Source organism: Alexandromys fortis, unplaced genomic scaffold, assembly GCF_014885135.2.
Source record: "Alexandromys fortis isolate MF-2015 unplaced genomic scaffold, M_Fortis_MF-2015_v1.1 scaffold_243, whole genome shotgun sequence".
Lineage (NCBI taxonomy): Eukaryota > Metazoa > Chordata > Mammalia > Rodentia > Cricetidae > Alexandromys > Alexandromys fortis.
The window spans coordinates 660,156-800,061 of NW_026068121.1; the positions used below are offsets into that span (position 1 = coordinate 660,156).

At 56.7% G+C, this 139,906-nt stretch overlaps 3 protein-coding genes across 15 annotated transcripts in view; 1 reads left to right on the forward strand and 2 right to left on the reverse strand.

Annotated features, from left to right (window-relative positions):
• Kdm4b (lysine demethylase 4B) overlaps positions 1-34,463 on the forward strand; it is an 80,203-nt gene extending 45,740 nt beyond the window's left edge. Inside the window, exons 7-24 of one of the 3 annotated variants that reach the window (XM_050125164.1) lie at positions 529-578; positions 3,488-3,591; positions 6,877-7,014; positions 15,681-15,877; positions 20,425-20,526; positions 20,683-20,849; positions 24,148-24,536; positions 24,718-24,838; positions 26,349-26,527; positions 26,599-26,815; positions 27,212-27,288; positions 27,456-27,511; positions 27,737-27,845; positions 29,959-30,144; positions 30,250-30,414; positions 30,488-30,607; positions 31,700-31,792; positions 32,479-34,463. In XM_050125164.1, the coding sequence (XP_049981121.1) occupies positions 529-578; positions 3,488-3,591; positions 6,877-7,014; positions 15,681-15,877; positions 20,425-20,526; positions 20,683-20,849; positions 24,148-24,536; positions 24,718-24,838; positions 26,349-26,527; positions 26,599-26,815; positions 27,212-27,288; positions 27,456-27,511; positions 27,737-27,845; positions 29,959-30,144; positions 30,250-30,414; positions 30,488-30,607; positions 31,700-31,792; positions 32,479-32,661 (2,653 nt within the window). In that variant the 3' untranslated portion in view covers positions 32,662-34,463. The remainder of the gene's footprint in view (positions 1-528; positions 579-3,487; positions 3,592-6,876; positions 7,015-15,680; positions 15,878-20,424; positions 20,527-20,682; positions 20,850-24,147; positions 24,537-24,717; positions 24,839-26,348; positions 26,528-26,598; positions 26,816-27,211; positions 27,289-27,455; positions 27,512-27,736; positions 27,846-29,958; positions 30,145-30,249; positions 30,415-30,487; positions 30,608-31,699; positions 31,793-32,478) is intronic. The other 2 variants (XM_050125165.1, XM_050125166.1) reach the window with 2 other exon arrangements.
• Positions 34,464-44,274: 9,811 nt separating this feature from the next.
• Ptprs (protein tyrosine phosphatase receptor type S) lies at positions 44,275-103,129 on the reverse strand. 11 transcript variants are annotated; one of them, XM_050125225.1, is made up of 34 exons: positions 102,970-103,129; positions 85,423-85,608; positions 82,355-82,500; positions 81,431-81,572; positions 79,085-79,273; positions 75,101-75,211; positions 65,909-66,178; positions 64,221-64,802; positions 63,747-63,880; positions 63,440-63,584; positions 58,734-58,792; positions 58,487-58,601; positions 57,554-57,747; positions 56,096-56,213; positions 54,847-55,446; positions 54,435-54,532; positions 53,599-53,852; positions 53,092-53,185; positions 52,788-53,003; positions 52,198-52,355; positions 51,916-51,927; positions 51,527-51,639; positions 50,222-50,319; positions 50,013-50,136; positions 49,575-49,750; positions 49,310-49,429; positions 48,431-48,585; positions 48,060-48,345; positions 47,738-47,916; positions 46,725-46,851; positions 46,523-46,648; positions 46,096-46,250; positions 45,885-46,020; positions 44,275-45,145 (listed from the first exon to the last, which is right to left on the reverse strand). In XM_050125225.1, the coding sequence occupies exons 2-34, from the start codon at positions 85,511-85,513 to the stop codon at positions 45,077-45,079; spliced, it is 5,592 nt and encodes a 1,863-aa protein (XP_049981182.1). In that variant the 5' UTR covers positions 85,514-85,608; positions 102,970-103,129; the 3' UTR covers positions 44,275-45,076. The 11 variants fall into 11 exon arrangements, with proteins under 11 accessions (XP_049981182.1, XP_049981181.1, XP_049981179.1 ...); XM_050125224.1 differs by having other exon boundaries at positions 54,814-55,446; XM_050125222.1 differs by having other exon boundaries at positions 58,487-58,792.
• A 30,455-nt stretch (positions 103,130-133,584) lies between these two features.
• On the reverse strand, positions 133,585-134,699 carry Znrf4 (zinc and ring finger 4). Its single transcript, XM_050125344.1, has one exon. It carries the CDS (start codon positions 134,566-134,568, stop codon positions 133,600-133,602), a length of 969 nt encoding a protein of 322 aa, XP_049981301.1. The 5' UTR covers positions 134,569-134,699; the 3' UTR covers positions 133,585-133,599.
• Positions 134,700-139,906: the final 5,207 nt, after the last annotated feature.

A 139,906-nucleotide genomic window follows, 5' to 3' on the forward strand; every position in this document is an offset into this window, starting at 1 on the left:
TCCTGGCCCCCACCCCAAACGGCTCCCAGAATCACAGTGCTTTGAGCTGTGCGGAACTTGGCTTTGCTGCGTGAGTGATAAGAGACCTGGACAGAAGTGAGACCTCAGCTTGTCCAGACATGGAAATTCTGGAGTTACCCTAGAACTGAGGGTGCCTGGGTTTCCTCGGACAGAGTCATTGGGTCCTTTGTTGATGCAGTGACGTGGTGGCTGAGTCTCCCCCCACCTTTTTATTTCATTGGAAAACTCCTCGGTTCTCAGCTGTTCTGGGCTTCCTTTACCATGGCTCCTGTGTCCTCTTGTTTCCAACCCTGCCTGAAGGGTGCTGAGCCATGCTCCAGCCTTCTACAGAAGCGCCCACAGTGTGACAGCCACCATGTCCGAGATACAGCCTGTGCCTGGCCTTGAAGTTTTCCACTCTGACTCCCTGCTTTGGGGTTTGGTGCTAACAGCCCTGTCTGCTGTCCATGGGTGTGGACTGAGCTGGCCAGAGGTCCTGGGCTCTGATGTGCCTCCCTTCTCTCATAGGTACGCCATTCCACCGGAGCACGGCAAGCGCCTGGAGCGCCTGGCCATAGGTAGGTATCTGAGCCCCGGTGGGACAAGGACAAAGATGAAGTGGGCAGGTGGCCCATTCAGGTGAATCTCACTGTGCTCGTCTCCTGGTCACACAACCACCCTGCAGTCACCCATCTGAGTCGTCTCCTTGGGGTGATGGCAAAGCTTTGGGTACTAGCTGCCAGAAAGGAATGAAACAGCCAGGGCTCAGACAGCAGAGGGTTGCCTGCTAGTGATGTGTGTGTGTGTGTGTGTGTGTGTGTGTGCACGTGTATATATGTGTGTGTCCTCCTAAGGGCTGAGGTGACAAGACCTCTGCCACCATGCCCAGCTCACCCGTTCCTTTGTCTGTTTAAGTCTGTGTGTGGGAACCTCAGGACATACACATTGAGAGGTGTGAGTCCTGACTTCCTGAAAGGTCTGTCAGTACTGGGAGGGACTGCTCATTCAGCCTCTCTGATGGCCTTGGTGGGCAGTCAGGGCTACGGCAGCTCTTCTGGAAATTCTACTCAGCTGTGCAGCCCTCAGGAGCCATCTGCTGGAAGCCCATAGCTGGATGGCGCTCTAGATACCTCCCACTGCAGTGTTCACAGTGTGGGCTTGAGTGTGGTCCCTGAGGCCACTCTGGCCACTGCTTCCCAGCCCCGCTGTGCCCAAGCACCACAACCTTGGTGGCTGTAAACAGCCTTGCTTAGAGTCCTCAGACCATAGTCATAGTCCCGGGTGTTCTGTAGCCCACCGTGCTAGAGGCCCACTCCTCTTCCTAATCTAGTGCAACAGCAACCCCCTCCTGCCTCCTGCTGAGGACCCATGAGAATGCTGGGTTCAGGGTGATCTAGGATCCTCCTGACTTAGGGTCTTTCACTAGAGCCACCTGCAGAGTCCCTTCTGATCCTGGAAGTGATGCCACAGGTCCTGGGGTGTCCTGAGCAAGCTGACACTACTTATAAGACACAAAGAAAATGTTCTTTAGCCACCAGCTCACAGTTGCTGCCCAGCCTCCACTGACAGTGACAGTGTCTCCTCTCTGCATGTGAGGTGGTTCTTGCTCTGTGGCCTCCTCTGGAAACAGCAAGGCCAACCTCAGAATGACGAATGGTCAGGATCTCAGTGCCTCTGTCTTCCCCAGTAGCCACATCCCCATTCCCAGGGCCAGTAGGGGATGAAGGTGGCACCTTGCCTTCCCAGAAGGTGTGTGCAGAAGCTGAGAGAGGGGAGAGCCAGCTGCAGAATTTCAGTCCTGACGCTCAAGAGTGGTTGCTTCAAACATCTGGCCTGTAGGACATGGTGGTGCACACCTTTAATCCCAGCACTCAAGAGACAGAGACAAAGTAGATCTCTGTGAATTCAAGGCCAGCCTGGGCCACTTAGTGAGGCCCTGCCTCCAAAAGAACCAGCAGGTTGTGGCATCTGCCTGGAACCAGAGGAAGGACTGAGCAGTCTGCCCAGGGGAGGGTGGAGGGTGGGGACAGGCCAGGGAGGTCGGATACGTGACACAGCAGTGTCTGCAGGAGGCCACATGCAGCTCCCCCACAGCTCTGGCCTTGGCAGCCCTGAGACCTTTGGGTCTCTTTGGGCATGCGCCACTGATGCCACCCATGGCAGAGCTGGGTGGAGTGGGCTCATGGTTAGCACAGAAAATGAATAGCTGAGCCGTAAGTGGGCATACGGGGAGAGGCACCCGCGGGAGAGCACTAATGTGGGGGTGCTAATCACTTCAGATGTGAGCCTTTATTAGGGACCTAATGAGAGCCACTTAAGCCGTGCATTAAAAGGGGACGTACAGCTGACGGTGGCAGCAGTCATAATTTTAACCAAGGCACTTTTAGCACCAAGAAATGGAAAGATGGGCACTCGGCCCTCATCCCCTCTGCAGCCTGCTCTTCCAACTCAGCCTCCTACCAGCAGCCAGGGCCTCCAAGCCCTGCTCACCATGCACCCGTGCACGTGTCTGTAGGCACACACATGAACATGTGCTCTTGAAGCAAAGACTGACCAGGCCATGCTGGCCTGGCAGCTGGGGCATTGTGTTTGTGTGGGCTTCTGGAAAGTTCCTCAGACTGAGGCTGTGGGCCAGTTCTATCATCGCCCTCCGCTTTGCCCACAGCAGACTTGTGTGGCCCTAGCTGTGGGGGGGGTGATGGTGAGCAGGCATCTGATGACACACAGGCCGGTGTGGTGAGGAGCCCGTCTAGGGGCTGGCTGTGTCCTGCCTTGGTTGCTCCCTGTGCTGCCCATCTTGGCTTCTGTAGTAATGGTTCTGAAAAGGTGTGGCCAAGTCCCAGCCTGCCCTGGGCTTCTGGAGGGATGGTCTCCTTCCCATTGGGAACTGTGCATTTCATCCACACTGGGACCCCAGGGTGTGGTTGAGCAGTGAGACAGCCGTCCTGCTTTGAGGCAAATGGACCATTTTCCTGGGGAAGCGAGGGGACCCCAGTGGGAACATCGGCTGTTCCCTGTCCTGAGGTCATGTATTGTGGGGCCTCACTTTCTCCTCTGGACTACTGAGATGCTGGGACCTGGAGGCCACTCAGAGTGCTATACCTGTGTTGTCTCTTGGTGCTAACCCTTAGTCTCAGCCTTGCTCCTCTGAGCTTCCAGTACTCTCCAGGGGCTGCCGAATGCTCTAGGCCACCATGCCCACCTATATGATCCTGGGGTACTGGCCCCCAGAAGCTGTATGCTCAGGTCACCTGAGAGGTTGTCCTGTGAACAGGAGGGACTCCTAAGAGCTTGCTGGAAAGGTGTCTGTTGGGCAGTCACACGAGTGGCAGCTGCTTCTGTCTTCCATACTTCTGGGCTGCAACCCACTCCACTGAGCCCAGGACTGAGACCTGAGGTCTCAGCTCAGTCCACTCCCCAGGACGAGGCCAACAACCACTGTTCCCCTCACTGGCACCCACTCTGACACTGCTCTCCTTCACCCCAGGCTTCTTCCCTGGGAGCTCACAGGGCTGCGATGCCTTCCTGAGGCACAAGATGACACTCATCTCGCCCATCATCCTGAAGAAGTATGGCATCCCCTTCAGCCGGGTATGTACAGGCCCCAGGAAAGGTCCTGGATTGGTAACCACTGGTCTCGGCAGGTGGCCTCTCATCTTCTGCAGGGAAAGTGGGGGAGGGCACAGGACAAGTGTGGATATGGCAGGGTCTTTGCTGTCTCCAAACCAAAGAGCCCTTTGCCCAAGTGCAGGTCCCTGACTGTCCAGGCCACATCTAGTGTTAACTGCTGACAGCTAACAGGGTGGCTAGTCACAGGAAAGGTGTCCTGCTTAGCAACGGGTGGTCAGCCTTCCTGAGCATGGAGACTGAGTCCATTCAGTGCGCCGAGTTAAAGGCTGTGAAGGAGGGGTCTGAGGTGGGTGCGTCAGCCCTGTGGCAGCTGCTGGGGGACAGGTAGCAGTGGGCTTCATATTCCTGGATTGACAATTTTGCATACCTGGGACCTCAGGTTTCTTCAGGCGACATGGGGCACATCCCAGCAGGGAAGGCCAGCCCAACTGGGCATGCGTTGACAGAGGACACAAGCTGTGTGCTCTGGGGATGAGGGAGGGAGAGGGCCCTCAAGACAGCTGTTTCTAAAGTTCTCTTTGAAGAGCAATTTGTCAGCCCAGGAGCGGGTTCTATGAGACCCCCGGCTCCGTGCTCACACAGGACATCAGCATGTTGGAAATTGCTCCTGACATTTTCAATCAAGGCACCCGCAGCATCGCCGTGTTCTTCCTGCTGGTGCAGCCTGGAGGCTGCTTCCAGCTCTGGCTCTGAGAAGCAGAGATTCCACTGAGGGGTGACAGTGTTGTTGCTTGTGGAAGTGAGAAGTATCTTCAACCAGCTTGTGGGGAATGTTCTCCAGGCTAGTGCTTCAGGCCTGGAGACCCCCGTGTACAGAGTAAATGCCTCATCCTTCCCCTAGGTGATGTCTTGGCAGCACCATGGATTGCACTTTTATGGTATCCAGCCCCAGGCAGCCGGCTCACAGGGGCTGCTCACACTGAGAACCACGCTCCCCACACTGCTGGGCTGCGTGTCTGGGACCTGCCCTGCCCAAAAGGCTTGTGGGTCTGGCATCAGAAGGCAGCTGCCCCACCTGGGGATGGGACCTAGGGCAGAGCAAAGGCTAGAGATGAGCGTCCTCTCCTACACGAGATGCGGGTCTCCTCATCAGAATTCCTGTCACCTTCCCTGTAGACGAGCAGCTGTGCACCGCACTTGTGAGTCTGTAATGGTATTTACTTTTAGAAGGGAAAACTGATCAATAGCCAGCTCGTTAATAATTAAGAGTGTGCATTTCCGTAATCCGCCATCGACCTCCTCATCTGCCTCGCGTCTCCAGCACTCTCCCTGACTGGCGCCGGCCCCGACTACTGTGACTCTGCCCCGGGGCTCAGCAGCATGGGGGACACAGTGCCTGTGATGCCTGTGACGGGAGCCCAGTCTGTTGCCTCCGCACCCCAGCAAGACTTTCTTATGACTGGTGTCTGCCCAGGAGGCCGAACGTGACAATTCCCCAGCTCTGTGAGTGCTGGACAGTGGAGAGCACCAGCGGTGAGCCAGCATCGCCACCACTCTCCAGACCTTCCTTCCCCTTGCCCGCTTAGAGCTCACCATGAAGTGGCTAAGCTTCCTTGAGGTGCTGCGGCTGCTGGGACCCAGGGGCACACCTGTGTCACACTCCACCACCTTCATTGTGCCATGAGCGACTGTCACTTGGGCAGGAATTTTAAAACATAATGTAGCTGGCTTCCCTTGATTGGCAGTTAATTATTTGAAAAGAAAAATATTGACACATTTTCCAGGGCAGGCTGCGCTCTGGGCCATGTTGGGTTTGATGCATTCTTTGAGCAAGTGGCCGGTGCTACAAGCCTCCCACCATAGTGTCCACTCCGTGCTCCCCAGAGCTGCCGAGAGGAATCCAGTGACGTGGACTCAGGCCCATGTGGAACACAGCTCAGCTGCCCAGGGTGACACCCCGACACCTTCTCAGTGCAGCCAGGGAGCCACCGAGGCAGGCACCCTGGGTGGTGCCATCCAGCGGGAAGCCCTGAGCCAGTGAATCTCCTGTGTGCTTGAGACGAGAAGCCAGGTGACCAGAGTTGCAGAATGAGCCAGGCTGAGAGGCAAGGCCTCCCCAGGTCTCTGGAACCTTCCTCCTTTGTTGCCACATGTCAAGCTCGGAATCCCAGACACCTGCACTCTTCAGACCTTCCTGCCTGTGCAGTGGACAGTGAGGACCGGCAGCCTCTGAAAGATACCCTCTTCTTCCTCCTGGAACCTCAGTTTCCCCACCCTGTCACTGCTGAGCTGTGATGCAGCCTGAGTCAGGGACTGAGCCCACAGGCCGGCAGGTGCTGTTAGTGGAGCCGTGGCTGCTGGCCCCAGGACTCGCCTCATGGAGATCCATACGCTTCAGTGGTGCCATGCAGGGCACTGTGCATGCAGGGCATACTGCTTGTGTGTACCCCAGCCTGGCCTCAGAGGCTAAAGCAGTCAGGGGCCCAGTACTACCCTGTGGTAGATGACGTCCCTTGGGCTGGGTAGAATGGCCAAGCCATGGTAGCCATAATACAGAATGGGGAACATTCTGCTTGCCCTGTGTCCTTTGGCGGCCAGGGCTGGAACCAGGTCTTTTCATGTAGTTCAGCTTAGTCTCAAACTGGTGACTCTCCTGCCTCAGCCACCAAGCACTGGAATGACTAATATGTTCCACCACACAGCTCTTCTCTGTGGTTGCTTGTTTGAGACAGTGCCTCACTGTGTAGACTGGACTAGCCTGGTACTCAAGAGAGCCTCTGCGTGCTGGCTTTAAAGGTGTGCACCACCATGTTCAGCTCTCTCTCTCTCTTTCTTTTTTTTTTTTTTTTGTGGAGGGGGGGCAGTTGAGACAGGGTTTCTCTGTGTAGCTTTGGAGCCTGTCCTGGGGCTTGCTCTGTAGACCAGGCTGGCCTTGAACTCACAGAGATCCACCTGCCTCTGCCTCCCAAGTCCAGCTCTTTCTTTCTAAAAAAAAACTCTGTTTATAAATTTTGTGGCTGTGAGTGTTCAAGGATGCATGCTAGGGTCTGAGGATAGCCCATGGGAGTCAAGTGTGAGTGTGAGGCCTGGGCACTGAACCAGGTTGTCAGACCTGGCAGCAAATACCTTTTAGCGCAGAATCATCTCGCCAGCCCTAAACACACAGTTTTTTTAAGCCTGGCAAGGTCCCACAGGTTCCTGAACTCTGTGCCCTTGCTGAACCCACGAGTTCATCACAGGGCTCCAGCAACTGAGGGCCGCCCTCAAGCCAGCGTTGCCCACTGAGTTTGTCATTCTCCTCTGTAGATCACACAGGAAGCCGGGGAGTTCATGATCACTTTCCCCTATGGTTACCACGCGGGCTTCAACCATGGCTTCAACTGTGCTGAGTCCACCAACTTTGCCACGCTACGCTGGATTGACTATGGCAAAGTGGCCACACAGGTAGGTGTGACAGCCACCTCAGGTTCAGTAGGTGGTGGGACAGCCTGTATTCACACGAGTGCGCCCCTGCTGCTGCTGTGTGCACAGAGGCTGGTGTTCAAGGAACCCCATCTTTAGTCTCTTTTTAGTTTTTCTTTTGATTTTTTGAGACAGGATTTCTCTATGTAGCCTTGACTGTCCTGGAACTCACTCTGTAGACCAGGCTGCCCTCAAATTCAGAGATCCATCTGCCTCTGCCTCTGCCTCTGCCTCTGCCTCTGCCTCTGCCTCTGCTTCTGCCTCTCGAGTGCTGGGATTAAAGCCAGCCACTACTGCTGGCTCGGTTTTTCATTTCTTAGTGCCCCACAGGGACCACTTCTCTGGGCAGTGCTGTTCTGGCAAACTGGCTTTTGTTGTTGAGCCAAGTTATTTATTAGTTTTCATTTTTGAAATCAGACATGGTCTGGCTTGGTCCTGCCTCATCCTTCCTAGTGGTGGGACCACAGGTTGTCCCTGTGCCGAGAATGGGGCCATCATTTAGTTTTTTATCTGTGTTGCTACTTTCCTTGTGCATGTTCATGTGCACGTGTGTGCATGTGTAGTCTACTGCCCCTCGTCTTCCTGTGTGAGGCAGGGTCTCCTGACCATGGCTTGGGGGGTTCCCCACCAGTCTCTCATCTCACTGACATGCATTAGTAATTCCAACTTTTTGTGGGTTCTGAGGATAGGACATCAGGCCATCGGCTGCTTTGCCCTTTGGGTCATTCCCCATCTTCCCCGCTCTTGCTCCCCTCTGCTACGTGGGCAGTTGTTTCCTTTTGTGGCTGGTCATGAGGCCAGAGCAGGTGCTCGCTAAGGACATGACATGAACCTGGTAACCTGCTCCAAGGCTGCAGGAGGCTGGCTTCAGTCTTCATGAAACACTTAAGTCTTGGGGAAGTGCCATGACCCAAGATTGGGACCTATATCCAGTTTTGATTGATTAGACACCTTGCATGTCCAGGACTGGTGGAACGGCAGCTGAGATCATTTGCACCTGTGGCAGACTGAGTGGTGACAGCCGGGGCTAAGTTTGCAGGGCTGTCTCAGAGGCAGTCACAACAGGAACTGCCCAGATAGTGAAAACAATTCCAGGCTCAGCCATGTGTTCACAAACAAGCAGCATTTGGAGAGTGCTGGCCGCAATGGCGCCATGCTCACATTGTCAGGCAGCTTAGCATGAAATTAGGGAACAAGTGGCCCGCAGCACCACAGACCAGCTAGGGTCAGGGCAGGGTGTCTAGCACAACACCCTCAGGTGCACCCGGCTACTAGGGCAGCCCTCGTGGGGCAGTGCCCACCGGTAAGGGGGATACACAGCCAGCTGAGGGTGGACTCTTGGCCTCATGGTGGGTAGTGGAGACCAGGACTTACTGCTCCCCAGCCAGTGTAGACACGGAGGCTGTAAGGGGTGCCAAGCCATGCAAGGCAGGAAAGGATCTGAGTCCGAGGGCACCTGGGCAGGCAAGTACTTGTCTCTCCTGTCTCCCTCCCACCTTTTGCCTCCAGCTCAGCTGTTCCCACATGATGGTCATAGCCTCCCTCCCCATCCCCCAGCCTGTGCACAGATTGTGTCCTTTCTGTCTTATTCCCATTCTCCTGGGACCTCACCCCTCCTCCCACATGCACAGCGGCAGTGGGGAGCTGCAGGCAAGCTGTCTTCCTCTCCTGCCCACTGGCAGGGCAGGTACCACTTGGCATTTTTAATGGCTGTAGGGTGTAGAACAACATGTGGTCCATGGTAGACACTGGAGCTTCTCCTTTGTGTCCCTAAGGCACAGGGGCTACCAGCATGGGAGTCATTCACCCCTCGCTGTAGTGCCAAGCCAGGTCCTCTGTGCAGCCGGGCAGCCTGAGTCGCCCAGGAAGGTGCTTGCTGGCTATGCTAGTGAGGCTTCGGCCTTGCCTAGCACTGTGCATATCCCCATGCTTCATGAGACGGGCGCTGAGGGCCCTAGCCCAGAAAGGGGTGCCAAGGCAGGGTGCCATGGGAAGGGGGCAGGATTGGGTAGAACGTGCACACCCCCTACAAACCATGTGTAGAAGGGGAAGGAACCCTCTGACCCACTGCCTGTGAAGTTCTCAGCAATGTCATGCTCAGTCACACAGCCACGTGGTGTGGACTCCCGTGATGGAGACTGTCTAGACTGGGGAATCCAAAGGCGGAAGTGGGGGTGCCAGGGCTAGGGAGGGGCGATCGTGTGTTCTGAGGTAGGCGTGGCTGAGAGTCCTATAGATGTGTGGACTGTTCACTCAGTGCAGGCTGCTTCCATGGCTGGAAGCCACGCTCTGGTGGCCCAGGGGTTATCCAGTCACAGCCCCAGCTGACGTTCCCAGATGCATGAGCACTACCACTACTGTGTGGAATAGGTGGAGACATACAGACTGTCACAGGCTGAGCAGTTATGCTACCTCAGTGAGGAGTTTTCTAGAGTATGCACATGTGAGCTCAACTTTGTCCTGAGGACAGGGAAGAGGCCTGCTATTGGGAGATCTAGGTCACCTGGGGCACAGCCCTTGAGTCAGCTGCCGCGACTCATGAAGCCTTTGCAGAAGGACCACCATCTCACAAGCCACATTTCCTCTGGCCACTTCTGTCTTGGAACAGATGCAGTGTGGTCTCACAAACAGAAATGGCCGAGGTCTCCCCAGAAAAAGTAACACACATGCTCAGGGACTATCACACTGCCATCAGATGAGTTCTCTCATGGGTCCTACCTAAGTGGTGGAGAGCTGACCCAGTGGTCCGACTTCAAGCACAGGCCGTGAGCCTTAACTCCTGCTTCTGCCTGGGACACGAACACAGCAGGCCTCCTTATCTAAACTTGGTAGGAACCGGCTCTCTGGAAGATGGTGTCAGTTGGTCTTCTGTGGTGACAACAGGGCATTTGGGCGAGGCCCTGGTTCTGTGGGCACCTCCACAGAGCCCCTTCTGTGTGCAGTTATGTGCAGCATCAGCTGTTGGCAGCAGAGGTTTTGTTTTTGTGGGTTTTTTGTTGGTTTGGTTTTAAGGTGAGGTTAAAAGCAAGTCCTGGGGCAGAGATTTGCCCAGCCCCAAGGCCCTAGTTCTGTCCCCAGCAGAAAGCAGGCATGGTGGTGCACACCTGCCACTCCACCCTCAGGAGGCAGTGGCAAGAGGATCAGGGAGTTCAAGGATGCCTTTGGTTACATAGAGAGTTTGAGGCCAGCCTGGGCAACATGGGAGACTTATCTCAATCAAAACCCCACAGCCCTGTGTCAGGTCTCTTTTCCTGCCTTGTCAGCATCCGTCCTTACAGAGAAGCTTCAGAGCTGTACCTGGTGCTCACATGGAATCCCAGCACCGAAGAAGCTAAGGCAGGAGGATTGCCATGAGCTTGGTCCCAGCCTGAGCTACAGAGCATGACCCTGTCTCAGCAAAAATGAAACAAAGCTAAGACTCCAGAAAGTTCAGCAGCCCACCTGGATCACTTTGCCTCCCACATGTACAGCAAGGGCCTTGAATGAGCTTGGGGCAGGGCTGCTAGTGCCTGGTGGGGCCAGAGTGAGTACCACCAGGTCCAGGCATTTCTCCATGCTCGCATGGAGAAGGACCACTCCTGGCTCCAAGAAGCCAGCACACTGTCTAGCATGCTTGCCCTGGGCTGACGGACGAGGACAGACAGGCCAAGCGACTTAGCCACTGATGCACAGCAGGCACCATGTCCAGCATGCCCTCCAGGTTCCTGGCCTGTTCAATGACATGTATACATGTGGGGGGGAGGTGAGCCTCTGGGGGTGTTCCAGGTCAGCGCTCCCCCTCAGAGTTCTCCAGGCCTGGTGACATGTACGGGCCTATGGCACAGTCTGCCTGCTCACATTGCCAACCCTGGCATTCCGAAGCAGCCTTCCCACGGCTAGGTCAGGAGCAGAGAACCAAAGGTGCTCTCCAGGGAGGGGTGCCACCTGTACAGCCTTGCTCCTCCTTGCTCCTCGCTGACTGCTGTGTCAGCCCTCTCTTGGTCACAGGCCACACACTGCATGAGAAGCCCAGCCCTGGCCTGCACACGTCAGAAGAGGCTCCTGTGGGCAGGACTCGCCAGGACTCCACCAGGCTCAGCTGCAGTGCGACAAGGGATGGGGTTGAGAGCCTGGCTCTGGCTCCACACTCAGAGGCTTCTGTCCCTTCGCAGTTCCTATGGCTGGATGCCAGTCCTCCCAGGAATGTTAGGCACACCCGAGGGAGTAGACATGAGAGCTGGGAGGCCTTCTGTGGAGTTGGAGGTCAGAGTCTGGAGGTAGCCATTCGTTGTGGTGTCACCATGCCCTTGTGGTGAGCTGATAGCAGCAGGCACTGGGTAGAGAGCACTGAGTTTACTGACGAGGTGAGAACCACCAGCAATGCTCGCTGCTGTCAGTGATGTGTCTCCCAGGCTACGTGGTTAGCTGCGGCCACCATGTCTCACTGACCTCTGATTTGTGCCATGGCGAGCTGTGTGCACAGGGCTGGCCATAAATTTATCTGTGAAATGGGTTTCCCTCTTGTTCCCTGTCACAGTCGTCATGTCTCTAAGCACATATGTGCCCAGGAGACCCCTGGGGGCAGCCTTGGGAGGTCCCTAGTATGGCAGTGCCAAGTTATTGGCTTATTGTGGCCGCACTGAGGTTTGCAAAAGGCCAGAACTGAAAGGACCAGCCAAAGAGCAGTGCAGAGAGAACAGACAGGCCAGCGCCACCACTCCCTGCTCATCGTCTCTTGTGCCCCATGTCACCTAGGACAAGTGGCCCCTGTGCCCAGAGGAGGGTGAGGTACATCTTGTCATGGGTACAGTGCCACAGGAGAGACTTCATGCCTCTGATGTCTGCTCGGGGTCATAGACCCCACCAGGCAGTACCGAGCTGGCACCTAATTGCCCTGTCCACAGCCAGAGCTCTGTGCTTAACCCTTAGCGGGCTGGAGCATCGAGCATAAGACTCTACAGTAATGTCCCTTACAGTCACCGTGCCTGCCTTCCTCTGCTGGGGCCTGTCATCCCAACACTCAGGAGGCTGAGGCAGGAAGATTGCCCCAAGTAAAGGCCAGCCTGGGCTATGTTAATTTTTTAAAGATATTTTTGACCTGGGAGACCATGGTGCCATTGAGAAAGGGTGCATGTAGCCACGGCCAGCTGACATGGTGCCATGGTTGGCAAAGTCCACCTTTAGGGATTGACAACCCAGGTCTGAGCCGTGGGTCCAGAGGCTCAGTCTCCATCAGGTCAGTGGGGGTGGGCAGTGCCCTGCCTGCAGCCTCTGGTGTGCCCCTACCCTTGCTGCTAGACTCCGGGCCAGGAGTTCACCTGTTCACACTGTGGGACCCCCATCTTCAGACGGATCCGGAGCCCCACGGAAAGTGGGGATAGTGGACTACTTGGCTTCGTTTCTTGTTTGGGGAGGAGTTTGGGTTTGTTCTGAATTTGGAGGCCATGTTGGACACCCAGCAGGGATAGGATGCCTGTGGGCAGGGATCCCATAAGGTTGTGTTGTCTGCGTCAAAGGGATGCAGTACACACCTGGGCAGGAGGTGGGACCAGAACATGTCCAGCCACAAGTGACCATGGTGATCAGCTGGGTGATGTAGGATCCGGTGAACAAGAAAGCAGTGTCCACCTATAGCTGGGGACAAATTTTCTGTCCCCCTTAGAACTGGTGCTTTTTAGGGATGCCACGCCCACAACCCCAGCAGGTGCTAGTCACCCAGAAACAGGCTCCGTGTTCCGCCCTGGTTCCTTGCCGTGACTGAGAGTTGTCGCTGTCATACTGGCGGAGCAGGAGGGTCCCTGTAGTCACATGCTGTTCGGGTTGGTGGTTTTATTGAGCCTCGTTTTAATCATCTCCTCTCCAGCTGCTGCCTCCCCCAGCTCACCATTGTACATGAGTGAGTTCTAGTGTAACCCAGCTTCTCAGAACAGAACAGCCTCCAACCAGAGCTCAGAGCCAACAAAGGATCCTGGGAGCCCGGGTGGCCCCACCACTGTATGCCTAGCCCAGTTTTGAGTGAGGCAGTGGGAACCTCTGGGGGGTGCAGCAGAACCTCCATGCCTGACACAGCTCTGAAGGAGCTGGGGTGCCACGGGCCTGGAAAAGTGTGCATGCCCCCACTATAGATGAGACACTTTCACGGTCCTCAGCTGCTGGAGGAGATGCTTGGCTCACAGATAAAATCTGCTCACGGGTCTGATCCTGGGCCCCAGGAGCATGGGGGGCAAGGCTCAGGGCTCTGCACTTGGGTGAGGCAACCAGGCAGGTCTTTGGTCACCCACCCAGACTCCATCCTGCACTCCTAACACCCAGGCCACATCCTCAGCAGGCACCGAGAGTCCCTGTATTCTCACTTGGGGGCGGACTCAGTCATCCAAGCTGCAAACCATGCTGCACGGCCATAGACAGCAGCAGCCCTGCCATTCACTCATTCCCTGGACTCCAGGGGTGGGCCTTTCTGATGTGTTGATCGTCCCAGGCAGTGACAGGGTGGACAGAAGGCTGGGGACACTGATGGTAACCTGTACCCTGTCATGACTCCTCAGCTTACCATGCATGAGTGACAGCTGTCTCAGCTGAACCTCAGCTTAGGCCCTTTCTCCAGGTCTCTGACAGACGCCTGCTCAGGACTCAGGGCAGCCTCAAGAGGGGCACACGGGGAGCCTTTCCTCCCAATCCCCAATCCCTCTCTGAGGCAGACTCGGCAGGCAGTACATCCAGGTCAGTGGTTGGAGAATGTCCCTGGCCTGACCGTGCCCAGCCTTCCTTAGGGAAGTCACCAGAGCAGAAGGCCACTGTCTCCTTTCTCACCCTCGGGTGTGGAGCCCAGCAGCTGGGGTGCGACTCCAGTCCGCGAATCCAGAGCCATGGAAGACAACGGCCCTGAAAGTGAGCCCTGGCTCTGTGAGGTGCTGCAAGGCCCACAGATGGGCCTGATGCTGTGTCTGCTGGGATGAGTACCTTAGCCACTTACAAGACTGCCCTGTTGGTAGGGGTTTGCAGGGATGGTAGAAGTGAGGGGCTGCTCCAGGTAGGTGCCTTTGCCTCAGGCTCTGGAAGGTTCTTAGCAGACTTCAGTGAGCAGGGGCTCCTGTGGAGTGTGGTGTCACTGAGGACTCTGTTGGAGCTCTGGTTGCCAAGGCACAGGAGTGCAGGGCGGTGCAGGAGCTGAGTTTGGGCCCCGACAGGCTGTGGCAAACCCAGAATCCCAGGTGGCAATATGGTGACTAGGTGACAACTGCTCACCAAGCAGGGAGCCTAAAGTGCATTGGTAGGTAGCCTTTAGGTCACTTCTGTCCCCAGGAGGTGATGGAGTCCTAGGCCCCACCTTGCTCTGGAATGGACTGAAGTTGGTGGCCCCACCGCTTTCCTTCTTTATAGTTCAGGGTGACATTGCTCTACCACTCCCCAGGTGACACCTAGCCCTGAGCAGAGACCCTCTGCACAGATGGACTTTGTTCCTCTGCGGAGTGACTTTTTTTGTGGACAGCCTTCTGCCATCTCCTGTGCTGACGGCTAAGCCACTAGGACCAGATGCAGAGCCCAGGGGACGCCTCCTGGGCCTCGGAGTGGGCCCTCCCTGTGGCTGAGCCTCAGGCCACCCTGCCACCTTTGGTTCCCAGACCCAGCTCCTTGCCTCCACACATTGCTTCTGGGCCCACACTCCCCAGATCTACAGAGCCCATATGGAGTTTGTGAAAGGCACTTCCCTGCAAGGCCAGCCTGTGCTGGCAGCTCTGTCCTGGCTGCTGGTGCTGGCCATGGAGCCGATGCTGGCTGCGGCAGTGTCTGTGGTCCTCGTGGGAGAACTCAGGTGCTTTTGCTAATTACTGACGGCAAAGTGATGGCTGAGCCACTTGGCACAGATCCCTTAATCTGCAGTTGATGGAGGCTTGGGGAGGCCAGGCCCAGGAATGTGTAACATGGGCACCATCTGTGGCCACTCCTGACCGGCCAAGTCCTGCACAACCACTGTCCTGCACATTCCCATTAAGCAAGTCGTGTTTGCCAGGAGTGGCTCAGCCATAAATACTCCCTCTCTCTCAGCCAAGGCAGATCCCAAGCCTCCCACCCCAGCCCCAGCAAAAAGGGGCGGGAGCCACCAGATGTTTCCTCATGTCCTAGGCCACTCTTGCCATCGTCAGCAGGATAGGGATACTGGGCTGCACTCTCCTTACCTCTGTTTCCCCACCTGCTGTGGAATGGGCGCACAAAGCCGTGTCCGCAGTGGCCCCCGGCCAATGCTCTGCTCTGCACAGCTTGTATCCACTAAGCTGGGAGTGGGCTGGCTCGGCAGTGTTCAGCTTGGGTAGTGAGCACAGGCCCTGGCTGCACTCTGTGACTGTCTGGATTTGCCATTCCTTGCTTTGGTTCTGTACAAGCCCCACCTTGCGACTTCTAGGCCCTTCTGGATGACACCCAGACTGCCTGGTCCTGGGTGGTTGATCTGTAGGACCATGTTGCCCTCTGGAAATGGTCTGTATCTACTTTTCTTCACTTCTTGGTGGACAAGACTGGGCATCCACTTACTGACGGGTCATCTCTCCGGCCTGGCCTGCCTGTGGTCGGGCCAGGAAGGCACTGGCTAGCAGTCCCATCCTCACCAAGTTGTCTGTAGTGTAGGAGCCAGGGACCTTGCCAGAGACTCAGTGCCTGCTGTGTCCCCACAGTGCACATGTCGCAAAGACATGGTCAAGATCTCCATGGACGTGTTTGTACGCATCCTGCAGCCTGAACGCTATGAGCAGTGGAAGCAGGGCCGTGACCTCACGGTGCTGGACCATACTCGGCCCACAGCCCTTAGCAGCCCTGAGCTGAGCTCCTGGAGTGCCTCTCGCGCCTCACTGAAGGCTAAGCTCTTGCGCAGGTGAGTGTCTCCTCTTGCTCCTCCTCCTCCTCCTCCCCCCCCCCTCTCTCTCTCTCTCGTTTCCACTTCGTTTGGACATCCAAATGAACAGCTCACTGCTGCTTCCCCTGGTGACATAAACTTGGCACCCTTGCAGCTCTGAGAGCCGGCAGGTCCCCTCCCAAAAGCCCATACCAGACGCCATGCTCCTAAGGATTACTGGACCCTCCTGGCCTGCTTCTTATAGTAATGTGGTCACCTGTGACTGGGAACCTGGGCAGGGCTGCTACAACCTTGAGCACTGTGTGGCCTTTAGCATTGGTAGTACAGTAGCAGGGTTGGGAAGGAGCTTGACTGGTGTGGGTGTCCTTCTGTTTATGTGTTGCTTTTATTGGTTAATGAATAAAGCTGCTTTTGGCCAATGGCTTAACAGAGTAAAGCCAGGCAGGAAATCAAAACAGAGATGTAGAAAGAGAGTAGGCAGAGTAAGAAGCCATGTAGCTGCCACAGGAGACAGAGGCCTCCAGCAGAGCCCGGCAAAACTTTGCCAGTAGGCCACAAGCCTCGTGGCAAAATACAAATAATAGAAATGGGTTAATTTAAAATGTAAGAGCTAGCTAAAAATACATGACTCCTTTGTCTAAGAGGGAGGCCTGTCCAGCTGGGCCCAGTCCCTCACTCCAGGGTATCCATCTTATTCCTTGCCTCCGGCAGCCCTTCAGGGATTTGAACTTCTGATAGGGGCTGCATGGAACTCAGCTGTCTATCTGTGAAGAGCCAGGGAGGCCCAAGAATTCTGTTCTCAGGCAGGCCAGTTTATGGAACCACCACTGTTGACAAGACTTTACCTAGGAACACAGCTGCTACCTTGGCCTGTAGACACAGCTGTTAGGATCCCAGTGGCTTCCGAATGCTACAGAATCCATGGCATCCTCTGGAACCAGCTGCAGCTGCACCCTGCATTGGCTGTGCTGTGACCAACCTGCTACCTTCCACTCCTGAAAAGCTTGAGGTCACTACTACCTTAGCCCTGGGCTGGGGTACTGCTCTCCAGACAAGTCATGGGCCTGTGTCTGGACAGTGACCTGTGGCCTGCAGCCTTTCCTTGCGTCCTCTCAGATGCCTCTGCCTGTGCACTGCAGTCTTACCCTCACTTCCTGCTCTGTGTCCTCCTCTCTGGAGAGCAGTCTATGCTCCCCAACATTCTGTAGCACCCAGCAATCAGGTGACAGCCTGCAGGATTCTGGGTGGTTTCACATGATTGGTGCTCAGTGTCTGGGCTTATGGGTCAGCTGAGCAGACAACCAGTAAATAGGCACCACATTCCAGAACCACAGTGACACCAGGGCCATCCAGAGATGGGGCCCTATGGTCAGAGGAAGTGGCCCATGGGATCTCACAGGCTCCCTCCCATCAGGGGCATCCCATCTTCTCACTCTGGAAGCCATGCTAATGCGGCAGTGGCTGAGTAGCAGATGAAGCCTGCCCCCAAGGACACAATTTCCTTTAAAGCTGTTAAAATGCACAAGGCCAGAGCTGTTTGTTTCTTCTGAAGTCCCTGGCCTCGGTGGGAGGCCATTTGCCGTGCTTTCAAGGTCCAAGGCACATGGGGCTGGGATTGCAATGAACGTGTGCCCAGCTTCTCCCGGGTGTGCCTTGGCTGCATGCTGGACTTCCTTAGGGAAACTGAGGCATGTCAGGAGTTCTGAGTGGGGTCAGAGCATCTCTCTCCCTGACACACCAGGATCTGGGGCTACTGTTGTTGACAGGAACTAAGAACGCCCCTGACCTCTGCCTTCTGGGCAGTGTCCTGGCTATAACATTACCTGTCAGAGGTTCCCATAACTCTACCTGTCAGAGGTTCCTCACTACAAGAACTACCCTTTTGTATTCCTGCATGTCTACATGGGGCCTTCTCAGCACAGGCCTAAGCTCAGGCTGTCTTGTGCCCACCCTGTCCCCATTTCCAGTCTCCTGCAGCAGCTTAACAGGTGGGCGGACTCTACCCCTTTTATGGGTGACCACCAGGAGACAATGCCACAGTCCTCAGCCAACCTGGCCTGCTGTGGACATGTGGGGATCAGGAGGTGTTAGTGCTGGCGGTGTGACACCTCAGCCTACTGACCTCAACACCAGAGTTGGCCCATGACCCACGGCACTCACACCCAGGGCTTCATGAAAGTCTCCTGAACCCCAGAATGTACCACAGCTTCCCAGGGGATATCTTAAATACTCATAGGTCTGCCTTAGTGGCAGGAACAGGACATATTGGGGAAACTAGAGCCTGCAGGTGGTCTCCTAGCTGCTTTGTGGGCACAGGTCACCATGTGTCTGCAGCTGTCATCTCTCTGTGTGTATCCTGCCTCTCAGCGAAGGCTGTAGGCTTCCTCGTCACCCTTCACTCAAGTCCAAGGGTACCTGCTTTCATCTCGGAAGAGTTTGTGTCGTTCACATGCCAACACTTGACTTCTGAAATCTGACATCGATTTCCAGCCATGTTCTGATCCCGCAGGGTGGGGAGAGGGCAGGACTGCAGGAGCAGCTGCACAGCTCAGACCTCGACAGGGCAGCAGGAGGCCTTTCAAGCAGGCCCAGGCTGCATAGGCCAGTGGGAGCCCTGGTGGAGAAGCTCCCATAGCCAGGCCTACTCCCTGGGACACACCACTTGCCTCATGGCACAGGACTGGCCTCTTCGGTACAGGACCCATCTAGTGGATCTGATCCTAACAATGGTCTTCCCTGAAGCCACCCGACCTCCACCTGCCATCACCCTCAGCAAGCCCCTTTCCCACCTTCCAGTACATCCTTAATGCCAGCTCAAAACAAGGCCAGAGGCCAGGATGCTATAGATACAGACTTCAGAAAGATTCCAAAGCTACCATAGCATATGGGAGAAGAGCAGGGACAGGAAGAGCCAGCACACCTGGCCCAGGATGCTGCAGGGAAATGCAGGAACAGCGGGAGACAGAAGGTGCTGAAAGCCATACCCAGCCTCCAGGGAGTTCTGAGAGAAGCAAAGACACGTGCAGCAGTGACCGTGTGCATCCTGGTCCTGTGGCCGGGTGATGACCACCCATGATGGAGAACACACCCATGGGTCCCTCACCGGGATTCAGCAGGTGGCACCTGGAACTTCCAGAGAGAACCTGGTGTCAGGCTAAAGGCTGCAGCTGTCCAGCAGGCAGTCAGTCAGGCTTGCAGCTCCACAGTGCACGTCAGCCCAGCACAAGGGCAAACCCTGAGAGCTGTAGCACGTCTAAAGGCTATCTGTAACAGGGACAGGGGTGCCAAGGTCACCACCGTGGAGCCAGGGACATGCCACTTAGGAGTTTAGGATGGGGCCAGAGTACCTGGAGATGCCAAAAAGAAGGGCTGTGCCCCAGCTCAGGGTCACAAAATGCGAGGGCACGCTGTGGCTGCCGCCGAAGGGTGGCTACATCTGTGTGTATCCATCCGGCCTGGTGGGAGAGGCGTCAATGAGGGATGTGACGGCTGACACAGGGCTGGATCCCAGCTTGTTTTCCTAATACAGCATGGCTATTCTTTGGTATACAGTGCCCTCCCTGCTCTGGAGAAGTGCAGCACACATCTGAGTCCTGAGTCCCTGTGTATGGCACAGGTGGACTGAGGTCCCATTTCCTGGAACCTTGAGTACCGTGGCTGTGGGAACTAAGCAGGCTGCTGTGCCTGCTTAGTTGTAAAGAGTGTGGTGTGAGGCCTGGGGTGTCCCAGTCAGCTGTGCAAGGGTAGCCTCCAGTGGGGTCAGGACAGTGATTGAAGCTGTGGCCCAGTGAGTTGATGGCAGGCCATGAGTGCTATCTGAACTGGGCGCTACCAGGAGCAGCCCTAAACCCTGGGGACAACAGTTACAGTCTGAGCCACCACGCTTCCTTCCTGACTCGGTGTTTCCAAGTCACCCCATTGCTGGGGCTGCCCACCCAGAGCAGAAGGGTGTGTGTCTCTGGATCTAAGGCCCCGTGTCTCCAGCCTCTCTCCTCTCCGTCAGTGCTTCCTGCCCCCTGCCCGCCCCCCCCCCTGCCTGTCCTGCAGCCACTGCCCATGCACACCTTGTCTGTCCCTCCTTGGAATGCCACCTGCTTGCCTGCTGGTCATCTTTGTGGGGCTCACACATTCATTGAGGGGTCCTGCCCTGGTCAGGGGGTGTTTCAGCCACAGGAGTGAGGGAAAGGAGGGCAGGCCATGGTAGAGTCACAGAAGCCACCACCTAGAGCTGGGCATTGCGAGCTCTGGGCCACTGAGAGGCTGTGGTGGGTGAGGGCTATTGGCTTGGGGACCCCAGGGCACAGATTTGCAGGAAATCATTCTCCCTGTGAGTCTAAGCAGCTTCAGGTGCTGGGGGGGGGGGGTCTTGCCTCTGCCCTTGCTCCACATGCTCACCCTAGCTCTTCATTCAGCAAGGCCAGTTTGGCGCCAAGGGCCATCCTTGCTGTCAACATGAAGGTGGTACGCTACTGTGCTCAGGCTGGGCATGGGTCCTAAGAGCCCTGTGTGCAGGGCTGTAGAGAGGGCCCCCGAGCCAGAGGAAAACCCTGGAATTTACATTCTAGACCAATTAGTGTGAAGGAGAGCAGACCCTGGAGAAAGGCTGAGGAGGAGAGGAGGCCGAGTCTAGAGAGGAGGCGGGAGCCGACCAGGAGGCCAGGGCCAGCGTAAGTGACCTCCTTCCAGCCCACAGTGTCCTGCCCATCCTGCGCTGCCATCGCCTGCTTCACCCCAGCCCTGCTCCTCCCTGGCCCTCCTTCTTGCCCACCCTGGACTACCGCAGCTTCCATTTCCCCTGCTGCCTGACCAGTGCCCTCCCTCAGGTCACACCGGAGACGGAGCCAGCCCAAGAAGTCCAAGCCTGAAGACTCCAAGTCTCCTGGTCTGGATGAGCCTGGGGGCTGTTCTCGAGAGGAGGCCACTCCTGAGGACGAGGATGAGGAAGAGGAGCTGTTGCCCTCACAGGGTCCCGAGGCTGAGGGCCTGGAAGGTCAGTGCTGGATGCCTGCAGCCTGGATTTGGGTCCCTGCAGCTGTTTTTTGGCATTTTGTTCCTGCTGGCCTGGACACGGCCCAGGGAGGCAGCACAGTGGTGCAGGCACCTGTGCACATGGGAACCTTGAGCTGCAATCTGGCACTGAGTGTCCCAGCTCTCCTGCCCTACATACTCTGCCTCATCCCTACCACTGGCTTCCACCAACGTAGGGAAGGGCTTCCCTCTGTGGCCTTTTTGGAATGTGAGGCAGGGACTGGAATGCATCAACACAGTGTCTCAGATTCCTACTGACTGCTCGGGAGAGTCATTGACAGATTTCTGTCCCACCAGGTCCCACAGCCCTTCAGTCCCAAAGAAACACACAGAGGTATACATTAATCATAAACTGGTTGGCCAATTAGCTCGAGCTTCTTATTGACGCATGTTAGCCACATGGCTTGGTACCTTTTATCAGTGAGGCATTCTCATCTTGCTTCCTCTGTGTCTGGGTGACAGCTGCAGACTGAGCCTTTCCTCTTCCCAGAATTCTCCTTTTCTGATCACCCCACCTATGCTTCCTGCCTGGCAACTGACCAGTCAGCATTTTATTAAACCAGTACAACTGACAAACGTTTAAGGGTACAAGACCATTGTCCCACAGCAGAGAGTTACAGAGACCCATCCACTGCACACCATGACAGGGTCTTCCAGCCCAGAAAGCAGGGTGACCACAGTGTGATGTGACCACAGACAGAGTGGTCCATGGGCTGTGGACTTAGGCCCTGCAGGCACTGTGGATGAGTGAGGTACTGGTGGGCAGCAGCTCACACCAGCCAATAAGAACCAGCCAGAAGTAGCTACACAGCAAATTAAGGCTGACAAGAAGAAACTGACGGCCACATATCCAGGGGGGGGGCTTCCAGTTAGACGGTTGAGCACAGCTGGAGCAAGGCGGTGAGGTACCCGCTGGCATGCATAAGGCCCTGCACTCTCCTCCCCACTGAGAGTAAGGACAAGAGCCAGCTATTGTAGAAACTGGGAACTGCAGGAGGCTACAGGCGTGAGGGCTCTGTGACATCCCTGCGCCCTTCTGGATTGTGTGTGATTGCCATGGTTGCATGTGGATCTGCAGAAGCTGAGGGCTGGAATGATGCCAGCAGCCACAATTACACAGAGAAGCTGCAGGACTAGCCTGAGCTCCCTGCTTCCACCTCCACACTGGCATGTGAGCCCCAGAGCCATATGACCAGTTACTGATGTCTGTTCCCTGTGGATCTGGTGTCAGGTGCTCCCCCTTCCTGAGTATGGTGTGAGGAGGATCCCCTTGACCCACCTAACAATGTGGCATTCCCCAATTTCTACTTCTCATCCTGCTTCCTCTGAGGATCCTGTGGTGGCCTCAGAATCCTTAAACCTTTCTAAGGATTCCCTTCTGCTGTGGGAGGTTCGTGGCCCCAGGCACCAGGGCAGGGTGTGGCTGTCTTTGAAAGCTTTCACACCTCTGATTTAAAGATTCTCCTTGACCTTAAGTCCTCATAAAGCAGAAAGAGCATCTGTCCTGTGATAGGTGACATTTTACTGTGGAACGCGTGGATGGTGTTCAGCATGGCCTTGCTTTCAGGACGGGGTGCTGGGCACTGAGTGGGGCACCCAATCATAGCCTGTCTGAGGGGGCATCAGCAGGTGAGGGGTTGGGATCCCCAGCTCCTCAGCTGGGTTGTGACTGTCCAGTTCCGGGTCAGCTGCGCTAGAAAGCACTGCCCTCCAGGTGTGTCAGGCTCAGTAGCTAGAGCAGAGCACACACCTGTAGAGGTGTGGCCTACCATACCCTTTGGCCTCCTGTGGCCTGTGACTTTCAACCAGCCAGGCTGGGCATGTTGGGACACCAGGCCATAGCTCCCAGCCACCCCTGAAGGACCTCTCCACCAGACTGCTCACCCCAACACTCCAGAGGGACCAGACTGTGACAGTCCTTCTCTTCTTGACCCCCAAGCAGGTGTGTTCCCACTGATGTAGCCATCGTGAGTCTGTGGTGAGGCAGTGGGCTTTGAGGTGCCCTTGTTGGCCTTCTCCTGATAAGGGCTCCGGGCTATCCCATGGCCATACAGAGCCTGGAGATGCCAAGGATCCACAGCCGTTGTTGGTCATAAGAAAACTAGGGCAGGATCCTGTAGTCCAGCACCAAGGGCTGTGAAGGTTCACCATGCCAGGTTCAACATGGTCACTCCACAGCAGCTGCCATGGTCATAGGAACAGACTCCTGAGGTTACACTTGACATCCTTCCTTGGGTCCAAGAACACATCCTGTCGGGGTTCATCCTGGTCCTTGGTGACCACAGCAACTCCAGTATGGAAGTTAATGGGGTCTGTTGTCTGGGGGCTGGGCAACACCCTACCTGTTCCTACCTGTATCTCATTGCAGCTTGGGGAACTGAGTGTCTTAGGGGTTGGCTGTGCTATCTAACGCACTAGAGACCCAGCAGAGTGCACGCTGCCATACAGGCTAGTGAGCCTTGCCCTTGGAGGGTGTGAGGGTATGATACTCCAGTGTGCATCCTCTCCCATCAGCAGCCTGCCTGGACAGCACAGGTGTCAGCTTCCAAGCCTGGGGTATAGCTGTTACCCACGAGCCACTCAGTCTAGGGCTCTTAAAACTCGAGTGGCGCCCAGGCCACTCACAGCAGGATATAATCCCGTGAATCCCTTAAGTGACATCTTAGCCCTGGGAGCTAGGCACACGTCAGGTGGGGTCCTCTGGAGAACTTGGTACAAGTGACCAGCCCCTGATCACTCTGTCCTCGTCACCTGTCCCTGGTTAAGTGATGTGCTGTACAGCCATCATGGCACCAAACTGAAGTCCCACCAAGACAAGTCCCATCTTCATGTCCCCTGTCAGGAACTGTCTCTAACACTCAGGCCCATCTGCTGCTGGGTCCCTCATGTTGTCTGCACCAACTGTACAAGTCTACTCCTCCCCACACCTGTGCTGGGCTGGCAGGAGCCCATGACTTGGGACAGATATGTTCACAGCCACTTCCTGAAAACCCAGGCTTCCCCTCCTTCCCTCCCTCTTCTTTCTTTCTGTCTTTTCTTTAGACAAGGGTGCCCAGAGTGCTGGGGTGGCAGGTTGCAGTTCAGCACCAGCTCAGTAATCTCTTTAAGTGCAGTGGCCCAGTATTGGTCACTTTTGGAGGCTGAACTTACCCAGGCTTTGGGGATCCTGAGTCCACAGCCAACTGTGCTCTCACCACAGAGCATGGTCTCCTGCTTCCATCTGATTCCTTTGGTTCTGAATGATGCGTTCTCTCCCCCAGAGGATGGCAGAGGCAAACCCCGACCAACCAAGGCCCGGAGCAAGAAGAAGACCCCCAACCCCCTGTCACCCCTGTTGCCACCCTCCCCACCAGCCCTATTACCCACTGAGGAAGTCCTAAGATCACAGCCCCCACCCAAGTCTCCGGTGCCGGCCATGGGCCCCATGGCCGCAGAGGGGGGCCCTCCACCAGCACCCCTCAATGTGGTGCCTCCTGGGGCACCAGGTGAGGAGGCAGAGGTGCGGCCGCGGCCCATCATCCCAATGCTGTATGTGCTTCCACACACCAACACCGCAGATGGGGACAGGGAGCGCACTGCCCACCCGCAGTTGGCACCCATGGAGCTGGGACCCGAAGACGAAAGCCAGGCCCAAGCTGGTGATGCACAGGTGGGTGATTAATGGCCACCAGGTGCTTTTGTGGCTCTGCCCACACAGCTGTGTGTGGCATATGAATGCTAGGGTGGCAGCTGGAGTCAGTGTGTGTCGTGGGTGACAGGCGTGGTTGTGAGTGCATGTGTGCATGCTGTGGGTGACAGGGTCCAGCATTCCATGGTGCTGTGTGTTTCAGGCACCATCCTCCTTCTCTAAGCTGAAGGTAGAAATCAAAAAAAGCCGGCGTCACCCGTTGGGTCGTCCACCTACACGGTCCCCACTGTCTGTGGTTAAACAGGAGGCTTCGAGTGATGAAGGTGAGCAAGACCCCGCCACCATGCCACTTTCCTCCCACCTGCATGGGGACCTGGCCAGCCCCTCTGCACAGGTGCCAGTGCCCACCCATCCAGTCCCTTGGGGTCAGGTCCTCCTACAACGTGGCACCCTCGTCACCATGCTGTGAGAGACCACAGAATTCCCTGCCCCTTCACCTCTGCAGGGACCCAGCTGCTCACACTTAACACACCTTTAACCACCCCAGTTCTTTGTGGCCTATAGGACCTCCACCTGACCCCACCTTTCAACCAGTCACTTGCCGGGACCTAGTGCCTCAAATGTCATGTGACCAGGGAGGGCCTAGATCACAGCCATCTCCAACCAGGGCCATAATTCCACTCCCCATCCCAGCAATGGGCTGCAGCATTCAGGGTCTGAGACAGGCGGCTGAGGCGTGGTGCTAGCACCTTGTGCCGAGGGTGCGGCATGCAGGCTGTGATGGCAGAGGGTACGGTGCGCAGGTCGTGGTTTGGGGCCTTGATGTTAGGCTCTGGCAGCAGCTCCTCTGTCCCAGGGCTGTACCCTCACTTCTGCACAGGAGCTTCATCAGCGCTTGCAGAACTAGATATCTAGAGTGTCCCCAGACACGGTGCAAACGCTTAGAGTGTGGCTGGGGGGGGCACTGGTGAATGCAGGTGGTACCCCAGGGCCTTGGGCATATGGGTCTCTGCTGGCCAGCAGGGCAGTGGCAGTGTGTGCGGGCCCTGATGGGTTTCAGTTCCTCCTTAAAACTGTTGGCAGAGTCTGAGAGCCAGTGGCAGCTCCTCCACCCAAGGCCTTACTGTGCTAGCAGCATGGTTCTGGAAGTACCCAGGACCTCAAGACCTCCCTACAGGAGTCACAAGAATCTGGGGAACAGTGGAAACCAGGCCCCAGGCTCTTGGCTCCCTACTGAACTCTTCCCAGAAGGCTCTCTTGAGAGTTCTGGGCAGGCAAATCTCCCCCAGCTCCATGCCCTGTGTCTCTTAGCAGGTGGCAGGGCCTGAATCTAGCATAGCCCCTCCTCCGTCCTGCCCATCATGGCCATGCTGCCACGTAGATGGCTCCCGGGCAGGTGGGCAGCATTGTGCCCAGCTTTACACTCGAGGATGTGTCTGAGGGTGGCATGTTTGGTGTCTAGGCTTTAGGTTAGGCCCTGGGGAGACCGTGGAGGGAAATCAGCCCCCGCTCCCTGCAAGAAATGCAGACTGGGGGCTGGAGAGATGGCTCAGGGGTTAAGAGCACTGGCTGCTCTTCCAGAGGACCTGAGTTCAAGTCTCAGCACCCACATGGCAGCTCACAGCTGTCTGTAACTCCAGTTCCAGGGCATCTGATCCTCATACCAATGAACATAAAATAATAGAAATAAAATAAGTTAAAAAAAAAAAAAAAAAAAAAAGAAAAGAAATGCAGACTGCCGAGTACCAGCCAGGGCTGCTCAGACAGAGGACCAGTGGAGTGATGCTCTGCTGGGGCCTTGTCTTCCAACCCAAGTCCCTCCATCCGTCACAGAAGCCTTCCCATTCTCAGGAGAGGACGATGTCAGTGACCCTGAGGCCTTGAAGTCCCTACTTTCGCTGCAGTGGAAGAACAAGGCAGCCAGCTTCCAAGCTGAGAGGAAGTTCAATGCGGCAGCTGCCCTCAACGAGCCCTACTGCGCCATCTGTACCCTCTTCTACCCCTACAGCCAGGTGAGCTGCCTGCTTGGCCCTGCGCTGGGTATGGGGCCCTCTGTCACCTCCTGATGTCCATGCCTCTGCAGTCGGTACAGACAGAGCGAGAGGTCCCAGCTGCTCCAGGGGACAGTGCTGTCCAGCCACCCTCCAAAAGTGGCCAGAGGACACGGCCACTGATCCCTGAGATGTGCTTCACTTCGAGTGGGGAGAACACGGAGCCGCTGCCTGCTAACTCCTACGTCGGCGAGGATGGTACAAGCCCACTCATTTCCTGTGCTCACTGCTGTCTGCAGGTCCATGCCAGTGAGTGTTCCACAGCCATCTTGGTGTGAAGGACTCTGGGGGCTTGGAGTACTTTTTGGACACAGTGCATTTTGAGTTTGAGGGGCACTGTCCAGGGTTCTGGCTCAGGAGGCTACACTGTACAGTGTATGGGAGGGGCAGCAGGTGTGGGGGGCTGCAGGTGTAGAGAGCTGTAGATTTGGGGGGAGGGCTGCAAGTGGGGAGAGCTGCAGGTGTGGAGGGCTGCAGGTGTGGAGAGCTGCAGATGTGTGGGGAGAGTTGCAGGTGGGGAGGGCTACAGGTGTGGAGGGCTGCAGGTGTAGAAAGTTGCAGGTGTGGAGGGTTGCAGGTGTGAGGGGGGCTGCATGTGTTCAGGTGACAGATTCTGTCTGGTCCCAGCACTCTACTGTCTTCCAGGTTGCTACGGTGTCCGGCCTGAGCTGGCCAAGGAGGGCTGGACATGCTCCCGGTGTGCGGCCCATGCCTGGACTGCGGTAACTTACCTGTACTGGCTGGCGCCTAAAGCCTGGGAGGGCCTAGGCCTCCAAGGGCCAGTGGTCCTGATCTTAGCTATGCTGAGGCTGGGGCTTGACACTAGCTATCCCTAGGATGTTCCTTGGATGGAGGTGACTGCACCTTACCATGTTAATCTGTCCCTCAGGAATGCTGTTTGTGCAACATCCGGGGGGGAGCACTGCAGACGACCACGGAGCACAGGTGTGTGCTCTGCCTTGCCCTGTGTGATTGTCACTCTCTTGCCTCCCTGCTCAGCTTCCATGAAGGTCGGAGAGAGAGAGACAGGGTATCCAACATGAAGGGAGCAGTGTCCTGAATGCTTATAAACCTCCCCTCCCCACCCCTCCACAACCTGGCCTGGCTGGCTCCTTGGGGATAGCCTGGAACCACCAGCAGTGCACTTGTAACCCTGCCCTAACCTCTCAGGTGGATTCACGTGATCTGCGCCATTGCAGTCCCCGAGGTACGGTTCCTGAATGTGATTGAACGCAACCCCGTGGATGTCAGTGCCATCCCTGAGCAGCGATGGAAACTGGTAGGTCCTCAAGGCTGTGTCCGCCAGCTTTAGTCCTGGGGTGAACTAAGAGACCCTGGGAGGATAGCCCCAGCCTGTCCTAGGACGGTCATGTCTCCAAACCCATAGCTCTGTGGCAGGGTGGGGGGCTCTGTGCAGTGCACAGGGCACAGAGGTGAGAACCTACCCCCAGGTTCAGCCAGGCAGCCCCGGTCTCTCTACAGATACTTCCAGCTGCTATTAGTGCCCGAGTTCAGCGTGCTGGCACTGCATGAGAGCTGTCCCAGCAGGCCCTGGCAGCTCCAGCCTTCCCCCTGCCCAACCTGCCCTCTACAGTGCTTGCCTTCTGTGACTTGGGAAAGAGGAGCCTTGTCCTATGCTGTGACTCCTAGCTCCCATAGAGAGATGTCCCAAGCTTCATCTTCCTCCACTGTGTTACAGACACAGTAGTGTGTCCTGTGTGTGTGCACACATGTGCAGGCATGTGTCAAGCCAGAGGACAGCTTCAGGGGTCAGTCTTTGCCCTCCATCCTGCTTGAGATGGGGCCTTTCCATGTGCATGCCCAGCTGCCTGTCCAGCCAGCTGACTCCCATCACGCCAGAGCAACACTGGGTTACACATTCCACATCTGGCTTTACATGTGTTCTGATGATGCAAACCCGTTTCCTCAGAGCTGGACAAGTGCTTTCCCCCTGAGCCATCTCTCCAGCCTTCTTCCTCACCCACCTGCTGGGCTCTGTATCCTGGAGCATGTGATGCAGGATAGTCCTGTTTGCATGCATGCCGCAGCACACAGCCTTTCCCGTGTCCTCCATCCCTGCCCTGGGCATGCAGCCCCTTTCCACATCCCTTCTCCGTGATCAGGATGCAGGGACACAGTGCAGGGACAGCTCCTGTGTCCTGGCGCACTGCACGTAACCCCCCTCCAGTCCAGTGGTTTCCCTGGGCAGTCACTTTGAGAACTGTTGGCCCCATCCTTGACCCATTTCCAGTTTGATCCCTAGTGTCTGTTGGATTGAAGGCACTCCATGGTACATGCTGAGGCTCATGTGAGCATGGCCTCTTCTGGTTCATGAATTAACTTACACTCTCTGTAGCAGGATTATGGGGGAGGTCCGAGTTTGCCTGGGTGCTGTGGCCTCTAGACAGACTCCTGACCTTCCTGGGCTTCAGCTTTCCCAGGGAGTTTACACTGCCATGGCATCTGGAGAGCATCTATCCCTGGGCCTGTCTTTCTGCAACTCCTCCCCTGCACCCCCCCCCCCTGCATATGGGCTGAGTAGGCCTGGATGTAGCCGGCTTCCTGAGATCTATGCCTAGTGGCTGCCTACCCTGTGTGCAAGGCATGGGGCAGGGGCTGCCTACATCTGGAAGATGGCCTAGTCGGGAGGTGAGGGAATGAAGATGACTCAGATCAGACCTTGGGATAGCCTCATCTCAGGTCAGATCAGACCTTGGGATAGCCTCATCTCAGGTCAGATCAGACCTTGGGATAGCCTCATCTCAGGTCAGATCAGACCTTGGGATAGCCTCATCTCAGGTCAGATCAGACCTTGGGATAGCCTCATCTCAGGCACTTAGCACCACACTGGGGGGGGGGGCAGCTGGCTGTGGTCAAGCTAGAGGCCAGGCCTTCAGGTAGGGGCATGGACAGTGCCTGTATTTGTTTTGCCTGGGTCTTTTCCCCTGCTGCCAGGACACGGTGAGTGGAAGGCCACTGTGGAGCCCTGGAGGGACTAGGCTGCTTCACAGCCAGAGCCTGGGCTCTCCAGTGACTGGTGTCAGAGTCACAAGTTCAGGGGCCATGTTCCAGCCCAAGGATACAGGTCCCCTGAGCAGGCCCAATGGATGGCCTTTAGTGAGAGCATTATGGCTCAGGTGGATAGCATGCTGACCGCAAATCCCAAGACCCTGTCTGTGCACGTGGCCTCTCCATCCATGGTCCTGACAATTTAAACCCTATGGCACTGCACCAGGAGACACAATCCCCCAGCTCTGTGCTGCAGGGAGGGTGGGGACGCGGTCAGGGAGGAGGCCTGAGAAGTGGCAGTTTGGGTTCAGATGACTGCCCCCGCCTGTTCTGGAAGGTACCTCTCTGGCCTTGCTGGTAACCCTGCACCCCATCCTATGCAGAAATGTGTGTACTGCCGCAAGCGCATGAAGAGGGTGTCTGGTGCCTGTATCCAGTGCTCCTATGAGCACTGCTCCACGTCCTTCCATGTGACCTGCGCACATGCCGCTGGTGTCCTCATGGAGCCCGATGACTGGCCCTATGTGGTGTCCATCACCTGCCTCAAGCACAGAGCAGGCGGCCTTGGGGTGAGTGCTGCACCAGGGGACCCCGCCCATGTGTACTAGCCCTGACCACCGGCCTTGTCCACTTGAGCAAAACCCCACCCACATTCGCCATTGCCCCGCCCCTAGGGCCAGCTCCTGCGTGCTGTGTCCCTGGGTCAGGTCGTCATCACCAAGAACCGCAATGGGCTATATTATCGCTGCCGTGTCATTGGCACCACCGCACAGACCTTCTACGAGGTCAACTTTGATGATGGCTCCTACAGTGACAACCTGTACCCAGAAAGCATCACGGTGAGGGGCGGGGCAGGGAGGGGAGGAACGGGGTGAGCATGCTGGACTGCATCTTACCATACCCTTCCTGCAGAGCAGAGACTGTTTGCGGCTAGGACCGCCCCCGGAGGGCGAGCTGGTGGAGCTGCGGTGGACAGATGGCAACCTGTATAGAGCCAGGTTCATCTCCGCGGCCACCAGCCTCATCTACCAGGTGAGTAGCCTCCATAGCAGCCCTCTAGCAGACACCCAGCCTCTGCCCGCCTACACTTTGTCAGTGCTCACAGAGAGGCCAGGGCTGGGGACTCGGGACTCACTGCACTGCACCGGGGTGGAGGCAGGAGTGCGGTGCTGCCCACCAAACAGCTTGAGGTGGAGCTGCCAGCCTGCAGCTGCACAGCAACGCCTTGTCTCAAAACAGCACGATGCACAGAGCCAAACAACAGAACTGCAGCATGGCTGCGGGGGAGCGGGAGACAGTCCGGCACAGCTATCCCTTTGCCTGGAGACCAGGCAGCGTGGGGACACACACAGCACATGTGTGGATAAACAAGGTGCTGGCATAAAATGGTAGGCCAGCCGGGTTACCCCACCCTGAAGCCCGGTAGCTAGGGACAAGTGTATTCACATGCCCGTCACACTCCTCTCAGGATATTTCCAGAAGCTGTGTGAGCCCGCGCAGGGCAGCCTGGGCTGAGGGCTGCAGCTGTTCAGAATGTTGGGGCTGGGCTACAGCCTGCCTCTTGGAGTATCACAGGCGGGTGGCAGTAGGCACCTTCCACAACTTCCCTCCTGCGGGGGAAACCAACTCCCAGTGCACGGGACTGTCCAGCTGCTGCCTTGGCAGGAATCCTGCCCAAGGGCACTTCTAGTGTCCCCTGCAAGGCACCAGAGGAGCCTTGGTTTCCTCCAAATGACTTTACCCAGCCAGGAGGGACCTAGGCCCCTGATTGCTTGTGCTCCTCATTGCTGTCCCCAGAGAAGGTGACCAGATGTCAGAGCCCCCATGGAGGCTGCCTCCCAGCTAGCAGCCCGACCCAGCCCCTGGGCATCACTTCTGGAGGAGCGGTGGGCCACAGCTGCCATTCTGAGTCGAGAGAAGCGGGTCCCAAGGACCCTGTGAGCCCCTTAGCCTCCTGCCCAGGCACGTCCTGCCCGTGTCAGTCATCTGTCACCCAGCGCCTCCTTGGGACCTTGGCAGCCCTGGGCTGACCCAGGCTGCCTGAGCCCCTGACACCTCTGGGCTCTCGGTGAGTAGGGCAGCACCCTGTGGCCGTCCTCATGCCGACACCCCTTGTTGCTGCAGGTGGAGTTTGAGGACGGGTCTCAGCTAACGGTGAAACGAGGGGACATCTTCACCCTGGAAGAGGAGCTGCCCAAGAGGGTACGGTCCCGGCTGGTAAGTGTCCTGGGCACCTCCCTCTGAGGCATGGAAGATGCATGTCCCAGACAGGCTGTCCCCTCCTCCTTGACCATAAATGATGCTCTGACATTGACCACAGTCATGTAGGGCTCGCCACTCTGCTCAGCCAGGGGCAGGTGGGGGACCACCCTTTGGGTGTGAATCAGGGTGCAGTGACAGGCACAGTCACGGTCCTGAGGGCTTTGCCAGGGCAACAGCCTGATCCTTCTCTGTAGTTGAGGTTTTTGTTTTTTACACTTTGAAGACTTGCCACCCAGCTCCCAATTTATACAGAGACTTGTTCTTTCTTATGAATGCCCTGCCTTAGCTTGGCTTGTTTCCAGCCAGCTTTGCTAGCTTAAATTATCCCTTCTCTTTAATTATGCTTTACCTCTGGGCTTTTTACCTTTCCTTCTTGCCTGTGGCTGGCCGGGTGGCCTCCTCTCCATCTCCTTTTTTTACTCTTTTCTCTCCCACCTAGATTTCTTCTATTTATTCCCTGCCTGGCAGCCTATTTCTCTCTCCTGCCTTTCAGCTCTGTAGTAGACCAATTGGGTGTTTTAGGCAGGCAAACACACAGATTCACAGAATTAAATGCACCATGAAATGCAGCACAGCCTTCTGTCATTACACGAACACAGCCCCTCTGAGACTAACTCCCTCTGTGTCCCTGGCGTCTGCAGTCCCTGAGCACCGGCACTCCACAGGAGCCCGGCTTCTCTGCAGAGGATGTGAAGGCTGCCAAGCGTCCACGGGTGGCTGCTATGGTAACCACCACCACCCAGGACACAGGGCACAGCCCGGAATACCTGGCCTTCGTGGAGAGCCTGCTGCAAGCGCAGGGCCGACCTGGGGCACCCTTCTAGATGCTGCCCACTCCCGTTCCCACTGCGGGACCTACCTGGGCAACAGGACCAGCAGGATCCAACATGGCCAGACTCAGGGAGAGGGGCCAGTGTCCCTGGACTGCAGCGATTCCGTGGGACCCATCCTGGCTGTGCTTTTCTCCTAAAGGTGCTATGGGGCATCTCAGAGCCTCCTGTGACAGACGCCAGCCGAGGACACTGGGGCACAGCCCCAACCTGTTTTCTAGATTCGTGGCTTTAAACACGGACAGCGACCTACTCTTTTCTTCGGAACCAAGACCCGAGGAGATTCGTCCTTATTCGCCGCTTGTGGAGGTCATTTCACTCCTCAGCAGCTGGAGAGGCACTCAGACAGCAGCCAGCGCACGCTGGCCTGTGTGGTGGCCTGTGTGGTGGCTGCTGGTAGTGTCTTCTGCTTCCTGCTGGGGAGGCGGACCCTGCAGGAGCCGTCCCTTCCCTGTCCTGTCCCCCGCCCCATGCAGAGTCTGCCTCTGAGGCCTGGCATGGCAGCTGCCCCATGGGTGAGCCAGGCTGCAAGGTGGTTGAGTCCCACGGCTGTGGCCTGAGGTCCCATGAGCCTTACCCCTGACAGAGCCTCTGTGTGGCTGAAGGCAAGGGAGCAGGTGCTGCCTTCCCTTGCAGCATGGGTTGAGTGACAGGGACACCGACTACTCGGGCCTGCTCTTTACTAGTGGCCACTGCCACCCTAGCACAGTGCCCAGCATGGACAGCTCGTCTGTAAGTGATAAAGGACTGCACAGACAGGCCCTGGGGATCTGCTGGGTGCCCAGTGACCACCGTGTCCACATGTACTTTGAAATTCTATTTATATTGTAAAGAGAAAAGGGCCCAGCCTTGGGCCTAGAGGAATGGGCTGGGCCTCAGGGGCCTCAGGCTTCGCCTCATGGGCTCTGCAGAGGCTGCAGGTGGCCCGCACATGCGTCTCACAGAGAGGCCTGGGTTTTACAGTGTGCAAAACAAAAACAGAAACAAAACTTCGCTCCTCCCTTACTTTTCTCCCCACCCCAGATGAAGGATGCCATATTTTTGCCTCAGTCCCCAGCCTCTGGCTCAGGATCCATTAAAAGCCCTCAAGCGCTTCCTATTCCTGCCTGGCCACGGCTATGTTTTCATTTCTGGCCAGGGCCAGGTGGGCTCAGGACAGAGGTTTCCTTGACAGGACGGTGGGCACAGCATGTCCTGGTCTGGATGTAGGGCTGCCGGGAGGTGGGACACCATCCGCTCCAGGGGCATGGTGCTGGGGCAGTGTGCCCTGCAGGGTATCGGGGCTCTGCACTCCCTCATTTGTCAGCAGCTTCCATCTGCTTCCCGTCTAGCAAGGGCCACAGATGAGCAATGGTGCTGCGGCCAAGCAGATCCTGGCCTGCTGGAGCAGAGGGAAGAGTGGGGGCAGGGCCTGCTGGTGGGTTGCAAGAGAGACTTGGGTTTGACCCAAGGGAGGAGGAGCGTGGGAGCCGCAGAGAAGCCCACAGGGATCTCAGCAGCAGGCAGCCAGGTGGGGCAGAGGCAGCCAGGTGGGGCAGATGACCCTGGTTTTCCATTCCTCTTTGAAACATAGACTAGACCTTGGAACAGGCAAAAGCTCTGGAGGAAAGGGAAGGCAGCCCTGATGGGGACATGGCCAGGATCCTGTGGGGTAGGGTGTTGTGCCAAGAGGGGGCATCTAACTAGCTCTGACCCCGACTGGCAGATTCTACTGAGCTCAGACGTGAGACCTGCAGCCTTGGGCCAAATCTAGCCCTAGACATGTTTTTTGTCAATAAAGTTTTATTTGCACACGGGCCACCGTGATACTTATTTACATGTGGCAGCCATTGGCCCTACCTCAGATTGCTGAGTGATTGCCTGACCTGTAAAGCTGAACCTTGCTTGGACCTGGGCCACCTGCTATGCAGCCCCTACCCTGGCAGCCAGAGCACCCAGAAGCACCAAGTCAGTGTCTGGTTTCTTCAGTAGAAGCCTACCAGGTCCCGCCTGTCCCCGCCCCATCCCCTCTGTTCCTGTCACTCATACTCATAGGCTCTCAGGTTCCTGCAGCTCCACCTAATTCCAGGAGGTCAGAGTGGAGAGACTGCATGGCCTCCATCCTTATCCTGCCTGTGTGTTCCACGGATGAGTGCTCCCTCCCTGGCTCCCATCTGCAGTGGTTACAGCTCACGGCTTCCTAGACAACCTGAAAAGTCATGTCCCCTTCTCTGTCCTCAGACCTCCCTGTCCCACCCTGTCCCAAAGCTGGCCGTCCGGGCACCCAGTCCTATGGAGAACCTGTCAGAAGACCTGAGTCACAAACCCAGGGGCATCACCAAAGAGGAGGGGCGGAGGGCAGGGGACCACTGCCTCAGGGCCCTGCACTTGCAGTGGGAATGAACATGATCTCTGGGGTCGGTAGCCCTCTGGCCCTTCCTTGATAGAGAATGTACGGAAAGGCTGCTGCCTGCACGGCTGAGCAGAACAGAGACCTCATGTCCATTCTGTCCCCACACAATCCAGCCTCAGCCTCAAGAAATGGAACCCAAGCTTCCGTGGCTTGGGTTGTCCTGTTGCTTCTCTTAATCGTTTTCTGGGGCTGCTGGTGGACTAGGACCCACAGGGCTATGCCCAGCCCAACACTCCGTGGTCCCAGCCTGCAGGAATCCTGAATCCCTTGACTTGTGGCATGATGCTCTAGCTCCGACCTCAGTGTCTGAGAGTTTCCAGTGCTGTGATCAAATACCATCACCAAAGCAACCGGGCAAGGGAAAGAGTTAATTCAGCTTACACTTCCGTTCATCATCCAGAAGCTCAGGACAGGAACCTTGAGGCAGGAGCTGATGCAGAGGCTGTGGAGGGTGCTGCTGTTGCTGCTGCTGCTGCTGCTGCCACCTGACTTACTCCCGATGGCTTGCTCAGCCTGCTTGCTTACTTTCTTTAATATATATATATATAATTTGAGACAGGGTTTCTCTGTGTACCTCTGGCTGTCCTGGAACTCAGTCTATAACCCAGGCTGGTCTGGAACTCACTGAGATCCGCCTGGCTCAGCCTACTTTCTTGTAGACTCCAGGGCCAGCACCCCAAGGATGGCACCACCCATAATGGACTGTGCCCTCCCCCATCAATCACTAATTAAGAAAATGCCCTATAGGCTTGCCTACAGCCGGGTCTTATGGAGGCATTGTCTCAATTGAGGCTCCTTGACTTGGAATGCGGCAGGACCCGTCTTCTCGCAACTTTGTTTCTCTCTCCAGTCTTAGGTCTGAGATCCCATCAGACAAACCAGCTCCTCAGTCCTGCAGCACTGTCTGCAAACACTTTCTCCCAGGTTCTGGAAGAACAGAGCCAGACAGATACTTGGCTGGGGTGTGGTCAGGGATGGAGCCCAACTAGACTATCCCAGGGAGGAGCTGGGGGCGTGGTCAGAATGGAGCTGTCACTCTAGGAGATGTGGAGGGTACAGTGATGGTTGGGGTTAGTAGAAGGCAGCTTCTTGCTGTTGGGGGAGTCAAAAGCCTCTCTGGCTGAAGTGACTCTCCATGGGGACATCACACCCGGTTTATAAACAGTGCTGGAGACAGAAGTCCAGCACACAGCCCACACAGAGAATTTTTTTTTTTTTGCCATTTTTTTTGTTTTGTTTTGTTTTTTAAAACAGTGCTTCTCTGTGTAGCCCTGGCTGTCCTGGAACTCGCTCTGTAGGCCAGGCTGGCCTTGAACTTACAATCCTCCAGCCTCAGCCTCCCGAGTGCTGGGATGGATAAAAGGTGTGGTGTCATGCCCTCCATCCTGCAGTGAACAGTGTCCTGTAGGTCGGGGGCCCTTAGGCAGGAGACTGAGGTGTCCCAGCAGCCGCCAGGCTGGTCTCAGGGCTGGGAGGCCTCTGAATGCTGGCATACGTGCTGTGTCTGTGTGTGGAGGTCATGGGTCACCATTGGACTCGAGTTTCTCTAAGCCCAGAGCTGATCCCTTCTGTCAGGCTGTCCTGCCTGCGAGCCCAGCGGACCCTGCGGTCTCCAGAACTGGAGTCACGGTGCTCAGCACCACGCCTGGCTGCCTTTCCAGGTGGGCTGGCTCCTGAGGCCCCGGGCATTCCCCCTGCGGTTCCCGCCCTGGTTCCTGGAGGGGAAAGCAGGTGGGCTTTGTACTTGTGCAGCAGTGGCGTCCCAGCTGTCTCCACTCTGATCTTCACAAGCCGCCCTCTGGCTCCTACAGGGGCAGACAGAGACTTAGTCATGATCAGCAGAAGTCCTCGCTGGGGCCCCTGGTCACCTATGCACAAGACAGGAAATCCCAATTACTTCCCAGGTCACAGGGCGTGGCTCTGGGAAATGAAGCCTTGGTGGCTTGGGAGGTCTCTGTCTTCTCCTCCTCAGGGGCAGCAGTCACTCGCTCTCCTTTCTCCTGTGTGCACATCTGGATGCGGCAGCTGTCAGCAGTCCTGAGGGAGGCCACATGCTCACGAGGTCACCTGTGGGTTGGTTGTGTAAATTGTCCAGTCACGGTCAGTCTCAGGTTACCAGTGTGATTATTTCAAAACTGTACGGGTTAGCAGAGTGTTATAATGCCTGCCACTTAGAAGCCGAGCATGACAATGGCTGTGTAAGAAGGCAGCAGTGGGGAAGTGTTCTAGATTCTTCAGGAACAACCATCTGAGAGCTGATAGTGTTTCACTTTTCCTGACGGCCCCATTTTACAACCAATGAGCAAAATGCTGGCAGATTTGATGGGATTGACTCTCTGCGGCCCAGACACCTGACTGGTGGCCTGAAGCCTGGTTTGTGCTAGGCAACCTCCGTGGGTGGCTTTTCAATCTGGCTCCAGCAGGAAATCCGTGGGCAGAATGGAGGCCCAAGCCCCACGGAAGCACTTCCCTGGATCAGCTGTCACCCGACGCAAGGCCCCGTGTGTCAGCTGCCTTCCGATTCTGGGCCGGCTGTTGTCAGCCTGGACGAGCCGCTTCCAGCCACTGACCCGCTATTTGTTTATTCTTATTTATTTATTTGACTTTTCAAGACGGGGTTTCTTTGTGTAGCCTTGGCTGTACTGGCACTCACTTTAGACCAGGCTGGCCTCGAACTCTCGAGATCCATTTGTATCTCAGTCCCGCTCTTTATAAAAGCCTTTGATAAACAGAAAACAAAAACTAAGGTGCCCATTGCTTATGAGGCTTGGCTGCTCGGCAGTATTTTGAAAACTAAAATATTTATTTATTGTTTATTCGAGACAGGGTTTCTCTGTAGCTTTAGTGACTGTCCTGGAACTCACTCTGTAAACCAGGCTGGCCTCAAACTCACAGAGATCCGCCTGCCTCTGTCTCTGCCTCCAGGGTGCTGGGATTAAAGACGTGCACCACCACCGCCCAGCTGAAAACTGAAATCTTAAAAGAACTATTTGGTTATGGTTGTAGCCTAGCAGCAGTGGGAACAACAATGTACAATAAATAAATAAATGTTGGAAGTTTACTGATGGGACGTGGAAAGAAAAGAGAAGGATGCGGAGGCCTCAGAAAGGGGAGTGGTGGAGAGAGTGAGGAGCCCTTAAAAGCAGGTTTTAGAAGCTGTTATTGCCGGGCCTGGTGGCACAGGGTCCTCATCAGAGAGTAGACACAAGCTAGAGTCACCTGAGAGGAGGGGACCTCAACTGAGACAAGGCCTCTTGGAGAGCCAAACCCTGAGGGCATTTTCTTAATTGGTGACTGATGGGGACGGTCCAGCCCACTGTGATGGTGCCATCCCCAGGCTGGAGGTCCCAAGTTCTGTAAAAAAGCTTGAACAAGCCAGTGAGCAGCACCCTCCACGGCCTCTGCACCAGCTCTGCCTCCTGGTTCCTGCCCTGTGTGAGTTCCAGTCCTGACTTCCCTGAGCTATAGCCTGCAATGTGGAAGCGTAAGCCAAAGTAACCCTTTCTTCCCCAAGTTGCTTTTGCTCGTGGTGCCCCATCACAGCAATAGAAGCCCTGTCCCAGAATTCTGTGCATCTGAGTCTCTGTATCTTACCTTATGCCTCCTCTCACAGCACCGGGCTTATAAATAAATAAATAAAATAAAACTATTTTTTTCAATTTATTTGTTTATTCATCCATTTAATTGTTATTTATTTATTATGTAGAGACAATATTCTGTCTCCATGCATGCCTGCAGGCCAGATCTTATTACAGATGGTTTGAACCATCCTGTGGTTGCTGGGAAGGGCAGCCAGTGCTCTTAACCTCTGAGCCATCTCTCCAGTCCTATAAAGAAAAATCTTGTGTGATATTTTGTTTGTGTTCTGACAAATAAAGCTTGCCTGGAGATCAGATGGTGGAGCTAGCCACTAGCTAAGCACGGAGGGAGGTCTGGCTGTCAGGACCCAGGAAGCAGAGTGTTGAGGAAGGGCAGAGGAAGGATCTCGGAGAGGTGAGCAGTCTGGTGGCTGCTGCTTGCTCCTCTGACCATTCAGCTGTTACCCCGCATCTGACTCCAGGCTTTTATTGATAAGACTGTAGGACCTCACTCCAGAAAACATCAGGTTTTATCACAGATGAGTGCCTTTGAAAATGCACATGTGGGATTTGGACTGAGCCAGGTCAGGACGCCACCTGGAGTGTTGGAGGAGTCCCTGCAGGTGTGGAATGGAGTAACTCTGTTCTTCGTGTGTGAGACCACTTGGGTGGTATCGAGGAGGTAACAGGACACAGGCGTGTGACAGATGCAGTGTCCACTGACATGCGCGTGTGTGGGTATAAACGGGCAGTGACGGCTTCAGAGTCCACTGACACGCGCGTGTGTGGGTATGAACGGGCAGTGACGGCTTCAGAGTCCACAGACACGAGCGTGGGTATGAAGGGCAATGACGGCTTCAGAGTCCACGGACACGAGCATGGGTATGGACGGGCAGTGACGGCTTCAGAGTCCACGGACACGAGCGTGGGTATGGACGGGCAGTGATGGCTTCAGAGTCCACAGACTCCTGGGCCTCTATTCCTGAGGCCGTGGAGGAGTCCCGTGGGAAGAGTAGTTCTCTGCAGTGTCCAAAGTCTGCGCAGCCACTCGGAGCTCAGCTCAGTGGCGCCCATGCTTGCTGTGCTCTGAACACTCTTTTTAGAGCCTCTGTACCTCTAACCCAGATGCCTTCACTTTCCCAGGGGCTAGTAAAGGCTAGAGCAGGCTCTTTCCAGGCTCTCCCTCCAGGACGCTCCCTCCACTGCTCCTGTCTTTAACAACAGCTAAGGATGGTTTAGAAGAATGGCCACTATTGGCCCATATTCATATATTTAAATAATTTATTTTTATTTTATGTACGCTGGTGTTTTCCCTGCATGTATGTCTGTGTGCGGTGCCAGATTTGGAGTTACAGACAGTTGTGAGCTGCCATGTGGGTGCTGGGAATGGAACCCAGGTCCTCTGGAAAAACAGTCAGTGCTCTTAACTGCTGAGCCATCTTTCCAGGCCCCGGTTTATATATTTTTAAAGCTTACCATGTTTGAAACTGTTCGGGAAGGAATCAGAGGCGTGGCCTTGCTGGATGAGGGTTCAAAAGCCCCATGCTAGGTACTGTCTCTCTCTGTCTCGCTCTCTGTCTCTCTCTGTCTCGCTCTCTCTGCCTCCTGTTGTGGATGAGCAAACTCTCAGCGCTGCTCCAGAACCACACCTGCCCGCTGTCGTATTCCCACACGACGCTCATGGATTCACCCTTGTAACCATGATCCGCAGTAAACTCTGCCAGTTTGCCTGGGCCATGGCGTCTGGTCACAGTGGCAGAACAGGTCCTGCTGAGACAACTGGTGTCCCTGGTGGAGCAGCGAGTGGTCAGGCTGCGCCCTTCCCTGGGGCTCGGACCCTCAGCCTGACAGAGACAAGGCCTAAGGTTGCAGACAGGAGAAAGTAGAGCAGCTGGAATTCGACCCCATGATAGCTGTGCTCAGAGCCCACACTCACAGCACCTGGACCGCATTCTGAAGAAACACGCACAGCGAAGGTGAAGGCTGTGAGGGCTGTGTGTGCCCGGGGCCGTGGAGCTGCGGGTGGATGATCACCAGACTTTGCAAACATCTGCCTGACAGGAAATGCCCCCAAGTGGCTGATATCAGTAACCCTTTTCCCAAGCACCCAGAAACCCAGCATCCTGCCCTGCAGAGTATCCGTCCAGGCCTGCTGTTCCAACCATCCCGAAAAGTTCTAACTTACTATGCTGGTCGATATTTGCAGTAGGGAAGCCAGGCCCAGGAACCTAGACAACATCCTTTGTCATCCTATTAGCCATCCTTTTACCCTGACCATGCCCCAATCCCCTCACTGGGGGATTGTGTGTAGGGATTTCACCAGCAAATCACTCCCTCAGATATGGAATCCTGTGTAGAAATCATGAGGCTATGACCCTCACTCACACCCCTTGCTCTGAAGCTCAGAAACTGAGGTAACGTCTCCACACAAGTCAGAAGCTGAGGTGGCGTCTCCACGCGAGTCAGAAGCTGAGGTGGCGTCTCCACGCGAGTCAGAAGCACCAGTGTTGGAAATGATTTGTTACCCACCGTTGGGTCACCAATTCCCTGCAGTGTAAGGCTGTGAACTAACTCTTCCGTTAATGTTGGACATCTTTGGTCCCTAATTACCCTTGTCTCACATTTAGCACCTTCTTCTCCTTGTCTTAAATTTTCCAGCAGCGTCCTAACTGATACGTATCCATACCCCGACCACAAGAAAACATCAGCGGAACAGTTTTTCCTGGCTCTTCAGGCTGGGACTCCACCCAGCGTGTTTCCGGCCTGTTCCTCTTGTCTGACTGTGGGATAGTCGACGGGAACCACAACTTTCTGATCATTGGCTGAGTGACGACAACAGCCACGCCCAAGTTCTGGGAGTATTTTGAGATGTCCGTGACCTCCTGGGCTGAGGGCCCTCACTCCTTTGTGATACAGTCTTGCTGGCTGGAATTCCTGATCCTCCTGCCTCAGCCTGCCGTGTCCTGGGGTGACAGGCGTGCACCCCCACAACTGTAAAGTGAAGCTTTTGTAAAGGAAACATCCACAGTTGCCTTCACCGTGACCTCACACCCAGAACCCGCATCACCGCACCACAGGGAGGGGAGGCGGTTTCCCTTGGGGCCTGTTCATCAGCAGAGTCGTAGTGGGGAGCCAGGCTGCTGCGGCTTTTGGTGAAGGAGGTAACTAGACCCCACGTGGGACAGCGGGGACATCTGATGTGCGGTCTGCCTCAACAGCTGTCTGCTAACAACTGTAATAACGTGTATTGATGAGGACATAATCACCCTAATTAAAAGCTAATAACGAGGAGTTAATTGCCTTTAAAAGACTAAGTGAGGCCGGACAGGATTTATCTGCCGCCTCCCTCACTGCAGGGGCTGATATGTGGGGACTAATTGTTTGAAACAAATCGTACAGAAAACTAATCCTTTCTGTGCTGTTGGCCACGGAATAAAGTGGCGGTCATTATGGCCGCAAGGTCTCCAGGCCCACGCAGAGAGGAGGGGTGAGAGAGGCTGACACCAGACTCAAGGCATCCCCCTGGCCACGCCCCCAGCCCGTCACTGGGGATTCTGGGCGGGGCTCCACCCTGACCACGCCCCCTACGTCTCCAACATTCCTGTCCTCAGGTCTGCCGCAAAGCAAACACTCCTTCCAGAACATTCTTATACCTTTATCATCTACTTGGGCTAATTCTATGAAATTTCCCCAAAGACAAAATGGTAAGTTTAAAGAGAGCCTCCATGCAGCTGGTCCTCAGGGTCAGGCAGAGGAGGAACTTTCTTGGAATCTTTTTGATTTTTTTTTTTTTTTTTTTTTTTTTTTTTGGTTTTTCGAGACAAGGGTTTCTCTGTGGTTTTGGAGCCTGTCCTGGAACTAGCTCTGTAAACCAGGCTGGCCTCGAACTCACAGAGATCCGCCTGCCTCTGCCTCCCGAGTGCTGGGATGAAAGGCGTGCGCCACCACTGCCCGGCTACAATGTCATTTCCTTGTTTTAGCATCCACAGAAACAGACAGGCTTTCCTTCCCGTTCTTGAGCTTTCCATTATGTCAAAAGTGACTGCCACCCCCATGAACCATTGTCCCGTGCTGTGCCAGGCCCAACCTTCCTGGAACCAGCTTCCTGTCATGGATCCCACGCAGCGTGGTCCCCCCACACTATGGTGGTGTCAGGGCCTTTGTCTTCTTTGTGGCTGTATATTCCAGCAGGCCACTGTGCCTTTATGTTCTCCCCAGACATTTTGTGTCAGGCTGACCTCGAACTGACGACCCTCATGCCTCAGTCCATGAGCTCACATCTGCCTGAGGTTTGTTTGGCTTTGGAGGACAGAGGGGCAGCGTGAGGCTGTGCAAAGTCCCGTGAGGGCCAGGGGACACGCTGGGCGACTGTCTTCCTCCCTGCTCTGGGGTCCAGAGGGCCACAGGCTGAGCACAGCCAGTGCTACGGACACCCTGGCTTTGTCTAGGGCCTCCGGCAAGGGTAGCCAGCGCTGTGCCTTTTGTCTGCCTGATGGAGATTTAGAGTGGAAATCCGGCTGTTAGCACATGCAGGCCGCAAATGGACTTGTGTCGGTCTCTGTCCAGGCTGAGCTCGGGGCACCCCCACCACATCTACTTCTCCTTCTGGTTTGTAAAATGACCTCAACGGAGGACAGAGGACGACGGCGAGAATCAGAAAGGAACTAGCCACCCGCAGGTGCCACACTCACGTGGAAAATAAGGATTAATCTTGGAATAAAAGACATGGGAGACAAGAGACCCTTGGCTCTGTCTCTGCTGTCTAACCATCTGGCTATTTCCAGAGCAGGGCCCTCGGGATAAATCTCATGAGTAAACCCAGTCACTTGATGCATTTGGCCAGGTGGGATGGCACAGGCTGAGGCGGGGGTTCGTGTGTTCAAGACCAGCTTGGTCTCGCCATTAACTAAGGAGACAAAGTTGCTCAGCCCAGGGTCTGGAACGCATGGCGCTGGCTCGGGCGCTGCTATTCAAAGTTAGGACATTGCCGCTAAGCACCTTGTTTTGGAAGACGAATGTCTGCCATCATCTGTGCACATCCCACAATATTTCCAGCCTCTGTATGAGGCTCAGAGCTTCAGCTTCAATCCAGAGGGGAGTACTATACAGTCTTGAAAAAGACTCAGGTAGTGAGGGATTCTGGGCAGGTCCTCTCCCCTCCCACCCTCTAGGTCAGCCTGCGCAGGGAAAAAGAAGAGATGGCTTCTTAGAGGGCTTTAGTACTGGGCTTTGAGAATTGGGTAGGAGTTGCTTAGGCCTCATAGCCTGTTGGCCGGATTATAGAACATTCCAGAGGGCCAGGCTTAAGCTGTCACCTTCCTTGGTTGTTTCCTCTTTCAAACTCAGGACCTGTCCCAATCATTCTGCTCTTCAGTGTCCTTCCTTCCCTTCCCCAGCCTCTCAGTAGCCTGCACGGCTGATGAGCCCCAAACACTTTATCTCCACCTCCCGAGTGCTGACCTCCTACATTTGCCACCATGCCTGGGTCTTAATGCAGGTGCTGGGATTCGAACTAAGGTCCTCGTACTCTTCCACGGCGCTTTACCCGCTGAGCCCTTTCCTCAGTGCTGTGTGACCTCAGAGGACATCCCAGCCCATCCCTCCCTCCCTTGGGTGGCATCAAGAACCAGTCCACACTGAGGTCGGACGAATCTTCCTTTAATACAAAGTCGGTTTATCTACATACAGGGGCGGTGCCCACTGCTTCTGCCCAAAAAACTGGCGTGGACAGAGCTGACCCGCTCTACAGTTGCTCCAGGGGGTCGAATGCCCCCAAGTGTCCTGCAGTCCTGGGGACCAGGTCCTCCATGCAGGGTACGGAGCCCACGAGTGGACGAGGATGCTCCTGGCGGCTGGGCTAGACCAGTGTCCTCGGTGGCCCGACTGCCCCCAGCTTCACCCTCTGTATCTGATATGTCTGAAGATTGATTTAAAAAAAAAAATAAAGAGGGAAAACAAGAACTAAGAGTGTGCCACTCACACGGGGACGAGGGACACGTCGCGGGCTCAGTCCCACGCTCGCACGTAACTGCCACACGACAAGCTGACTGAAAAAATAGGCCTCCCATGGAGGCACACATGGTGATCTTGTTTGTTTTTCAAAGTTTTGACCGGCACGATTTTGTTTCTTCTTTTAAAAAAAATGAGGAAAAAAATATACACTATTAAAAAAAAAAAAAAGAAAGAAAGAAAGAAGAAAGAAAAGTCCCCGCCAGGCAGGCAGGGAGCATGGGGCAGAGCTCGGCCTGCCGGCAGCGGGGAGCAGCAGCCGCACCCTCTTCACTCTTTCCCCTACCCCCCGCCCTGGAACCTCGTTTGTGCCGAGTTCGAGTTCGGAAGGCAGCGGCTGGGCCCCGCAACGCCGGGCCTCCTGCCCTGCGGGGCCTGGGTCACTTCTGGGCGCATTGCGCAGGCTCTGGCGTCGGGCAGGGCCCATGGCTTATGTTGCATAATGGTCAAAGCTGCCCAGGTATTCCAGCGCCGCCTGGAAGCAGAACTGGTACTCGTCCTGCGGGGCAGAGGAGAAACTGAAGCACCTGCTCCAGAGACACAGGGTTCCCCGAGCAGTAGCAGGGTCCTCCCCAGGGCCTGCAGCCTCATCCTCCCCTGGCCTGCTGTGGATGTTACTTCAGTTATGAAGAAGAAGGCGGTCACACACGTTCCCCGCTGACTTTAACTGTGTTAAGGCGTGTCACACGCGTTCCTGCTGACTTTAATTATGCAAACATATGTTGCATGTGTTTCACCTTGTCAACCTAAGGCACCTGATTGGTCTGATAAGAAGCTGAATGGGCAATAGCTAGGCGGGAGGGGTAGGCGGGACTGGGCTGGCAGAGAGGGGAGAAGAAAGAGGAAGAGAAGGAAGGAGAAAGGAGGGACACGCCCAGGGCCAGAAGCCAAGAGGTTAACCAGCGGCCAGCTGGACTGAGAAGCAGGGAAAGAACACGGAAGAAAGGTAACAGCCCTGGATCGAAACAAAGATGAGGAGAAACAGGTTAAGCTGTAAGAGCAAGAAATGAAAATAAAGCCTAGCATATTTATGACTAATATTAAGTCTCTGGAAGCTGGCTGGTGATCCCCCCCCCCATAAAAGCCTGGTATAGGCCTCAGTTTCCCCAACTGTACACAAATATCACTAGATTCAAGATCTGTGACCCAGAGGCAGACACCTGACCAACCCCAAGTCTGCAGGGCTGTGGAACAGGCCTGAGGGGAGCAGAGGGAACGTCTCGGGCACGGCCCCATACCTCCGTCTGCACCATGGCGGGCCTCTGGGTCCGAAGCACCTTCACTGTCTGGAAAATATCCACCACGCCCTCATACCGCATCCGCTCCAGCACGATGCTCAGGGTGATGAACACGCCTGTCCTGCCCACTCCAGCACTGCATGGAAGCAGATGGGGGTCACACGGGCACTGGTCCCCAGACCCCCACACCTGAGCTCCTTTGTGCACTCACCTGCAGTGCACCGAGATGGGCCCGTCCTGGCCAAACTGCTCCTTGGTCTTATGCACTTGGCCGATGAAGTCGATGAAGCCTTCACCTGACTTAGGCGCGCCCTGCTCCGGCCAGTCCGTGAACTGGAACTGTCTAACGGTCCGGGACTGGCCATCCTGGGAGGGAGAGCCAGTCACAAACCCCTTCTGCATCTAACGGTGTCTTCCACAGAGACAATGTGATCATTGCCACGAGAGCCTTTGTTATCCAACGTCCAAGATGCCACCTTCTATGAATGCCGGCTGCCCACACAGCCGATCACAGCACAACTCCCAGAGCTGACGGTGATCGCTAAAATCCACAATAGCTCCCAGCAGTGCCAAGCTGCTCCCACCCTGGTGAAGACGCCTCCTGAATACTGCCCCAGCCTCTGCTGCGCCCCACTCACCCGGGCATCTGTGACCTTGAACTCGCGGAGGATGTACTGGGGCATATTGTACTCTGCCATTGGGTCCACCACAAAGTACTGGTAGCGGGCAGAGCGCTCGGCGGGCCAGTACTGGTGGCATTTCTCCTGTGGGGGGGGGCCGAGGGCAGGGTCAGAGGCATGGTCCTGCAGGGACCTCCCTGGGGGCCCCAGGCACACTCACCCGGCCCATCTCCCGGAGCTTGGTGAGCATTACGACAATGGTGGAGTTGTTCTCCCACAGCGCGCGCCAGAAGTCCTCCGTGGTCTCTGCCAGCGGCCCCTGCGTCGCAATGTAGGCTTTCTGCTGCCTGGGGCGGGGTGGCAAGCATGGGGTCAGCCTCCAGGGGAGGCACACTGCGAGACACACGTCCTCCGTCCACTCTCCAAAGCCATCAGACATACTCAGCTGTGACAGCGTCCCCTCACCCTAGCCAGGGCGCCACCTCTCGGAACTATAGACTCTGTGGAGCCATGGGTGCTAGCAGCCAGACCGGGGCCATCTGGACAAGCAGCCAGAGCTCCAGCTCAGCTCCAGGTCAGACGTCAGCTCAGTGTCACCGAGGGGACTCTGGGCTCTAACTCCCGCAATGACCAGGCCAGGTGTGGGGACATGGAGGCGGCTCAGTGGGCAGAGAGCTGGCTGAGCGCGTGGGGACCTGAGTTCAATTCTCGGTTCTGGGACACAGCAACAAACCATCCTGGTGGTCACTGCTCAAGTGTGGTGTCTAAGCAAAACCAGCCCCACAGGCTCAGGTCCCCAACAGGTGCATGTGCCGCAGAGCTGGGTTCTGAGGGTTCAGGGGCCCAGGGCTCTCTGTCTCTCATTTGCAGTTAAGACGTGAGCTACTCCAGCATCCTGCCTGCCTGCTTGCTTGCCGCCACGATGGACTGACCCCCGGAACCCTGAGCCCCAAATAAACTTTCTTCTTTAAACTGCCCTGGCGTCCATCACAGCAACAGGACAGTAACTAAGGCAGCTCGTAGAACCTACTTGGGGAGTTTCAGATGCCCTGGCTCACTAAAGAACGTGCCTAGGAAAAGACGCAGCATACAACCAAAAAAACAAACAAACAAACAAACAAAACCCCAAAATCAAAGCTAGGCAAATCAAAGCCAGGCAGTGCAGGCTGGGGACAGAGGCCAGGACAGGGGGCGAGGGCGGGGGCGAGGCGGCCCCTGGAGGCCCCAGCGCACCTGTAGCCGTCAATGAAGCTGGCATTGATGTAGTCGGAGCCCTCGACGCCGCGGATGGGCTGCAGGCACACGCGCGAGCTCTCGTATGGCAGGATGTTCACCAGGCGGTTCTTAAACTTGTTGCAAGGCAGGCTGGCGGTGACGAAGCGCGAAGTGTGTGCCTTGGAGCTGGCGAGCCTCTGTGGGGACAAGAGGCGGGGCGGTCAGGACAACAGTTAGGGGGCCACAGGGGGACCCCACCTTATTGATTGTATGTATAAGGTGAATGCGGAGGTCAGAGGCCCACCCGTGGGTCCTGGGGCCCAAGCGCAGGGTGACAGACCTTGAACTCCAGCTCCATGCCCGTGACGTGCTCGCCAGGCTCCACCTGGGCCAGCTTCTGGATGTAGGTGTAGAGACTGCGCGCGGGGACCTCGGTGTTGCCACAGCCCACAGCCTCCAGCAGAGCTTCGTGGATGAAGCTGTACTGATCCTCCGTCTGCACCATGTAGTTCCGCTGTGACCGCATGAGCGTCACATGCCCATACACGTCCACCGTCTTCTCAGTCTTGATGCGCTCCAGCATGGCGTCGATGACAATGAAGCAGCCAGTGCGGCCCACGCCCGCACTGTGGGGACAGATGCCAAGGTCAGGACACAGGGCAGGACGGGACAAGCCGGGCAGGGGACAAGCCGAGGCTGCTCTGTGCACACCTGCAGTGGACCACAATGGGGCCCGCATCAGGCGGGTTGCAGGTCTTGACTCTGCGCAGGAATGCCAGGAAGGGAGTGGGGTACTCGGGCACTCCGTGGTCCGGCCATGCTGTGAATTGGAAATGGCGCACCTCACGCTTCTCGCTCGAGCCATTCTGGGAACAGAGGGAAAGCAATCTGTCACCATGGGCCCACACTTCCCTGGTTTAGGGGCTTTTACACTGTGCCCACATCACACTGACCACAGCCTGGGGTCACTCAGCCCCCCCCCAATTCCCTTCCCTCACCCCAAAATGCACTAACCCCATGCTGACTCCAGGAGTCTCCCATCCTGCTCCCAGGGCCTGCAGCTCCCCGAGCACAGCCCTTCCATATCCCCCTCCCTCAGAGTCAAAGCAATCCGTGTCCCCTCTGCAGCTCAGCCCTGCCCGACCCTGCACACCCTCCACGTTTCTCCAATGCTGGGACTCCCAGACCTGCAGCCCTCCCACACACGACGTCCCTCCCTGTGCTCTACAGTCACACCCATTATACAGGGGAAGGACGCTAGTGATTGCGGCCCTGGGGGTTCACGGTGCTCCTTCCTGCCCCACAGCAAACACGCAGTACACTGCGCCATGATCCAACAACTGGACTGAGCGGATTCAGCTACACACCAAGGGCGGCCATCATTTAAGATGTGCACGGACAGAGATCTGACTGTGTCCTTTCCTGTCAGGACAGGACTCATGGGTGGCAGAACCCAATCAGCTCAGAGGCAGGCAGGGCACACCACACTGCCAAGCCGGGCTTGGCCTTGTCCCGCTGTGGCGGCGGGAGTGTTGTCAGCCGGGGACACACTCATCTTTCTGTGCAACGCTTCTCCTACCCAGCCCGCACCTTGTGTAGGGAAAAGGTCCTGACGCAGAAGGTGGCCAGCTCCATGGTGTCCAGCAGGGTGACCTGGATGAAGCCGTAAGTCTCTGTACCTCGGTTAGGCCAGTACTGGTCACATTTGATCTGTGTTGGGATGAGGGGAGGTGGGTGAGGAAGGGCAGTGGCCAGTGCCCTGGGTACCGTGGGCAGGTGATGAGGGGAGGTGGGTGAGGAAGGGCGGTGGCCAGTGCCCTGGATACCGTGGGCAGGTGCTGCCCGTGGTCCTCACCCGTGACTTCTCCTCCAGCCGCGTCATCATGACCACAGTGGCCGACCGCTGCTCCCACACCATCCGCCAGAAGTCCCCAAAGGTCTCGGGCAGGGGCCCCTGTGTGGCGATGTATGCGTTCTGCCGACGGTAGCCGTCCACATAGTTGGCGTTGATGTAATCACTACCCACGATGCCTGCAGCCGGGCAGGGTACCAGAGACAGCTTTGTGGGAGCTGCCCAACTCAACCTCTGACCCGATGCACTCTGGGCCACTGTGGGGATGGCCCTCTGTGCTGGCCCGGCAGCCACCTGGGACTGGATCTTTCTCTGCTGGACCCACTGTGGCAGTCAGTTTCTCCTGTCTGCCACACGCCTGTTACTATGGTACCCTCCCCCACAATGTGACAACCCAGAGTGGACAGAGGCTGACATAGACATGTGCAGCCCCTCCCCCACCTTCAAGGGGCTGCAGGATGACACGGGAGTGGTCGTAGGCGATGACGTTGGCGTAACGGTTCTTCGGCTTGTTGGCCTCCAGGTTTGAATGTTCCCAGGTGAACTGCTGCCCAGGGTCGATGGACTGCAGGGGGAGGGCAGGCTCAGGACTGGCAGGGCTGGGGGGCTGGAGCATAGGTCAGGAAGGCCCTGCTGTAACCCCAGCTCACCTCGTATTCCTGCGAGAGCTTGAGGCTGTCGTTGGCTTTAAGTCTCTCCATGTGCTCCGCCATGTCTGCGATGGGGATGGGCGGGTGGCTGAGCATGCCTGTCGGGAGACGGACGGCTGAGGGTCAGTGGGCAAGATGGAGGATAATGTACTGGTCCCCACACTGCCCAGGGCTCCAAGGTCCTAAATGTCTTGGGCCAGAGACAGAGAAGCAAAGGCAGCTGATGCGGCTCAGAAACATGGTGCCTGGGTGTTGCCCTCCCTAAGACCAGAGGGGCCGAGCAGTCCTCCAAAAGAGCACACTGTGTTATGTGCATGCGCTGGGCTGTCCCTGTTTTCCCGGGGCCTGAAGGAGGCTGGGTCTGGTGCTCTGGTGTGGAATCCAATCTGCAGTCCAGGCCCTGCCAGTGCCGGCCAGGAGAGCTCTTCTTTTAGCTTTGATCCTGAGTGGTTGTGTCCCCCTTCCTCACACTGACCTGCCGAGGGGCAAGGGAGCTATACGGGCCCTGTTAGGAGCTTTCGGGGATTCTCACTAGAGTCTGAATGTCTGCTATGAACTAGCTCAGAACTGGACCTTAGGGCGATGTGAGACTCTGGGCATTTGGAAGAACACAGCAGATGTCAGTTAGACTCAAACTCAAAACCCTTGCTGGCTGGAGCTCATGATGGGGGCGAGCGAGCGGGAAGAGGGAGAGGGAGAGGGAGAGGGAGAGGGAGAGGGAGAGGGAGAGGGAGAGGGAGAGAGAGAGAGAGAGAGAGAGAGAGAGAGAGAGAGAGAGAGGTGTGGAGCACGCCTTTAATCCAAGCACTCAAGAGGCAGAGGCAGTGGATCAATGCGTTCATGGTCGCCTGGTCTACACAGCAAGTTCCAGGACAGCCAGGACTGTTACACAGAGGAACCCTAACTCGAAAAAAAGTGCGTGCACAGCACAGGTGCCACAGAAGTCCCAGAGTGCACTGCAGGGCAGGGGCAGTCAGTCAAACACGAGGCTGCCCACTCGGTAAGAAGCATCTGACGATGGGGCCTGCAGAAGTCTGAGGCCACAGAGGGAAGCTTAGGGCTCGGCAGGTGCGAGGACACCTCCAAAGGCCTGTGTGGGAAATGGCCAGGATGACCCTTGAAACCCTACCCTCGGGTAGGGGCACAAAACTGCAGCTCTCCTGCCCAATCCACTGTTTTCTTTTGACTTTTTAGGCCTCCACATAACTAGTAACTGACCTCACTTGGTGATGAGAGCCCAGGGTGCAGGAGGCCGCAGCAAAGCAGCCCCACCCAGCCGCCCCCAACCCCAGGGCCAGCACACACCTGGTGTCTGGAAGTTGATTCGCCGCATTTCCACAGGGTCCTTGGGGTGATGCGGGGCGAGGTCAGCATTGTTCAGCAGGCATTTGGTGCGGGGCTCAGAGTCCTTGCGTTTACTTCACGGAGAGTAAGTGGGACAGACGGCCGGGGGTCAGCACACGCACAGCAGAGGGTGCCCCTCAGGGGTGTGAGACTCGGGGGAAGGGGCCACTACACTCAACACTAATCCCACAGCACCTTGATCCCACACTGAGCCTTAACCTCGGTCTAGCAAAGCCCCACATGCCGACAGAGCCTCAATCCCAGATGAAGGCTGATTTCATCTGGGGTCCCAATCAGGACTGAGCCCAGCTCCTCCCACCGTCGCCCACCTGCCTCAGACTGGTCCTCACCTGTCAGGTTTGCTGTCCGCAGGCCAGAGGAGGTTAAAGAAGAGAAGAGAAGACCACGTGAGAGCGTGCAGTGCTGTGACTACAGTGGCCTCGCGACCCTGCTGACCCTCAGTCTCTGGCAAATGAGGGCTTGCCGTTCATGTCTGGACCCCACTCCGAGGCTCACCACGGCTCTCTGGGGAAGGTGTGGTGGGCCCTCACCTGTGGGATGTGTAGTGGTCCTGCCCCTCACGCTGCCTGCGAGGCCCCCTCCCCCCGCCTCCTGCCAGCCACAGGGCTCACTTCTTGTACAGCAGGATGGCGATCACGATGCAAATGATGAAGACCACAGCCAGCACGGGCCCGATCACCCAGATGAGACCTTCCTCACCGTCCACAATGGGCTGGGGGTCGGGGTTGTCCAGCTGGAACGGGTCTGAGAAGGGACTGGCTGCAAATGTCTGCAGGGGAGCGGCAGGAGGGCTGCCATCAGGACTGGCCACACACTGGTCTGCCGCCTTTTGCCTTCCCGACTCCCTCTGCTTCTCCTGAGCCCACGAGTGATGGGGATGATGGGATACCTTTTCTGGAGTGCTCCTACTCATCCTTCAAAGCCCCTGCTCCCAGGGTCCTTCTTTCTAAAGAATAAGCTCTTGGGTCCCCCTCTGACAAGTCCCTCCCTCTTTCCAGGACTGACCAATTGGGAGCTGATGAGGTCTATGCTTGGCTTCAGGGATCAATTTAGGTCAACCTCACTGAGAGGTCCCCTTGTCCATCAGCTTAGTGGGGTGACTGGGGCAAGCCAAAGTCCTCTGTGTCCCCATTCCCACATCTACTTCCAGGCTGGTGGCCAGGCCTAGCTGGGATGTGGGCAGGCACCATGGAGGACTTACAGGCTCGTTCTTCTGCAACACAGCAAGCACAAAGAGGACGTAGCGGTGGCCTGGCTCCAAGCCGCGGTTGTCAAAACCGCCATATTGCTTCTGGTTCCCTGGATGGAAGACGGCTGGCAGGATGGAGAAACGGGCAGCAATGTAGGGCCGGGGCACTTCCAGCTGGCGTGAGTGGCGCAGGCTGCGCCTCTGCAGCCGGGAGATGTCCTGGATGAGCTGCGGAGACAGGGGCGTGGAGGCTCAGTGCTGGGTGCGCCACAGCCTGGTTGTGAGCAGGCCTGGGAGAGGAGAGCGCTGGCCTCACCTCTTCCAGATCCATGTCCTCAGGACTACCCATCAGGATCGGAAACTGGCTGCCACGAGTCTTGCGCAACGGGACCATCACAATGAAGTAGTTCCTGTGGAGAAGTTTGGTGGTATGTGTCCCTTGTCCACGTAGCACCCACGACTCCGCATCCCGGTTTGGGGCCACATGCCTTCTGCTAACTTCATGGTGTTCTAGTTCTCGAACTCCTGTGTACCCCTCAAAGTCCAAGTTTCAGTGCCCATATGCTCTTAAATCCATTTTCCCCTGCTCCCAGGAGCACTTCTAGTTCCTCGCTGGGGGCTTCTAGTCAGGCCCCCATCAGTCTGGAAGCACAGAATCAAATCCTCACAGAGGCGCTAAGCCTACCCAGTGAAGGGTCAGGCTCTGTGGGGACAGTGTCATGGGGCAGGCTGACTGACCCGTCATTTCAGTAAGGGAGAAAAGTGAGGCAGAGCCTGTGTGGGGACAGCAAAGAACCGGGTCATGCGGGGAAGGGAGGCGTACTGCACGGTCACAGGGCTCTGGCCGTCGGGCAGGTAGACCACGATGAAGCCGTCATTGTCGGGCTTCGGGGCGACACTAGGTTTGCCACTGAGCATGTTGAAGGCAGTCCTGGCGGTGACGGTCTGCTGCAGGCCACCCAAGCTGCTGCCACGATTGGTGAGCACGAAGTTATAGAAGGTGTGTGGCTTGAGGTGCGTGATCAGCTTCTTGGTGGTGCGGCCATCCACGTCCAGTGTGAGCCCGTTGTACTGGATCTGTGGGCGGGGCCCCCGTGGGCGGGGCTGGCTCAGCGGGGCAGCTCACAGCCTGTTGACCCCAGTGTAGCCACAACCTCAGAATGCTCACCATGAGCTCAGGCTGGCTGTCCCGAGAACCCAGGCAGAGTGCCGACATCCTCCCAAGCCTGACTGAGCTCTGGTCCTACACTGAACTTCACATCCAACTAAGCCTTGATCCATGGCCAAACTACAATCTCCACTAAGCCCTGAAGCCAGTCTGACGACCAACCCAATTGTCCCAGGCCATCCCTAACGCTAAACCCCAACCCTAGCTGGGCCTCAAGCCCACAAGAAATCCTGGCTGCAGGCAGACTGAGCTTCAACCCGAGGTGAGCCCTATCACCGACTGAGCCTCGATCCCAGGCAGAGGCCCAACACTGACTGATCCTCTTCAGTCTCAAATCTGCTCAGATCCCAGACTCTTCCTTAACCCAATCTCAAACTTAAAGGTGATTCCTGAGCTTAGACAGAGCATCACCGAATCCCGACCTCAGTTGGCTTTGCCAGCTGATTCCAGCCAGAGCCTGGGTGTCTCCCGCCCTGCTCTCACTGTGGTACCTTATAGGGCGTGGGCGAGTTGTAGTTGTCAGGGAACTCCCAGCTCAGCAACACTGACGTCTTCATGATCATTTTCACCCTGAAGTTCTTGGGGGAGACTGCAGGCGGCGGCAAGCGGGGAGAGAAAGAAGAGAGACCAAGTAAGCGCTGAGCCAGAACCAAGGGGCCCTTGGGGCGGCCCCTGTCGTCCCTGCGGTACGCTGTGCCCTCGGCCTTCCTGCCTGGCCCGGCCCTGCCTGCCCTGTCCCCAGTGCCTGCTGCTGCAGAGACGACGCCGCTGCGGAGAGAAGCGGGAGGGGCGTGGCCGCCGAGCCGCATCCCACCTGTGCCAACCGGAGCCTCGGGCGCCTGGGCTGAGTCCGTGGAGGCCGAGACTTACCTGCGGGGAGGGGCGGGCCGGGGCGGCGCCTACCTGGGTCCCGCGCGAGACTGTAGCGCAGCGGGGGTGAGAAGGGGCCCGGGCCGCGGCGCGTGTGCGCTCGCACGCGCAGCTCGTAGGCCGTCTCCGGCCGCAGCCCCTGCAGAGTGAGCGCCGTCTCCGCCCCCGGCTCGGCCGCCGCCGCCAGCTCCGTTTCGGTCGCGGGCCCCGGGGCGCCAGCCTCCCGGACGGACACCGTGTACTTGATGATGGCGCCGTTGCGCTCGGCGGGCACGGGCGGCAGCCAGCGCAGCAGCACAGAGCCCGCGGACGCGTTGCCCGCGGCGCCCAGGATCTGCGGGAAGCCGCGCGGGGCGTCCTCGGGGATGCTCAGCGCCGCCGCCGCCTCTTCTCCCAGCCCCGCGCGTCCGCGCGCCGCCAGCCGAAACACGTAGGTGGCGCCCTTGTGTGCAGGCGCTGCGAACCGCCGCTCCCACGCCGCTAGTTCCAGCGTGGCCGGTGCCGCGTCTTCACGCCCAAACTGCAGGCGGTAGCCGAGCACAGGGTCCTCAGCCACTTCCGCGGGGGGCTCCCAGCGCGCCAGCAGGCTGCCCTCGGGGGTCTGCTGCACCGACAGGGTGGGGCGGCCCAGCACTGCAGGGAGAGATGGTCAGCTGTCCCCGCGGCCAAAGCCAGGCCCGTGCCTCAGCCGGTCTCTCAGCCCCTCCACCCTGACCATGCCCTCAGTTCCTTACTGGGGAATCCTAAATGGGGCTCCACCCTGACCATGCCCCCCAGACCTTAAGGTCTAGCAATATTTATTTATTTATTTATTTTATAGTTTTTCGAGACAGGGTTTCTCTGTAGCTTTGGAGCCTGTCCTGGAACTCCCTTTGTAGACCAGGCTGGTCTCGAACTCACAGAGATCCACCTGCCTCTGCCTCCCAAGTGCTGGGATTAAAGGCGTGCGCCACCACCGCCCAGCTAAGGTCTAGTTCTTAAAGATGCATTTTAGCAAGGACTTTTAAGCAAAGGCTTAAATTCCAGGTTGGGGCACGAGGACATCTCTCGAGCATCCTTTCAGCACTGGAAGCCTGACTCCCACACTGCTGCTGAGAGACAGCCAAATAAGTAGTGTCCAGGCAGAGGGCTGGACGAGGACAGAGACAGGCACCGGTTGGCAGTGTCTGGAACCTGGAACCTCCGAGAAAAGCCCATGCCTTTCCTCTCTTGGTCCCACTGGCCTGGTATGTCTTTACACTATATAGGCTTGAGAATCATGGGGACTGCTCTGGGCCTGTACCTGCTCCCTTGGTCACCACCACCTTCGGCTTGCTGCGAGCGCCATCGCCTTTCATGGTGTACGCGGCTACTGTGATAGAGTAAGCAGTCTCAGGCTGTAGGTTTGTGATCACCATTTCCTGTGAGTGTGGACGGGAGGGGGTATCAGCCATGGGGCAGGCTGCTCACCCTCTCCCTAAGACAAAAACGGGACGTGGGCAGACACACTGGTGAGCACATGCACAGATCACAGCATGCAGCGACCACACCCTGTCAACTGCACACATCCTGGGCCAGGCTGTTACCAACAGGTCCTCAGAGCCACCAGAGTGCATGAGCAGCCATCTCAAGGGCTCCCCCAGTTCTGTAAAGCCAATGAAGTCTTCCCCAGGCCCTCATTCCCTCAGCTCCAGTCACAGGGTGTCCTGGGCGCCCCAGGCCTTGGCATGGCTTGGCCTCCTTGAGCCCACTGAACTCTTAGAGATGCCCTAACCAACTTAAGAAATGCAGTTACGCTAGCTGGAGTTTTGAAAGTCACTTGTGAACCGCAGCCATCTCATGCTAAGATGCAAACTGCAGACTTCAAGTCAACAGTTGCAGAGGTGCAGGACTGGAGTGGGAGTCTGGTGCAGGCTGTGCAGTGAGGCCTGTGTCAGACACAACCCCGCAGCAGAACACCTCTCCTTCCCGGACCACCCTGTGCCTGGCCCCCTCTCCTATCCAGGTGACAGTGTGACACCGTGCTGGGATACAATTCGTTCACACCATACCCCAAACAGTGGACGTTCGAACACATTGGGTCCTGTTGCCCCCTTCCTGGGGACTTTGGTCAGCCTTGGCCACCAACCCTCCTGAGCCCACAGCATAAGATCTGTCAACTCTATAGTGGTGACTGACATGTCTTGCACAGAACCTATGCACACATGCAGTGTGTATTCTTGTAAGCAGGGGCGCACGCGTACACACACACACAGCATGCCTGGCTGCAGAGTCCTCAGGAGCACAGGAGTGGGGGATGGGACAGAACACAGGCAGGAAGGACAGAGGGCGTCCCCTGGAGCCGGAGAGAGACCTCTGCAAGCCCCAGCCAGGTCAGAGGCAACTTTAGACCTTATGCGGAGCCCTTGTCTCCTGTCAATCTGACTGAGCAGCCCAGAGACAGGCAGTGCCAATTCCACACGGCTCTGAGGTGGCAGCCTGGCAGCTGTCCTTCCCCACCCTGGGTCCGTCAGAAACTATGGAGGGCACAGTGAGGGACACAGGAGGAGCCCGGGGCACCACGGGCGTGCAGACTGCACAGTGCGGATGGCAGGTGGCTCGGAAGACTACTCACGTATTCGGCAGTGTCGTCCATCTCCCACTGAGCGGGAGGCGGTGGTGAGGAAGAGAGGAGGGACGTGAGAGGGGGGCCAGCAGTAGAGTGGGGAGTAGAGAGGAAACAGTGCCCAGGCGCCCCTGCCACCCCAGCCGTGTGGCCCACCTGGGCATCTGCCAGCATGATGTCCTTGATGCGCGGTGGCCCGCGGGCCTCAGCGCCTTCCATGCGCACATAGTGGACCTGGTAGCCGCGGATCTGCCCGTGCTGCCGGCCGGGCGTGGGCGAGCGCCACAGCACTCGGATGGCCGTGGCGTTGAGCGCCTCCGCCTCCACCTTCCGCGGGGGCGCGCTGGGCACTGGCGGGCAGGAGGGGGGCGGCGGGGCTGTTACAGGGGCACTAGGCCCCGCCCCGGGCCAGGGTCCTGGGAGTTGCTGGCCCGGGAGGGCGTGGCCCCCTCCAACCCCTACTTTCCCATGACCTGCTGCTGCACCACACAATGACCAACCGCGGTCCCTCTCCTAGGCCCCATTCTTAGCGCTTGTCCCCCTCAGAACTGATACACATTTCTGCAGTCTACAGATGGGGAAACTGAGGCCTGGAAAATGGAATCCGTGATCCCAGGTGATCACAAAGCTGGGACAGGCTGGGCGGTCAGTCCAAACGCATCGTCCCCTGGTCTGCTAGGCTGGGAGCCTTTTTTCTTTTTTCAGCTTGCCATCAGGCCCAAAGCCTCCCTCCCGGCACTGGGCACCGACTGCTATTCACAAGTCCCACGTCCGACGATACTCCGCTCCTAGCGTATCACTAGCCTGCCTGACACAAGGCTTTCCCGCTTCAAGCTACATGGACTCTTGAACAGGCCACCATGGGTATATGTTGGTGGAGGTGGCCGCCTGTCTCCAAGGCAGGATGATGCAGGGCCACCAAGAGTCTAAAACTCAGGTTAAGGAGGCCACCTTAGAGGCGCACCAAGGGAAGAGGGTGCCCCAGGCACAGGGCTACCTGTGGCGAGGCCCCCCAAGATGCAGCTTGCTCCTGGCTTCCTGGCTCCCGCTCTGACCCCAGCCCTGGGTCCGGCCAGGGCCGGTGCTTACCATCTTCGTCGGTGCGGACGACCACGGGCGAGCTCTCGGGCCCTGGTCCCACCTCTGTGTAAGCCACTGCGGTGACACGGTACTCCGTCCATTTCTCCAAAGCTTCCAGAAGGATCTGAGTGGTGGTCGGGGGTATGTTGTTCACCTCCTTGGGGTCCGGGTCCTCTGAGCCCAGCGGTCGGTAGCGGACGCTGTAGCCCACCAGGGCCCCGTTGTGAGTTTCTGGCGGTGGCGGGCGCCAACTTACCAATATGGCCGTGGAGCGCAAGCTGGTGCACTTAACGTCTTGAGGGGGGGCTGACGGTTCTATTGGGGAGAGCGTGGGGGCGGGGAGGTGGGATGGGCAGGGAGGGCAGGGACAGAAGATGGGAAAGAGAAAATAAAAAGATGATAACAAAACAGAACGAACCAAAGAGAAATCGAACCCAAAAGAAGCTGGTGTCAAACAAAGGTGAGATGGGCGGGTTGGCGGGCGGGAGGGCTGGCCAAGAACAGCTGCGCTAGCTGTGTGAGAGATGAGACAACGATCGTGGGGGAGGGGCTTGCCACTGGGCTCCTCTGTGTGCTCCAGACGATCCTACTGTGTGTCATGAGTATAATGCCGGCTTCGTGGAACCGAGAAAACAATTACCGAGCACCCTCTTGGTGCCTGGCATTAGGACGATGACGAAACCAGAATAGAAGCTCCCATGCACTAAGGACCTACTGTCTGCCGGCTCATTTACAGAATAGGGAAATCATTTCCCAGACTCCTACTATGTGTCAGGCTCCACAAGGTTGCTAGGACACTGTCATATCCTTCAGAGAATGGCAGAAGTCTAGTTCCTGCATACCTACTACGGACCAAGCACATGCTGGCCCATAATACACTAAGGGATGTACTTAGCCAGGCACCATGACACGGACTGCAATTGAAGCTCCAGCAACTGAACACCTACTAGGTGCCAGGCACCCCACAGGGCTTAAAAGAATGGGAGCAAAATCACCTATGGCCCCCAGACCTTTTATATGCTGGCGTCATGCCAGGGGGAGAAGTCTACACACAGGGACACACTATGTGCTGGGTGTTTGCCAAGGGGATTAGCAATCAGATATCGGGGTCCTACTATGTTCAAGGCGTCTTAAGACAACAGCAGATTTACTTATTCTCTGGACATCTCCTTCAGGCCTTGCATGTGCTGAAGTATTCTGGGATTAAAGCATACAGTGCTTAAATACTCTTAGCGTTCATCAATTTACTGAACACTTGAGCCCTGAGGCCACCCCACAGCCAACTCCAGACACCACTGTTCCCTTGGCCTCACTCAAAGATGGGTGTCTTGAGCACCTCATGTGCACCTGTGACATGCCAGGTGTCTGACAGAGTAGTAACAGAGGCGCTGCGCACAGCCTGTGAGGGCACCGGTTGTGTGCTGGGCACTGGGCCAGGTCTCTGAATACTGAATACCCACTGTGTGCCAGGGCACCAGGCTAGCACTCCTCACATGGTGAGCACTTAACCCATGTGATGGGTATTACACTACTGCTAAGTCAGAAAGTCAGACTGCAAAAGGTAAATCACCTACTGTGTACCTTCTGTGCTAGGTCTCTACTGAAAAGAAGTCTCCATACTTTAAGCACATACTATGTGCCAGATGCTAGCCTAACAATTCCTGCATATTAAACACCCACTCTGTATAGGGCATTGAGTTAACAGGCTATATATACCAAATACTTAGTGTGCCAGCACTGGGCTAGTAGCACCCATACATTACACTTACTGTATGCCAGGCACTGACTGGGCTAACAGTGACCACACATTAAGTCCCTACTATGTGTCAGATATTACACCAGGGTCTTTACTGAAGAACACATGTTAATACCTACTGTGTGGGCACTGGACTAACGGCTCCCGTGTATTAAACAGCTGCTGTATGCCAGACACTGGAGGAATTGTCTCCATCATTAAGTGTCTACTATGCGTCAAACACGGTCTATTATGCCCCGTGAAGCATTAAGAGTGCTCATGTATTGTCAGGTACTCTTAAGGGCTGTAGCTTAAGCATTTATGGAGTGTCCGTCCATGTTGTAGGGATTTTATTAAATCGAGTTTGAACTTTCACATATGAAGCAGCGACTTTGTGTCAGGTGCCATGATCCGACCCTAGAACGGTGCAGTGCCAGGGCTTTGGCAGGAACTGTGCTGAGCAAACCTGAGCAGAACAATTCCTTTTCAGACCAACATGGCTCAGATACGAGCACCTGTGTGCTGTGTGTTAAACATCAAGCCAACTTCTCCTTTTGTGTGTGTGTGTTTGTTTTTTTGTGTTGTGTGTGTTGAGACAGGGTTTCTCTGTAGCTTTGGTGTCTGTCCTGGAACTAGCTCTTGTAGATCAGGCTGGCCTCGAACTCACAGAGATCTGCCTGCCTCTGCCTCCGAGTGCTCACTGTGTATGAAGAGGCTTGCAGACTGTCAGACCCCAATGTGAGGGATCTACGATGCATCCAGCGTCAGATTCAGCTTGTCTCTGGTGGCTTTCATTTATGATTATATCCTGATCTGTATTTCAACTTCAAACAACCCTAAAGGAGCACCTACTGTGCACTGGGCAGGGCAGTGGAGGGCCACTGTGTGTCTCAAGGGCCCTGGGGAACACTTGCAGCGCTAGTATGAGCCAGAGGCCAGTCTGTGGGAATGACTGACAACACACGCCACGCACCTACTGTGCTGACACTGGCTCTCTGTGGCCTTGTCTCCTTAGCATGGTGAGGGCTCCCACACCAGACTCACAGTCACTCGGTCATCACCTCTGAACCCTTCTTCAGGCCACAGACGGAAACCCAGCTGCTGGGATCGCAGTCCACCTACAGATGTCAGACTCCACCCCAGGTGCTATGCATTAGTTCTGAATTCTCCTGGAAGCCCAGGGCACATCTCATTCTGCAGGCAGTGACCCGCAGTCTTAGGGAGAGCAGGTGCCAACTCAGAGCCCACTCAGATCGCACAGTTCGAACCTAGGCTTGGCTGTCAGTTATGGTGGCCTGGCTTTGAGCTGGGGACCATAGACCTCAGTCTGTGCAGGTGGCAGACAGACGGCTCATGGGCCCGCCCCTGCTGGCAGGGTCACCTGCGTACTTGAGTCTGGCATCTAGTCAGTGTTGCTGTGTGCATCCCCTGACCATGTCAGGACCTAGAATCAATCACAGCTTCATCCTCAAAGATGTTGGCTGCTGTGGGCCTGGGAACGACCTCCAGCTCCCCTTCCTGAACACTGCACAGGAGCCATGGGATGGAGCGGGGCCATTTCTTGACCAGTCACCCCAATCCAAAGTGCCCGGGGGGGGGGGGGGGGGGTCAGGCAGGGATGATGGAAACAAAATAAGCCACTGGGGATGCACTGGAAAGGTTCTTCCGCTGTGAACTGGAAGAAGATAAAGATAAAACCAAACCAAAATAATAAAACCAGAGTGAGGGTGATGGTGGCAATGATGGAAAAAAAATCATAAAAGAAAGACAGACAGACAGACAGACAGACGCCTCGCAGAGACGCCTGGTCTTTACCTACCTTCCACTCCTTCAAGCGCTAACTTAACAGACTTTCTTACGAGAGGGAACGGCGCCGGCTACAAGGCTATGTGCTCTTGCTGGCCCATGGCTGGGAGAGCCACTCTGCAGCTCCCGGCTGGTGGGGGACGGCGGGGTCTGGGGACACCCGGAGTGGCCAGCGGGCAGACCTGCACCTACCCTTGACAGGGCCTAATGAGCCCACAGCCCCGGGGACACGCCTGGCCCTGGGTCTCGGGGTGAGAAGTGGAGAGCCCGCTCCCCCACTCCCTGTCCTGGGCCGCCCTGGAACGCACATGGCTGGGCCGAAGATGCTTTCTGGGTGACCTCGGAGGTCACGACCTTCACAATCCAGCCCAACCTGCATGGTATCTCAGGAGGGGACATATGTCAGAAGCTGGACAAGTGTGTGTGGTGTCCAGTCAGAGTTATTTGGAGGTTCCTCTGGGCCATGTGTGTGGTCCAGGGAGGCAGGGGTGACACGCAGGGTGGGCTGTGTTTGTGAGTCGCTTAAGACCGGCTGATACTCACCTGTGGGCCACCTCTACCGGCTGCTCGGTGGCCCCAGGCCCCAGGCCACCCTCACTGACCTCCACCTGATCACCACCTCAGAGCCATCTGGGGCTCCGCGGGAGGGGGGAGGCGGGAGGGGGAGGCTGGCAGGGGAACCGGGTCTCCACAGCCCCTGCCCCTAGAGAAACCCTGGCCCAAGTCTACAACACCCTCGAGGGACCCGAGACCAAGTGCACACATGGGGAGTGAGGGCACCGCGAGGCAGATGCTTCTAGAACCGCGTCTGGTGGCTGAGGGAGCAGGGGAAGTGCAAGAGGCCACAGCGGCAGGGGCTATGCCAGCAGAGCTGAGGGGGGAATGGCAGTGGGGACAATAGGGCCACCATGTGGCCCAGAGACAGCAACCTAGTCACAGGTGGCTATGACAACGGGCCAGGCAGGCACAGCAAACTGCTTTAGGGACCAGGGACCTGTATCAGGGTCCCCCCAAACGGATATGGCTCTGAGCAACTGGGCCACTGGGGACCCTGTCTTGAGGCTTCTAGAGCCATGTCTCTTTCAGGGTAAGAGCTGAGGGGGACCTGACAGAGGCTGTCATGCTATCTCCTCGGGTGATGGTCTTGGGGCCCTGTAGGGACTTTCTGAGGACTGACTGATTCCACGTCCGGGAAAAGTCAGATCAGAAGGAACCAGTGGCTGAGTGGCCATTCTGTGCTGGTCTCATCCTCACGGGGAGACCCACCCTGCTGTGGGGAAACTGAGGCACGGCAGGCAGACACGGCCAAGGCTGAGGCAGGCCAGGCGGGAGGCACCCCCACCCCCGCCCAGGGGCTCAGGCCAGGTCAGTGGCCATTGCGCTTCCCCCTCCCCAAGGACAAGGTGCCAAGAGACACGTACTGGCCTGCAGCGTGCGCTGGCGCACGACCGCGGTGAAGGCGCCCAGGCCCTGCGGCGAGCGCGCCGCCAGCCGGAATGCATACTCCGTGTTGGGCTTGAGGTCCTCCACCACAAAGGCCGTGGTTGGGTCGAAGGTGCGCCCCACCTGAGAACAGATGGGTGGGAGTGGGTGGGGGACTCAGGGGCAGAGGGGCAGAGAGAGGCAGAGATCCGCGAGAAGTGAGGAACCGGCGCTGACCAGAGGTCATGGAGGCCAGCGCGGCTCACCCAACCCAGCTGTCGTCTCCCGCCCAGCCAGCCCGGGTACCTCTCGGCCTCGGTCGCCCTCCCGGAAGAGCAGTTCATACTTAATGACACTCTCCTGCCTCGGCGCGCTCCACGAGAGCCCAATGCTAGTCTCAGACTTGGCCTCTGCCCGTAGGTTCATGGGCTGGCCAGGCACTGAGGGAGAAGCACACAGGAGGGAGGACAAGGCGGGGGAAGGTCAGTCTCTCACATGGGCTCCCTGACTCCCAGCAAGGAGGGGCAGGGTTCAGGATGGGCGTCCCTTTCTAATCACTGCCAGGAAAAGAAAACAGAAACTGCCTGGGGCTGGGCATTTATTCCCATCAATTCTTTTATTTTGACAGTGTCTCTCCATGTAGCCCAGGCTGGCCTCAAACTCCTACAGATCTGCCTGCCTCTGCCCCGCCCCCTGCGGTGGGGTTAGGGGTGTGCACCACTTATGTCTAGGAGTGGACGCTGCAATGGCAGTGTGTGGGACCCGCTCCCCAGACCTCACCTCCCTGCTGCGTCTTGACCTGGATGGGGTCTGACAGCGGCCCGTCGCCCACCGAGGTGAAGGCCAGCACGCGCACAGTGTAGGTCTCGTCCTCCAGCAGGCTGCCCACAGTGGTCAGCAGGCTGTCATCCACATTGTGTTTCTGCCAGTTGCCCACCGGGTGCTCAGGTTCCATGGTATAGTAGACGCGGTAGCCTCGGATCAGGCCGTTGGGCTCCACCGGCTCCTCCCACTGCACTATCATGGTGGTCGCACTGAGCATGCGTGCTTGAACGTTCCTGGGAGCACTGGCCGGTGCCTGCTCGCCCGTGCGGGTCACCACTGACTCGCTGGGTGGACCCTGGCCGATGGAGTTAACAGCCGACACCCAGATCTCATACTCGGAATTGGGGCTCAGGCCCCCGATGCTATAGCGTGTGGTGGTGATGTCCTCTTTGATCTGATACGGCCCATCCTGGCTTTTGGACTTATACTCAATCACGTAGTAGGACACTGGATCGGGGTTGCCTGAGTCCCATGTGACGGTGATACTGGTGGCGGTGTTCTCCGTCACCACGGGAGTCCCAGGGGCTTTGGGGAGAGCTGCAGGAGGGAGGCACAGTGACTTGAGTGTACCCCCACACACCCCAGCTTCATCAGCAAGCACCCACCGACCTCAGGTCGGCACTCGCACTGCTAATGGCTGACGGTCACACCGCCATGCCAGACAGGAGGGAACACAGCAGAAGTTAACAAAATTACAAGGCATCAGGTAGACCAGGCTAGCCTCGACCTCACTATGTAGACAAGGATAACAGGCACAGGCCACCAGGCCAGTGTTTGTAGGTGGGTTAGAGCTCACCTGTCATCTCAGGTCTTGAGAAGCTGAGGCAGGAGGACGTCAATTCCAGGCCAGCCTGGGCTACACAGTAAGGCCCTGTCCTGCTCCAGTCTGCAAAAGCAGAAGACGTTTATAAAGCAGCATTGTCTCCTGTTAGAAGCTGATTGTGCGCCCGGCCCATCTCTCTGCACACAGGGCTTCCTGAGTCCCACTCCACGCTTGCTCTTCCTCACCCCTGCAACACTAAAGCCCCCGGCAGATGTGGTCCCTCCTCCTCTTCCTTGCTGTGGGTCACATGACATCTAGACTTCTGCCATCTCCACCTGTTTTGCCATTAGCCAGGGCTTTATACCCAACCCTTAGACCTCACGCACCACCAGGCTGGCGGTTACGTATTTAACCTTCAGCACGCCAATGTGCCGCGGCGACTGAGGCTCACTACTCGTCCAGTGTTGGGATCCAGCTTTCCCATACAGCCTCAATGTTGTCAGGGACGAGACGGAAGTGAGCGTGAGGTCACCTCAAAACACTCGTCTAAGTAAGTGGAGATCAGGGCTCAACCTGGCCTGGGATTCTCACTGAGAACTCAAGCCATGGGGGTCTTTAGTCCCAACATAGGCTGCCCTCATCCCAGGGTTGGAATCGTCTGTTTAACTCTTCCCACCAAACTGACCCCATTCCTGGACCTGACCCTGCTTGCTGTGTAGCCCAGGTTAGCCTCAAGCATCTGATCCTCCTGCTTCAGCTCCAAAGTCCTGAGATCACCCTAGCGCCTGTCTCACACCCTTTAGCCAGGTACAGCTACTGCTTCTCAGCCCCACGAACGTGGGTGCCACATCCACCCCGCCCCACTGCGGTCCTGACTTACACTTCACAGTGATCTGAGCCACAGCCTCAATCACACCAAGGCTGGACATGGCCACACACGTGTAGTTGGCTGAGTCCTTAACATCAGTGAGTTCTAGAACATTCCGACCCACGGGCATGTCATCCTCGGGCGTCAGGTCTTCGGCCCCCTGCATCCACTTCACGTAGGGCATGGGTGAGCCCACGGCCACACAAGTGATATTCACGTTCCCACCGGGCATAATCTCATGGCTCATGGGCAGGATGGAGAAGCGGGGGGCCACGCGGCGGACTGGGGAGGGCAGGCGGCGGTTTTGGCAGGAGAATGAGCAAAGGGCAGGATGAGGAGGAGGAAAGAGAAAAAAGGGGGAGAAGGGTAGAAAGCCATTTAAATATAAACAGGGCCATTACAGCCCCAGGTCATTCATTCCCCCAAATGAAAACAGAACAACAACAAAAAAATTAAACCAAACAAATTATAAAAACAAATTCCAACACAAAGGAAACTTCAAAGGTAGGAACTTCACAAACAATATAGATCTACCGGAGTGGGACACGAAGCGTTATCTCATAGCAACAGGGTTTCCCCGACCAGCGCGGTTGCTGATCGCAGCACGGAAGGACACACAAAAATTTATCGGCAGTTTCTCATCTTTGTGGAGAGATATGGCTTAGGGGGAGGCCCCCGCAAGGCCGCCCAAGAAGGGGCAACCACCACGGAAGGTGCCAGAGGGCTCGGGTGCCGAGGGCTGAGATTGGGGATGAGGCTTGCCACCCTCCTGGGAAATGAGGACAGAACCTGATCATAAGGAGGTGAAAGGACCAGGGAACTCCATGGCCTCCAGATCCGATCCCCCAAGGGAAAGATGAGAAAAATGCTAATGAAATTTTTGTGGTTTTGGGGTGTTAGAAACCCTCCTAGAGCTTGAAGCTTCTGTCGGATTGGACACGTTTCCATCAAGAGATGCAGCTCTCAAAAGTCACAAACATCATGCAGAAGGGAGAGAAAGAGAGAGAGAAAGAGAGAAAGGGGGGGGGAGGCACGGGGTAGGGAGAGAGACTGATGGAAGGGAAGTGTGGGTCTCAGGATGGTGGGGGAGAGCAGAGATGAGGAGAGAGAGAGAGAGAGAGAGAGAGAGAGAGAGAGAGAGAGAGAGAGAGAGAGAGAGAGGGAGATGGGACAGTGGAGGGACCACTTCAGTGCTGCATGGTACTCTAGCCGATGGGGCGCAATGAGACGCAATTGCCACATCAGCCCTGGCACAACCATAAATGGGAGAGTTAAGGACGACTCATAGTTGAGAATTCTTAACAATAAGGAGCCGATGAGCTGGAGCACTGGAGACAGGGGCATGTTTGCTGCGTTCCTTAGTGGGTGGGGATGGATACCACCTTCTGCAGGGGCCTCTCAGGCTTGGAAGGCAGCAGGACATTTCCAGGGCTCCGTTTTCGGAAGCTGGGTGGGTACTGAGGTGGGCGTGGGGCATTCATGGGGACCCGAGCTTCAAAGAGTAGCCTCCTCCCCGGGATGAGGCTCGTAGTGACACCCAGCCAGAGCCCAAAGAAGTCAAGGGGTGAGAAGTCAAAGGGTGGCCTTAGGTGTGTGAAGACTCTGACAGGCTGAACCTCAACCTAGGAAGACACGTGAAGGCCGTCGCCACGCCTCTGCCACATGGTTCTGGGGTACAGCCTCAATGAGGGCACTTACCACTAACTGCTGTTAAAGGCTACTCTGCTCTGCCTGTGTGTGGGGAACCTGTGCCATTCCTGCCAGCCTGGGCCTTTAGGCAGACACCCCAGGTGGAAGTCAAAGGAGGCGGGGACAGGGGCCACTAAGATGGGAGTGAACTTCTGCAGGCTGGAGCCCTTCGGAAAACGTAGCCCCACAAAAAGTCCAGAGTCATGGAGGACATGGGATGGAGGGAAGGGGTAGGGAAGACATGGGGCATGCAGGCTGGAGGTGAGGGGTGGGACAGGGATGGGGGGCCACAGTTCCGACAGGGCTGGGTGGAGGGTGAGGAGCAGGGGTGGCGGCACCGGGTCCAGCTGGCCACCTGCTGCCAGCATCCACAGCGAGGCTCAGGGTGGGAGATGCTTAGGCTGCGTTGTCATGGAAACAGAATGAGTGGGAATGAGTGTGGAGAGGCTAATTAATCCAGGACAGAAAACGGCATTTGACGTCCAAACCAAAACTAGGAGGGGTGGGGGAGGCAACAAATTTCCAAAAAATAAAAAAGCAAAAACAAATATAAAGACCAAACAAAAGTGCCCTGAAAGGAATCAACACTCAAAGCAAGAAGAGAAACATGGAATATGGGTATGGGTTGAAAATCGGGGTCTGAACAGAGAAGGGCTGTGGCTGCCCCAGGGAGATGCCCGGGCCCTCCCCACCAGCAGAACACAGCATCCGGCCTCGCCACCCAGTACCCAGGGTCCTCGGCTGGGCCATGAGCCACCAGAGAAGGCTTCCTCGGGGCAGACCAACCCAGACCCAGAACCTGCTTCTCTAGATGCCCCTGAACCTCATTAGGGCACAGTACACTAGAGCCCAGAGGCAGAAGCCTTCGCCCACGGTCTAAGTCCCCTTGTGTGACCCACAGGGAGTGGGTTCTGAGGGGACAGAGCCTGGGTCTCAGCCAAGCACAGGCAGGTGGCTGCCAACATTGTTGTCCAGACCCCCAGTGACAAAAGATTTGGTCGGTTACCTATTAGTCACTCACGGCTGCCGTCTATCAGCGATTATCTATCTGCTCATCAATCCATCAAAAGCTATTGGCTGGCAAGGGCCCAGCCTCAGCCTCCTGACGGCTGGCATGGCAGGCTCGGATGTGCTACTTCACAGCTGTCCAGAGCCGGACCTTGACTGCACGTTCGTCTCATCTGACCCCAGTCTACAAGCCCAGTTTGCAGAGGAAACAGTGGGCCGGAGGTGACAACGCCAACGACAATGAGCAGTTGCCAACGTCAACGCCATCTCTGCCCGCTCTCTGCCATTTGCACATGAGCAGCAAGGACAGCTGAATGTCCCTTTCTCAGCAATGTGTGCGTCTTCTGGGGACCCAGTCTAGTGAGCCACGGGCCCCACCTGAGCCATGCTGTCACACTCAGTTCCTATGCAAACGTGTGGAAGCCCAAAGGGGCAGAGTCCAGAGCTTACAGGGCTCCGATGTCTGGTTCCAGAGGTCTTGCCCATTCCTGACCCAACCTTGGTTTATGTCGAGGGCACTGCTGCGCGGGAGGGTCCTCAGCTTCCAGGACACAGAGGCCATACACGACCTGAATAGTAACTGTCTATCCAGGGCTGCGACTGTGGCCACTAAATGCTGGTTAGGACCACGAGTCATTTTAATGCTCATCATCCCTGATGCGGGCAGCCACCATCAGCTGAATGGCCAGTAGCTATCAGTTAAATGGCCAGCCCCTATAGGTTAAATGGCCAATTGCTATAGGGCAAATGGCCAGCCACTGGGAGTGAAACAACAGCTCCAGTCATGACATGGATGTCAAGCAGCTGTGCTGCCCACTGGCCTCTCGGCCCCTTGGTTTCTATGTCCTTCAGGAAGTGGGTTGGTTTGCCAGAGTCTGCAAGGGAGGGTGCCATAGGCAGGAAGTGGCTCTCACCCCCTCTGTACCCTCCAAGCCAGAGGGGGTGGCGGCTGGCCGATGCTGTGTTTTGCACCCTTGTTATGAGTGGTCACCCCCCGCTTTGTTCCTCCACCCCTTGGCTGCAGGCCTGAGGTGCACATTAGGAAATAAAGTGGGCACTGAGCCCATGGGACGGACAGGCCCCGCGGGACCCCCGCCCCAAATTACCGACCTGAAAGGAGGGTCCAGGCGGGTTATAAGGGGCAACACCAGCCTTGGTCCTCAGCACGCTCCAGCTGGCTCTGGTCCCCAGCGCTTCTGGTCACCGAGTAGCCGGGAGGGTCCCAGCAGGGGAAACCCGTGTGGGTGAGTGGGGTCAGGAGGGTTGGGTGGCAGGGGTGAGGGATGGTGGTGGCAGGTCAGGAGGGGATGGTCGCTTCAAACCCCGATTCACATGGCAAAAAAAAAAAAAAAAATCAAACCAACTGAAAAACCATCAAAGCAACCAGGAGACAGCCTCTCCCTCCTAGAGAGGCAGAAACCAAAACTCAAAAGCAGGGTTTGAGGGTGAGGGATGGGTGGGCAGGGACAGGAGGGCGAGAGGGGGAAACTCAAACAGTGAGGTGATCTGGTTGAAGCGCTAGGCAGGGCCCACAGTGTTACACAGCAGCACCGAGCAAGCCGCAGGTGGGGGGGTCTGTGGGGCATTTTGGGGTGAGAGAAAACGCGGCTGGTTCTCTGAACTCCAAAATGGATGTGTGGATGGGAGCTGGGGTAGGGGTGTCAAGGACTGCAGGCCTCCAGGGAGGGGGGAGTTAAGCTTAGATTACACCTGTCACGGAAAGGAGTGGGCAGAGGCCCATCTCCCTTCGCTTCCCCTTTGTCCCCTCCCGACCCGCCTCCCTGTCTGCCACTAGCTCCACTGGCCATGATGCTGCCACCTGAAGGGCCAGAGGGCCAGAGCTCTGGCTTGGGCATTTGAGCAGTGGCTGCGGCAGGCTGTTGGTTCTATACTCCGCCACAAATCATTCTTTGGTTGTTCAATTTGGGGGGAAGGGTACCCAGTCTCGACCTCTTCGTTTCCCTCATATTTTTGCCAACTGACTCCCCCCCGCCCCCACCACTGTGGCCATGGGACATTATGGCTTCTCCCAAGGACCAGGTGTAATCTAATGTCCATCCAACCCCACCCACAGGGGACACAGATGCAGGGGTGAGGCAGGCAGCAGGCGACGTGTCAGTCAGTGCTCAGTGTTCCTGTGGGACAGCCCCTGCAGCCCCCCAGACCCCGCTGGAGTCTCCCCGCCCTGAGACCCCTCTCCCTCAGTACAGACAGGATGGTGGGGATGGTGTACCATCACCTCCCCAGGATCAAGTCAGGGGCGTAGCGTACAGGGCACAGTCAACAGACCCCACAGAAGCAGGGAGATGTGACAAGTGAGAGGGGTCCGAGGTCCCATACCTCCAGACCCTGGGTGCAGTTCACAGAAGGCCAACCTGTTTGCCCAAGCCACAGGAGTGGAGCAGGTCAACCTGCAAGGGCCTAGGCCCAGCCGTGCTCTGAAATCGTGAGGGGACCGGGCATCCTTGTCCAGCACTGAGTAGCCTGATGGCCACTGCTTCGAGTCTCTGCAGCAGGTGGGGGACACATCATTAACTGGGTGCACCATGGCTCAGTAATGCTAAGTTCCAGTGGGTGCCGTCAGACGCCACTGTTTCTGGTTAAACCGTGAACCTGTTAAAGGCTCACAGCTCTATACTGATGAGGAAAATGTGAGCAGCCTCCAATGACGCCATCTGTCTGTCTCCTGGCACGGTCTTCCATCAGGGAAACCTCAGAGAGGTGTGGAACATGAATGTGAAAACTAACATAGACTATACATATATATCAGGCTCTGGCGGCTTAGTCCCTGGGGGTCAAAGTCCGGGCAGCTCCCTCAGCAGGAACTGAGCCTGCCAGACAGGGAAGAGGGCTGGAGCCGACTGACTGACTTAGCGCCCTGCAGGCCTCGCAGGCCAGCCGCTGTTCTCCTGGTCGGTGCTTCTGTTCCAGAGACCTTGTCTCTCCAGACTCCCTTTTCTGCCTCTTGGGCCCCAGGACTTCCTCAGAGAAAGTCACAAGGGGGAAAATGATATCACTGGCCCGGAGGAGATACCTGCCCCCAGTGGATAGGGCTCAGGAAAACACCAGTAAAGACCATAGGGTCCAGGGCTTGGGATTCGCTTCTGCACTGTGGAGCTGAGTCAGCCCCCACAGGCCACGGTTCCCACAAACTGTCACACATGGGAGACCACCCGACCGCCTACGGCCGGAGTCCCTTCCTCCCAACCTTCCAACTCCTGTGAGCACCTGGGTCTTCTCCACATGACACCATTGGCTCTTAGAGCCGGAAAGCAATCAGGAACCCTAAGAAGTCACATGAGCAGTCAGGGTCACACATGTGGACATCAGCACCTGCCTTGGGCTAGGCGGCACTGCCCTCCAACCCAGGTGGGTCCTTAGGGGTCCCTGTCACCCAGGTACAGAGTACCAGGACCTGCTTTGCCAGGGCTCAGGCTGAGAGGAGCAACATCATCTCTTCCCAAGGCATCTAGAGACTTTTGCTGACAGTGCTTTGGATTTAATGACCTGAAAGGCAGAGAGGAGGCTGGGGGGACAGGGTGACCTGGGGAGGGGCCTTGGCCCTCAGCTGTCCCAGGGGGGGCAAAGAGGTGGACAGTGGACTGGGCATTAAAAGGGCTTATTATTGTGGATGGGACAGACTGTGGATGTGTGGATCTCAGAACTGAGTGAGTGAGTGAGTGAGAGAGCAAGAGAGAGCTAAGAGAGAGAGGAAAAAAGAGAGTTTAGAAAGAGGAAGGGTAGACAAAGGAAGAGGGAGGAAGTGGGGGGAGAGAGAGAGAGAGAGAGAGAGAGAGAGAGAGAGAGAGAGAGAGAGAGAGCGGGGAGAGGCCACGCCCCAAATGACCATGGTTTTCTAGGGAATCCCACAGCCCTGATGCTCGGGCGATCAGAAAGTGACCACGCCATGGGACAATACCCGTGGGACAACACAGCCGTGGTCGCCCTCAGAGCCAGGAGAAAGGAGCAGTGGCTAACGCAGCCTGGGAGGCAGAGGCGCACATGCCGCAGACCAGCTCACTGACCAGGTATTCTCCCAAAGTCTGTCACATCACCCCCTCTCCCCGCCCTACCAATGGGCAGTTCTAGACGAGCCCAGCCAGCACGCATGAAGCCACCGCCGGCTGTCACTCGGCACTTTCTGCCAAGTGCTCGAGACTCTGGCACCCACTCTCTCGCAGGTTAGCCGATACTGAGTGGGAACCCAGGCACTGGCAGTCCCCACCTCGCTGCATTCTTTGGGAGGGCAGAATGTTAAATGCGCTGAGGCAGGAGGATGGGAGATGCCCTTGTGATTCCCTCCTGCCAGTCACCACCTAGGAACCAGTTAACCCGAGTGCCTAAGTGGTCACTTTCCGTCAAAGCATCCCAGCTGTGGGACCCTTCTGCCCTCTGGGTGACAGCTGGGACAGGAACACTGGCTTTGAACTCACAATGCATTTGGTAACAACCACAACAGCTCAGGCCAAGAAAACCAAAACCAAACAGCACAAAACAAGACAGAACCAAAGACACTGCTTTGGGGAGAAGGGCGTCTGGTGAGGGGAGACAGAGCGGGAGGGGGGCAATCAATCCCCCCCAAAAAAACTAACAAAAAAAAGTTTAAAAAATAAGAAAAAGAAAGAAACCAAGAAAACAAACAAACAGAAGACAGACACTCCAACAGAAGGTCGGGGATCCACCAAAGTGACAGGAGTGGCATGCAGAGAATTTTTTTACATTCTCCCAGCATGCATCAGGCCCAAGTTACCATGACGACGAGTGCAAAAAAAACTTAGCAACAACATTACCAAGGGATGCAGAGGCGACCACAATGCAAGCATCGCGTGTGCCGGCCGCGCCGGCGGCTGACATTACGTCTGTGTGTTTTTCTGGGTTGTTTGCTTTAGGCTTGGTACCTCATTCCACTTTATGTCTGTTTTGCTATTAATTTCCGTGTGCGTGTGTGCGTGTGTCTGCACAGCGTCTGCGTGTGTTTCTTGCGTGTGAGCACGTGTCAGCTGTTAATATATTTCTTTCAGAATGTAAAAATGTGGGTAAAGAAAGTAAAAAAGAAAAAAACCACACCAACCTTCTCGAAGCTCTGAGGGATGTAAAGGGGATTTGATGCGCACAATGACATGGGGAGAAGAGAAAAAATAGGGGAGATACAGAGAGTAAAAAGAGGACTTCCCACGGCTAAAGCTGCAATCGTTTGCTTTTTTTCTTTAAACCAAAAAAATAAAAAAAATTAAAATCGAAAAAGAAAAAAGAACATAAAGCTCCCTGTCTTGGCTCAGCCAAGCACAGCCAGCCACCCTGACTCGCTCCCGGACCCTCACCTGCCCCCAGGGAGGGGCTCGGTGGGAACACACAGGGCCCTCCTCCCTCCTCACACCCTCAGCTAAGGGCTCCTCCCTCCCCACTCCACCCCTGCTGGCCCCTCTCTCCTGCACCCTACCAGACTCACAACCCCCATCCCCAGTGTCTACAAAGACACGCAAGTTAGATGAAGGCCGGTCGCTGGAGTCCTGCGTGGACCGCAACTCACCCGGGTGCCATGGTGGTGGAAGATCAGACTGGCCCCCCTCCCACCCACTCCCACCCTCCCTCCACACGGCCTCCTGCTTGGAGCCAAGATGGAAAACCCACAGCCAGGACCCAAAGGAGTTGACTAGGGGCCGAGGAAGGCAAGGGCTGGAGGGAGAGGGGCAGCCTGCCGGCCTCCCTGGGTGGAGGGGATGAAGGCCAGGGGCGCTGCAGGGAAACTGAGGCTGGGGGAGGAAGGTGAGCAGGTCAACTGATACAAGCAGACGGGAGTCCCCGGTTCGCCCGTGGGACGTGGAGGAGAGTGCATCACACCAAGGGTCCCGTAGGAAGCCTCCTGGGGGTGGAGGTATGGGGATGCAGCCGGCCAAGGCCCCAGGCTTCCAGCCACAACTGAGCGAGCCTGGGATTCTGAAACCTACATAGGGTTTCCAAGGGCCAGGTGGCATGTCTCGCCACCAAGCCACAAGCACAGGAGTGAGCCGTAGCCCTGGCCTCCCACAGCCTGGATATAGTCCTTATAGAGCGAGCATTGGGTTCTGGGATGCCAGTGGGAGGACAGCTCGGGAACCCCATTCCCCACAGTTTTTGCTAGAGGACACTGGACGGGGCAGGGAAGCAGGGAGCCACGAGGCCACAGGTTCAGAGAAGCAAAGCCAGCAGGACACAGGAGGCACACACACCACACAAGCCAACTTGGGGGGTGGGAACGTGGCGGGGAGGGGCAGTGGCCCTCAGGCTCCCCCAGCCCTGTAGGCCCGAGATTGGCCTCCCAGCCCCACACTGCTCCCACCCACCCTGCCATCAGTGTGACCCCCAGAGGCCCACAGTACTGTGATTGTCATTCAAATGACCCCATGAGGTCAGGGCCTTCCTGCTCGGGTCGGCACAAGACAGGGGAGCCAGGAGGCCATGAGCCCAGGGTGGGATGGGACAGGGTGGGACGGTGGGTCCCTGCCTCTGCCTGGCGGAGTTCCCTACCTCGCACGTAGAGGTTGGCGGGTGATGAGTAGCGTACACCGGCGCTGTTGGTGGCCACGCACTCATACTTGCCCTGGTCAGTCTCCTCGCTGCTCTCGATCTGCAGGGCACCTGTGGGGACAGGGGATGGGACCTCAGCCGTGATGGCCAGCATCAGATGGGGACGGGCCTGAGGAGCACCCCCACTACCACATCCGCATTTCCCACTGAAATCGCTCCACGGGGCACAGCATCACCAAGTGCCACTCCCAGGGCATGGAGAGGAGGCAGAGGCCACTGCAGCCTCCTGTGGACCAACAGACCATCCCAGACCTGCAGGTGGTGGCAGTGAGCCCAGGCCCTCCCCCAACCCCAGGGCAGCTGCCAGTCAGTGGAAAGGGACAGTCCTCTTCCTTCGGCGGAGGCTGACAGTCACTGGGTGAAGAACCTCTGGGGCCAGAAGCACAGTGACTTGGGTCAAGTCTCAAGTCTGAAGCCCAGGGCAGAGCGTAGGGACCTTAATAAGGCCCTACACCTCGGTCTCACTCCAGGTCCTGCGGCCCAGGGTGGCCTCTGAGCTGGTGGCGCATGCCCAAGGCAGAAGACCAGTCTGGGCTAAGGAGACCTCGTCCCAAAATCCAACAAAATCCAAAACTCAAACACGGAGGAATCACTCACACCCACAGCGCCCTGAAGGAGGCCACGGTGCCCCCACGGACATTTCAAACAAGCTAAAGCCGGGTATTGGGTATCCCGCTCACAGAGAAGCCAGGAACACTTGAAATCTCAGCCTCAGTGAACAACTCAGCGTTTACAAATTAAAAACAAAGTGTGGTGGAGGCAGCCATGCCTGTCACCAAAGGCCTGCCTCAGATGCCTTATTTACAGCAGAGCAAAGGCGAGGGAGCCTGGCTCAGTATGCTAGATTACAGGCCTGCATCCAGGGAGTCTGGCTCAGTATGCCAGATTACAGGCCTGCATCCCGGCTCCTACAGAGCTTGACTGAGTGACAGCCATGTGAAAACCGTGGGTTCCTAAGCCCGGCTGCTCCAGACTTCCTGTTCATGATCTTTGGTTCTGCTCTTGGTACTCCAGTAGTGACAGGACCCAGAAGCCCCCATGTCCCCTCTCTGAGGTGGATGGCCACCATAGAAAGCTTCCTACTGACTTCAAGGCTACTGCAGAGACGAGAGAGGGGAGGAAACCTGTTTGAGGTAGCACAGCAGGCCAGCACTGGGCCCCGGGAAAGTGGGGTATCAGACTCGCCCTTGAAGAATTCCTTTCTCTACTCTCTCCCAGGCTGAACGCCCTAAATCTCAGAAGGGCTTTTGCAGTTATGGTAGATGGCTTTGAGAGTGACGGCTCAGCAGGGGTTCCGGGGGCCCAGGAGGCAGTGCCTGCCCCCGCAGCTGGACAGCTACACGGTTCCCTGCAGCCACACTTTGCCCAAGCCACAGAGAGACACAAACACCAGAGGGATGGGGGCATGGCGGGTAGGAAGCTAGTGAGAGCTGAGGGTAGGCTGGTGAGGGGTGGACCTCTTACCTCGGATGGGGGTGCTTTCTGTAAGGGAAACAGAGAGACACAGGTGAATGCCACAGGAGAGGGGGCGCAGGGACAGGAGCCACGCCTGCCCCTTTGCCAGGCAGTGGAGCCACAGCCAGGCTTCTGAGGGCTCCAGGCCGGGGCTGTGGGCCTTCCGGGCAGGCGCTTCCTGCAGGTGGCCTCCCCAGGTCTGGGTAGGACCCCAGGTAAACTGCATCTCCTCCCTCGGGTTACTTTGGGGTTCCAGCAAGGGGTTGCTTTGAAATCCAAACGGGAAGGGGTGGGTAGCGACAGGATCCCAGGAGTCTTGTTAGTGACTAGGGACTAGGGAGGGACAGGAGTTAGCACCGAGGGCTTGGGCACTGGTGTGGTGGGGTCAGGTGTCACCAAGGCTGAGAGGGAGGCATGGGAAGGGAGCGGAGGGTGGAGTGGACCGTGCGGCCTCCGTGGACCGTGCGGCCTCCGTCGACTCCAAAGGAAAAGAGGAAAAAGCCTTCTATGGGCTGGCCACACCCAGGGAAGAGAAAGTTCCAGGCTGGGGGCGCCCCTGCAGCCTCTAATGCTGTTCCTTTGCTGGGCCAAAGCCAGCCGCAGCCGTAAGAGCTAGCCCAGGCCCGCTGCATGGTTGGGTAAACTGAGGCCCAAGGCAGACAGTGCTGGTCTCAGGCAGCCTCCTGGCAGAAGGCTTGACACCCTTTCTCACACCTTCTGAGCTGAACCTCACTGAACCCTCCCTGCTCTGTGTGGTTACTCCCCCCCCCGCTCCCCCAATACACACATTGTCTGTGCAGCCCTGGCTGGCCTGGAACTCATTGCAATCCTCCTGCCTCTGTCTCCTGTGTGCTAGGGTTAAAGGCATAACCATACCCCATGGAGACATCATACTCCCCTTGGGGCTCCCCACCTACTGTCAGTGGGAGCCAATGGGAACTTGCCAACTGTAGTGGGAGTCAGGAGTGGCCCTAAGGAAACTCTCTTTGCTTGGATTACAGTGGCAGGATATGGCACCAGGACGTTGCTCACTGCCAGTCCTGTAAGGGGAAAGGAACCGTTTCCTCTCCCACCTTTATTTCGATGGTACTTGGTTTAAAGCTCGGGGCTTCGTGAACGCTTCTATCAGTCACTCTAACTTTAGCAAGAGTTATCCCGGCAGCTGCTTCAGAATGAACGCTCCAGTTAGACTCAGCGTCTTCAGCATTAAACCCCAGCTCCACCAACTGGAACACTGGAGAAAGCTCAGAGCAGGGCTCATGAGGTGTGAGATCCCCCAGCCTGGGGTCGGGGGCAGGAGAGGGCGTTAGTACACATGCCACACGCAGTGGGTCAGTTACTGTCACGGTGGCTGTTAGTGTGGGGACAGGTGGCAGGGCCGTTAGTGGTTGGCGTGGCAGAGAAGTGAGGACTTACCAAAGCTCTCTGAGCGTTACACGGAGGAAGGAGAAGAGAGAAGAAGGTTAGGGTGGGCACTGGCATCTGAGGGGGAACACAGGGTGCAGGGCGTCGCTGTGACCCTGGACTGTGGCCACATGATGGTCAGGAGGAGCCTCAGAGTGTGAGGGCTTCCCCGGTGTGTGAGCAGATCACTGTGGCTGCCAGCGGGTAGCCGTCTCAGGGGATGTCGGGGTGGGGGCCAGAGTGGACGCCCTGGGACAAGGGTAACCTTGCAAGGGGGAGAGAGCGAGACTGTGACAAAGTTGGCATGGGGTGCTGGGGAGACCAGGAGACGGGGACACAGGGGACACATGAGCCAGTGGCTGGGGAGACCAGGAGATACAGGGGACACGTGAGCCAGTGGCTCACATGTGGCAGAGCCCAGCCACTGTACTTTGGTCACACAAGGGAGGCAGGGTGAGCCACTCAGGGAGTCGCGCATACACAGACACAACGAGAGACAGGAAACAGTGCCCCAGATGGACACACACCACTGTGAACCACCCAGCCTCACTGGTCCCAAGGCCTGGCCTCCATCTCCAGCCTTCCCAGACCAGGAGGAACCGTGACAATCATCCACGCGGCTTGCTTCTGACACCTTCCGCACAGAGGACACTCCGTCTGCCAGTAGCCCTCCATCTCCCCTGGGCTCCCTGCACCTGAGCCCCACCGACTGCTTGTCACTGTGAGTCTCTCTCCTGCCTGCCAGGGCTCTCCACTGCCTGACTGCCCACATCCTACTGGCACACCCTGCCTACCTGCCCGCAAGGTTGGTGCTCTGCAGCTGTCCGTCGGCTACAGCCGTGCCCAGCCACAATGCACACCACGGAGCCCTGCTCCCAGTGCGGGCCTCTGTGGTGCCCTGTGGTCTGGGTGCTGGGCCTGAGCTCTGCTCCTGGCCAGCTCTGCGTACACCATGTTCCAACCTCGGGTCACTGCCATCCATGTACAGTGCCAGGTGGTCCCCCACCAGGCCCGAGGTGTGGGCCCTCAGCTACCCTCGATGGCACCTGTACCCCATATGCCCACCTGATCGAAGCTGCTTGATGCGCCCATTGCTGGCAGTGGGGTCCACAGGCAGGAAGTCCTTGAACCAGGTGATCTCGGGGTCAGGGTTCCCGCTGGCGGCACAGAGCATGGTGGCTGTGCGCGTGCGCTCCACAACTTTTAGCTGAGGGCCCATGTCAATGTTGGGGAAGCCAGGGGGCAGCTGGTCCTCTGGGGGTGTGCAGACCGGGAAGAGAAGGCGGGAATCTGGTTATTGCAGAAAACACGCTTAGGGTGGGCCTGAGTTGACCGCAGTCCCAGGCTGCCACCTTCCCACCACCCTCAATGGCTCACGCCCCCAGACCCCATGGCTGCTGTGAGCAGAGCTTGAAGGATCCCCACTACCTTGACTAACCTGGGCTAACGCTGCTCCTGGGAGGGCCCCAATGCTGTGTCTACAGCTAGATGGGGACACTGGGGACTGTGGAGGGGTGACACCAAGCCAGGCCCCTTAGATTCCCAGCTGAATCTGGGTCACCTGTTTCTGCATCCCCTCCTCCCAAACTCAACCCCATACTCTTGCCTTTGTTCAAACATCCCCTGGAACAAATGGATTTGTTCTAGACCCTCCAAGAACTTCTCAGAACCCAGACGTCTCCTCCAGAACATCAAACCCAGTTTACTGGGACATGAAGGTCACTGCAGAATCCCAGTTTGACACCCAGATACCCAGAATGGAGAGGTAAGAGCAACACGACCCTGAGACCACCCTGGGCCACCAGGAGAGCAGAGGGCAGAGACAACGTGGAGCCACCCCAGTCCCAGGGGTATCTGCTGCTCCCAGGGGATGCCGGGTAGAAATGAGATACTGCAAGGGGCCCATGCCACCCACGGACAAACAGGACACTGGAGCCAAAACAGGGTCACTAGACATGTCCCTCACTGCCTGTATTAAAATATATGAAATGAGCTAGGGAGAAAGCTTGGGGCACTGTCTGTTGTGTTAACAGTGCACAGGTCTCAGCCTCTCGTGCAGGCGGCCCTGTCATCTGTGGCATGTCCTGGTCCGTGTTTGCAAGGGAGTCACTTGGCTGAAGGTGTTTGGAAGGAAAGGCCTGGAGCCTCAGGAGCACTTGGGGTGCTGTGGGTGGAGGGGAAACAATGTCAGAAGGGATGGTGAGTACTGTGAAGGTGGCTGAGGACAGAAGTGGACAAGAAGCCACTGCCCTGGTAGGGAAAGCAACCCAAGATGTAGCCGGCTCCAGACAAATCCGAGGGGTCCCGTGCATGTATGTGGGCTGCAGCGGTCGGCTGGGGTGCAGAGTTGGGGAGGGGCCTGCTTCCTGGTGTCCTACTGTGCCCTACACCTCGGGGTTCACACACCCTGGGGCATAATCAGAGAGGAGGGAGGCAGGTGCAATGGCGTGGGCTCTGGTGTCTGTCCTGGGGCTCAGTGTGAGGCAATGGTCAAAGAACAAAGCGAGGCAGCTGGAGTGTCTGGAGGAGGCAAGAGATCTTTCCAGACTCACAGAGAGGAATGCCTGATGGAGGCAGAGGGCAGAGTAAGTCCCAACTCCGGGAGTGCTGACCACGAGGCTGGCACGGGGCGGGGCAGCGGGAGGCTGGCTGCCGGGAAAGGTCAAGGCAAAAAATATCCCAAAGGGAGAAGGGAGAGGAGGGGCCCTGGGGTGTGGACTCCACCCAGCTCCACCCCTGTCTGCAGAGGTACTGAGGGGCCCCTTGTTAGAAATGACAGAATCCCCAGACTGCACAGTGCCTTGAGGTGGCCCAGAGCTCCCACCAATGCAACTGGCCCTGTGTCCCAGTTTCATGAGAGAGCCCTTGGGGACCTGCAATGCCCAGGGCTGATGTTCATGGCCACAGACGCAATGTCCCTAAGGAACAGACACCCAGTCCCTACAGGTGCATCAACCCTGCCTGGTCACACAGCTCCAAAGTGACTGCCTTGGGGTCTGAACCCAGCCGTCTGGGGCCAGTATTGCAGAAACATCTCAGTGTCCCTTAGACTGAGCAGGGCACAGGCTGTCGGGCTTGTGTCTGTCCTGGTTTTGGGGAAGCACCCTTTGCTACGTTCTTCTGTGGGGGCTGGCCCACTGGTGGCTCCAGGCAGACATGAGACCAGCTATGGCCATCTGATCCTGAGTGGCAGGGCACTTATGACCCAGGCTGCCGGGAAGCAGAGATCGGACAGCACTGACCGAGCTAGGGCAGAGCCTGAAGCCCACCAACCTCAGACATTTTAAATCACACACACCACCAGGGGGACCAAGAAACCTTTGTCCTTAAAGCAACAGGCAATGAGGAGGGTTCCAGGCTTGGGAACAAAGTCTGCAGTCTGCTCCTCCTCCCTGCACCCGGGGCTGGTACCTCGGAGAACAGTCAGCTTCGCGTGAACTGTGATTTCCCCCACCGAGTTCTGGGCCACGCACTCATACACGTTCTCATCTCGGGGTGTCCGCAGCGGCTGGATCCTCAGCACTGCCCCGGAGCTCTCGTCAAAGTCGATGGTCTGCGGGGAGTGGGGGTGATGGGGAGTAGGGGTGAGGACACGTGGGGAACACATGGGGAGGAGTGAGGACACATGGGGGAATGTGGGGAGGACACATGTGGAGAGTAGGGATGAGGACACGTGGGGGACGTGGGGGGACACATGCAGGAGTAGGGGTGAGGACACGTGGGGGACGTGGGGGGACACATGCAGGAGTAGGGGTGAGGACACGTGGGGGACACATGCAGGAGTGGGGTGATGACACGTGGGGGGATCAGGGGTGAGGACATGTGGGAGATGTCGGGGGGCAGGACACAGGAAAGGGACACACATTTGGGGACACGCCTCAGGGAATGGGACAAGTGAGCGGGTCTAGGATGGGTTCTAGCCCAGCCAGGCTGTGCTGCTGGGGTAGGTACAGTAGCCACCTCAGACATATGGCATCCGGGAGCCAAGGGTGTCACATGTGTGTGGGTGGGGACACGCGAGTGCGCACACAAGATGCCACCCAGGATCAGTCACAAGAAGAAGAGCAGCCGAGAGACGCACACCTGACTACGCTAAGTGCTGGGATGGAACTGAGCCTGAAGCCCACATACTCCATCCTGATTACAGGGCATGGGCCTGCGTGCAGATGTCTGGTCATGTGTGCTGCAGCTGTGAGCGCTTTCCTCCCAGGTCAGGGAAGGGAGGCCCTGCCTGAGGACACACAGCACCGAGTGGCAGACTAAGGAACTCTGTGGTGCTGGGGAGTGGGGTGCAGGACAGGAGCTGTGGGCCCCACTGTAGAGGGGTGTGCTCACCTCGAAGCGCTGTGAGTTCACTTTCTTGCCCTTCTTGTTCCAAGTCACCCGTGGCTTAGGGTCGCCCGTGGCCTGGCAAACGAAGGAGGCCACACCTCCCGACACACCGATCTGGTCCTTGGGCTCTTTGATAAACCTGGGTGGCTCTGGGGGTTCAGCAAGGAGAGGGGAGGTCTGAAGGAGGGGAGGAGGCAAAGAAGCGAGGGTCTCCCCCACGCTCACACATGCACACCCTTTGGAGACTGGAGTTCCCACACTGAGCCCCTATAGAGATGCCTCGGTAACCAGAGACCCTTTACACCTGGACTCGTCTCTAAAACATACAAAATGTGCCTTAATTCTTTAACGAGACTTGTGGGGAAACTAAGGCACCGGCGGAGGGAGGGAGGGTTCAAGGTGACCATGAGATGTGAGTGGACGGCTAGTGAGGTGGCCCAGCTGGTACAGGCGCTTGCCACCAAACCCTCCAACGCCAGTTCACATGTCCTGTCAAGCCCACATACACACAGTATTTAACATGTAAACGGGCTTCCAAATAGAAATACAAAAAAAAAAAAAAAAAGACCAAAGTCGGTATTTGAACTCAGAACCCTGGAGAGTGGTGTGAGCCAGGGGCGCAGGCCTGATGACAGCCTCATGGGGACTTGGAGGAAGGCTGGGAGTCCAGCTCTGATGCTCGCCTGGGGATCTGAGGTGGGGAAGACTCTGCCAGGCTTCTCTTTCATTGACTGTTTGGTAGCAGCCCAGCCCAGCCCAGGACTGGATGCAGAGCGTTAATCACAGCTGAGCTGCAATCTCCTCCCCAGAAATCCCCACAGCAAAGCTGGGACACAACCTAAGCACCCAACAAAAGGGGAACAGGTAAAGGTGTGGGGTAGGTTGTGTGTGTGCGCGCGTGCACGCACGTGCACCAGGAGGGGGTAGAGGGAGCATAATGGCCTTCCCCACAGACCTCAGCTTCTTCCATTCATGGGTTACATGAGCTGTCAACAGGAGTGGCTGCTATGGGGACTGACCAGCCTCCCCTCCCCCTGCAAGAGGCCCCCTTCTGAACTCAAAGCCCCCAGGGTCCAGGCTGCTGTATGTGGTTTGTCCCCGTTACAGATTTGGGGGTACTAATGGGTTTCCCAAGGTTCCCCAGAGAACTTAGAAATGACAACCCTCGGCCCACATCAGGTCCAGGCCCTGAGGTGACTTCATCCAAGGCTGGGGAGAGTCACTTCAGCTGGGTGGGACCGCCCCCAGAGGTGGGACCGCCCCTCATGTCCTCCAATCCAGTCAGCCCTGTGAGCTGCCCCCTACGGACTCTCAGTGAGCCCACATTTCCACAGCACCTCTCTTCCCTTTCGTGGCCCCCACAGTGACCTCTAAGAACATGGGCCCCTGCCCCTCTCCCCGTTGGCCCCTGGTGCTGAGCAGACGTCCATCAGTCCATCCAGCTCTGGGCCCTGAGCCAACCCTGCAGAGGCTGCTCCGCCCACTGCAGTAGACAGAATTTTCTGGTTCCTGCCATCTCCCCTTGGCACGCACACACCCATTTTCCAAAAAGGAAAACCACCTTGGTCCTGTGAGGGTGGACACTCTCTAAGGGACTAAGTCCCCTCAGCACCGAGCCTGGATGGGCTCACCGAATTCTTACACTCATTTGTATAGAGGCCTAGAGGGGATACGCTGTCCCCAGCTCATGCTGGGCAGTTAGGGTCTAACCTGGCCCCACAGGGCTCCATGTCTGGGACAACGCCTCCCATATAAAGGAGTCATGCTTCCCCAGCCCCATCCTTAGAAGAGACTGAAGTCCACAATGGAGGTCGCATCTTACAGAGGCTGACAAAACTGGTGTGGCTCAGCTTTTCCACTTCAGCCCATGTGAGTGTCAAGGCTAGGGCTGGGATATCTAGGGACATCTGTCCTAGTTCCCTCATGCCCGTCCCACCTACCCCCAGCAGCCTGGGAGGGTCCCCAGGACCCAGAGCTGTTTCTATATCAGAAATTGACCGTCTGAGCCCACCGAGGTGGCCGTATAACCATCTAGGCTCGGGTGAAGGGCTTCCAGCTGGACAGAACCATGTTCTGGGCTCTGGACAGCACAGCCTTGGAGACCAGACCTGGCTTGCATCTGTCACTCACTGGCCTAAGCACTGCTCCCCTCAGCACGTCCTGGACCAGCTATCTGGGTCCCAGGTTCCCACCCTCTACAACTGCATCACCAGCTCTGCCCCTCCCTACTTCCTATGAGAAGAGGGGTCTGGCCTGCCCTTACCCTCCAAGGCCCCTTGGGTAGGGGGTCTCCTACGCAATGATGGATCTTGGTGCCAAGCCCAAACTGAGGTTCTGTATATATCTCAACAATATGGAAAATATGGCTCTGACTTTGTCTGAAGCACACCAGTCTCCCCTTTAAAAAGATTTATTTTCGTGTGTGCACATGCAGCACGCTTGGGAGCCAGAAGGGGGCGGTCAGAGCCCCTGGAACAGGAGTCACAGATGGCTGTGAGTGCCCAGGTGGAGCTGAGAATTGAACCCCGGTTCACTGAAGAGCAGTTGGTGCTCTAACCGCTGAGCCATCTCTCCCAATCCCTTTTGGGTTTGTTTTGGTTCTTTTAGACAGGGTCTCACTAATCAGCCAGGGTTGACCTCAAACTCACAGCGATCCACCCGCCTCTGCCTCCCTCCCAAGTGCTGGGATTAAAGGAAGGCACCACCACCCCAGACCAACAGCACTTTTTATTTCCAGACTTTTCATGGTCAGTCAACTCCCCCAGGAATGTCAGCAGACTCTTATACAAAACCCTGGCCTCCAGGCCCTCTCTCCCGAGAGCCTGTCTCAGCTCATCCTGGCTGGACCTGACCTGACACTAATGCAGTGGACAATGAGAGTCACCTCACTGTTACCATGCCACCAGCGCCACCTTGCTGTCTCCAGCCGTTCACATATCTAGGCACCAGGCCTCAAGTGTGGGAGCTCTGTTTGGGCCGCACCAGAAGGCGGTGGGCTGGGGAGCTGCAAGCACACACGCCGTGGACCAGACGCATGGCCAGGTCCACCCCACTCCAGCCGGGCCTCTTACCTTCAGCGGTGCATCCTCTGGCCAGCAGTATGAGGAAGAGCCCCAAGGGACCCACCACAGACGCCACGCTGGGACTCCAGGTGGACGCCATGCTTGGCAGTGGCCTCTGGCCTCTGCCCCGGTGGGGGACAGAGCCCCCGCCCCTCACGGAGAGGCCTCGAGCTGAGGTGTCCAGAGGGGCAGCAACTGTGGAGACAACAGAGTGGCAGTGAGGGAATGGGCTTCCCTGCAGGGGGAGCTGCACGAGGGAGCCACACCCAGGGACCCACATGTGGGGTTTCTAGAGACCATATCTCCTGTAACCCAGGCTGTCCTCCTGGCCCACGATATCCTCCAACTTGCTATGCAGCCAATGACCTTGAACTCTCGACCCTTTTACCTTCTGCTCACCAGTTCCCTGGTGCTGGGGTGAAGACCCTGCAGGTGCCTCCACCCACACACTGAGCCCCATCCAACAATGAACCCGCTAAGTTTGGACCTTGACCTTCTGGCCTCTAGAGGCCAGTGTGGACGAAGTCTTCACCCCCAGCTGAACCCCATTACCTGCCTCAACACCCCCTACCCTGATAGGCCACAGCTTCCAGGGCCCCCAGGACAGCTGATGCTGCCTCTCCCCAACTGGTGAGTCTCAGCTCATCAAAGCACCCCACTGTCCAGCTCGGAAACAGCAAATATGGTGCCATGGCATTTACCCAGCATCCTGCACGGGCACCAGTCTCTAGCCCACTCACAAGGACCTAAGTTCCCTGGGGCAGCATCCCTCAGGCACGCCTCAAACCCAGAACCAGCTATGCCCCAGCATCCTGAAGTTCACAGTCTACCTCGAGCTAAGGCAGTGGGGAAGAAAGGCTAAGGAGAGGCCAGAGAGTGTGACCAGCACACCCCAGGAGGGCCCAGGCTGTGGCCTTGGGGAAGAGAGAGGCGCATAATGACAGGTGACCCTGTGATTCTGTCTCCCAAAATACCCAGCTGTGGTTGCCTCACCCAGCCCCGAAGGAGGGCAGGGCCTGCAGTGGCCAGTTCATGGCCTAGTGTGAGCCAGGAGGGCATGGATGGAGGAAGGCAAGGGAGGACACGTATACACATAGTCAGACCACAGTCACAAAGACATACACACAGCCAGTCAGACAGTAGACAGACCCAGGGAACACAGTCAGATGGCGGGCAGACCTGGACATAGTCAGGCCATGGTGGACACACAGATACATCTAACTCTGACTCTCACAGGCAGGCTGCCAAGATGAGAACGTCCCCACTTCTGTACCAGTCTGATTCTGCACACAGTCAGACTGCACACGACACCCATGGACCCAATCTACTGATAACCAGGCAGACAGATAAAGCCCCAAATCAACCTCTCGCCTGGGACCCACCCTATAGCCCCGTGCCAGCTAAGGTCAGGCTGCCCATGCCAGCCTCACCCAAGGCACCCGTGCGTGGCTACAGCAAGAACAGGAGTAGTCAGGACAAAGCTTGGGAAAGCCCCTGGGGTTCACGGAGAAGCCACGCAAGCCCACAGCCCAGAATTTGTAGTGATGTCCCCAAGGTGATGCCACTCTGGCCTGTCAGGGTCCCGGCTTTGTGTCACATAGCGATGCAGTGGGGTCTAAGGGACACAGGCAGAGGGGATGGGAGGGCACCCCCACATTCGCTCGAGGTATGATGGGACGTGGGGTGGAGGCGGAAAAAGAGCAACTGAGGAAGTCCACACACCATCCCATTCAGATAGAAAATCCAAGAGTCTGTCACACCTCATTGTCCTTGAGGGTTTTCGGGGGGAGGACAAGGACGCTGTGTCACCCTAACTTGGTCCATCCTGCCCCAGGGTCTTTGTGCACACAACTGGATATAACATCATCAATCATTATCAGCTGGGGAAACTGAGGCTCAGGGAGGCATTAGGGCTCCTCCAGACTGCCTCGGCTGGAGCATGGGAGGCGTCTGGACTGAGTCTTGCCCACCAGCCACCTCTGGGGGCTTCCACACTGCACCCCCAGGGAATGAGCAGGCGCCAGGCCGCAGGTCACACGGGCCTGGAGCCGGCTTTCTGTGCCCACGCGGCCCAGGAGCATAAAAGGGTGATTATAAACCAGGCTGCGCAACACACAGGCTCTGGGTCCCCCACACAAGAGGCGTCTCCTGGAGCCCAGACAGGTCTTCCCAAGCCCTGGAGGACACCGGAAGCTGGAGTCCCGGACAGTCCCATGACTATCATGCCCCTGGGTCAGAGACTCCAGGGTGTGGGGGTGTCCCCCCAGATCAATGGGGTGTCAGCCAAGAGGGACTTAGAGTAGAACCAGCTTGGCCAGTAGCAAAGTGCCCAGAGGGCACCACTTCTCCAGCCAACTGGTCCCTCAGGCCGGCAGCACCCATCCCCAGCCCAGAGCTGGCTTTAATTACTACAGATCTATTGAGGGGTGGACATCAAGGCCAGGAGTGGGTGGGAGCTGCCTGAGCGCCAAACCCGGCCCCAGAGAACAGCTGATCACACCTACTAGTCAAGGAAACCGAGGCTCGGAGAGGGGGTTGCTGTGCCCAAAGGGCCAAGATGGAGTGGTCAACCTTCCTTGGCTGCCACCAACCTCGGCGCTGAGGAAGGTACTCAGGCTGCTGCTGGCTTGACCTGCACTCTCTCCCAACTACCCATGATTCAGAGCGTTGAGCCTCTACCAGATGCCCCTTCTCACATCCTTCACGCTCTAAGACACCCCCCCCCATCTGGGCTGGGACTCAATTCCTCTCTAGAATCGTCCGTGTCTCCCACCTATACCCACCATGACCCATTCCTTGCCTGAGTCCGTCCTGATGTTGTTTGCATGCTGTCCCTTGCAAGGGGCAAACCTTTCCCCGTTCCCCATCGAACACCAGCCCCTACATCCCTCCAGATTCCCCAGGTAGAATCCCAAAAACACTGTCCCAAATATACTTTCCCAGCCTCGCCCCCACTCCCCCCTTGCAAGAATTAAAATGAAAGTCGCACGCATCGACGCCTACGCGTACCTGAACCCCGCTGGGCGCTTTAATTCACTACACCCCTCTGCGCTAGAAGGGGAAACTGAGGCTGCAGAGCCGAGCTCTGCAGAGCAGACAGGAGACAAGAGTGAGATGTACGTCTGCTGAGGCCCTGGGGACCGGAAAGGCCCAGGCGTGAAGTTGTGGGGTGAGCGGTGGGCGTGGCCCGGGCCCCTTTTAGTCCCAGGACCCTCGAAGTGCGCGGGGGTGCAGGCAGCCCCGGGGCGGGTGAGCGGGAAAGTTTCTGTGCTCCGAGCGCCCCTCCCCCTCCTGATAACTCCGCGGTCCGCGGGCTCCGCCCCCAGGTGGGGGAGGGGACCGCGGAGCATAACGGTCCCGAGCTCAGCCAAGTGAGGGGCGCGGGCAGGGTACGCGCGGGACCGAGGGGACCCGAGCGGCTCCGATCGCGCCCGAGCGTCCCCGATCGCGCCCGAGCGTTCCCGAGGTCCGGGGCGCAGGGACGCGGGGGTCCCCAGGATCTTTGGAGGATACCGGGACCGTGACAAAAGCCGGGCAGGAAGGCGGCCTGTCCGAACGACTCACCGCGGCTGCGAGGTCCTGGCTGGCGCTCGCCGCACAGTCCGTCCGTCAGCGCCCGCACAGCTCAGCGCGGAGACTTGGCGCAGGCAATGGAGCGGCCGACGGGCAGGGGGCGGAGCCTGGACTGCGGAGGCGGGGCTCTGAGGCTCCGAGGAAGGAACAGGAGGCGGGGCTTCCGAGAAAACAGGGCTAGGGGGCGGGGCCTCGCAGTGGCAGACTGAGGGCAGACTCAGGAGAGGGCGGAGCTTCACGGTGACAGGCGGAGGGCGAAAGCAGGAGGACGGGGCTTAGGAGACCCCCCCCAAGACCTCCCAGGAATGGAGACGCTGATGGAGTTGAGACTAGGTGGCTGGGGGCGTGACTTCTTCCAAACCGGAGGCGTGGATTGCAGGGCTCCACGGGGCGGGGCTTTGGTGGGCGTGGCTTTCTGGCACAAAGCCGGGCTAGAGGCGTGGTCCCGGAGGCCTGGCTCCGAGGCAGGACACGCCCCGTCTCCTGAGGGGGGGGGACCGGCTGGAAGTGAGGCGGAGCCTTAGTGTGTGTGTGGGGGGGGGGGATGGCCATAACTGATACCCCAGACCCGGTTTACAGCGGCACCATCGCCATAGCAACAGATGCAGTCAGGGCCGGGGATGGTCCAGGAGCCCCAAACCAGCTCAGGCTTCTGGTCCCCTCATCCTGGGTTCCCCTGGAGTCTAGGGGCTGTGAAACGCGGTCCCGGGGGCCAAAGCTCCCGCCCAACTGCACTCCAGATTGGAAACAGATGCTGCTTCCCACACCCTCCGCACACAGACCTGGTGGAGGCTTGGGGTCCGCGCAAGGGACTCAGTGCTCTCACCCCTCCCCCATGTCCCAAAGAGCAGGCCAGGCGACCCCCACACAACAGGGCTCACCACGTACTGAAAGGCCCTACAATAATCACGGACACAGCAAGGCTGGAGGCCCCTGATACCCAGTTGGTGACCTATAGACGACAACCCGGGGCCAGATGCCTGTCCCGTCGGCCATATAGCAAGTGTGAGGCCGGCCTGTTCCCAAAATCAACAAAATGCCTGTCTGGCCAGGCTCAGGCATGCAAAGGCCCAGGCAACCCGCAGCATGCGCTAGGATGTCTATCTGCCCAAGCCCCTTGGGCTGTGCAGTGCAGATAGGGAGAAGCCTCTGGGCTGCCCAGCATACAGGGGACAGTATCCAAGGGCTAGAGGCTTGCTCCCAGTCAGCCTGGATCTTTTTTTTTTTCTTTTCTTCAAGCATATGGAACTGATATCCTGCCCCTTTTCACCATGGTAACCACACTGGGCTGGGACACAGCCACCACCATGGGAGTCAGGGGAATCTGGGCCAGGTGTCCTTCTGCACTGGGCAATACAATCTGTAGAACCCCAAGCACCTTGACACAGTGCTGACGGCACATGCATCAACAGCTGGTCACAAGACCTGCCTCTATATCAGAAGTGTCCTCAGATGGAGCAGCTGGGATCTACCATTACTCCCCCACCCCAACGGCACAGAGCAGGTCACCCAGGAAGCTCTCAGCAAAGAGCCACCTGGCTCCTCTCCAGCCCGGGATGTCTCTTGTAAAACAGATTATGCTAGTCTACTGTAGAGAGCCAATCACATAGAGACCAGGAGGTGACAGGAAATGGGGAAACGATGTGAATAAATGAGGGGCTATGAGGCAATGGGATCCTTATGGAAAGGCAAGGCAGCGAAAGAACATTCCAACACTGCAGCTGTGCGAAGGCCCTGGGGCAGAGGACGCGGCGTGCAAAGGCCTTGGGGTAGTACCGATCTTGCCACATGGCTGAAGCTTTTGGCAGGGAAGTAGAAGCAGAAGCAGGAAAGCTCCTCTGAGCAGGGCTCCATAGGCTTTAACCCTGAGGGAGGTGGGAGCCACAGAGTTGTGGGCAGGAGGGATGAGACTAGAGTTTGAGTCAGGTGCCCAGGATGGAGGACACAGGCTGATCCAGGTACAGGCAGGGGAGGTGGATTCTGGGTAGAGAGTTTCCTGGGGACAGGTTATTAGGCTAGGAAAAGTCCAGTGCCAACATCTAGGCCCCCTGAAGGTGAGCACTCAAGGGGTGTCCTTGAGCATCAACCCCAGTGGTTCCGGAACCTGCTGTCACTACGTCCTCCATCGCCGCCAAGATGCAGCCACCCTTGGGGAACGGACATGGGGACGTCTAGCGTCAGCGGCTCCTGCAGCTGGGATGTTGGGAGAGTAATTTTTGTTTTTTCAAAATAACTTTTCTTCTAATTATGAAACAGTCCTGTGCAGGAAAAAAAAATCCGCAGACGTCCGCAGAAAAGGGGAAAATAAAAGTTACCCAGAATGCACGGGGCCAGGGCAGAAACAGTGTGCTGGACTGCGACTATTCATTCAATCTTTCCTGGGAAAACAAACTGAGGACCTACTATGTGCAGGGCTGCTGGGGATGGGGTGGAGGTTGGGCCTGGAGCAACCCCACCACAGGCAGGAGATGAGGCTCTGGAGTCGGGTAACACTGGGTCCCCTCGGCTGGGTGAAGTCACCAAGTGAGACATAGAAACATCCCACAGGAGGAACAGCACTCCAAAGCCCCAGAGGCCAGCCACTTCCATCCAGGTCTGTCTGTGCTGGGTTACATCCTATTAACTATGTACCCCAGGCTGGTTCTGAACTTGTGGCAATACTCCGGCAATCCTCAGCTTTTTACAAGTATTGAGACGACAGATCTCAACCACATTGGGGTTTGCCCTCCTGAGACCACGTGCTGGCATGTGTCCCCGGGTATAGTAGAGGGCCCCATGATACACACGGCTAGGTTCACTACAGAGTTCCGGGATGTCTGATGATGGGGTGACCCATGTGACTCTGCTTCTGAATGGGGTCTGCAGGCAACACCGCTCCTTGTGGCTGGGCAGGACCCGACCCATCATCACCCAACGCCACACTTGGGGCAGCGGCTTCCAAGGAACTGCTTGGTTGGTACGGCTTCCTCCTAGAATGTGTGACCTAGGGCAGGAGCATGTGCCAACAGGCTTGGGAGCCCATCCCACCCATGCTCACAGCCTGCGGGCACAATTGCTGCTCGTCAGCAATTGTTACCTGCTAGGTCCGCCCACCCATGGGTGCCATGCGTTTCTTTCCTTTGGGATAAATCCAAAAGGCTTTCAGGTTTGATTAGGTGCAGTGACGCAGTTCCTCCCTGCCTCCCTCTGCTCCTCCCTGCTTCCTCCTCCCCTCTGCTCCTCTCTGCCTCCCTCCTCCCCCTCTGCTCCTCCCTGCTTCCTCCTCCCTCTCTGCTCCTTCCTGCTTTTTTCCTTCTGCTCCTCTCTGCCTCCCTCCTCCCTCCCTGCTCCTCCCTACCTCCTTCCTCCTTCTCTGTTTCTCCCTCCTCCCTCTCTGTTCCTCTACATTCCTCCGCCATGCCAGGACCTCTGCACAGCTGGTCCTCTGCCCCGGGGCCTCCTCAACACCCCACCTTCCATCACACATCCCTGGATTTTATTTCTTTCGTGTGGTTCAGGATTTTCAACGCCCTCGACTGTCGACAGTCCGACCTAGCTGTGCAATTCGGGTTCCACCAGGCCCCTGCAGCTCCCACCACCCTCACTCTGGCCACAGGGTCACAAAACTCCCCATTCACCAAGAAGTACAAGCCAAGAAGACAGCGCCGGTACGAGCACCACGTCACGCAGGTCACACCCACTCTCGGCACCGGGGGACCCGTGGTGACCCCGTCACTCGGGGATCATCTGACCGGTGTCACGTGGCTCCGCCTTAAACAGGTTCACAAAAGGCGTCAACTGCATAGACCAGGGTGACAGACCTCAACCTCTCAGGGCTGGAAGGTACCCCACGCTTTAGCTGGGGTCCCCAGTGACCGGCGCCTGGGGCGGGGGCGGGACCCCGGAACACCCCCTCCCCCCGCAGCCCAGCTAGGAAGAGAGAGGGAACCACTTGCTGGGCTGGTGGCCCTGAGTCCCTACTGCGAACCGTCATCCCAAGTGGGTGCCTGACTCTGTACAATCACAAACCACAAAGGCAGAGACCCCAGTGTCTCTGGAGTCTTGAGCAAGCCTCTGCTACTCTCTGGCCTCAGTTTCTCCCACCGGTGCAGGGCAGGGGAGCCGTGGCTATTTGGTGGCTGGGATTGAATTTTGCGCCTTCAAGGTCTGTGGAGATTGGAGAAACTGAGTCATGAGTCGCAGACATCGCAGGAAATGTCCTCTGTGGAAAGGGAGGTAGGGCCGAGAACACCAGAACAAGACGTCGTCCTGAGACGTGCCAGCTAGTTGCAAAGCCCCCCCCCCAGGCCAAAAGCCAATCAGAAAGAGGGCGGGACAAAGCCCAGGGGCAGTGCTGGGCGGGGCCAACAACAATCACGCCCCATCGCGAGGAGCATTTGTAGAGAGTGCTTGCTGTACACCAGGCTCTAAGCTGAGGACAACCTGCACGTCGAAGGCAAACTCCCTCGAGCCTGCTGATGCCCGTTTGCAGTGACCTAAGAACAACAAGGGATCCGCCAAGGCGAGCATCAGCCTCATCAGCCTGCAAGGGTGGGGTGGGCTCAGCTGCAGTTAGTCTAGAAGGGTTGTTTTTCTCTATATACAGGGAGGGTCTCACCATGTAGCCCAGGCTGTCCTGGAACTAACCCTGTAGCTCAGGGTGACCTCCAATACAGAGATCCTCCTGCTTCTGCCTTCTGAGTGCTGGGATTAAAGGCGAAGGACTGCTTTCAAGAAAAGCGAGAGAAATAAGTGCAAGGCAGGAGTTGGAGGACACCGTCGGGGTACAGGGGTGTCACACACGCTGGGGGACACACCCGGGGCTCGGGGCAGGGTCACACACGTTGGGGGACGCACCCGGGGCTTGGGGGGGCTGCTGAGCATGGAAGGCACAAAGGACAAGCACATCATGTTTGAAGAGGCCTCCGTCAAGGTGGGAAAATGAGCGAGAGGGGTCAGCCCAGCACTCGAGAGGCTTAGACAGGAGGATTGCCCAGAGTTGGAGGCCAGCCTGGACTACAGGGCAAGGCCAAGAAAGAAAAGTCAAACCCTAAAATCAGACACCTCCATCCCCAGGAAAGCGACTCATCCCCTTCACCGTGGCCCCCAGTGCCTTGGGAGTCACATGATAAGAACCCTCAAGTCCAAGCTCCGGGGAAAACGGGGTGCTGCAGGGAAGCAGCGCAGACGGTGGAGTGTCTGCCAGACAAGCACCCACTAAAGAAGCCAGGCGTGGTGACCCCAATGAGACCACACCTCAAGATACGAGGGGGTGGGGAGAGATGCGGTGACTGTAGTGATATTTTGTTTGTAACCTAACAAAGCTTGCCTGAGGATCAGAGTGCAGAACTAAGCGACTAGTTAGCCATGTCAGGCAGTGTTGGCACACACCTTTACTCCCTGCACTGGGGAGGTGGAGACAGGAGTGATATGGCGGGGTGGAGAGAGGGGTATAAGGCGGAAGGAGACAGGAACTCAGTGCAGGCTGAGGATCCAGTCTGAGGTTTTGTACAGACAGGGTCGCCCCTTTGGTCTGAGCATTGGTAGAGGTAAGCATTCTCTCGCAGCTTTCACCCCCTAGTATCTGACTCCAGGTTTTCATTATGAATACCAATTAGAACTCGTGCTACAGCGACTACACTATGATATTTAAAAAATTACAGAAAATGATTGCCAGGCGTGGTGGCCACACCTCCAATCCCAGGGTGGGAGGCTGGGGCAGGCAGATCTCTGTGAGTTCTGGGCCAGCCTGGGCCTTAAAAAACCAAATAACAACAGCAACAACAAAACTACTACATAAAACTGAAAAAGAACCCAAACCACCAAGGTGTGGAAAAACTGAGTAAGTACAGCTGGGGACACAGACCCTTGGGGTGGGAGACATTGAATGCAGATCCCAGTTTCTCTGGAGCACCCTGGGACTGAAGATGGGGGTGGGGTCCCTGGGATCCAAGGATGGGATGTAGGTCTGGGGGGGCTGAGAATCGGGGTTGGGGGCCCCTAGGGTCTGAGCATGGGGGTTGGGGGTCCTTGGGGTCCAAGGACAGGGTGGGGGCCCTAGGGGACTGAGGATGGGGTTGGGGGGGGCTCTGGGTTCCCAGGACGGGGGTTGGCGGGTCCTGGGTGACTGAGAATGGAGGGGTTCCTTGACCCTCTGAGGTCCAAGGGAGTGTTGGACTCTGGGGGCTGAATGAGGGCCCCTGGGTTCTGAGGACAGGGTTGAGGAGTCCTGGGGTGCTGAGGATGGGGGTTGGGAGCCTGGGTCCAGGGACAGGGTTGAGAGGTCCTGGGGGACTTAGGATAGGGGTTGGGAGGCATTGAGGGCTGAGGACGGGGGTTGGCGGGTCCTGGGTGGCTGAGAATGGGGGGTCCCTTGATCCTCTGAGGTCTGGATGGGGGTTCGGGGGCCTGGGTCCGAGAACAGGGGTTGGAGGATCCTGGAGGGGCTGAGGATCGGGGTTGGGAGGCTCTGGGTTCCGAGAACAGGGGTGGGGAGCCCTGAGGGCTGAGGACGGGGTTGAGGGCCCTGGGCCGGTAGTGAAATCATATATTCAGCAGAATCTCAAACAAAAGCCCCAGGCCTGACCGCCTCTCCGGCCTCTACGGTGCTGAGCGATGAATTACCCACAATGCCCGGCCAAGCGCAAGTGGCTCTTGGCCCGGATCCTAAACCAATTCCTACTTGTCCGTGTGTAATTTCCTCCCCTCCCCCTCCGCCCGCAGCAGCGGGGACACAGAGGGAGGCGGGGGGGGGGGGCAGAAGAAACCCCGAGCGGAGGCAGGGGGCCGCCTGCCGAGGGGCCTGCCAGCGGGGCCAGCTGGCACCAGCCTGGCGCTGCGGACCGGGAGGCAGGGTGGGCGAGCCAGGCGGGACTGGAACCTAGCAGGAGCTGGCAGCCCCGGGAGAGGGAGGAGGCGGGGGAGGGGGGTGTCTGTGTGCTGAGCCGTCTTTGGTCAGCACCTTGCAGCCCAGCGCTTCCCACGCAGTCTGTCTGTCCCAGGTGCTGTTCTGAGTACATGCTGAGTGCTGGACCAAGTACTGCCGTTGCCTGGCGACCCTCGCACCACAGTCCACTCTCCTCTCGGCCCAGAGCCCTCCCTGGCTCCCACCCCTTCATGAACCCCACTGGTGCCACTTGGAGGACTTTGCTCAAAGCGGGCTTTGTGTCCTTGCTGTGCGGTCTCAGACAGTGGCTTGGCCTCTCTGGGCAACGGGACCGTCATTCCAGAACAATCCAGCCTTCTCCGCCTCTAGAGGAGACTTGACAGGTTTCTGCGGCCTTCCAGCTGACCCCCTTCCCCTCTCCCACCCTCACCACTGCAGTCAGCTCCCCCAGGCCCTGTGCGGTTCTCAGGCCCTTCTCTGCCATGTCTGGAGGTTTCTGGACATCACAGACTCGGGGAGACATTCTGCGCCCGTGAGAGGACTTGTTTACACCCAGCCCCAAACTCACAACCCTGAAGATGCTTTTATGAAAGATTTATTTTTTCTGTGTCTGTGCACGTGTATGCAGTGCCTGCGGAGGCCGGAAGGGGGCGTCGGGCTGGTGGCCCTGACCGGACCCAGGCGGGCAGGAGGGAACCCAGGCCTTAGAGCCAACCACCGCTAACTTCCCAGCACAGAGAGGTCTCCACAGCACTAGTCCTCCCGCCCTTGCCAGCTGGACCCCGTTGGTGGCCAAGTCCTCGGCCACACGTGGTCCCGTGGGTGCCCAGCTTCCTCAGACCTGGGGGGCGGGATCCCCACCGCATCTATTTCTGCAGCCGCAGGACAGCGGCGTCACAACCGTGGGCAGCGCCGGAACTTGGGATGCGGCTATTTCTGGAGACAGAGGTGAGAAGCAGGGGCGGGAGGAGAAGCTGAGGCCGGGACTGCCAGGGCCAAAGAGGGATCAGGACAGAGTCACAACTACTGTCCCTGTCCCACAGGGGAGTCCTGTGCAGAGGGTTCCTACTGTGTGCAGGCTGGGGGGCCTGATGTGTCCTGGGGCAGAGGATGTGCAAAGGCCTCAGGGCGGGTGGAGCCAGTGTTGGAGGAGGGAGGGTGGTGGAAGTGAGAAGAGAAGGGAGGAAGGGAGCAAAGGGAAGGGAGGGGGAAAGGAGAAGGGAGGGAGAGGAGAGGTGGGGAGGAAGGGCTGGCAGGGCCCTGGCTTTAGGGAGGACATAGCCTTTGATCTGGAGGAAAGTGGGAGCCATGGAGGGTGGTGGGCAGAGGAAGGAGGGGGCTGATTAGAGGGGTAAGGGGTGAGAGCCGGGAAGGATGAGGGCCTTCACAGGGCCTGGGGACACTGGAAATTGCTTTTCCCCTCACAATTGCCAGGCCACAAGCGACTGGCAGGCCCAGAGGCCTGATGCAGGGTGGTGGGTGCCGGGGAACAGGGAGGGGTCCCCAAGAGCTTCCGCGCCAAGAGTGGGTCAGCCTGACCCTGACTGGATCGATTCAGGTGGGAACTGTGCTCTAAGCACCGAACAGGAAGCCTGGGAGGCAGCGCCAGTACCGCCAGGCTTATTTCACCATCACTCATTGCAAGAGAACCGTTCCCAGAGAGCACTTGACTTAGCCCCTGCGAATCCCGGCTTTTCGGGGTGATCCTTCCTACCCGCAAGGCCCACGAGGCCTCGTAGCTCAAAAGCAGCTGCGCGAGCACCTGCCATCCACCCGCCCCCCTTCCCGCACTTTTCCAAGGAATGCAGACGCTGCAGGGGACACCTGAGGCCATGCCAGGCCCTGCGGGGTCACAGAGCCCGGGCCCCAGAGCCAGCCACCCGCGGCCTCCGGCTCCTTGGCGCCGACAGTTTATCTCTTTCTATTCCGTAAACAAATGTCAGGGAAAATAAATAGTTTTTAACAGGCTCATTAATTGAGTTCGGGAAGAAGGCCCCTCCCCCAGGCTACAGTGGGGAGCGGACGGGAGGGGAGGACTGGAGGGGGAGAGCATCCCCCCCCCCCATGCTGCCTGATGCCTCAGGGGAAACTGAGACCTGAGAGGAGGGCCTGGCACTTGAACCTGGGACCTCAGGCTGTCAGGTGACTCCCCACCTGAACCCGGAGCTCACTGATTGGCTGGGGGTGGGCCATTCCACTCCCACAGCGCCTGTCACGGGGTCACCCTACACTAACCTCTCCTAAAAGGATACACAGCTATCCCCTTGCACTCGTCCTCGGCCACGTGGGAGCCGTGGGAACCCCAGCTGCTGACCGGAGACACTCAGCAACAGTCCCAAGACCACACAGCCCCCAGAAAACAAGAGCAAGCACGAAGCTCCTGATGGGGTCTGGGTTCAGGTCTGCCTCCTCCGCCCATGAGCTGTGACAACCGGAAGGCCGCTGACCCTCTCTGTGACCTCACTCAGCAGCCAGCGGTTCCCTGATGTGAGTAGGCACAACCCATTGCCAGCTGGTGAAACTGAGGCATTGCATGGCTCTCGGAGTGTGGGGTGCTGGGGAATGGGTGCCCTCGCAAGATCTTGCTTTCTTTCGGCTCCTCCAGGTTTTCCGAAACCCAGACACCTGGGGGGGGGGGGGAGGCGGGAGCTGAACAACCCCGGGCCCAGGATGACCTTGAACTCCGGACCCTGCTGCCTCCACCTCCTGAGTGCTGCAGTGGTAGCCGGCCTATAAGAAGTTGCTCTTTTCGAGGTTTCTGCCTTAGTTTCCCCTTTTTTGACCGGTGGGTAGTGTTCAAGTGCTGAGCCCACATGGGCCTTTCCTCAGACCCAACGTCCCTGCTCAACCCTCGAGAATTCTGGGAAACCGACTGAGTGTTTCCTCTTTCAAATTTTTAAAAATTGTTTATTTTCTCTTTTGTGCGAGGCACGTGGCAAGCCACGTGACGAGCCACGCAGGGTGCTTGGTGGATAGAGGACTACTGGGAATGGGTCCTGGGGTTGGGACTCGAACTCAGGCCTGCGGGCTTGGTAGCAAGTGCTAGCCATAGCCCAGGCTAGCTCCGCACCTCTGAACAGTCAAGGATGACCTTGAACCCGACCATCCCACCTGCGGGACCCCTCCAGGGGGGATTCCCCCACAGAAGTGGGGTGGCCTGGTTAGGCAGCCAGTGGCAGAAACGCCCCAGTTTGCAGCACTGAGTCATCCGGCTCAAGGGGCCAGGGAGGAGGCAGGGGGGTGCCAGGAATCACCGCTGAGCACCCACTGTATACGTCCGCAGCAACACACAACACAGAGAGGTGGAGCCCCCGCCACAGGCCACACAGCCTCTGAGCAGCAGAGGTGGGATTTGAACCTTGGTCCCCGTCCTTTCTCTAACTCGCAAGTGCGGAGGCTACCACTCTGGCTGTGTGGCCCCCAGGGAGGCAACGTGGCCCACAGCGCACAAGGACACGGGGTCGCGGTTCCCTACTGGGCGCCTGGGACAGACTTGGGCACAGCGGGACACAGAAAGACCAGCCGGGACAAAGAAACCCAGCCGGGCTGCACAGCATGAACACCAGGCACACTGAGGTCCCCCCAAAGGCACAGGGGGTCATGGGACAACAGGAGGGGGACATCCGACTCACGGGAAGGGGGGCCGGGCTGGCTCTCAGCTAAGGTGGACATGGCGTCAATCCCTGGTCAGTGCCCCGCAGCAGCTCCGCGGGGGGGGGGGGGGGCGCGGGGGGGCGGGGGCAGAAAGAAGGGAGGAACAAAATTAGGTGAGGGGAAGCCGAGGACACGAGGACCCACGAGACGCCCCAGGCCTTTGTCCAGGCTGGCCACCCAGACACTCCTCCATTTGTGTCCTTTAAAAGAATTTAATTATCCGGGTTTTTTTTTCCATACAGGAAAAAAGGGGGGAGCAGGGAAAGCCAGAGATCAAAATGGGGCAACCCCGACTTCACTGGAGCGCTGTGCAGCCTCAGGCTCAGACACCCTCTCTGGTCAGCCTTGGCAAACAGCAGTTTCTAATCCCTAAGGTCAAGTGCCCCTGGTGACAGCACCAAAAACCCGTCCTCCCCGGCCAGCAGCCCCCTCCCCCCGGCAGGCAACTCCCCCTCTGATTTTAGGGGAGACTCAGCTTTCATCCCTGCGGCCTGGCCTCGATGGGTGCGGGAACTGTGTGGCTGTCCGACACCCCCCCCCCCCCCCCCCCCCCCCCCCCCCCCCCCCCCCCCCCCCCGGTCCACCGTCTGTCACAGAGGACAGAGGAAGGGCGACCGGCCTCCTCTTCCCGGGACTTCTAAGGTTCTGGGATGTCAGGTGCGCCTGGAACGCAGGACTAGAGGGAGCTAGACCCGAGCACCGGGATGCACAGCAACCGGGAAACAGACTTAGGTGCACATCCTCCCTCACTTGGGACCCTAGGCTGAGGGCTCCCCACAGGAGCTCGGGATACCCCCCAAAAAGAAACCACAGCCACAAAACGGTCTGCAGACCCAACCAGACCCCAAGTCCAGGGCGGCAGACGCGGCTCTCCATGTGCCCCCAACCCGGTGGGTTTATAAATATCCGGCTTTTTTCTTAGGTGTCTCCTCGGGCTCGCCCGCACCCCAACTCTCTTGACGCCCCCTCCTTCCCCCCACGCGGCAGCTGAGACACAATTTCAGGGAACAGGTGAGCGCAGGGCCACGGGGCATTCTGCGAGCCGAGGCTGCCATAACCACTTCACAGCCCATCCATCCGACTGGCCACCATGGAGGGGCCACCAGGACAGAGCCACACCATGGCGGGGCCACCAGGACAAGGCCACTCCACTAGGACAGAGCCATGCGACAGGGCCACCAGGACAGAGCCACACCATGGCGGGGCCACCAGGACAGAGCCACACCATGGCTGGGCGACCAGGACAGAGCCACTACGGCAGGGCCACCAGGACAAGGCCACGCCATGCGACAGGGCCACCCGGCAGGTGGGACACTGAAGCCACAGGTCTGCAGACACAGCAGACTGAGAGTCGAGACAGCAGGGGAAACCGAGTCACCAGGAGGGACTCGGCTGCCTTTGAGTCCACGAGGAACGCCGAGACACCCCGTCTTCCTAGGGTGGTGGAGAAAAGAGCCCCGGAGGCCCCGAATCGGGTCAAGTCTGCGCGAGTCACAGGCCACTCTGCACCCTGGTGCAGACCGGGGGACCAAGGGGGGCTGTGGGGCGAGCGGTCTCCTCTGTACCTTTCTTCCGCAGAGTCCCTCAACTCACAGGGACCCCGACAGCCTTGCCTGGCCGGCCACGCCCAGCGGGCGTCGCTGTCGGCTGCGGTCGCTGCGGGGACCCGCACCCGCCACAGTCACTCGCCCTGGGGACACGGATGTCACCTCTCGGCGGGACGGCGGCTGCGGCGCTCGCAGGCGGCCCGGGCTCCCGCCGCGGTTTATCCGCCCTGAGCCCAATTAGGAGGAGGTTCGGGGCGGTCTCGGTGGCGGTGGCTGCTTCCCCCGGGGCACTGGGGGTGGGGGAGCCGTCCCCAAGAAGAAATGCGATGTCATGGTGAGGGTGTGTCCCCCTCATCCTCCCTGGAGCTCCGGAGGGCACAGGACGGGACTTTGTGGGTCTCTCTGGAGGAGGCGGCAGCGATGGGCGGGGAGCCGGCCTGGCAAGGATGTGGTCTGGGACTCGAGTGTCCCCCCCACGGTCCCGAGCTCGGGACTCTACGGTTGGTCTGGAGAGAAGCCTCCCCCAGCCCCAGCTGCCCGCCTGCCACCGCCAAGAAATCAGCTGGCAGAAGGCAGGAGCGGGGGACAGAAGGCAGTTGGAGATTGACAGGGGGAGGGACACAAAGAAAGGAGAAAGGACGGGGCAGGGGGAGGGGAGCCTATGCAAATGGAGTACCGACTCCCGGCCTCTAATGAGGGAAGGAGCCCGAGGAGGAGGGTCCCAGGCTAGCCCAGGCAAAGCAGACAGGGGGTTCTCCGCACCCCGGAGGGGGACACAAAAGCCAGGACCCAGAATCCCGGTGGAGAAAGATGGGTACAGAGCTGTATCCCCCCCAGTCTAATACCCTCGGGGTCCCCCTCGTTCTGAAGCACAGTCTTTGGGTCCCCAAGTGCCCGTTCTGGATTGGGACACCTCAGAGAGGTCTCCCCCGGAGCATCAAGGACGCTTTTTGTTAAGGGGGGGGCCTCCTGGCTCGGGCTGGAGAAATGAAGTCGGGGTGAGGGAATCCCAGGCATGCCGGGAGACACCCCAGGGAAGTGACCGTTAGGGGGTTCACTGGAAGAAGGGATGAGGTGGGGTTACCGGGAAGGTGGGCGCTCTCACACCTGCTGCAGGCTTTCGGGGACATCTGGAGGCAGATCCAAGTGTAGGGAAAGGGGGTAACGGAACAGGGTTTTGGGGGTGTGGCAATCAAAAGGATCCTAGTTTGTATTGGTACCGGGATTTGGGGGCGAGGAGGTGCCACAAAGAGCGGGGAACTTGGCCTCGACCCAGCGCGCGCTGCAACCCGGGGTCCCCGCGCTCGAACCCCCTTTCCACCTGCGCCCCAGGCCCCGCCCCCGGTGACGTCACCGCCCTCAGCCAGCCCGGGGGCTCGCGGGGTGTATGGGGGGGCCCGGGGCCGCAGGCTGCCTCTCCGGGAATACCCATGGGGCCCCGCACCGCGAAGACGGGAGGATGCGGAACCCTAATCCCGAGCCTGGAGGAGATCGCGGGGGCACCGGGGCCGCGGAAGGGTGGGGCTGAAGCCCCAGGTGTGCTGAGGTGCCTGGCCCGGTCCTAGCTCCCGACGGCGACACCGCGCACCGCGTCCCCGCCCGGCTGGTGCAGTCGGAGACCCTGGGCACCCGCCAAGTCGCCCGCGAGTCCCCAACCTTCCCGGTCCCCATCCTCCTGGCCTCCATCCCTCCTGGTCCTCATCCCTCCCGGGTCCCATCCCTTTCGGTCCCCGTCTCCCTCCATCTCTATTCCTCCCAGTCCCCCATCCCCTCTCCATCTTGCAGAATCCGATCGGGGCTGCAGCCCGGATCCCCTCGGAGCACAAAGGCCGAGAAGCCTGAGAGCACAAAGCCGGCGCCGCCCGCCCCGCCCCCGTGTCCCCCGTGCACCCCTGAACGCCCCATGCACCCCGGTACCTGCGGGATCCGCATGCTGCTCCCGGCACCGGGTCGGCCCGGGCTCCGGCGGCTGAGCGTGCGCGCGCGGCCCGAGATGCCTGGCGGGCGGGGCGAAAACCCACTGCGGCTCGCGCGCCCCCAGCCGGTGACGTCACCCTTCCGCCGCCACGGCCGCGGAGCTGGAAGTGTGAGAAACTGCGCATGCGTGCCGAGAAAGTCCCAGCGAGAGGCGCGACTCGGTCACGTGCTGTGGGAGCCTTTAGAGGGCCGCGGGAGCACGTGGGGCCTGCCTCCTCTCGCTTCCCTTTAAATTCAAGGTGTGGGGTAGCCCAGGCTAGCTTCGATCTCAGTATGGCTGAGGACGACTCTATGATCCTCTTGCCTCTGCCTCCCCCTCTGCTTCCTTTAGCCAAAATATCCCCCCCTTTTTTTTTTTTATCTTTCCTATCAAAGCGGAGCTTGCTGGCTCTTATTAAGAGGCTGAGGCAGGAGAATGTCAAGTTTCTGGACCGCTTGGGTTAAGTTAGAGACCAGCTTGGGAAAAGCCTAGAGACCCTGACATGAGATGAAAGGGGTTCTCAAAATGGCTCAATACATAGAGGTGTTTGCTGCCAAGCTTGAGAACCCGAGTTCAATCTCCGAGGTCCTACAGAGGAAGGCAGAACCCGACTCTTATGGTTACCCTCTGGTCTCCACATGCGTGAACACACGCATGTCCCCGGAGCTACTAAACATGCCCAAAAATAAAAACATGGCAAGAGACCGAAGAAAACCTTAAAGAGTTATCACGAGCGTGGGGACGCTGGTCTGTCAGACCGCGGCAGGAGGATTGCTGCAAGTACGAGTCCAGCCTGGGGTATCCGTTGAGACCCTGCCTCAGGCAGCAAAACGATTTTATTTTACAATTTGAGGGTTTTTTTTTTTTTCTATTCAGAATTCATTCATTTGGGCCAGAGCTGGAGCCATGAGCAAGGAGCCTGGAGATGGGGCGGAAGGACTGGGTCGTAAATGGGGAAGAGCGCCATGAATAATTGACAAGGCACCTAAATTAAGAACAGGGCTTCCCAGGCCGGCACCGAGGCCAGGTTTGCGGAGCCGGCTTTGTCCTCTTGCCTGACAGGGGTGACCCTGACTGGCCTGCCTGGTCCACACGCCAAGCACTTGGCGAGACTGGCAGCACGCAGTAGGTGCCGGGGCTTTGCAGTCTTCAGTGGCCCTTGGCATGGTTGCCTGTGCACAGTAGGTCTTCGTGGCGATGTCCGGCGTGGTTTGCTGCACACAGTAGGGGCCCAGCTTGGCATATTCTTGCAGGTGTTTGATTTCACACAGAAGGCACACACACTATGGAGCTGGGGGCTAGCAGGGCTGGCCGTCCATCAGGGAGGGAACCAGGCCTCATCCTGTCTGTCCGAGCTGAGTAACCGCTTCAGCCCCCGGGTCCTGGTGAGCAGCGAAGGGGAACGTGTAAACTGTGTGGATCTGAGCGTCTGGAAGCTTCCGGCGGCCATTCATCCACCCACACAGCCGCACTGTGTTCAGTGCAATGGACGGGGAAGTAACAAACGGGACAATCGGTGCAGCTGACAGGGAGCAAACAGGTCGCAATACATTAGCTCAAAGCAGGTTATCCCTGCAGCCCTGGCCGCCATGCTGTGTGGCTCCAGCCACAGCGCCTTTTCCCCCCTCCCCCACCCCCGTGCTTCTCCCACGCAGGCTCCAGCCTGCCCCAGGATCCTTGTACATACTGTGCGCTCAGTCTAGCGTGCTGCTCCTCTGGCTGCCCAGAGCCGACCCTCACCACTACCTCCCCACCCCCCACCTCCCCACCTGGTTCCTGACAGCAGATTGTTCCCAATATTATGCTGAAGTGACCATGAATTTCATAGGAATAATGTCAACAGGACCCGTTGATTGGTTTTCCGTGAGTCTCCCTATTCTGGCTGTGTACCTTGATGTCCTGTCTGGGCCGGTCTCCTAGTGGGTGACTTAGGGCTGTAGGAAGGATGAGAAGCAGCCTGACAATCACCTCAGGGGTGGAGCCCCGCCTGGAATCCCCCAGTGAGGGGCTGGGGGTGTGGCTCATGTAACTAGAAGGGTCAACACCCAACTTTGCCTTTGTGAGCTTTGTGGCCTCCAGGCCCCGGAGGGCTGAGCAGCTGCCACGCCCGAGCAGACTAAAAGATACCAGTCTTCTCTAGAGGGGGTTGGTCTCTTGTCTGGTGGTCTCTGGGCTTCTGTCCAGCCTGGCACATGGGGAGGGGGGTGGCATGACTCACTGTTGGGTGAACAGTTCCTTCGCTCGGGAACATTCCTTCCCTCCTGTGCTCGTGGGGCGGGAGGGACTCTTCCCCAGACGCCCACCCTCATCTTGCCAACTTCCAGAACCTGGTAATTATTTCCTGTGTGTGTGTTTTTGTTGAGATTCCAGGGAAGCACCCAGTGTCCACAGATAGGATTCTTCTAGCCAAGTGGGATCCTGTGACTGAAGTCCTGCCCTGCGTGTCCTGGGCTCTGCCCCCAGCACCTTGGTGGCACGGACCTGTCACCTGGTAGGCAGAGGCAGGGGAATCAGGAGTCAAGGTCAGCCTTGGCTGTAGAGGGAACTTAGGGGCAACCTGAAGTACACAGAGAGAGACCTTGTCTCTAAAAGCACCAGGAGGGCTGTAGGAAGAGCTCAGGCTCTAGCCTGGGCAAAGGACCTGAGTCCCATCCCTGGACAGACACTCCAGCCCATGTCTGCCAACATAATGTGAAGTGTCTGCCTTCATGGAAGGCTTGGGACTGGGCCAAGAAGGCCAGTCCATGAGCAGGGGTTGCCCAGAAAATGTGGCCCCGTTCCCTTTATTACAGCTACAGAAACAGACTTCAGGGGAAGCCAGGCTCTGGGGAAAAGTTTCGGTTTTGTTTGATTTTTGAGAGAATCACACTAGCCCGGGTTGACCTCAAATTTCCCATCCTCCTGTATCTCCCTCCTGAATGCCGCCACAAACCGGTCCAGACTAGCAATGCTGTCGCCACTGAGGCCCCTGTGATGTTAGAAAAAAGCCAGGGGCCAGGACGCAGCTGTGAAGAGGCTCCAGGGACAGGAACAAGGAAGGCAGAGCAAAGGCCGGTGTGCTGCGGGAACCTAGAGCAGAGGCAGGCGGGAGCAGGCGGTCAGGGCCTGGTGGGCTGCAGGGTGGTGGAAGCCTTGTGTGTGCGGGGGGGCGGGGTGGGGGGTGTCAGCGGGTGTGTTCACCGGCGCCCCCTGGTGGCGACTGCAGGAGCCTGGCCCTGAAGGAGCTGCCTGCTATCCAGGGTTGTTCCACTCTGTCCCGCACCGATCTGGCTGTGGTTGGTGCTCTGTGCAACAGAACAGGCACAGAGAGGCCGAACACCAGCCTAGCATGAGACAGAACAGCCAGGAGTGAAAACCCATTTTCTGTGCGCGGGATGGACTTGAGACAAGCCGGGGCGAACAGCAGGGGCTGGGTCTCGAAATGGGGTGCCTGGAATCAAAGGCTCCTGAAAAGAAGCCACAAGAGGGAGCCCCCCACGGGCCAGGTCGAACTTGCAGACTTCCAGGATTGGTGCCTGGCTCTCACTGCGGAATGGCCTTCGCGGGGTGGGACCTCGCAAAGACATATTTTAAATATTTATTTCTCTGGCAAGATGGAACCAGGGCCCTTGTCTTGGCTAAGCCCGGGACCCTGGCACACACACGGCTTCCGCTCCCCCTCACTGTCCCCTGGTCGGTCCTCCTGTGGTTCACTATGACCCTGCTGGTCACCAGGTCACTACAGGGACAATCTTAGACACCCCTTAGGACACAAAGACCTGATGAGGGGCAACCAACCATTGGTTGCTGGGACAGATGTGCTAAGGGCCTGGGGATGGAGAAGGTGGGTTTTCTCTACAGAGCACGGGCGCGGGGCCCTAGGTGGGGAGCCAGGGCATAACACAGGACACACACATACACTGGTGGGGAGGGAGGAGGTGACACTCCCCATGGTCAGGTAGGGGGTGGCACACACACACACACACACACACACACACACGGGAACAGGGCTGACATCCCTCACAGTGGGGAGGTAGGGGTGTCACCCCCCAGGCCTCCATTGCTGAATTATCTTGGACATGATCAGCTGCCGACCAGTGGGGCTCTCCACTCTCCTGCTAGTATTACTGAGACCGGCTCCATTTCCGCCCCAGTCAGCATGTGTCAGCCTCGTCGCCCTCGGATACAGACTTGAGAGTCAAGTGACAGCGGAAGAGCTAAAAAGAAAATTATTTTTAAATCGTCTTTTCTCGGGAGGATAAAGGGACGGGCCATTCCAACACAGCAGAGGCCGGGGAGTGCCCGGGTGTAAAAACACTCACACTTCCGGTCCCCACAGCTGCGGTCCTCCAAGGCCACAGTGATTGCTGTAAGTTCGAGGCTCAGTGCAGGCTCTGGAGGCCAGGGAGACCTGTTTTCTGGGTCATGCAGGGGTCATGCTCAGCCCCTCCCTGAGCTGTCTTGCTTTTTCTTTCAATTTTACTTTTTTAACTTTGTTGTTTAGAAGAAAGTTGGATTCCATTTGTGGCTTACAAAGAGAGTTCTGGAAGAAGCAGGGGTAACATCCCCCCCACACACACACAGCTACCACAGCTGTGTTGGGATTCTGAGGAGGGGAGAGGTGGCTCATGGGGTAGACTGCTGGCCCACGACAGAGGAGGTCCTGGGTTCTGTCCCCAGTACCGCGGGAATCGGGCATGGTGATGCTCATCTATCCTGGAGAATCAGAAGTTCAAGGCTAGCCTTGGCTATATAGTGAACTCAGGGGCAGCCTGGGATACCTGAGACCATGTCTCATTAAGAAACAATAAATATTCTGAGCATCAGTCTCAGATGAAAAGAGGTGCTACAGTCTACTGGTGGTGTCTACTCGTTGGTTCCTGAGGAGAGTTTGGTTGTTGATTAATGATGTCCGCCACAACACCATATTGAGACATGGTCTGCATGCTACACGCGTGTGCTACCAGGATCAAGGAGCAGTTTCTGTTCAAAGAGCCCACTCTGCAGCCTCCAGGGAAGGTGTTGGGAGGGTTGTCAGCTGCTCTTATCTGAACAAGTAGAAGTGGCATCTGCCAGGCTGTCTTCGTACCATGTGCCCCTGGGGCAAGCTGCCTCCTGTCCCTGACCCTCGGTTGTCATTGGAGGCCACTCGCTCATTCTTCAGCCTACAGGCCCATGGTATTCACTCGGTTTTCTCTTCTAAGAGAGTACAGAGCAATTTGGCCAGCCTGGGGTTACGGGTGGCCTGGCTGCCACTTGGCTGCTCCAGGCTCCTGTGCAGAGCCCAAATCAATTCATTTACAGCTTCAGTCCTAGGCCGGTGGCAGCTCTGCCTTGGAGACCCCAGAGCTCATCAGTCACGTCGCACACCTGAGTTCTAACCTCCGTGCCCCATCCACACTTGGTGACAGTGAGCGCCGAGATGGAGGTTGCTGGGAGGGTTTGGCTTGAACCTTTCCTGGGCCACTGTCCACACACCTGGCCTGGCCTGGCCCTGCCTGTGTCTGGTCCCCTCCATAAGTTTTATGTCTGCAGGTGGCTGGGGCAGCACTGCTCATTTTGGCAGTTGGCAGGGACCCCGGTGAGACAGAGGGAAAAGGGACATTGTAAGCAAGTCACTCAGCAGGGTACAGAGTGGACTTGCCTAGTTGTCATCTTGAGACTTTGTAGCCCAAGCTACAGAGCGAGTTCCAGAACAGCCAGGGCAACACAGAGAAACCCTGCGTAGGAAAACAAAGACAAACAAAGTGAACATATTGAAGGACACAGGTGACAGCAGCTAGGTAAGAAAGAGCAGACCATGCAGGGTAAACAGCACACAGCTTGGCGTCACTGTGACAATAACCCTGGGGATGGATGCTGCGTGGCTGGTACCCCGTGAGTTCCTCAGAATTCACAACAGCCGAGAAGTGTGATTAAATCTCTTTTTAAGATTTTGATCTGCTGCGTGACATTCTGCAAACACGTCCTCTGTGCACACAAAGTGGACACGGTGAGCAGACTGGGAAACTCCATTCTTTGTGCCCAGCGGGTTTCTTCAGCTCCTGGCACCAGCCCCAGTGGGCACCTGCAATCTCCTAGCTGGTGACCTCACCCCTTCCTCTCTCATTCCCTCCCCTGCCTCCAGGGACCAGCCTCGGAGCAGGTGATGCAACCTGGGGAAACTGAGTCCCTCAGGTCAGGGGTCCTCCCACCACACCAAGCCTGGGAGAAAGGGGGGGGCAACCACACCCTCCTGGAACTGTGCACTCAGGGGACGGGTGGGGAGGTATCTCCTGTTTCCTAATCAGTCTCTCAGAGGAACCAGTTGCCAGACACTCAGGGAAGTATCAGGTGGGGCAGAAGTGGCTGCTCCTCAGTGCCCCACCCCCAGCTCCTAAATTAAGACCTGTGAAAGCAGACTTACAGTTTTTTCTTTTTTTTTTTTCTTTTGAGACCGGGTTTCGCGGTACTTTTAGAGCCTGCCCTGGAACTAGCTCTTGTAGACCAGGCTGGCCTCCAACTCTGCCTCCTGAGTGCTGGGATTAAAGGTGTGTGCCACCACTGCCCAGCAGAATTTTTTTTACTTATTTATTTATTTATTTATTTATTTATTATTTTTTTTTTTCGAGACAGGGTTTCTCTGTGGCTTTGGAGCCTGTCCTGGAACTAGCTCTGTAGACCAGGCTGGTCTCGAACTCACAGAGATCCTCCTGCCTCTGCCTCCCGAGTGCTGGTTTACTTATTTATTTTATGTCTATTTATTGGAAAGTGTCAGAACCTCTGGATCTTGGAGTTACTGACAGTTGTGAGACACCATGGGTTGCTGGGAATTGAACCCAGGTCCTCTGGAAGAGCAGCCAGTACTCTTAACCTCTGAGCCATCTCTCCAGCTCTAAAAAGATTTTTAAATCTTTTTAAATTTTCGAGCTGGGCAGTGTTAGTGCACGCCTTTAATCCCAGCATTTGAGAGACAGAGGCAGAAGGATCTCTGTGAGTTCGAGGCCAGCCTGGGCTATAAGTTCCAGGACAGGCTCCAAAGCTACAGAGAAACCTTGTCTCGAAAAACAAAACAAAAACAAATAAACAAAAAAAACTTTTTAAATTTTCTTTAAATCTTCAAAAGCAAACAGTTTAGCAGAGTGGCTGGGGCCTCCATGAGAACCTAACCTGGTGTCTCCCTCCCAGACGCTGGGGGCAGTAACAAGAAGAGGGTGGACAGACAAATCGATGTCACCACACAAGAATCTGTACACAACACAGCCTTGCAACCCAGGGTGCTTCTCAGGAGGGATGCCTGGAACCCCAGTGTCCAGAGTGGGAATCCGAGGCCAGACATGACAGGAGATCACATACAGATGCCATGGCAGTGTTGGTACTGGAGAGGAGCCCAAACCTGGGAGCTCAGGAAGAAGGGGGAAGCCATGACATGGAATGCAGCAGACGAAAACAGTGTGGGACGCCACCCCAGAGTGTGGGGGAACTAACTCTGCAGGGGCAGCTGGCAAAATGGAGGGAACACAGCCAGGGTGCAGGCAAAAGACAGCGTGACAGGCCATGGACCAGTGAGGAGCGGGAGGGGCAGATGGGAAGCTAGAAGGAATGGGTGGGTGGGTGGATGGATGGGTGGATGGATAGATAGATGGATGGATGGGTGAGTGGATGGATGGGTAGATGGATGGATGGGTGGGTGGATGGATGGGTAGATGGATGGATGGGTGGGTGGATAGATGGGTAGATGGATGGATGGGTGGGTGGATAGATGGGTAGATGGATGGATGGATGGATGGATGGATGGATGGATGGATGGATGGGTGGATGGATGGATGGATGGGTGGATGGACGGGTGGATGGATGGACAGATGGATGGACAGATTGATGGATGATAGATGGCAGGATGTATGTGCCCATGTGATGAGTGCCCACTCTAGTCATAGTCTGGATGAGATTGATCAGTTCCTTGGCTACAGAGGTCTCCCCGTGATGCCCACTGTGCACCAATGCAGATGGTGATGGGGAAAGACTGTCGCATGATCAGTTTAGGGTCATCTGTGCTAGAGAGTGAACCCCTGTATGTGTGTGCAGAAGATGGTAACAATCACAGAAAAAAAAAAAAAAAGAAGACTCCTTCACCTTGAAGGCATCAGTGGCCTGGCAGCTCCATCCACCATTGTGAACCAGCCTCTGCCCAGCCTCACCCACCTCCATGTCAGCCTCTCTTGCCCTCAGCTTCCCTCCCCCTCAGCCTCCCTCCCCCTCAGACTCCATCCCCCCCCTCGGCTTCCCTCCCCCTCAGCTTCCCTCCCTCTCAGCTTCCTTACCCCAGTCTCCTTTCCCCACAGTCTCCCCACCCCTCAGCTTTCACACCCCTCCCCTCTCTGCTCTCCCCCTCTTTTCTCCTTCATTCCCCTCCCTCCCTCCCTCCCTCCCTTCAGCTCCCCTCTCCTGGCTGCCATCCTAGTGAGTGATAGCCTTCAGTGCACAAACGTAAGCCTTTCACACCCTGGCCCGGCCCACGTGAGCCTGGGAAGAAATGTAAAGGTCGTGGTCTATAATTGAATTTTCCTGGAGATAAAAATAGCATCTCTGTAATCGGTTAAATGGCTCCGGGGAAGGTGGGGCTGTGCAGGGATGGGGACGCCAGGGACTCCTGCAAGGGCAAGGGGAGGCTTGTCAGGGGGCTGGGAAGATACACGAGGCCCCAGGCCCCTTCGCTAGCTCCATGGAAGTCTGGGGGGGTCAAAGCAGGGGCATCAGGGATTCTGAGACAGCCTGGGCTACATAGAAATTCTGGGTCAGCCTGGACGGCAGAGATCCAGAAGAAATGCCCGTGGGCAGCACCATCAACTCCATGAGGCAAAAATGGAAACTGAGGCATCGGGAGACTGTCCCCTGTTGAGCCTGTACTGCATGAGATCTAGAATATTCTCAAGGGTGTGTGCGTTCCAGGTGTGGCCCCGAATGGTGCTACTTAGAGGTGGTGGGACCTTTAAGGGGCGGAGCGTGGCGGGAGGAAGCAAGGGCCTTGGGTTCGCTTGGAACAGTGGAAAGCCATCTGCACCGAGTGATCAGCGCAAGCAGCTTTATGTATACGGCCCTTAGTCTGATTATCCAGACCACGGGGTTCTAACGTCACCCCGCACATCAGGACCTCACTGTTTGTGGTCTGTAGTCACCTGGCAGCTGTGGTGTCCCCCGAGAAATCACAGCCCATTCTCGGGGACACGGTCCAGCAAGGATGTGTTCTGCAGAACTCCAAATCCTGGCTGCAGAGAAAGTCTCTCTGCTGCTGGTGGGGCATTGCCGAATGCCTGGGACTGTAGATAGAACTGTTTGGTGTTTTATTTGCTCTGTTTCCCTGAGACAGGGTCTCTCACTTCTCAGGCCAGTGAGGCCCAGGGACTCACGGCACTGGAATTGGGCGTCCACGTTGCACACCGGCTTTTCGCCTGGGTTCTGGGAACTTACACTCAGTCCCTCACACTTTCACCACAAGCATTCTAACTGGTGAGCCATCTCCCTAGCATCAAGGTCGTTCCTATGGGGAATAGATGAAAGAATTCGAGAGAAGCGATTTTTAGAACTTCAGAGGATGGACGGAGAGAAATTGCCTGGCACTGCAGCCTGTGATCTGAAGGTGGTTTTGTTACACACGCTGTCAGGCCTCGCTGATAGCTACACCAACCGTGCATGCGTCTGCAGAGACCTCCTGATGGGTGCAGGACCAAAGCCCAGGGACCCACACATGGCAGAACTCTTCAGCAGGACAGGAGCCTGCTCCACATAAGGAACTAGAGAGGTTCTGTATTGTGTTCCCTGGTAAGTCACCGGGAAAGAAGTCCAGCAAATACAGCTGGTGAGATGTGGGTGATGTGCCCCCCTCAGCCTTTGCACGGCTGCTAAATTCTCCCCAGCGACTGTCACCCTGCTCCCCTTCTGTCTGTCCCTCACAGGCACTGACAGGAACTTTTGCCTGGTCCCTGGGACCGCGTCTGGTATACAGTCGGTGCTCAGTACCTGAGTCAAAGGCAGAGGCGCAAGGTCGCTGGGGGTCTGGGGCTAAGTCTGCCCCCAACCTTGCTGAGGACTTTTCTGTCTGCAACAACCTTCTGCTGCGGCGCTCCTGACAGATGTCCCCGGGATGGAACATCTGGGCTGCATGTGTCTGGCAACTGGCAGGAGCCAGAATGGCAGGAGGCCTGGCGATGATGTCTCCACCATGACCCCCCACGACCATGCAGACCCGCAACAAGGGGAACGTGTCCCTCTTCAGATACTCAGATACAGCCCGGGGCCTTTGCACTGTGTCTTGGCTCAGCCATACCCCAGCTATCTTGATATTGTTTTTTTTGGGGGGGGGGCAGAGTCTGGCTGAGTAGCCCAGACTAGCCCTGACCCTACCGTACCCACAGGCTCCAGTACCAGGTGAGGGTTCTAGAAGCAAGAAGGTTCACCTGGAGGCCTAGACTCTTCCTGAGCATTTGCCTGAGATTTGGGGGAATGGGGGGTGCAGCTGAGGGTCCCCTAGACAAACCCTCCTTCGAGGGGGTTTTGTCTGGTCCCTGGGCCTACTGGGAGCCAAGGAGTTAAAACCGAGATTCCCACTCGGATCTTGGAGGGAGATGCCCAGGCCCTAGCAGTGACCTCGAGGCTGACCTTTGCTGGCAGCAGGCTCAGCCAATGAGGAAGCACAGCGGGTGCCTGGGAAACGGTTACTATGACACCGGGAGCCACTGGTCCCTGGAAAGGCTTGGTCCAAGGGTGAAGGGCTGGGGAGGGAGGGTGAGGGTGCCTGCTGCGTGACCATGGCAACCATGCAGACTCCTAGGCACCCCATCCTCCTGAAGATACCCATGTTTTGCCTTGACTCAGATGGGGAAACTGAGGTCCAGGGACATCTGTCACTTCCTGCTACCTGCTCTGGGTTTCGCTTTTGGGATAAAAGCCCATCTTCGGTGTGTGGCAATGTCGGGAAGCCCCGCGGGGGACTTGGGGGACCAAGCTGGGCCCTTGGTGGTTATTTGGGGTCAACCCTGGAGGACTTCGTGATGGAAGTGCCTCCATCACCCTCCCTAGGGGCTGTGAGGTCCCAGCTGGGGCCACTTTGGCATCCACCGACTCCTCCCCACAGATGCTCCAGCTGGGCAGTGGTGGTGCACACCTCTAATGCCAGCACTCAAGAGGCAGAGGCAGGCGGATCTCTGTGAGTGGAGGCCAGCCTGGTGTACAGAGCCAGTTCCAGGACAGACAGGGCTGCCCAGAGAAACCCTGTCTCGAAAAACAAACAACTGCATGAAAATTATCATTATTTCCCACAAAGAAGCCTCAGCCAGGCTATCCAGAAATTTCATTGTTCAGGCCCGGCTGCATCCAGGAGCCGACAGCATGTGCCTCTTGTCTTGTGTGATTGCCTCCGAGTAGTGGCAATCCTCCTGCCTCAGCCTACCTAGTGATGAGAAGTAGAAATTAATCTTTTCACTGCTATGGCTTATTTAGGTCAGCTTGTCCCAGGTCACATGGCCACCCCCTGAACCAATCATGGTGACAGTCCTGCTAATCACTGCCTGGTGGGATCAGGCCAGGATCTGGAGGGGAAAGAAGTTCCCACAACAGAGCCAGCTAGCATTTGTCTCTTGCACAAATAGCCAGAGCCTGGAACTTCAGTTCAGTAAGGAAGGCTGTGTGACATTCAGACAGTGTCTTGACCTCTCTGTTTCTCCATTGTCAGATCAGGAAAGCAGAATCTGAATAGATGAGACATAGTGCTTAAAGGTCTGTGGAGGCCACTGTCTCCCTCCCAGGCCAACCCAGTTTATCTTCTCCAAGGAGAGAGTGAGTGAACAAGTAGCTGTAATCCTCGGGCCCACTTCCCAGATGGGGAAACTGAGGTACAGAGAGGCCAGGTTTTCTGGGTCAAGAACTGGGCTTTTACAGATTCACTCTCTACCATGAAGCTGCTTCCCCCTAGAGCAGGAGATGGGCAGGGAGCAGGGAACCAGCCACCCTCTAGTCCTGACTCACCAGCCTGGGTCACTCTGTGCCTGGTTCACACATCTGTTCCATGGGGGGGGGGGTGCTTATTCATTTCCATGGCAACCGTGTTTTCGCCTTTCTGACTAGGGCTGAGTGACAGCCGTGGGGACCAGATGAAGTCCCTCACCACCCACACCAGAAGGGAGGGAAAGAGAAGGGGGCACTGTCCCCGAGGGAGAGAGTACATGGGTGCACAGCATAGCACCTACTGTGTGCCCCAGGGTGGTATCCAGCTAAATAAAAGCTTAGGGAGGGGAGAAGGTGGGGCAGGAGATGGTGGGAAAATCATCTCACCAGCCATCTTCAGCATCTCCTGCAGCAGAGCCTCTGCCCAGTCAGAGAACCGCCCAGGCCATCAGCACCTCCTTATATGATCACTCTCATCTCTCTCCAGAGATGGAAGGGGCTGGAGAGGGACAGAGGTTACTAGAGGAGGGGTGGAGGGGGCAGGGGAGGGGATGGGGACTGGAGGGGGCTGGAGGGGACTGGAGGGGGCTGGAGGGGACTGGAGGGGGCTTGAGGGACTTGGAGCGGACTGGAGGGGCTGGAGGGGGCTTGGAGGGGGCTGGCTATAAGGGGCTTGGAGGGGGTGGATGGGGCTTGGGGGTGGAGGGGGCTTGGAGAGGACTGGAGGGGGCTGGAGTGGACTGGAGAGGGCTGGAGGGGACTTGGAGGGAGGTTGCAAGAGGTTGGAAGGAGTCAGGTTCCTGCCTAGTGCCCTGCCTTCATGGACGCCTGAGAGTCTCGCAGAATTTTCCCATCATGGTCTTGTCCTCTTTGCTCATATTCTCACTCCTCCCACCCTTCAGCTGAACTTGGATACACCCACTGAAACAGTTTACCTGAGCTAATGGTCGCTCACCAACTCTAGATGGACTGGGAAGGAACACGCATAGAACCAAACTAGTCCCCCTGAATGTGGGTGACAGTTGTATGGAGGGGCAGACTGAGGGGCACTGTCAGTGGCACCAGGATTTATCCCTACTGCATGCACTGGCTCTTTGGATGGATACCTTACTCAGCCTAGATATAGTAGAGAGGGCCTTGGACCTTCCCCAAAGAAATGTGCCTTACCCTGTCTGTGGAGTGGATGGGGGTGGGGGAGTAAGTGGAGGCAATGGGAGGAGGGGAGAGAGTGGGAACTTGAATTGGCATGTATAATGAAAAAAGACAGTTTGTTATTCTAATTAATTAATTAATTTTCCCAGGACTTGGTCAAAACTGGACGGGACTGCTTGCCTATGTGGAAGTGAGGTTCCGGTCTCAGGGACAGAGCGACACCTAAGCCCAGGGGTGGCACAGCAACAAGGAGGGTCAGACCCTCATCTGTGCCCTGTGTGGGGTTGGCACCCCAGGCTGCAGACATGGACCACATGGGAGGATGCTCAGTGGGACCTGAGGGTAAGTATGTATCCACAGAGCCACAGAGGGAGAATAGGGCCAGCGGGGCTGGGGGCTTCCCAAGCAGAGAGCCCTGCACCCAGAATTGCTCAAAACCCCTTGGTCTGTGGCCTCTGCCAAAGGACAATACAGTCATGTGTGAGAGTGAGTCCGTCCCTGAGCACGCCCATCAGAAAGAAAGCCCCGAGACCTCATACAGTGGCGTCGGGTGACTGACCACCTGGTGGTGCCGGGTTCTGCGATGGATTCTGTGCCAGCCTCGCTTTTTCCAACAGTAAAGGGGGCAGTGCCCCCTGACGTGGGTGACAGAGAGCAGCTGCCCTGCCCGTAATGCTGAGGTGTGCGGTACTGAGTGGATGGGAACAGGGCTCCAGAAGCCCCTGTGTCCCCTACTCACTGGTGGCCTGGAAAAGGGCTTTCCCTGCCCAAAGTCAGCTCCCAGCTGTTGCAGGAAAGTTCCTGAGGTTGACACAGCTCAACCACTCAACCTTTATGACTCCTTCCAGCTCAGTGGTTTCCTCCCTGTCCATGCCTGTCTGTCTGTCTGTCTGTCTGTCTGTCTGTCTGTCTGTCTGTCATCTGTCTGCTCTGCAGTCCCTTCCTGACCACCTGTAGGTCAGGGTGAGGGAAGGGGAAGCCTCAAACTCTGCTCATGCACCCACCGCAGCCCGTAGGCTGAGATTAGCTGAGACACAGAAAGTCACGGAGCCTGAGAGTGTGGCTCAGCCCCCATGCCTCTGCCTCCTGAGGGCCTATCTCCATTCTGCACTGAAATAAAAACCTCATTAGCCTCTAAACACCTGCAAGCAGGAACACAAGGAGTGTGAATAATTTATTTTGTGAGTAATGTTAATATTTTATAATAACTCTGTTGAGTCGTTTGGTTGTGTGTCTGTATGAGTGGTGTTAAGACAGAGCCAGCACCAGGTTCAGCCACCACAGAAACTGCCAATGGGCTCAGGTGACAGGTTTCTGAGAGAACATGGGAGCTCAGGCCATTGGGTGAGGGGAGACAGACTTAGTCCATCAGAGGCAACCAGGCAGTGATAGTGAGTGATGGCTTCATTTAGACATACCAAAATCATCTATGCTCATTCATTCACTCATTCATTCATTCATTCATTCATTCATTCAATCTAACAACCCTTATTGCATTTAAATTAAGCTCCAACTTCGAGGGCTGGGGCGTAGTTCAGAGGTAGGTCCCTTTTCTGGCATGTTCAAAACCTGGATTTTATCTTTACCTTCAGAAATATCACCAAGCCTGGATGCATGCCCATCATCCCAGCACTTGGGAGGTAGAGGCAGCAGGATCCAGAGTTCAAGGTACATCCTTGGCTACATAGGAAGTTCAAAGACAGCCTTGGGTATATGACTCTGTTTCAAAAACCACAAATGAAACATAAACAAAAACTTTGCCACTATTCCAATCACACAAACTGCCTTGCTGTCTTCCTGATGCACAAGTACATTCTGCTTCAGGAATTCTGCCCTTGAATCACCCTCCTCCCAGTACTCCCCTAAACCTAGCTCCTTCCTCGAGCCACATTCCACCTTCATATCTTATCATGGTGAAAGCTGAAGAGATGGTGGCCAGTGGGATGCTGTGCTTGGCAGGATGTACCATGTGGGCAAGGATTTGGTGCCAAGAGCTAGAGACTGAATCAGCTGAATTCCAGGATGAGCAGGTGGAGGGGTGGGTGGGGCTAAGAGAAACAGTTTTGGGGGAGAGGGTGATAGGAGAGAGTGAGAGGCCATAGGAAAAGGCTAGCAGGTGGAGAAACAACAGAAAGAGGCCAGGCTCGAGAGGTCTCAGGGATGGGGATGAGTGATTTGGGCACCACCCAGGGAAAAAGGGCACAGGCCCGTTCCCTGTGTCCCTACATGGCTGGACTGTTTTGCCTTCTTGACAGGGATAACTCCATGTGGCTGGGTTTCTATCCCCACCCAGTGATCACTTGCTCAATTTCTTTCCTCCTGAGGATCTCACAGCCCACAGCCCAGCACATAGCACTAGCTGACCTCGAATACAGAAAAACTGACACCCACAAATAATCCTCTCCCATACATCTCTTGGAGCCATCACCTGGGGTGTGACTGACTAGCCATGGAATGCATTCCCAAGATTCCCTGCTCATGGGTGTGATCATGTGATATAATCTGGCCAATAGGATGTGGGTGAGAGTCATAGTGCTTTTTCCCCACGTGGGATCTGTCTTCATCTCCTGTGGCTGCAGCGGCCAATTCTCACAAACATAGTGGCTTTGAATAACACATTTCTTATCTTAGACTTCTGGAGGCTGGAGCTTTAAAATGTGTTGAGAGGGATGTTTTCTGAAGCTCCAGGGGAGTAATGTTCCTTGTATTTCTTACTTTGAGGTACTGCCTATGGCAACGGGTCTAGAGTCCCAAAAACAAGCTGATCTCTGGGGCGCTTTATTCTAGGGCAGGAACCTCATGCTTGTCAGGGAAACTCAGATCCAGCTGATATCTCTGCCTTGGCTTCTCTCTGGTCCTCCTGACTCCCTGTGATGTTACTGGGCAGTTACATCCAGGATGACTTCTTGCCTCAAGAAATGGCATTAAAAAAAAACCCTTCTCCCCTGTGAGGTGATGTTGTTATGAGTTAGATCAGGACTGGACATCTTTGAGGGACCATGACTCAGCCAACAAGGGATTGTTAACAGTGAGGGATTGTCCCATGCCACCATTCCCATACATCTGCTGACATAGGCAACCTCCTGTGTCCTGAAAGACCAAGCCATAGGATAGAAGGAATTGATGGTAGGCATGGAATCTGTTGCACTGGGTCCTGACACAGTACTGTCGTTGAAAACGCCCCAAGGGCACAGATGTTGACATCTTGGTGTCCAGCCCATGGCATTCTTGTAAGGAAGTAAGGTCACTGCTCTTGAAGTTCTTGTTTCATATCTTCTCTCCTCTCCATCTTCTTGTCTGCTCTTCTGTCTTTATTTCTTTTTCTCTCCCCACTCCCCTACCATGTCCTGACTCTCATGTAGTAAACAGCTCTGCCCATTACATTCTTCTGTAATGATTCATGGCCTCTCTCCATACCCAAAGCCAAGTGATCCACTGACCATGGACTAGAACCTCCAAGACTGTTAGCCGAGATAAACTTCCCTCTTTCTAAACTGATTACCTCAAGCATTTTGTCACAGCAATGGAAAGCTGACAGAGACCTGTGAGCACCCAGTTGGCACCAGGCTGGGAGATACAGTAGCAAATTTAAGAGAAAAAAAAGCAGACATTCCTGGCCTTGTGCAAGCCAGCAGACACAGGTGTACATGCTTGCCACTCAGTACTCAGAAAGCAAAGGCAGAAATATTGTGAGTTTGAGGCCAACCTAGCCAGACAAGATAAACCTCTCTCATGAATTTTGTGGTTATCCTGTATTCTGAGATCCCACAGTAAGGGGCTGGGGGTGGGCCAGGGTCTAAGTTTGCCCAACCCTGTGATGACAGCGAGCCTGAAACCCCACCTGTAACTGTGCACACCCCTGGCCTGTGGATGTTGTCTCCTAAGCAGTTTCTGAACAATCTTTCTTCCTCCTTGCCAGGATTTTTATTTGCCCTGTTTTTCCTTTTTGACAGGTGCATAGCGATCCCTCCTGTGGTCTCTATCCCATCAACACTGACCCTTCCCACCTGGTCACAGATGCAGCTTGAATCTGTCATTCTGCACGTGTTTCTAATGTCCCCTGGCAGTTTCCAGGCTTCTCCTGGTTGGAGGTGTGGCCTGTGACCCTGTACTCTTGGCTCATCTTCATAGGGTGTTTTGTCTTTCCACCATGTTCACCCCGGAGACCAAACTTGGCCTTCCAGCTCACTGCCACGCACCTTTGCTCATGGGGTCACTTCTCAGTTCTTGATTTTGTGCTTGGTTCTCCCTTTATATTTGCTTTTAGTTTTGACTTCGGATCTCACTGCACAGTCAAGTACTGGGATGATAGGCGTATCCTCATCACATCAGGTGTGAAGTGTAACAGTAGGAGGCTTCTTTTATGGACCACGAGGCTGTAAAAGCTCTTGGAAAAGATGAGGCTGTGAAACAGAGCCACCTTGCCCACAAGGACCTCTCTGAGCCTCAGTTTCCCGACTAGGAAGCCTGCTGAGGCCATAGGATGTCAAGCAGCTCTTCCAGACTCAGCGCCCACTAAATACAGGAATGATGACTCAAAAGCAGCACGAGGCTCATTTGGGTCTTGGATGGTGAAATCGGGTCATTTTTCCATTCCAGTCCCACTCCTTCATACATAACTGTACCCAGAGCCATTTTCCCGAAAATCTAAATTGAAAGTAAATAGCACAGGGACAATTTTTGGGTGATAAAACCGGCGATTCCAGAGCTTCTTCAAGTGATATTTATTCTCCCCTCTCACTAATGGCTCCAGCCGCCTCCGCGGGCTATTAAAGTGACGCATTTGCTTAACCTACCTGGGGCCGACCCACCTGATGCTGATAGGCCCCGGTGAAGCCACACAGCCCCTGCCACCAAGGCTTCTCCCAATGACTATAAATCAAAATGCTCCCCATTCTGTACTGAAAACGCTTAAACTTTGTGTTTTACAAATGTCACCTCCCCAGGACTGGGCTTAACTTCCTTTGACCCTCCAGGGATGGAAGGGAGAGTTTGCTGGGGGCATGGGGTCAGGAGATGGTCGGTTTCCAGAAGGAAGAGATGAAGGGTCAGAGGGCGAGCACTGTCTGTCCTGGGTCATGGGATTGCAGCTGCGTTAAGCTTTTGTTCTCTGCGTTCTCTTCCTGGGTGCACCAGGCAGGTGCTCAGCCACCGAGCCCTGTCCACAGCTCTTGCTCTTGGGAAACAGTGGGTCACTGTGCCCACGTTTCTCTGGAACTCACCATCCTCCTGCCTCAGCCTCTTGAGTGCCAGCATGGCCGGGGTACCATTTCCTTTTCTTTTTTTCTCTGCTGTCACACACACTTGGACCCTCCCTGCAGAGTGCACACTGATCATCTCTGCGCTCGGGAGGTGGAGGCAGGAGGATCAGACGCTCAAAGCCAGTCTGGACGACATAGTCCCCAGAGTGTAAAGGAATAAATGAATGACAGTTGGGATGTGGTCCAAGCGTTCAAGAGTCCTGGCTGGTGAGGCGCCTGTGACTGCTGTCCTGGGCTGCAGTGACCTTAGGGAAGCAGACATTTCTTGAAACAAAACTATGTGAGACCTCCCAGGTGACTGAAGGCCCCATGGAGGCAAAGTGTTCCATCAAAAATAAATCGCCTGATTACCATAAGGTATGCAAATGTATGCAAATGTGACAACTATTAAAAGCCTGCAAATGTCATCGAGGGAAAACACACCGGGTCCTGGGTGATGGGAGTGGGGTAGGAGGAGAGAGTGGAGTCGAAAGGTGGAGAAGGTTGCGGGTCCAAGGTTGGACCACAAGTCCCACAGACACACTGGTACCTGCCCACGACAGTCATTCTCAGGTGGACTCGAGTCCTTGCAGGAGGATGAACGCTCAGCCCCTGGAAGCCCCACTTCCTTGGTCCCCTTGCTAGGGAAGTGGCACTTGCCCGTCACCCCCAACTTGGAAGGCAAGATGGATCTCAGTCCATCCTGGGCTACGTAGTAAGACCTTGACAGACAGACAAACAGAGACTGTTTGGTGAGACAAGGGGGCTTGAAAGTATTTTCAGAGAAGAAAGCTGAGGGGCTGACAGGGTGAGTGGCTTGTCCAGGGTCACACAGCAGCAGGGGAGCAAATCTACACAAATCTTTTGCCACCTGCGCACAGCCCGGCCAGGACTTCCTGGATATTATTTCCCTCATCCTGAAACCTGGAACCTGTCACAAAAGTGGATGCTGGGGCTGTGAATGAAAAGCTGAACTCACAGATGGAGGCAGGAATAAACTGAAAGGAAATCAATGTCGTGTGCTGGCGACCTACACAGATATGGGCGCCTCTGATGGGGGGAATCAACTCATTCATGTTATTGACACAGCTTCTCCTGTGTAGCCCAGTCTGGTGCTGAACTGAGGGACGCACGAGTCCCAGACTCCTGAAGGGTGGGACAGCTGTGTAACAGCCCACACTGCTGGGACTCGCTCAGTCCATGAGAGCCAGGTGTTAGAGAATGATAAGGAGCCTGGTGAGAACGTTAAGATAGTCTTCTTATTAAAAAAATGCAAGGAAAAGATATGATTTGCAGCCAGAGCAACCAGCATCCAAGGCAGTGGGAAGCATCATCAAAAGCATCTGTTCACTGCACTCAGGTGTATCTACCTGAGGGCAGAGGACAGTGTCAAAAGCTACAGAGAGGAAAACTGATACATCAGTGTTGTGAAATATTTAACTATGTAAAGATGTGTTATCTTTTCACCTTGCCTGCCTAAGGCACCTGATTTGTTGAGTAAACAACTGAATGACCAATAGCTAGAAAGAAGAGATATTGGCAGAGCAGGCAATTACACATCTGCCCACCAATCCATCCATCCATCCACACACCCATCCATCCACCCATCCACCCACCCACCCATCCATCCATCCACCCACCCACCCACCCATCCATCCATCCACCCATCCATCCATCCACCCATCCATCCATCCATCCACCCACCAATCCATCCACCCACCCATCCATCTGTCCACCCATCTATTCATCCACCCACCCATCCATCTGTCCATCCATCTACCTACCCATCCATCCGTCCGTCCGTCTGTCCATCCATCCACCCATCCGTCCATCCATCCACCCACCCATCCATCTACCCATTCATCCATCCATCCGCCCATCCATCCGTCCATCCATCCACCCATCCATCCACCCATCCACCCACCCATCCATCCATTCATCCATCCACACACTCATCCATCCACCCACCCATATCCGTCCATCCATCCATCCGTCCGTCCGTCCGTCCATCCATCCATCCACCCATCCATGCGTCCATCCACCCATTCATCCATCCATCCACCCACCCACCCATCCATCCACCCATCCACCCACCCACCCATCCATCCACCCATCCACCCATCCATCCATCTATCCATCCACCCATCCATCCATATCCATCCACTCATCCGTCTGCCGATGTTTACCATTATTCTAATACAATCCATCTCTGCTATCAGTCAGCATCAATCTTTACTGTGGAGCCACAGTTGTGACTTCTACACCCATGTCCCTGTCTGGAAATTTCTTAGCCTGAGAAGTATTAGGAGACATCATGAGATGTCCCCTCTGCATTTCCGTGTGGCAGAGGTTCCCATCTCTTCCTTCCCAGGGTTACTGTGGCTGGGGATGGGGGGCTCACAGCCAATCTCCCTTTCCTCTGTGCATCCAGCCCTCTGAGCAGGGCACTGAAGCCACTAAAATGTGAATGGAGCAAAAGCAGGTGGAAGGGACGGAGCTGTGACTTCCAGGCTGGTCCATGCATTTTCCTGAAACTTCAGTTTGAAATGGAGGAGGGCCTGCTCCCTGCAGCCCCTACCCACCACTCTAGCTAACCACAGCAAGTGTCACTAGTTTGGATCATATGACATGGAAGGATGCAGACAGACAGATATATAAAAGAACTCCAAAGGTCCAACCTTGTTGAAGACCACTGCGGGTGGAAGGAAGTACAGCCTCCTCCTCCCCTTCCTCCTCCTCCTCCTCCTCCTCCTCCTCCTCCTCCTCATTTTCCTCTCCATCCTCCTCCTTTATTTACTGCTAATTTTCAGCCTTTAACCTGGGCCTGTTTGGAGCGTGCATCTTATCAGACTGTTTGTGCACACTTAGCCACAACCCTCCCTCCGGTCTCCTTATCATCTCTTTCCAGGTTGTCTCCCAGGTACCACCATGGACTGGACCCCAGTGCAGCCCTGTCTCCCCAATCCCACCCTAGCTCCTTTTGTGTCCTCACCCCATGGTAGCCCTACAGAAAAAGAGCCTTCCAATCTCTCTGCCTTCCCCTGGGTTCCACAGTCATCCTAAGGATGGATCCTGCTCAAACAAAACTGCACCTTCTGAGGTCTCCTGAGGGCCTCCAGGCATCCACACAGCAGCCAGAAGGATCAATTCATCTTCAATAAATCCTGACCTTCCTCCTCTCTCCCTCTCCATCTCTCTATGGCTCCCTTGTGCCCTCAACAGAAAGCACATGCTTCTTGATATTTTCAACATCCCGTACAAGCTCATGACTCTATTGTTCCCACCCTTCTCTACTCAGCGCCCTGCATCTAATGCCTCGGCATCCTTAACTGTCACCCTTTGAGGAACCTCCCACACTGACAGCAATCGTGAGAAAGGAGTGACCTCTACAGAACAAAAGACAAGCAGCCTGGCACCTTACAGTCCAGACTATATGGTACTGACAATGTCCCTGAGCTCCATGAAGATGAGGTCTGATCTGTCTGCTAACTGATGTCCCCAGACCACAAAAGCTCCACCTTCTCCTCCATCTCCTCCTCCTTCATCTCCTCCTCCTCCATCCCCTCCTCCATCTCCTCCTCCATCCCCTCCTCCATCCCCTTCTCCTCTATCCCCTCCTCCATCTCCTCCTCCATCCCCTCCTCCATCTCCTCCTCCTCCATCCCCTCCTCCATCTCCTCCTCCATCTCCTCCTCCATTTCCTCCTCATCTCCTCCATCTCCTTCCCCATATCCTTCTCCTCCATCTCCTCCTCCTCAGCCCCAGATAAGGACTCAATCAGTTAAATGAAGGGGCAATGGCTGTGTAAAGTAGAGGCCTCACGAAGCTGTTCTGCATTGCAAACCTCTGGGCGAGGCCAGGCTAGGTAGAGCAGTCCGACCATTGAGGAGGCTGGAGCATGAGCTGTCCATCTGTCCCTGTCAGAGGGTTACCACACAGGTCACGGCCCTGTCTGTGCGGCTGGAGCCCATGCTGGGGAGGAGTCCTCTCTGGCCCTGCTCCTGTCAGCTGGAACCCCATCTCCTCCTGCAAAAGGCAGCATTTGTGCTGCTGTGTATTAATTGCCTGGTTTTTTTCCTTAAAAAAAAAAAAAGATACGAGATGCTGTCTGCAGCATGTGTGTGAGTGAGTGTTTAATGGCTTTCTCATTTGGAGATCGGGCCAGAACGCTTTTTGAGGAAAGTCTGCCTAGTGCCTGAAACAGAGAGAAAATTCCACTGCCTTCCTTGCACCCCCGCCATCATCCATCACCAAGACTCTGCAGATCGAAAACACAGGCATTGATTGGACAAGTTCCAATGACAGCCAAGAGACAGGGCGAGCCCTCTTCCTTTCTCAAGGGCTGGGGTCCGAGTTGGAGGGAGCGAGGGGATCCTGGCCGTGCTGAGCGTGCTAAGAAGGTGTTGTGTGGCCAGCTGGGTTCAGGAGGACATGAGGCTCTGGTGGACCACGGCTGGAGATGTTTTGAATTGTGTGTGTATGTACGTGAGTACAGTTCCCACAGAGGCCAGAAGAGAACATTGAATCCCCTGGAGCTGGAGTAACAGACAGTTGTGAGCTTCCTTGTGGGTCCTGGGAACCGAACCAGGGTCCTTTGAGAGAACAGGAAGCAGGAATGGGTGATGCCTTCAACCCAAGCACTTGGGAGGCAGAGGCAGGCAGATCTCAGTACAAGTACAGCCTGGCCTACAGAGTGAGTCCCAGGGCAGCCAGGCTACATAGAGAAACCCTGTCTCAGAAAGACCAAAAACACACATCGTCTTGACATAGAGTTATTATATTAACCAACTGTTACACCTTCTAGGCGGTGACCATTAGTGGTGGAGCGCAGCTGTTGTGACAGACGTGCCGTGAAATTCCCAATAGGAAACAGCTGGAAACAGTTCACGCGCAAAGGATTGCAAGAGCCTGGCGTGGCCATTATACAGCAAAATATTATTCAGCCATGAAAAGGGCAGATGTGACCCATGGTATGATGAGGATGAGCCTATTCAGTGACGGAAGCCTCATGGAGAAACACTGCCTTGACAAACAGAGAGAGAGAGAGAGAGAGAGCACTGTCTGAATGAGAACAGTTCCCATTGGCTCATGTATTTTTAAAGCATGGTCCCCCAGGTAATAGAACTGTTAAGGACAGGATTAGGAGGTGTGGCCTCGTCAGAGGAGGTGTGTCACTGAGAGAGAGCTTTGAGGGTTCAACAGCCTACAGCAGGCCCAGGGCCTGCTCCCTGCCATGATGATCATGGACTGAGCCTCTGAAACTGTAAGCAAGCCCCAGTTAAGTGCTTCCTTTATAAGAGTTGCTTGGTCATGGTGTCTCCTCACAGTAGAACAGTAACTAAGACACTATGACCCAATTTATAGAAAGGTCTCCAGAGAAGCAAAATGCATAGACACAGAGGACCTAGGGGATAACAGGAGTTGTCGCTTAAATGACAGAGTTCGGGGCAAAGCCCAACGGTGGAAGCTGTGGTACCGGATACTTGAAAGGCTGAGGCAGAAGAGTGTAGGCAACTCAGTGAGACTCTGTCTTCAAACGACTTTGAGAGTCAGGAAAGATAGCACAGCAATTATGAGCACCAGCTGCTCTTGCAGAGGCCTTGGTTTGATTCCCAGCACCCACGGGTCGGCGCACAGCCATCTGTTACTCCAGTTCCAGGGAACCAGAAACCCTCTTCAGGCCTCTATGGGCACCAGACGTGAACATGGTACACAGACACAGAGGAAAAAACACACACCAACAGCTGGGGGCGTAGTCAGGGATGAAACACTCCCCAAGAATCCCCCAGTGAGGGCCTGGGGGCGTGGCCAGGATGGAGCCCCGCCTAGAATACCCCAGTGAGGTTTGGGGCCCTTTGGTGCCAATGTGGCTGGGCTGTCTGAGATGAGGTCCCAGGAAAGTCAGAAGTGAGAGCTGCCTGGGTTCATCCACTCACCTTCCAGTCTACCTGTGGCCCTGACTTTTTGGGGTGTCTACACTAAGTTCCAGCCCTGGTTCCCAAGAGGGGCTCCACTCTCCTTCCTTGGGACAAGCAGCAAAACCCACTAGCTGTCCGCTGTCCTCAGCGTCCTCCACGTGCTTTGGTTCACACCGGGCAGATGTAACACCTGCTTTTAAATTCAATTAAGTCAGCCTCCATTCTGTGTCTGGAATACATTACCAGCCAGAGACAGCAGGGAAGGGAAGGGGGGGGGGCAGAAAACACAACACAGGCCTATTTAGAGATTTCCCTCTAAATGGATTTTAATTCTCTCGATTTATCAGAGTTCCGCGAAGCCGCTGACAAGTGCAGAGCCAGCTCCAGCCACATGGACAGGGATGTGGGCGCAGCTGCGGATCCGCCATCGACTCTCAGACTCCCAGCCACGCACCGACCGACCGGCCATGGGACAGCTGTGTCCCTTCTCTGAGCATCAGTCTGTGCAAGTAGAATGGGAGCAAGGACCGCAGGAGATCCTGAAGGACAAAGGCCAGGGCTGGTCAGCAGTGTCTCAGGCGCAGTGAATGCTGGGGAGACTGGAAAGGTTGAGATAATACTCATGATGTTGGTGATGATAGTGATGATGATGGTGGTGATGATGGTGATGGTGATGATGTTGGTGATGATGATGATGGTGGTGATGGTGGTGATGTTGGTGATGATGATGATGGTGATGATGGTGGTGATGTTGGTGATGATGTTGGTGATGATGATGATGGTGATGATGGTGGTGATGATGGTGATGGCGGTGATGATGATGGTGGTGGTGATGATGGTGATGATGGTGGTGATGATGGTGATGGTGGTGATGATGATGGTGATGATGGTGATGATGGTGGTGATGATGGTGGTGGTGATGAAGGTGATGATGATGATGGTGACTGTGGTGGTTTGGTAATGATGATGGTGATTTGATTGTGGTGATACTGATGTTGGTGATGGTAGTGGTGTTTGTTAAGGGAACCAAGACACTGAACAAATACCAAGGCCAGACAGGTCAGGGGGGGACACCAGACGGCACAAAAAATTGATTCTTTTCCATAAACTTGACCCTCCATGGATGCACTGCTCCAGTCACCAGCCGTCAGATGGCAGTGCCAAGTTCATGGCTTCAGGACAGCGGAGCAGACACCGGTGCTGCTTTCTTAGGGACACACAGAAGCACCCGTTTGTCCTCCAACATGGGCGGGAAGGGAGACCCTGCCAGTTGTCACACTGGCCCCAAGTTCAGGACAGAACCTAGTAGACTGTCATTTGTACATCACGCCTAGGTTAACAGCCCGGGTCCAACACACACGGGGAGCCACAGGCCGGGTCTGGCCCTACTGAAGCCTCTGAGGCTGAGCCTCTCCTGTCCCACGATGTGGGAGAAGTGGGGACCCCTGTGCTCCAATGCCCACATGGGACACTGTGGCTCCTGGGACAGGCTTAGTTTTCAACTACTGAGGAGGGCACTTTACTACCCCAACTGGAAAATGGTTTGGGCAGGCGGTGCAATGACCTCTGGGGCTTCAGGCACCGAATGGACAGAGAGAACACAAGACTCGCTGTTAGTCAGACCAATCAGCAAGCTCCAGCTGCCTCCAAAATGAAGGACTATACCTGCCAGCCAGCACGCTGAGTTGGTGTGACAGAGGGTGGGGCGCTGAGTGGAGGGTGCGTGGGGATTAGTCGGGACGAGAGTCCCTGGGGTGCGGACTTTTAGAAGCCAAATCAGGATGTACACAAAGGAAGGAGTGTGCTGGGTGCTGGGGTGGCTTCAGAGACAGGTGACCCGTGGGGACAGGCGCAGCAACCCGAGAGCAGAGCTTCACACAGGCTTGCTGCAGGCTAGGGCTTGCAGGGTTGGCCTTGGTGACAAATTGGAGTCACTGCGCAGACAAATGGCAGTGGCTGGTGCCCAGGGAGGGAAGCCAGAACCTAGCATGTCCACACACTGCCTGGACTCCATCGTGAGGACAGTCGGCTCTTTGGGAAATAGGGAGCCATGGAGGGTTCGGGGCAGACAAGTGACCACACCCAAGACGTATCCCGGCTCCACAGTGGGATTTGGGGGTCAGGCTAAGACAGGATTGTACCTGGAAGGCTTGGGGAGGGTCTAGAATGAAGAGCGGCTGAGGTTGGGATGGCAACATCACAGGGTGCATGTGACTCAGGCGTAGATACCACAGCCATGGGCGACACTGAGTCACCGCCTAGTGTATACCTCAGCGCCACTGTCGCCTGCAGTGACTTACTCATCCATTCGGCCTGGAGCAACGGGAGCTGTCGCCCCACTCACCCTCGGGAGGGGCCCATGACCCACTTCCTTCAACACAGGGGGCATAGAATGTCTACACCATCATCTACTTCCTGTGACCACTGAGTCAACTCGCCTCCTCTACCCACAAGCCTCCATGGGTCTTTCAGACGGAAGGCCAGTCCTCTCTGAAGCTCGTGAAGCCCCCCCACCCCCGCACCTCCTGCCTTCTACTCTAGTCACACAGGCCTCCTCCCTGCTCCTCGTGGCCAGGCCCTGCCTTGGCCTAGGCCTTTGCACAGCTGAGTTCCAGCCCCAGGCCTTTGCACAGCTGAGTTCCCCGCCCTTGGGGCCTTTGCACTGCACTGTCCCCAGCCCCAGGCACACTCTCCAAAGCGAGGCGCTGTGTGACGCAGCTTGGAGGGTGTCTCCAACCATAATTTGGGACGACAGAGCAGGGAGCAGGGTTCTAGAATCTCCCATCTCCCGCACGCTGAGGGCCTTTCCGAGCGGGGGTGGGGAGGGGAGATCACAGTTCCCTCTGACCCCCGAAGCCGCCTGCAGAGGCCCCGGGAGTCTGCGCAGGCGCTGTAGTGGTTCGAGCTGCAGGGACTCGCAGCCAATGACCGTGCTTCGTGATGAGGTAATGCACGGAACCGCGTCCTGATTGGTCTCTGCCAGGCCACAAGCTTGTCCTTCAGGGCGGGACTCGCTGCTTTGCTGAAGGGGCTGCGTGGAACTCTCCAGAAAGGAGTGCTTCTTATTTTCAAGGTGTGAATTTCTAAGACCAGGTCTCCGGTAGCCCAGGCTAGCCTCGGGCGCACTGTGGAGCCCAGGCTTGCCTGGTACCCCTGATATTCCCGTCTCTGCCCCCTCGGGTGTGTTGGATGACACATGAACCCTTATGCAGCACCTACTGTATGCCAGCTCACCACCCATGCCGCCACGCCCTACACATTTATTGAACGCCTTTGGTGTGTCAACCTGCCACCTACGTGGGATACGGTGCCCAAACTGCCACGTGCACATTCTATTTTATATTTTTGTTACTTTTGTGTCTAAAATTAGTTTACTTTGCACTTTATCCTATTTTTAAATTTTATTATTTATTGGATTTTTCTGGATTTGCGCACTGAACCATCTTGCCAGCCTTCATTTTATTTTTTAAATGACTTTCAATTATTTCTAATTTTAGTTTTCAATGTATTTTTCTTTACTTTCATTTCATTTTGAATGAACTCACTTTCCCATTGTAGGCCAGGCTATCACAATCCTCCTGCCTCAGTTTGTCTGGTGCGTGGAACACAGATGTATGCGACCATGGAGGCTAGGGTAGGCAAAGTGGAAGATGGGACCTCTTCTAAGGCTCAAAATTTTAGGGAGCAGCGAATCTCATGGGGCTAATCCTGAGGTTTGTCTTATGTTTGACTGTGACGTAGGGGTGGGATCCCGGGCCCTGCTGGGCAATCTCTGGCCTCTGGCTCTGGGCTAGCCTGGCCTTCAGGTTCATTCATCCCTTTACTTTTTGGGTCTTTCTGGCTTTTTTTTTCCAAAATATTTATTTATTATGTATATAATAGTCTGTTTGTGTGTATGCTTGCAGGCACCAGATCCCACTATAGATGGTTGTGAGCCACAATGTGGCTGCTGGGAATTGAACTCAGGACCTTTGGAAGAGCAGGCAATGCTCTTAACCTCTGAGCCATCTCTCCAGCCCCTCTGGCTTTGTTTTTGTTTTGAGACAGGGTTTTCTTGTGTAGACCAGGCTGGCCTCAAACTCAGAACTCACCCAGCCTCTATCTCACAAGTGCTGAGATCAAAGGTGTGGCCAACCTCGCTGTTTTTTGAGGTAGGAAGTCACACAGCCAGGCTGACCTTGAAGTCTCCATGCAGCCCTGGCGACTCAACCCCCACGACCCTCCAGTGGTGTCCTACAGCTCCAGAACCCTCTGCCTACTCAGGGACACACAGACATGGGACCAGGAGGCATTCGCATCCTGGAACTTGTGCAGCGCTGGAGACTCGATGCAGCACCCTGAGACTCAGGAAAGCACCAGAGACCCAGTACAGCACCTTAGATGGGGTGCAGCACCCCCAGACTCTGCCTAGGGCCCGTGAGTCTCTGTAAAACTTCATTCCCTTTTGACAGCTACATCATATGCCGACGCATGGGCAGAGCTGAAGCTGGGTGGGGTAGACTCGTGCACACGGTGTTGTGGGAGCAGCCTCTGGGGTTTCACGTGGGAGGAAACTACCCCGGGCTGCATCGCAGTTAAGGCAGGATTTAAGATTCAGTTAGGTGGGACAGTTCAGAGCCACTGCGAAGGGAGAGAGACAGAGATTGAGAGACTCCTGGGTCCTCTGAGGACCTTTGCACAAGCCCCGGGATGCCAGTCAAGGTAGGCAATGATCCCAGTAGCTTGCCAACTGCCTGCCCCACCAGAGTGCCCGCACACAGTAGGTTCTCAATAAAGATTCAAAAACACAATGCAAACTGCGAATTCATGGAACAAGAGGAAAAACCCGCCCGCGTGTCTCCCCGGCCCACCGTGGTGCAGATAGAGATATTAGGGGAGGAAGATCGGCGAGCTCCCCGCCCCCTTTAATTATCCTGTTGACAAGACTCAGGATCCCGCTCGTCAAGGTGGCATCTGAGAGGACGGTTCCCTTTAGCGACGCTGACAGCTAATTTGTGGGAAGTTTAATTACAGGCGGCGTTAATTAACTGGCAAAGCGCTGGTCGAGGACGGCGGCCATCTGTTCCGAAGATGTCCTCTCCTTCTGGGCCTGACTGGGGCTGGGGCGGGAGAAAAGAGGAGGAGGGAGGAGTGGGAGGAGGGAAGGAGGGCGCGGGAGGAGCGAGGAGGGGAGGACGGATGACGGGGGTGGGCGGGGGTTCCCGCACAGGGGGTCCGCAGAGGGAGCAGAGGAGTCGGGGTGAGTGCTAGGCCTTCGCCGAAGCTGGGACACCATTAACTACGTGGGTGCCCACCCTGGTCTTAGGACCTTTGCACACGGCTGCGCCCAGACCCCCGGGGCCCCGCAGCCCTGGCTCTCCTAAGCCTTACACTCCAGCCTGGAGATCCCCAATCCCGAAAACCGAGGTCCCCGCCTCCCTGCACAGACCGAGTCCTGGTAGCCTTGACACTGAGTTCAAATCCGGCTCCCTTCGGCCTCTGCGCCCCTGCTCCAGCAGCAGCCTGGGAGACTCAGTTTCCCTTTCGGATGAGGGTGACTCGGGATCCCGATGATGCCTGTGCCCCGACGGCTGCCCATGGTCCCCGCCAGCGCCGGGTCACCGCGGCCAGCACGCTCGGCAAAGCCTCAGTTTCCCCCTTTGCCCTTCCTCAGGCGAACACAGATGGCACCTGTGTTCCTGCCTGGCCGGGCAGGAAGGGGCCCCCGCCGGAGCGGGGGTGGGGAGCTGGCATGGGCGCCCCAGCAGCTGGGACTCTTGGCAGCCGATGGCAGCCGGAGGCGGCTGGACACGAGCCCGGGCTCGGGTGGAGGACAGAGAGGCTGCGACAAGATGGGGGACCCCCACTCACAGGAGGAGGGGAATCCCGTGTGCACTTACCAGGCGCCTGCTGGATGCGGCGGCCACCGCTCATCCCCAGCCTCCAGGACTGTGGCCTTGTCCCACCGTGGGCCTTCAGTACTCACAAGGCAAGTCACTTAGTCAGTAGATGCTGGCCGCTCACCCAGGCCTTTGCACATACTGTGAAAATCAGCCATCGTCAGACTTGTGAGGCCGGCGTACTGTTGAGGCCATTTTACAGATGATAAAACTGAGCTCAGGGAGACGAAACAATGAAGTAGACTGTCTGGCCTCAGGACGCAGTTATTCAAAATACCCCTCCGCTCTGCCCCTTACCCCCATGCCCCGGGGCACGACTAGGAGGGGCTTTGCTGGGACTTGGGGGCGTGGTCACGTCGTGGCGGGGTAGGACAGGGCGTGGCTATTCTAGGGGCGGATCCTGGGCGGCTGAATTCCCTAGTTTGGCGCGGGAAAGCGGGAACCCTCCAGATTTAAACAGACTTTATTTAAACCCCCACACCCCCTCCCCGCGTCAGTTGGGGTCAGGAGGTCTCGGGGGTCACTTCTGATGGCTCCACGTTCTCGAGCGTCCCCAGGGACGTGGTGCTGCTGCAGCGACGGCAGGGGACTGTCTGGGCTAGCAGCTCGAGCCTGTGGGAGCGCAGTCGGGTCTGGATGGCCCAGATGGGGGGGCGGCGTCCGGGTAGCGGTGGGTCGTCGCCGCCCACGCTGCTGTTCGCGGAGCCGTCGTGCGTGCTGGCCACCGACTGCTTGCACAGGGGGCACAAGCGGCACGGGGCGCGCAAGAACCAGGGGTCGATGCAGCGGCAGTGGTACACATGCGCGCAAGGCAGGATCTTGAGCCGCTCGCCCTCTTCGTACTCGTCCAGGCAAATGGCGCACAGGTCGCTGAGGCGCGTGAACGTGCGCACCTGGGCCTTCTGGCACGTCTGGGTCTTCACCGTGGTGCCCCGGGTCCCCCAACACCGGACCCGCGGCCACAGCTGCCTCAGCACGAACAGCGTGGACGCGGCCAGGGCCAGGGCTCGAGCGAGCGCCCAGCATGCAGCCACGGCGGGGTGACACTCGGGGTCTGGACAGGGTGCCCCGTGGGGCAGCAGCACGCGCGCTGGCCGGTCGCAGCGCACGGTCACCTCCAGGTCGTCGAACGCGCGCAGCTGCCCTGGGGCCTCAGTGCGCGTGGGAGCTGCTGTGGCTCCAGCCCTCCGCGTGTGCAGCCCCGTGCTCTCCCACGTGCAGCCCAGGGGCCGGACTATCACGAGTGGGTCCAGCGAGGGGTTATCGGGCTCAATAGCCTCGATCGCGAGGCAGGCGTTGGCCGGCCTGGCCGCCAGCAAGTAGCTGCGTATGCCCTGGGGGCCCAAGGGGATCCCAAGCAGCGCCGGGAGCTCCGAAAAGTCCACGGAGCTCAGGTTAACCTGCGCGTTCGCGGACGACGGGGACAGAACCAGCCAGAGGGCCACCAGGGCCATCTGGGCTACTCGGGCCATGGCCGTCCCTACCTCCAGCTGTCGCGCGCCGCCAAGCCCCGCGTGGGACGGCACAGGAGCCCTTCGGGCATCTCCGGAGCCACCCGGGGAGCCCGTGGCCGGGTGGGAGCGGCGCCCGCTGTGGCCGGACGCAGGGCCTCAAGCGGAAGTGGCTCCTGGGGACAGCGCGGTCCACCTGGTGTCCAGGAGACCTGCTTTGAGGATGACACCTCGGGGTTGTAGAAGCCTCCGAGCTCTGTGACGTCTTTGTCACGTACGCCCAAGAACACTCAGCTGTGAGGACTCCTAGCTGGTGGCGTATTACTAAACCCCGACTCCGGTCATTCCCAGGGGAATCCAGGACATCCATTCTTGGAAGTGGGAACCGAATTTCACTCAGCATCCGGACACATCAGGGTGCAGGAAAAGGCTCCAAAAGGGATTCTGGGGGGTTCCCTTATCTTCCGTCCACAGCGCAGCTGCGCAGATACCCCACGGAGGGGAACCTTGTTGCTCACTCTCCAGACCCTATGTCAGCCCTGGGCTTGAGCTGTGGCCACGGGAACTCAAGGCTCCGATTCGCTGAACTCTGCTCAATGTCGCACCCCAAAGAACAATCCAGGAAGATAGAAGCTTGTATTTTGGTGAGGGGTTACACCTTCCCACTCACACAGAGACTGAGGAGCCCCCACTCTGGGGACCTTAGAGATGGAGCCGGATCCGCTCTTTAGCTTTGGTACCTGCGAGTTGTCTCCATTGTCACCTTGGAGAGCGCCTGCTGCCACAGTTGAGGACTGTTATTCTAGAAGGGAGATCTTCAAGAAAACTGAAACTACAAGGTGCTGCCTTCTGCCTCCCTCCAACCCGATGACCGGTTCCTCCGCCTACTGTGCCACCCTAGGGAAGACCCGTCCCTCTGGCCCTTGCTCTCTTGTCCCCTGTGGTGACACCTACCTCGTCCTCCCTCCGTTCTGGGCATAGCAGAGAAGGGTACTGGGACGGGCCACGTGTTCGGCTGTGACTGAAGTTCGCAGGCAGGGGCGTGCCTGGAACTGACCCCTTTCAGCGCTCCCGGCCCGTCGGCAGGACTGTGATGGGGCCTGACGCGGTCTGATTATAAAGAGGGAAGGTCGATGCTTCTGTATAGTTGGTCATTTGCTGTTTTCTTGTTTTTGTGGGACAGGGTCAAGGCTGTCCAGGAGCTCACTATGTTGACCCAGAACTCACAGCGATCCTCCTGCCTCTGCCTCCCAAGTGCTCCAGGCTGGGTTTTCCCTGGTTCATAGCGTCACAAGGTCCGACCCAGATGTGGACGGATCCGAACGAGAGAGAGAGAGAGAGAGAGAGAGAGAGAGAGAGAGAGAGGAGTGGGGCATACCTGTCACTTCAGCACTCAGGAAGCTGAGGCAGGGGCATTGCCTGGAATTCAAAGCCAGCGGTAGAATAGTCAGAGAGAGACAGGGGGAAGAGGAATCTGGGGTCCCTCAAGCCCCTTCTCAAGTACACCCCCAACCCAGGGCCCTCCCTTCAGGCCCCGCCCCTCTTAGGCTCCACCTCCTGCCAATAATTCCCCCCTCCTCCACCCACCCAGCCTAGAGTACCTGGGCTCTTTGCCCACAGATACCCACGTGACTCCGGGGTGGGCGGAGTCCCAGCTCTTCCAAGTGCCTGCCAAAGGTTTCCGGGTGCCTCAGGTCTCACCCACCGCATTGCAGAGAGCACATATTGAGCGCCAACTGCATAGCAGGTCCAGGGCCTGCACCATGACACCTGTCAATCACGGTATCATTGCTGTCTGGACTCTGTAACCTTGAAGTCTGTAAGCCTTCAAGACTCTGTAAGCCTTGAAGTCGTGGCAATTCTGCCCTCCCCCCTCTAGCCCCACCCCTTTTCCAAGACAGGGCCTTGGTCATTGACTGGGCTGCCCTGAGAGGCCCAGGGACCTCAACAGTTCCCAAGAGGCCACAAGGCATGTCCCTCCGACAGGAAGAATGCAGGAATGGTGGGAAACTGAGACAGCGTCAGCAGAGGGACCGGGTCCCTCAGGTGAGGACACACTGTTCTCGGGAAGTGTGAACTTGGTCTGTACAAAGATGCAAAGATCCTGGGGTCCAGCCCGGCACCACCGAGAAAAGGGCACAGAATTGCTTGCATGCCAGCCCTGGGAGAGTTGAGGCAGGAGGATCGCTGTGAGTTCCAGACCTGTCTGGGCTGCAGATGTAGACCCTGTCTTAAAAGAAAAAAATCAGGGGACTTGCTGGTGAAACGGGACACAGCTGCATGGCCATCTGGCCGCCCGGCTGCGATGCGGGAGGGGGGGCATCTGAGCACTATTTCCTGTAAGTTTAAAATTATTTCACAACAGAACACTTTTAAATGCAGAAATCTTTGGAGAAAAAAAAAAACCTGGGGAAAAGCAGCTGGAGAGGAGGGCGGAGATACTAGACAGACTGGGAGTGGGGAGGGCAGAGAACGCGGCTGTCAATCAGAGGGAAAGATGGGGTCACCGAAGTAACATCGCCTTTGCCTGTTCTATTGGCCGGAAGCAAATCCATGGGGAGGGGAACACAGGAACTGGGGGCTAAGGAGCCTCTGTGGAGTCTCCAGGCAAAAGGAGGACACGGGCCGGGCGGTGGTGGTGTACCCCTTTAATCCCAGCACTCGGGAGGCAGAGGCAGGTGGATCTCTGTGAGTTCGAGGCCAGCCTGGTCTACAAGAGCTAGTTCCAGGACAGGCTCCAAAGCTACAGAGAAACCCTGTCTCGAAAATAAAAAAAAAAAAAAAAGGAGGAGGACACGGCTTCCAATGGACCTTGGCCCTGAGAGGTATCTAGGAGGGAAGACAGGAGTGAAAGAGACTGGGGGTGGGGGGCGCAGGAGACGGGAGAGACTTTAAGTCTATACTCTGTGGGTGGCCACCCTTCCCCCAGTCACACACCCCACAAAAACGACCAAACGAGGAGTCTCCCGCGTGTAGCACAGAGGTTCTCGGGCCGTCAGACATTGGCAGTGCAGAACTCCATAGGGAGGAGTCCCCAAGATGCTGCTCCCAAGCGTAAGATGGATGTGGGGTGACCGTGCCATCTGCGCAGCTGAGGGACATCCACCTCCTGGTACTTGACAGAGAAGAAACTGGGAAGGCCCAGAGAGAGACCCCGACAGCCGCAGGACCACAATCCATGGAAACCGGGTATATAAGCACTGGGGATGCTGAGCCAGGAGAAGCAGGCATTCCGGGTCAGCCTGGTCCCCCTGACCCTGTGTGCGTTTGTGCTTCAGGGCTTTCCATCTACTCCCAGTGAGATGTGATTATCTTCCTTGGCCCACGCACTTGGGGAAACTGAGGCTGGCACCACTTAAGCAGTTTGGCCAAGGTGATGATGGTTAGGAGGTCAGATTTAAATACAGAGTCACACAGGGTTCCTCCATCATATCTTTATGTACAAGCTGAGCTTTGCAGCCCAAGACTTTGGAGGACACCAAGCGACCCAGAGTCTTCCCCCACCTGGGGGAATGAGATGAAGCTTTGGCAGAGCCACGCCCCCAGCCCCTCACTGGGAATTCTAGGCGGGGCTCCACTCTGACCACGCCCTCAGCTCCCTCACGGGGGATTCCAGGCAGGACTCCACCCTGACCACGCCCCCAGTCCCCTGAAAAGCTGCCGGAGGATTGGGGTAGGCTGCTCTCAGAACAAAGCTAGAGGAAGTGCTCTTCCCCTCCCCCACCAAGACCCTCTGGGAATGGCGCCAATTAAGAGCAAATCAATTAAGCAAACTGTGCTTTGGCTTTGCCCTTAGCACTCTGCCCTCGGCCTCCCTGACTGGAAGCAAACGCATTTGTGGTCAAAGCTGAGGCGGGATCAGGACTTTCCAGGCAGAGCTCTTACTGGCCCCTGGGACATGGAGTCAGTTACGTGATCCAACCGAGAGTGGAGGGGGTACCTGTGAGCCAGCGCCGTGGAGGAGCTGGTCTGTTCCTGAGGACCAGCTACAGTATGACAGGAGTGTGCGCAGAGCTGCGGGAAAAGAAGGCTATAATTTGCCCATTTTACACGTCAATCAAATGCCCGAAGTTGCTGTAGCTTTTGTGGCATGTTGTCTGGGCGATTTGATATTTAAAAAAGAAAAGATGAAAATTTGAGCTCACAGTTCGCGGCTCAAAATGCACAGCTATCTCTCCCCAAGGCCTTTGCAGGGAGTCTGGACCCAGCAGACTCAGGAGAAGTGGGCCCCTGGATCCAACCATTCCTGGAGTCACTATACCATAGGACTCCCCAGCTGCAACCTAGGCATTAACGTGCATAGCTTCTGTGTGGCGATTATATGGCACGGATATATCCAAGGACAGTGACAGTGCCCACATTCCAGTGAAATCCAGATTGCCTGAGGCCATGGGAACAAGGGCAGGCTCAGGATTGCCTGCCAGAGATGTAAGAGGTGTTTGTTACCCAGCAGGAGCTGATTGTTACCTGTACACAACCCAAGACTGCATTTCCTGGCTTCTGAGATTAGTTGGATTACAAGGGGCTTCAGGACTGGATGTGGTCAACAGGAAATGACCTGTCACTCATGTGTCATAGTCCTGTAGTCAGATGCTGTGAGCTAGACCAAAGTTACATGGTCTAGCTCACAGCACCTGCCAATGTGGGTGAGAAGGGAACCTGTGCTGTAAGGCTTAGAAATATGGGCTGGATTGTTACAGCAGCAAAACTAAGCTGGTACTAACTGGATGGGATCTTGCTCTGTAGCTCAAGCTGGCTCAGAGTGAGTAATCCTCCTGCTTCAGTCTTCTGATGTCAGGATGACACACGGACACCAGCACAGCACGGCAGCCATGATGGTAAGTCTCTGAGTACCACACTCCTCACCACAATGACACTAGAACTAGCTACATTTTACAGAAGTCAAATTTGGGATTCCAAAGAAGACAGAGACTCCCCCAGAGTCACTCTTGATTCCCAGCTGGACCCCCTCTGTCCCACGGTCTGGAGCCAGCGCCGGCACCCTTGCCACCAGTCCAAACTGAGGCTACCCTAGAAGCCCGTGGACTCCCAGATACCCTGGTCCCTGGCCCAGCTCCAGGAGAACCTGTTTGGTAAGAAGTCTTATCACGCGCCCTGCGTCAACGCCGGGATGACTGCTGAGCCCTTGACTCTGGTAATTAGGAGCATTCTGGGACGCCCTGCTTGATTAAAAGCACATCATCCCTTCAGAATAAAAATTCGGGAGCAAATTGCTTTTGTTGCCACCATGATGCTATTTTAAACCCACTCTGCGCGTGGACTAATAAAACCTGTCACTCGGCTGTCAGGGTGTGCCCTGGACCAGCCATTTGCATGGCTCCTACACGGCTGTTGACTG

What these genes read in the sequence shown, in the direction of transcription:
- Ptprs (XM_050125219.1), bottom strand. Translation starts at nt 85,513, where the DNA reads ATGGCGTCCACCTGGAGTCCCAGCGTGGCGTCTGTGGTGGGTCCCTTG. An exon ending in CATCAAGCAGCTTCGATCAG is followed by an intron (nt 75,212 to 79,084) that starts GTGGGCATATGG and finishes CTGTCCCCACAG; the next exon opens with GTGCCCTGCAGATCGAGAGC. An exon ending in CCAGCGCACGCTGCAGGCCA is followed by an intron (nt 58,793 to 63,439) that starts GTACGTGTCTCT and finishes TCTCCCCAATAG; the next exon opens with AACCGTCAGCCCCCCCTCAA.
- Znrf4 (XM_050125344.1), bottom strand. Translation starts at nt 134,568, where the DNA reads ATGGCCCGAGTAGCCCAGATGGCCCTGGTGGCCCTCTGGCTGGTTCTG.